The 124,305-nt window shown below is 39.4% G+C and overlaps 11 protein-coding genes and 1 non-coding gene across 15 annotated transcripts; 7 read left to right on the top strand and 5 right to left on the bottom strand.

Annotated features, from left to right (window-relative positions):
• Positions 1-10,116: 10,116 nt before the first annotated feature.
• nipsnap2 (nipsnap homolog 2) lies at positions 10,117-13,176 on the top strand. The gene is made up of 10 exons (XM_033976528.2): positions 10,117-10,247; positions 10,696-10,832; positions 10,897-10,942; positions 11,247-11,341; positions 11,470-11,540; positions 11,614-11,754; positions 12,103-12,134; positions 12,221-12,315; positions 12,399-12,482; positions 12,558-13,176. Exons 1-10 carry the CDS (start codon positions 10,156-10,158, stop codon positions 12,620-12,622), a joined length of 858 nt encoding a protein of 285 aa, XP_033832419.1. The 5' UTR covers positions 10,117-10,155; the 3' UTR covers positions 12,623-13,176.
• On the bottom strand, positions 13,152-14,573 carry psph (phosphoserine phosphatase). Its single transcript, XM_033976529.2, has 5 exons — positions 14,411-14,573; positions 14,200-14,334; positions 13,940-14,085; positions 13,721-13,869; positions 13,152-13,639 (listed from the first exon to the last, which is right to left on the bottom strand). Exons 1-5 carry the CDS (start codon positions 14,548-14,550, stop codon positions 13,529-13,531), a joined length of 681 nt encoding a protein of 226 aa, XP_033832420.1. The 5' UTR covers positions 14,551-14,573; the 3' UTR covers positions 13,152-13,528.
• Positions 14,574-15,819: 1,246 nt separating this feature from the next.
• Positions 15,820-15,951, top strand: LOC117380870 (small nucleolar RNA SNORA15). Its single transcript, XR_004542205.1, has one exon. It is a non-coding gene; the product is annotated as a small nucleolar RNA SNORA15 (small nucleolar RNA).
• Positions 15,952-16,271: 320 nt separating this feature from the next.
• Positions 16,272-20,483, bottom strand: phkg1a (phosphorylase kinase, gamma 1a (muscle)). Its single transcript, XM_033976526.2, has 10 exons — positions 20,351-20,483; positions 19,960-20,098; positions 18,855-19,033; positions 18,447-18,501; positions 18,321-18,386; positions 18,081-18,244; positions 17,723-17,813; positions 17,471-17,624; positions 17,156-17,281; positions 16,272-16,965 (listed from the first exon to the last, which is right to left on the bottom strand). Exons 2-10 carry the CDS (start codon positions 20,046-20,048, stop codon positions 16,699-16,701), a joined length of 1,191 nt encoding a protein of 396 aa, XP_033832417.1. The 5' UTR covers positions 20,049-20,098; positions 20,351-20,483; the 3' UTR covers positions 16,272-16,698.
• A 225-nt stretch (positions 20,484-20,708) lies between these two features.
• On the bottom strand, positions 20,709-24,915 carry chchd2 (coiled-coil-helix-coiled-coil-helix domain containing 2). 2 transcript variants are annotated; one of them, XM_033976531.2, is made up of 4 exons: positions 24,730-24,915; positions 21,547-21,802; positions 21,104-21,305; positions 20,709-21,011 (listed from the first exon to the last, which is right to left on the bottom strand). In XM_033976531.2, the coding sequence occupies exons 1-4, from the start codon at positions 24,777-24,779 to the stop codon at positions 20,998-21,000; spliced, it is 522 nt and encodes a 173-aa protein (XP_033832422.1). In that variant the 5' UTR covers positions 24,780-24,915; the 3' UTR covers positions 20,709-20,997. The 2 variants fall into 2 exon arrangements, with proteins under 2 accessions (XP_033832422.1, XP_055082179.1); XM_055226204.1 differs by having other exon boundaries at positions 21,547-21,799; positions 24,730-24,909.
• Positions 24,916-25,126: 211 nt separating this feature from the next.
• im:7138535 (uncharacterized protein LOC797998 homolog) lies at positions 25,127-26,989 on the bottom strand. Its single transcript, XM_033976527.2, has 8 exons — positions 26,849-26,989; positions 26,590-26,696; positions 26,413-26,523; positions 26,085-26,317; positions 25,928-26,005; positions 25,714-25,830; positions 25,389-25,535; positions 25,127-25,317 (listed from the first exon to the last, which is right to left on the bottom strand). Exons 1-8 carry the CDS (start codon positions 26,890-26,892, stop codon positions 25,159-25,161), a joined length of 996 nt encoding a protein of 331 aa, XP_033832418.1. The 5' UTR covers positions 26,893-26,989; the 3' UTR covers positions 25,127-25,158.
• si:ch211-235m3.5 (BICD family-like cargo adapter 1) lies at positions 26,619-37,639 on the top strand. Its single transcript, XM_055226203.1, has 10 exons — positions 26,619-26,712; positions 27,915-29,529; positions 30,166-30,381; positions 33,193-33,312; positions 33,737-33,883; positions 34,924-35,106; positions 36,702-36,770; positions 36,894-37,006; positions 37,082-37,202; positions 37,313-37,639. Exons 2-10 carry the CDS (start codon positions 29,281-29,283, stop codon positions 37,523-37,525), a joined length of 1,431 nt encoding a protein of 476 aa, XP_055082178.1. The 5' UTR covers positions 26,619-26,712; positions 27,915-29,280; the 3' UTR covers positions 37,526-37,639.
• An 899-nt stretch (positions 37,640-38,538) lies between these two features.
• On the top strand, positions 38,539-45,517 carry ube4a (ubiquitination factor E4A (UFD2 homolog, yeast)). Its single transcript, XM_033976728.2, has 20 exons — positions 38,539-38,626; positions 39,034-39,198; positions 39,324-39,497; positions 40,214-40,326; positions 40,465-40,617; positions 40,731-40,890; positions 40,979-41,181; positions 41,271-41,462; positions 41,536-41,869; positions 41,959-42,085; positions 42,192-42,499; positions 42,588-42,717; positions 42,805-42,995; positions 43,083-43,183; positions 43,271-43,384; positions 43,499-43,673; positions 43,747-43,927; positions 44,004-44,151; positions 44,227-44,384; positions 44,479-45,517. Exons 2-20 carry the CDS (start codon positions 39,069-39,071, stop codon positions 44,609-44,611), a joined length of 3,225 nt encoding a protein of 1,074 aa, XP_033832619.1. The 5' UTR covers positions 38,539-38,626; positions 39,034-39,068; the 3' UTR covers positions 44,612-45,517.
• A 921-nt stretch (positions 45,518-46,438) lies between these two features.
• Positions 46,439-74,599, top strand: kmt2a (lysine (K)-specific methyltransferase 2A). Its single transcript, XM_055226166.1, is given in 37 exon segments — positions 46,439-46,699; positions 53,412-53,484; positions 53,578-56,711; positions 56,875-57,052; positions 57,147-57,375; positions 57,453-58,117; positions 58,198-58,268; positions 58,748-58,987; positions 59,079-59,225; positions 59,343-59,441; positions 59,533-59,653; positions 59,897-60,010; positions 60,353-60,537; positions 60,626-60,799; positions 60,927-61,037; positions 61,162-61,235; positions 61,465-61,679; positions 61,760-61,854; positions 61,930-62,067; positions 62,144-62,302; positions 62,394-62,505; positions 62,578-62,656; positions 63,113-63,273; positions 63,362-63,496; positions 63,572-64,205; positions 64,207-64,997; positions 65,000-65,993; positions 66,066-68,040; positions 68,043-68,593; positions 69,236-69,304; positions 69,381-69,589; positions 69,692-69,766; positions 69,844-70,018; positions 70,228-70,335; positions 70,440-70,520; positions 70,613-70,742; positions 70,828-74,599. Coding segments are annotated over 37 exon segments (13,023 nt in total). The 5' UTR covers positions 46,439-46,453; the 3' UTR covers positions 71,104-74,599.
• On the top strand, positions 46,439-120,788 carry mcamb (melanoma cell adhesion molecule b). 3 transcript variants are annotated; one of them, XM_055226167.1, is made up of 18 exons: positions 46,439-46,446; positions 87,359-87,486; positions 113,542-113,666; positions 113,738-113,969; positions 114,050-114,120; positions 114,529-114,616; positions 114,690-114,872; positions 114,957-115,087; positions 115,169-115,301; positions 115,386-115,501; positions 115,734-115,875; positions 115,950-116,077; positions 116,847-116,988; positions 117,586-117,657; positions 118,610-118,648; positions 118,992-119,115; positions 119,450-119,561; positions 119,632-120,788. In XM_055226167.1, exons 2-18 carry the CDS (start codon positions 87,420-87,422, stop codon positions 119,632-119,634), a joined length of 1,908 nt encoding a protein of 635 aa, XP_055082142.1. In that variant the 5' UTR covers positions 46,439-46,446; positions 87,359-87,419; the 3' UTR covers positions 119,635-120,788. The 3 variants fall into 3 exon arrangements, with proteins under 3 accessions (XP_055082142.1, XP_055082143.1, XP_033832607.2); XM_033976716.2 differs by lacking the exon at positions 46,439-46,446 and having other exon boundaries at positions 87,266-87,486; XM_055226168.1 differs by lacking the exons at positions 46,439-46,446; positions 117,586-117,657; positions 118,610-118,648 and having other exon boundaries at positions 87,255-87,486.
• c1qtnf5 (C1q and TNF related 5) lies at positions 75,441-77,342 on the top strand. The gene is made up of 3 exons (XM_033976715.2): positions 75,441-75,541; positions 76,351-76,593; positions 76,684-77,342. Exons 2-3 carry the CDS (start codon positions 76,365-76,367, stop codon positions 77,202-77,204), a joined length of 750 nt encoding a protein of 249 aa, XP_033832606.1. The 5' UTR covers positions 75,441-75,541; positions 76,351-76,364; the 3' UTR covers positions 77,205-77,342.
• rnf26 (ring finger protein 26) lies at positions 79,273-81,989 on the bottom strand. The gene has a single exon (XM_033976714.2). It carries the CDS (start codon positions 81,528-81,530, stop codon positions 80,190-80,192), a length of 1,341 nt encoding a protein of 446 aa, XP_033832605.1. The 5' UTR covers positions 81,531-81,989; the 3' UTR covers positions 79,273-80,189.
• Positions 120,789-124,305: the final 3,517 nt, after the last annotated feature.

Below are 124,305 nucleotides of genomic sequence, written 5' to 3'. Positions count from 1 at the left end.
AGAAAAGGATGGGGTAAAGGTGAAATGACATAGCACTGAAAAGCTTTGCTTTTGATAAACTGCTCAATCTTCTTTTCTGTCCTTTAAGAAGTATTTCCGTTGGTGGGTGGTGGGGTGCTACTTTAGACATGGGATAAGTCTGGGTCAGCTGGGTCATCCTGAGGAAGGGAGGAGGCCACAGAGCTAACCCTGGACAGACATACTGAAGGGGTGACAGTAATATACAGAATGATCTATTATGTACAGTGATGTTGTTCATTACAAATACGTTTCGACTTAAGCAAGCAGAAAAACATCCACAACTCTAATTAGAGATGAGGACAAAACCTCTGTAGGGATTATAATAATGATAGAAATACATCCCAGTACATATACTGTACTGAATCGTACTGCATTCTTTATGGGTTTGGGCTAGCTACATCATGGTGGCACTGAAGTTGAGCTGCATCGTCTTAAGTTTAAGCTTGGTGATACACATGGAGCTGTTTTTATGTTGCTTAGAAAATTAGAGTTTAACAGTCCACACATGCACTGCTGATGGTACAATGAACCTTTGTTCACTGAATAAGTGTTTGCATCTTGTGTGGAACTGCTGTTATCTTTCAGCTATCAACTGAGTGAGCCTGTCCAAACTATCAATGCAATGTAAACATACAATAAGACTATTGGAACTACCTGTCTTACGTAAGTACAATATTGATTAGAAATCTACATGGCCCAGTTGAAAAGTCATCAGAAGGTCGGTGCAAGCTATCTAAGCTTCAAGACAGGAAAATCAGGATGTCTTGGCAGGGGATCACTGTCCCTGGTGCAGTACAAGCATAATTCTTTTAATGACCTGTGGTGTCACCCTCCAACAGAGACAGACACTGGCCGTCCTCCAGTGAGATACACAAGTCCAGACCACACTCCAGATGTGCTCTGCTCAGGGCTGTACAACACTGCAGGTCCCACTGAACCTCAAATCTGAGCCCTGGCACAGCCAAAACCAATGACTGTGGTGAAGGCCAGCGCTGTGACTCATGTTTGGCATAACAGTCCACAACCATTCCAAAAGCCTTTGTTGACTTACGCTATGTTTTACACTAATGTTTGCAACATATATACAGTAAATCAGTGGTAGACTTTTATCATCTGGAACAATTACAAACAGTTTAGACTGTATGTGCCAAAGAAAAAATTATATTGTTGAATATGGAAAAGATATAAGCTTATTGACTGAAATCAAAGTGCAGCAAAATATCAAATGTTGATGGAACAGCTTTCCTCTCTATGTGCTGTTCAGCGACTGATACACTTGGGGAGCTACTGATACACTGCAGCCTCTATTGTTGGTGTTTGTTGGTGTTAGATGCAGTTCCAAGAATAAAATATAAAGCACAGTGTGATTGAATAATTCTATGCAGTCTAAGCAGGCCATCCTCACACTGAACTGAAATCTGGTCTAATCTCAGGAGGTCCATGCTGCAGGTCATTTCTGCAGTGAGTTTGATATCTTTCTCAGGGCTCAATTAAATGCATTTTCAACAGTCTTGCCAACATACTTCCTCAACATTGTTACAACTTCCTTATGTGCCACTCAGAAAAGGCGATACCAGCTCTATTTAGGAAGATAGGAAGTGTACCACTTTTGATAAGCAAATAGTTTCTTGCGTGTAGTGTTTTTAAGAGTGCAAATCAAGGGCATACTTTAAACGTGGATAAATAAACTAGAGATAAGCCAAAGGCATAAAGCATGCATCCAGTAAGGTTGGGTGTGAGAATGTCCTTGGTAACCTGCTATTAGGGTCACTTGAGGGACCAGTTTGTCCAGACGTGAGCTGCTGTAGAAGGATTTCATCTCACGTGATTTATCATCATGATGTTTAGTTGGACAGCTGTTTGAGATATTAAAGTTTAAACAACAAACAATTTTTCTTTTTTATTGAAATATTTTGCAATAAATGTTCTAATAGGAGATAATGGGCACATGTAAATCCAAAATCAACAAAATAAAAAATGAGAGCTGTATCTAATTATCAGTAATACATCCTTCCAAAAAATACTCATTTTAACTCAACTTTGTCTCCTTTTAGGGCATTTTTTTATTTATTATTTTTTCATTCCATTGTTTAGGCAAGGTCTTTCTGTAATTTTGCATAATCTGTATAAGTGTGCTTTGTTCACCTCAAGCAGGTTTTTCCTTTTCCAAAGAGAAAAATGACTCATAGGGAGACTGTACAGACTTGTGATTGACTAAAGATTAACCAAGTTAATGTCCAAGCCAAATCAGTTACTTGGCCCTAATGCACATTGTTTAAAGGAAATTAATTATATGTTGCATTGGAGTAGCAATCTTTTCACATCATATTATTGACAGCTATACACACTCCCTCTTGAGAGACTGTATGTTCTGTCTAAACGGCATTACATTCCCTGGACAGTTGCTAAAACTCCCATGCCAGGTCGGATGTTTACTCAGAGTGAAATCATATGGGATAGAGCTAAGCACTGTATAGACAAAGCTTTATTTAGAGGTGCACTGTGTAACTTTTTTGGGGGGTCTGCCACCTGCTGGTATCCATTATGTTAATGTTTTGCATGGATAAAGTTTAATTCTAATTGCAGGTGTGTTTTATCCTCAAAATAGAGTTTAGATTCATGTCACTAGCCTGAACCTGGCTCAAACCAGCATGTGCATTACGTTTGTCACAAAAGCTCGCTGAGGATTTTTATTTCTTTTATTTATTTAACCAGGAAGTCCCTTGAGATTAAATCTCTTTTTCGAGAGACACTTTGCCAAAAGGCACCTTGGCAGTAAGAGTAAAAATATGAGTTACTATTTGAATATTAAAATGTCTAAAACATGTAAAATATGTCAAATGTCCAGCTCAAGAATACCATCTGCACATTTCAGTTAAAAGCAAAGATTTTAGCAAATTCAGTGAAATCAGTTCCTGTAGATGCAGAGTTCTGAAGGTGCAGCCCCAGGCCCAGGGAGCTGCATCGGAAAATGCAGTTCTGCCCAGTACAGTGTTGATTCTTGGGATGTTGAACAGAAGCCGCTGTGGAGGAGTGGGAGTTGCACCCCCTATTTGTGGGAGCCAGGAGCTGACACAGGTGCTCTTATAGATGAAGATAAGCCAGTGCAGAAAGTAAAGCTCACAGTGGTGGGTTCTGAAAGCAGAGTTGGTGATGAAGTGTAGACCACTTTGATAGACTGTGTCCCCGCAGTGGAGGGCTGAGGAAGCTGTGTTCTTTTAAATAATGTCCCCTAAAATTACTTAACTCTGGTTTTATGAGTGCCTCAGCCCATACACGTGGGGAACGATACTGATACAGGTTGCAGTCAAACTGTATAACATCTCTGTGGACACAAGCAGGTGACAAATCCCCCAAAAGAAAAGTGCACCTTTGAGCAGTATGCACAAAGCCAACACTAGCCAACTGGTGCCAGCAAACGTGATGATAATGTATTTGTAATTGTGAAAATATTAAAGGAGAAGATATTGGCTGATGAGGATAAGGGTTAGTAGTTACCAAAAAGAGATGTAATTATAACATATTAGTTTTGTACAAGAGGATTATATCAAACCACATGTGAAAAGCAGATGTACTGATCAGCAGCAAAGGCTTAACAATCTCTTTGGCATATAGCAGATGTCCCACATTCAAATGAATGTAATAAATCTGGCTTGTTAATGTGTGGATGTGGTTCTTGGCTATCACAGTGGATGCTTAATGGGCCAACACCGCTGCACAATATCTATGATATGTCTCCTGAACATGCTCAGGAAGGGTTCGGCAGCATTGTTCTGTTACTGACTTAATTAACTAAGCCCTGCCAGCTTAGTGGGAATGAAAGCACTCAAAAACAACCCACCCTCCCATTCTTCTACTTTGGCTCTCCTCGAGTGCCTCTTGTTTTTGGAGCAGCTGTGACCATCTGAAAGGAAAATCTGAAGCAAGATTTTCCCAGGATATGCCATTTTTATTCTGTGTGATAAGTATGACTTGTTTTACTTACAAAGGCTAATTGAGGTTATTTAGCCATTCATCTTTTACTGCTTACTGCTGTGCTAACTCCAGACATTGTGGGGTTTAAGAGAGGAAGACTCTGTAAAATAGTCAATATAAAGTATGAGTAGTATTGTAATTTATGAATACAATTTACTAGTCATGTTATCTTGTTATTCTTGTTGCTGTAGTTTTCATGTTTTTCCCATTTTGTTTCTAGATAACTGACTAAAGTCCCATTTGGCAGTTACGACACCTGGCTAGCAAGAGGCTGAACGTTCTCTGTATATTCTCAGACTCCACATGGATACAGCGAGCCTGACTGTGCCAGACAGCCAGACATGTGCAAGTGCAGACAAAACAGCTAAAATAAATGGACAATATAAAATAAATGTCTAACAACATGACTGTGACAATATGGGGGCCTAACCTGAAGCCAATACTGGAGGCCAGAGGGTCTGATTGCAACACCCTTTTAGTTAAGAAATAAAGCAGAGTGTGACAATAAGACACTATTAGAACACTAGAGGCACTAGAGCACACCAATAAGCCAAGCATAAGTGGTTACAACCCAGTGTACCTTTGTGCCATGCAAGTTAGGATAGATGGAGAGAGATTGATTACAAAGAAAATTGGTTATAATAAAATACAAGACACTTTGATAATGATAATGATGACAGGATGAAGGCTAAGTGTCTGAAACTGACAAACATCTATAAACATTTCATAAGAGATTTCCTTTCATCCTTCACGGGGCCTCATGTAATGTAAACGTTTTTTCACCTTTATTAATTTTTGTTTGGTGACAATTCCCAGAGGAACTGCGTGATTTTAGCATTTCCTCAACAGAGCCACATTTTCAAATAAAACTCAAGGATAGTATGTCGCCCTAATATCTACCAGAGGGTCAGTAAATCACTTAATAGCTCGTCTCGGAGTTGATGGTGAAACCCAACTGACTCACTTTTTGGCGTGGTCTTACTCAACAAATAGTGTCTGACAGGCAAAGTATGAATAAAATAAAATCTCCTCTGGCATGTTGGGAAATAAACGTTTAGAGTAAATTCACAATGCTTTCACTGTAAGTTAAACAAAGTACAACTGAACGACTGTTGAAGAAAACACCTATCGAGGAATCAAACAAGAGTCAAAACACGTTCTGTTATGATCACGTAAAAAGATGTGGCATTACCCAAGTTAAAACATGGAAGTGAAAGTCTATACTGGTCATACAAAAGAATTTAACTTCCCAAAAGCTTTAGAGAAGAACCTTGTGCTTTAAAGATGAGAACATATATCTCAAAGGCTTGTGCTATGCTAATGTGTTTTTTATTATTTGTAGGGATCATTATTCCAGCAGTTATAACACAGGCTCTCACTTTCAAAGGTAGAATAATGCCAAAGAACTTACTGAAGGCCTGGTGCACATCCTTGCCAGTCATAGATCTCCCCAAGCAGTTCCCACTCTACAGGAAAAAGGACAACATTATAACCATATAATACTACAAAACATCAATATTTGAGCTGGTGTTTCAACAAATGTTTCTAATTAGTAATAAAAAGTTGACACAAATGGGATATGAAGGCTGTAGTTGAGAAGAGACGTAAACTATAGCATACTTGGATCATCATTTTGTTTCAATGTAAACTAGAATATTGAAGTAAAAATGGCTTAATAACAAATTCCCTCCTGCCCTTCACAGTAGCATTTGAACGTCACACGTCGCCTTAAAATGTGGTAGAGTCTGCTGCTGTTGTGCTTTTGTTTGCTAATCTTGGACATCTTAATTTTAGCATTAATCAAGCTTTGTTTTTGTCTGAGGAAATGTACTAACTTGGCCCAGCTGTTCTGTTGCTAATGAAATCACACTATTGATCCAGTCTATCTCAGACTTTGAACCTTTTCGATAAATCACAAAACAAAGCATTGAACTGATGTTGATTTTGGCTGTACGGGGATTAAGTTCAATAAACAAGCATGTTAGTACATCATTAGTTGAATATGACACAACACACAAACTACTGATGATGTAAGCAAATGTTTACGCCAATAATACCTCATCATTTATGACACACTACCCAAATACACCAAAATATGAATCATGTTTATGACCAGACCGACAAATACGTTCATGTCAAATGGGCTTCCAGCTCTCGTTGAGGCACGGCTAACAACCAAGTCTTTCACATCTGGGCAGTATCAGCCTTCAAAGAGTGAATCAATCCTTCATAATTTCGAGGTCTTATTGGCAACAAACACAGTCAGTGATTGCATTTGAATCCCTAGTCGCCTTAACAATTTCTTTGGAGAAGAAACTGGGAAGGCAGAGCTGTATACCCAACGATTGCTCAATGGTGCTATGGCATAATGGATTACGATTGTAAGGATTTCATTAGAACATTGTAAAAAAAAATCTTATGATGTTGAAAAAAATAAACAGATTTGATGTTTTATAGCTTGTTGGACATTATTAGACCAACTGCAACAATAAGGAGCAGACATTTGTTTTGCAGTAGCTGAAGACAAAGTAAGACAAGAAAGGAATTTTTAATTGGACAGCAAAAGCAAAAACTGATTGGGTGTGCCTTAATTACAGATCGGTAACATAAGAATAGGTTGCATCAATAAATATGGTAACACTAGGCCTGTCACGACAACAAGTTTATAAACGATGCTGAAATGAATGTATTTATTTACAATAACTCTAAAGTGGAATTATCCCCAAAAAACGATTCCAAATGCACAATATGGTTAAAAAACACAAACCGCAATAAATAAACAGCAGAATGAAACACTTTGGTGGTTAATTTGTATCTATAATGAGTCATAGAAGTTATTTATTCAACCCTCCAGAGCTCAAATCTAATAATAGAACAGGAAAAATAACAAAAAGTTCCCGACTAGTACTAAGAAAAAGTCCCGACGATAAATACTGACCCCCCAAAAACTATTCTTCCATGTAACATATTTTGAAGAATAAGTCGATATAGTATTTATCATGACAGACCTAGGTAACACTTCCAAAACAAAATCTGGATTATTCAATGTCCCATTTGTCCCATAAAAAGCTTAAATCCCACATCAGTAACTTTCTCCAAATATTTGCTGATGATTTATGTCTCAAGTCTCAAATGGAGGTGAAATTTCACACATGCTGGGCTTTGTTTTCTATGCTTTGAGTTCAGGGAATATGTTAACATCAAAAAACTTGAGAGGTTTTAGTAACAGAATTACTCACAACCACACATTACTCACAAATAATATAAGAAAACAAGTAAAACATTGTCTGGAAGGGAAAATAACAGCGTGTAAAAAGTGGACTTGTCATTGCGGGAAAAATGCGCTTTCAAAACAGGCCTTGGGAGACGTATCCAGCATCACATTTTATCGATTAGTCTGTGGTAACAATGAGGTTGAGTATAAGCACAGACTACATCAGGTCCAAACAATGCAGCCGTCTCACTTTCCTCTGTTTCTCATGAGCCTCGTTCAACTTGATCAATGCATTTCATTATAGAATGCTGTGTAAGTTTCTGCGTACATACTAATAACCAGTTGATAAAATTGACATATATCATTCAAACCAGATTACATTCAAACAAAGGGGAAAAACCTCATGCATTTTCCCCTCATGACGTGGTTATAGGAAATGATTTTCATATGGAAGTCATTTTTGCCACAATCTGTCAGAATATCATTCCACAATATTGACAGCATCATCTCCTTCACAGGAATTCGCTCCTAATCTTATACTGGAACGCACCTCTTGTATGGAGATAGATGCGTGTATGTGCATAATAAACACTAACCACCACGAGAATATTATCAGACAAGCTAAAACCATAGAAAAATAAACCCTACAGGATTTCCCCCTCAAACAAAACCATCTGTTGTTATCTTCCACAATGAATAGAGCCTCTGAACACATCCCAACATGCTGCAATTACAGACAGACTTTTACATTTGCATCTTTGTTAAAACATGTTGCATCCAGAACTTCTCTTACAAAATCATGTCAACTGTCTCATTGTAAGCATCACATTTCTATGTTTTTCAGCAGTAGAGCGTGTATATGGTTTTCCTAAGAATTCAACTGAACATACCAGTCCCTATGCACCTTAATTTCAGTAAGCAAAAACAATGGTTTAAAAGAACACAGATCAGATGTGAAGTCTGGTTCAATAATCTGCATAGCCTACAGCAAGTGGCCTAATACTGCAAACATTTGGCCAATTCAATAAAATGAAGTCTTACAAAAAATGAATACAATGTTGAGAAATGCCTCTGTAACAGATTATGTTTATTTCAGACATAATGTAATGACCATGAAATGTAATGTAATGATAAGAACAATTACTAGTGGCACATTTTGAGAGGCTTTGTCAAACCTTTAAAGCGTAATTCAAGTGTGAGGCATTATTATTTAAATGGCTTCTTTGGTGGGAAAGTTTAAAGGAGGTCAAAGCAAACATTGCTTCAATGGGAATAAGCTGAAATGATATACTGATTGATTTATCAGGCACTGAGACAGCAGAAATCCTGAGAAAGCATTTGGTCTGAAATAGCACTAATATTTGAAAAGAACATACAAGGCTATATTCAACCATTCATCTCTCAAAAGGCCTGACCGTGCACTGGTACACAGTGGGAAAGCCTCTTGCCTGCCAATATATTTCAGAATTTGGTTTCTTGGGTAATGTGTGGATACCATCAGACATGAGGTAAACTCTAAAACTGCGTCCAGACAAACATCTCGTAGGTGAATGAAGACCTGGCTCAGAAACACTGTTCCCACCCTCCATAATCTCAGTCTTGGCCTGAAGTACGGACCACTTTATTTTTCATTCACACCTCTGACCTGGTGACGAAGTCTTACAGTGAGGAGATTGAGAGCAGCACGGCCGCCGTTAAGACAGGATAGACAGTGTCTGACGTCACCAAATACCGCAGTAAATACAGAGGATTCCTTTATTCCCAAGATCCTATTCTGTCCATTATCAAAGAATGAGAGAGGGATAAACATAGCGCACTAGCCAGAACACTTACAGTGCACAGATCTGGATGCTGCAGACATTTTTCCAACCACAGATGTGTAATGATGAGTGTGCTGCTAATAAATCTTATTAAATGTTGCATGTTTCAGGATTTTACTTTCTGAAGTGAAGTTGAGAAATAGGCTTATCTTATCTTCAAAATAAAACAATACAAAGCACTTGGGCTAAAATGTGTGCAGTTTAGGTCTATATGGTCGTTCACACATGTTTACAATCATCAAAAGAGTTCTGTTTTGTAATTACACTTTGTCAGTGGTGGCATTGTCTCACTGATAAGAGTATCAGAGCTTTTAGTGTGTCAAAGGAGGAAATGACAGGAAAGGAAATGCTTTTTTCATGAGAGCAGAGTTTCAAACACAGTCTGCATGCATGTGTGCCTTTCATTTATTCTCTTATCTTGAATGGAATGATGCATTGGGCCCAATGCAATGGAATAAATCAAATACATCAAGCAGATAACGCTGTATAAAAATAAAGATGTGCACCAGTTTTACAATTAATTGCACATCTAATCTCTTATAGCATGTAGCTTAAGTTTTTAATTTACTGCGGTTCCTGTCATACTTTGCATTCTCAGACTCGTCCACATTTTGTATTTAATCGTGTCCAAAAATGTTTCAGAGGAATAAACCCTCCCTTTTGATTCATGTAGGCTATTGGAACAAAAAAAATAAAAAATAAAAAATCGTCCTATCGTTACTTAATACTTATTGCTGCTGTGATTCATGTGTTTCAGCTTCCTGACGTATATGGATCATTTTGAGGACTTTTACTGTTGTTTTAGGCCTACATGTGTAATTGCTATGGCAACAGTGCTCATGTTTCATCATTCAAAAACCAATATACAACTACTTTTGTTGACATCGCCAATTTGGGTATTGAAATTAATTTTATAATATAAAAATGTTGTGTAAGTATTTTTATACCTACTATGCGATGTAAAGCCGCAGTTTACATTTTAAAATCTTGACTTTTTCAGGCCGTGGGGAAAACCATGGACGAAGATGTAGATATGATGAAGACACAGCAGTACGTCGCCCCCTGCTGGTCGTGGTCGCACCTGATTCTGCTCCTAATAGATCCATAGCACAGGCTCAGTGGAAGATGGCGACGGGAGTCCTTCAAAGAGTGAGCAGGGGCTTGGGTCGGGCTCAAATCAGAACCCGTTGGACCGGACAGCTTGTCATCGGGAGCAGGTTTGCTTTTCACCATTGTGCTTGTTTGACTATTTAATTCTTACAATGATACCGTCTTTGCATTAGTTTTAGACGTCAAAAACAGTGGCCATGTAGATGTAGGGCAAGCTAGCCTCTTTTAAAACCCTAGCCACTGCCCAACCCCCTTCACTGTTCTGTTTAGGAGTGATTGACAAATAAGAATACAAGAGAATACATGATGCCTGTGTAATGCATCCTTCCATCCTAGAGATATGCGTCTCAGTAGATCACACGTTTCTGGTTTGGTCATTTTAGCATCACAGTGATTTGCCAAGGTCAATTCCCACGAAATTCAACATTTACTACCATGCAAGTATTTTATTGTCATCTCAATCTTACACACCAGCATTTACTGTTAGACAAAGAGAACGTTTTTGATTATTTGAATTATATTGCGCGTTTATTTTGTCCATGACTCATTTTGCAGGGGATTTGCATCAAGCAGCCAGAACAGAGAGAACAGCTGGTTTAAGTCCCTGTTTGTGAGAAAAGTAGACCCCAGGAAAGATGCACACTCAACTCTTCTGACTAAAAATGAACAAAGTAACCTTTACAAAATCCAGTGTAAGTCAAAACCACAAGCACATTTATGACCAAAATGTTATTCTAACAATCTGTCTAATTTCAGTTCATAATGTGAAGCCAGAGTGCTTGGATGCCTACAATAAACTCTGGTGAGTAAATATTTACAGAGTTTTATTTAATTTTTTTGCCAAATACAGGTGTGGCAGCCTTTAAATAAAGGGAACAGAAATGTAAAAATAGTTCAGTCCAGTCTATTCCTGTGAAGTGATCGACAGGCTGTCTTGACTACAACCTTGCTCATGCTTTGGGTGTCATAGGACAGCTACATTTGGAGCTAAATTAGGACTTGCAATGCCAGACGCAGGATCACAACCACCGTTGTTGTACATACATATATAAATACATTGGAGTTTTTAATGCATAAATAAAATATTATCTTATTTTTGGACACAGTGAGGATGTGTTGCCATCAATCCATGTGGATAAATATTATCCATGTGAGCTGGTGGGCACCTGGAATACCTGGTATGGAGAACAGGACCAGGCTGGTAATATTATAAATATATTCAGTAGACTATATATAATGTGTGTCTTTGTATAATCATCCAAGTTAGTAAGGCAAACGGTAATATATTATTTGCACTTATATTCCATTTTATAATTGCATCTTTTTTAGTGCATTTGTGGCGGTACAGAGGTGGCTATCCAGCTCTTACAGAGGTGATGAACAAACTTAGACAAAACAAGGTAAAATCTTTCAACGTCTTAATTATTTAGTTGTAAAGCTGATTCTGATGACACTGACATTGCTTATCTGCAGGAGTTCACAGCATACAGGAAAGAACGGGGAAAGATGTTGTTGTCTCGCAGAAACCAGCTCCTCTTGGAATTCAGTTTCTGGAATGAACCAACTCCTCGGGAAGGTCCCAACATCTATGAACTGAGGTCCTATCAACTTAGGGTGAGGCCAAAAACATCAGCATATGTGAAGCCAGGTTACTGGAATGCTACTTGAGTGTCTTTGCAGTTGCAGTAGTAAAGGTTCCACCCAGGTGTTCTTCTGGTTGAAGATCAGGTATCGTTTAAAACAGGACAGAGACACTCATGGGATTTAGTTTAGTTTATTAAAAAGCCTTTATTCAATCATGGTTGATTTAATAAAAAACACCAACATGTTTCTGCATTACTGGCAGACCTGTCCCGTTTTAAAAATATGTGAATTTAAATCTAATTCTTCTTTTATTTATTTAGCATATTCTATAAATCATGCTACACTATATTTGGATTTATAATGTTGATTTTTGTGCAGCCAGGAACCATGATCGAGTGGGGTAACTACTGGTACGAACACCTAATACTAACTACATTTGTGTTAAATACACATAGACAAGGCAAGTTTTAAGCTTTAGTATCGTCTTTATTTTTAGGGCGAGGGCCATTGGAATTCGTCAACACAACAGTGAAGCAGTTGGAGGATTTTTCTCACAGATAGGAGATCTTTATATGGTTCACCACTTATGGGGTAAAGTCTTACCAGTTTTTTGTGTCTATTGTGTAATATAATAGTATTTTCACTTTATTAAAACTATGACACTTATTTCTCAGCTTACAAAGACCTCCAGTCCAGAGATGTCACAAGGAATGCTGCATGGCAGCAAGAGGGCTGGGATGAGGTTGTGTATTACACAGGTAGCACTCCTTCATTTTTACTGTATTATTTAAGTAACAATTTCTCACATATTAATATTATCCGTTTTTCTTCAGTTCCTCTTATTCAGCACATGGACTCAAGAATAATGATACCTACAAAAGCCTCTCCATTGCAGTAAAATGTCTTATGACAACTCTTTAATGGCACTGTATATTTATTCAGAGAGAATTTAACTCTGAGAACCTCTGATCATTGCTGCCAATTATGTTGTTACTGTCTGGTTAAGTTGGACTAATCCCAAAAGGGTGATTGATAAAGGAACAGGTCCTTGGTTTTTTGAACCACCACTAGATGGATTATCTTAATTATAAGACCCACCAAAGTTACTTGAAATCCTGAGCAGCTGTTTTTGTACATTTCTGACTACTGCTAAAACTAATGCTGGTGTTTTTGCACAGGCTTATTAAATGCCCATTTAATTTCATTACACATTCATTTCAAACAAAGGAACTATCGTTTTACTTTTTTCCCCCAGATGTTTTTTTCTTAGTTTGTTTCTATTTATTGTCAGAAAATATAATATGCATTTTTGCATATGCTGCCCCCAGTCTAGGTGGTTTTAGGACATAAACCACCCATGTGTTTGAGATTCTGCCATATCTACAAATCACAAAATGTGAGACATTGTAAAGCATGTGAAAACAAAAAGATGATTAAAATGTATTTTAAAAATTGCTTTGTTTACACAGATTTTTTTTATATCCTTGCCAAATGACGAGACATAGGTCACATTGTTCAATCTTAAATTGAAAACCTTACATCTTATTGCACATTCCACAATAAGCAAATATGCTTTTCATTGTGATTTTGCACCATAAAACACTTAATCAAATGCTCTAAATAGCCAGGTTTAAGTTTTTAAGTGTATAATCAAGAAAAAAAACATTTAAATCTGTAAACGTTTGGAATAATAAAATATACTATTGATATACTAACTAAAAACTGGTCAGGTTAAGATAAAAAGCACATCAGTTGTGCAAATATAAAAGTATACTGGTAAAATGAGTAAAAGAGGCCAGCCTCCTTAAATCTTATCCAGTTCCTTTAGCAGCTCTTCAAAACTTGTAATGTACCATGAACTCTTCTCTTTAACTTGTTGTCTAACTACGTTGCCACCAAATCCTACAAAGGCATTCTAGGAGAAAGAAATATTTATTTATTAGGTCTAGCAAAATGATATGGTACCTCAAAATCAGCAATTATCTCAAATACTTACAGCGGGAGGGCACGCCTCAAGGTCCGTAGCTCCGTCTCCAATCATAACAACAGTCTTGAAGCCATGCTGCTCTTTCAGCATGCTGATGACTTTTCCCTTTCCACCACTTTCAGCTGTTGGCTGACTTTCATCGAATCCAGCATATTCACCTGAAGTAACATGATTGCTTTCACTATATGGAAGTTTAAGGCATGAGAAAACACTTACCACTAGTCATACCATTAAAGTAGAACTTGAGTCGGTTTGCATAAACATGGTGCAAAGGAATATTGAGTTGAGTAGCAACATGCTCAACAATGCAACGGAAGCCTCCTGATATAAGAAAGACTTTAATGTTTCGCTGATGTAAGCGCTCCACTAGTTCCCTGCAAAAATGACAAAGTTAAACATTAGTTCAGGTCACGGTGTCTTTAGTTTTCTCATAGATGTAATCATAATGAATGGCACAGGAGCTTTTTGTCTGTAGTGATTGGATTTACCTGATACCTGGAGTCAGCTGAGGAGGGTGGTCTGTTATCAACTTATTAACTTGTTCCCTTGAACATCTAATGATGGAAAGGCGCTCTTTCAAGGCGGTTTTAAACGTCATTGATCCACCCATTGCCTTGCGAGTCCTGAAATTTTTTTTAGACATTTCCCTGTTAAATATGTCAGAATTACAATGAAACTTGGTGCTGTGTGTTAACTTACATCTCTGTGACTGCGTCCCCGACTCCACAGAATTTGGCCAGTTCATCAATGCCTTCTTCTTTGATAACAGTGCTATCCACATCAAAACAAACAGCATCTGCTCTTCTGAAGAGCTCCTTTGTCTCCGATTGTGTCAACATATTGCTGAAACAGAAAAAGTTGTATTACTGGATACTGAAGACAACAGAGCACTGTGGCAACTGCATTGAACAGCAGGTATTTATCTGCGAGCAAAACTCCATTTGTGGCTTTAGCTTGGCATCTTTGACTTGAGCTCTCGTTGAACAAGCGTACATTGTGCAGCTGAAACCAGCATGTGATGAATATACATGTAGTGAAGCAGCAAATCCATTGAGACAGAGCTTGAACAAAAACACGTGGGCTGGGGCCAATGAAGTGACAAAAATGCGTTACATAAAAGACCCACACGACAGGCCATGGTGGAAACCTTCATCCCAGGTTGCATCACCCTCGCCATTGTACTGTGGGGCATAAAGGTAACTTTGAAAATGCAACTTTACAGTGACTTCATCTCGAAGATATAGGCACACTGTACTTTAGTTATTATTAAAACACTGTTGCAGAAAAACGAAATCACTGACCGTGGATACTCAAATATGAAAGCCTTTATCGCCGTGTTTTTGGTGAGTTAAGCGTACGCTGTCATAATGTCAGCTGCACAGGTATAAAGATACACTGAAAAAGGAACACTATCTGCAACATCAAGAGCCACACGGGCAATGTAAAATGGAATATTAGCGACTTACCGAAAAGGGTTGTGTCGGAGAGGTTTATGAAGCTGCTTGTGCAGTAGCTGGAGCTGACCCTTCATCAACCACAGAAAGAAAGAAAGCTCGACCAATCACAGCAAAGCCGGCTGTGTGACGACAGCAGGAGGGACAACCAATCAAATCGTGTCTTGCGGTATAACAAATATAGCTTATTTTCATAATAACATGTATATTTATATATTTCTCTCAATAAACAATATTTACTTACTAAAACGAAACAGTGTCAATATTAAATAAGGTGTACTTTAACGGAGCAAGAATTGTTAAAATAAAAAATATCTAGATAGCTATGAGGATTAGCTATCAGATTTACATTAGACAAAAAAAGTGCTTTGGGATTCGTCCATAGACTGTATTCGTCTTCGACTGAAGCAGAAGCAGCCAAAACCTCTACTTTGACCTCCTGCAATATTGAACCGCTAGGTGGCGATATCCTGGCAGATTAAATAGGACAAACTAGAGAATAAGTTCCGGCATTGCGTGCTCTTACATCGTGACAGAAGCATGTTAGTTTGAAGAGAAGATTGTGAAGATTTGTCAAGTTTTAAAGTGTAAACAAGACAGACATGTCACATGTGTGTGAATGGTAAGAAAATATTGTTTTATCCTGGTACAGTTGCATGGACGAATTCTGCTTTACTTCAACATAGTAAAAGCAGTCAGACACCATGCTACAGTAAGGTTCATACCAACGTTTTGTTTGGAGTAATGCTCTTATGTGCAATTGTTCTTATGTTGGTGCGAGCACAATCTGTCTTATCTTAAGTAGACCTAGACCTAATTCCTACCTTCTTGTTCCAGTTTGGTCAGTTTGAGACGAGGTCAAGAGGGACTAGGCCCTAGGCAGAGATGAGGATTCTTCACATCTTCTGCCACGTGGATGTAACTAAAGTGTGATCACTTCTTTCTGTGAATCATGTAATTTATGTGTTAGAATAATGCACGATTCCATTTTTCTTTATGGATGATTGGTAAATTGTAGAGGGTAGATTTCTGTAAATACTACAAGTCTTTAATTCTTGATCAAAAAGTTTCTTAATGTGTTTGAAATAAATGGTTCGATTGCTTTTAAAGGTTTTATTTGTTTTATATAATGGGTGTTTATGATTATGGGTTAAATGATTACAAGACAAATGCACACAATAGTTGAGTAAATTCTAGTAACAATCAGTTAAATTTCTTATTTTAAAAAACATCACCTCACAAAGCTTTCTCAATTTTTGCATAAAACATTGAGCCATTTGCTTCACATTTCAGTTAAAATAACTTGTCCTTATACTTTCCCTACTTTAAGAACTTAAAATGCTGGAAGTCTGGGCACAGATAAAAAAAAGAATAGGTGGAGATCTCTTATGCGTCACATTGTAACTGATCCACAATGCAGTTAAGCAAGTATAATCTCAAGGTTTTTATATGGAGAGGTACTGAAGCATCACCTAGTGTGGATTACCTCCAGGTGATGTCCCCTGAGAAATGAGAGCATTAAATATATACATTTTACCACATGTTTTGAGCTGAATCATCACCCTCTGCAATAAGTGACAACAGGATGGCCTTAGGAGTGTTCTCAAAAAGAGCTGCTCTGTTCTGCGTTTGTCCCTTTTTGACCCAGTGGCCGTAGATCTTGAATGCACAGGCATCGATGAGCTTGCGGATGGGCTTGAATGCATAAGGATCACTCTTGATTACCTCCTTGGTAACAGGCTTAGCTCGCCGATAGTTGCAGTAGATTCGCATAGTCGCAAGCACTGTCATGCAAATGACCTGATGGAATACATGTAAAAAATAGACATTTTATACCACTGTTTAGTCCTTTAATTGTCAAATCTGTCTATCATCTAAATGGGAAAAATGTTTTATCATACTGATGTAAACTAGTTAATGCTGAGTTCTAAAATTAGATATTTTATTTACATCTCTCACAGTCCTGGTTTCTCACATCAGCAAAGCTTACCTTAAACCTCCTATATGGGCTGAACTGTCTTACTTCATCCACCACATATTGTGAAAAGAACGGATGGCTGAGTGCTTCAGTAGCAGTGTAACGTTGCTTTGGGTTCACAACCAACATTCGGGAAATCTAAAAAAAAGAAAAAGAACACTTATGTCCATCTTTAAAAACATAAATCTATTTGCTTGCATAGGGATTTACACAGAAATTATAGCTCATAAAATATGTAGGCTATTTGTACTACTTTTATTGTCGAACATGCTTTTGGAGCTTTAACAGACAAAGGAGGTATGCTTAGCTTCCACTACTACCACTGACCAAATCCTTGACAGTGTCTGAGCGGTCTTCCCATTCTGGAGATGTAAAGTCATATTTTCCAGCTAAGATCATACGCAACATCAGCATCTGTTTCCTGTGCCAGAAAGGTGGAGAGCCAGCAAGCAGGGTGTACATGATGACCCCTGAACTCCACCTGCAAACAGATAAAATAGGGTTACGTTGCACAATGTTTTAACCAATTTGTCAATACATGGATCTCATAGTTTAGTTTATATTCATGCATTTACTCACAGATCTACTGCAGAACCATATCCAGTGTGCGCTGAATCCATGGAGCATTCAATAATTTCAGGAGCAAGGTAAACCGGAGTTCCATATACCTCTAACAAAATATTAAGTACATTTAGTCATTCTGTTGCCAAAATAAACCTGCTAACCACTAGTAATTAGGTCTACTAGAAAGGTCAAGTAGAGCTCTCAGTGTCCAATTGCACATTACAACTTTTATAAGAGCACAGCTAGAAGAAGGTGGAACAAATTGTACAAACATTCAATCCATTTGCAAACGATCTAAAAATAATTTGATTAATAATTACAACTAATAATATACTGTTATCTACTGAGTCATTGATTTAGAGATATGAATGACCTTTAAGCGTCTGCCCCGGCTCAATTTGTACAGCAAATCCAAAGTCTGTGAGTTTGATGTTCATGTTGTCATCTAGAAGGATGTTTTCAGGCTTCAGGTCACGGTGGACTATGTTCTGGGAATGCAGAAACTGGACAACTTCAAGTAAAGCTCGCATTATCTTCCTACAACCAAGATGATACATTTCTTTGTGTATAAGGGGATTTTATTTTACTTTTTTATTGCTTTCATGTCACTGACCTGGTTTCTTTCTCACTAAGGGTAACTTTCTCCGTGAGGTAGTCAAACAGTTCACCTCTCTTCATTCTAGGAAAAATATAACATGAATAAGCATTTCAAAATAACTCAACACAACATAATACTTACAGGTCAAAAACAAGGAAGTAAAAGGCCTTTGATTCATAGCAGTCTTGGAGTTGAACTGAAAAGTAAAAAATCACTTTGTGACCTTCTGTTCCACACATGCAAACCAATAAAAAACAAATGGCTTAAAATCGTAACTTCTGGGCACCATGTGAATAAGCCTTTGTGAGAAAGTTTTGTTCAATATCTTTCTAATCAATACAAAACATTTTCTCTGTGCGAAGGAATTCATGTGATTAAATAATAATAAAAACCACACTCCAAACTCTCTCTAAAACATAAACATAATTTTTAGTGAGGGGGAAAAATCCCTCCTTGGACTCTCTTCTATTGGCATTAGTGTGAGGTGAGGTAGAGTAAATGCTTCCAAGTGCATTTTTTTAATTTTAAAGACATGTTCCAAGCACTTACTAATGTTCTTCTGCCCGCAGACTTTTCTAAGAATGTCAATCTCTTTGACTGTGGCCTCTCTGATCTCCTCAATCTCTTGTGGGGTCATCTTGTCTGAAGGAGTGATGTCAATGATCTTCACAGCATACTCCTGAGAAGTCCGTTTGTCCACACAGCGACGGACCACGCTGCTTACTCCCCTGAAAAAAACACGCAGTCCATCATGTGCTGCTATCAGCTCTGTGCTCACCCTGTAATATTTTGACTAATTATTCAATGTTTCTCATCTTACCTGTTTTTAAAATATTACAGTAAACAGATTAGTGCTTATGTTTAATATTCTATAGTAGGCATAATGTATATGCATAGTTTATTGTCTGTAACTTACAGACCATAGTGACACGAAGGTGGTTGCCTTATTTTTGCCCCTATAGTCTATTAAGATGAACAATACCCAGGTATAAAAATAATACTTTTTTTTCTTGCTGCATTATTATAAATATATAGAGGTAACATTATTTGAATATTTAATAAGTACTTTTTGATTAATAGAGGCAACAAGTGACAGTCAACAAGCCGATTTACTCCCAAACTTGTAATCAATAAAATTATTCAAATTCAGTCCTGAATTTGAAGAGACACTAAAATCACAGTGAAATGTGCCAGGCTTGTTTAATTTGCTGAAATGTCAACACAAGAACTCAAAATGCTGCACAGTAGTTTTTTTATAGCCCTTTTGTGTGTGGGTGTGTGTGTGTGTGTGTGTGTGTGTATACAATCTTTTGAAAAGAACAGAACATCATAATGGTGTTCTTGAGTATCCCTCTAAATCTGATCCAGATCATCACTGAGCTCCAGAACAGTGGAGCACGTTGCACCCAAACCAAATGGCATGAACACTGGGCTCTGGTAACTCCTTACACTTGCGCAACAGCACGCCCCCTTCAGACAGCGCGTGAAGAATGACAATGAGCACCCTGGCACTACTGCCATGTCTTCCTAAGAGGGGCTTCTAGGAAATTGTATAGTCTTACATCACCGCGACTCCCACTGACAGGAACAGTACACGTGTTTATGAAATAGCTGAAGGTAATGAGTGCATTTGCATTTATGGAGTCATTATTACCTTCCCAATATCTCCTTGGGTTCATATTTGTCATAAAACTCTTTTGCTCCAACCCAGTCAGGCAGGGCAATCTCGTCCTCTTTAGTCATGATGATGGATGCCGCCTCTGGACGTGTCTTGTTGTGCTCCTGACAGTGATCTAAACAAACATACTGGTTACACGTTAAACCAAATCAATAGCCTACAACACCAATAGTATTGCCTACTGTAACCACACAAAAACACCATGAGTTAGAGAGCATTTAAGGAGGGGATATAAAGTTCCCTCTCTCCAATGGTGAATGTCAAAGATTTAATTGGATTTTACAACTACTGTCCCGTTTGTAATATTACACTTCAGGACGCTGGAGGCTGTGTTCAAGTTACACATTTCAGATAAGCAAAAACTCACCGTATCGTTGAATGCTACGATTTTCACTCTCAATCTTTACTTTTGCGTGTCCATGAGGCGCTCGGGGCTTGGCACAGTACGGTCGCCGCAGTCTGAGGTTTGTGGGTCTACTTCCATTGCACAGGGGTGAGCTCTAATGTCACACGCCAGAAATAAATGGCAGCTTCCCTCGCGCCACTTGCTCACACGTCACGTAAACTTAATCTGAGAGAGGAGTCCAATGACAAAGACTTTAGGAGGAAATAATAGTCCAAGATGAGCTGTTTCTTTTGCAATCATTTCTCAAATAGACATCAGCCCATTCGTTTAGTTTAATTTAATGTCGAACGGCAAATTCAATAAAGTTGGACACGTGTACTTTGGTTAGTTGAGTTTTATTATATTTATTGCAAATCAAGTAGATGAAGAACAGTGATTTTGACAAATTATAGCAGAAATCCCATTTGCTCTGTATTAGTAAATGTATGTAGAGGAAAATTACAACAAACTAAAAAAATCAAGTACTTAATTAAATATAAACAAAAGCCAATATTATCTATATGAAATGACTAATGTTTATAAATATAATACAACAACATCTGACAAAAGAGCATTGTTTTGTATTCTGTTTTTATTATTTAGTAGGATGATAACTGCAGCCAGCGGCCTCATGATGATTGCCCTATGGAGAAAGAAAGCATTAGGACAAACCCACAAAAAATAAATAACCAGTGTACAGGGTATCCATTAATGCAAACAATCATTGGCATTTACCATTTGCAAACTTGCACTGTTTGAGCACCTCACTGAAGCCTTCACAGAGTTTGAGGTCGCTCTGAGTCTGGGCACACTCAATGAACTGTTTGAGCTCATATGAGCAGGCCTGTTGCTGCTGAGGCTCTTGTTGGTACATAGACTGTGACTGCTGATATGGTTGCTGGTACGGCTGCTGGTATGGTTGTGCCTGGTAAGGCTCCTGAAAGAACATGACAAAATGTTTAGGCCATAACTTTAATATAATTAAATTTACAGCAAGACATAAAAAGATAAGCAAAAGTGTTAATTTACCAATGAAATAACAGCAGAGTTTAAGAAAAGAAAAACAATAATAATTTGCTCAACTACAAACAGTCCACCACCTTTTTACTAGTACTACCACTAAGTGTAAAAAACATACACAAAAGCTGTCATCTTTATTTCGATAGCAAGTACTTTACCTGGTAAGTGACGTCAGGCCTTGCCGGCTCTGAATGTCCTCCGCCGAAGCCTCCTGTCATAGCATGACCAATCGTATGGCCCACTGCTGAACCTACTGCCACACCAGCAGCTGTAGTTGCCATCTGGGCAAACATACCAGGCTGTCTGGGAGCTGCTGGAGCCCCAACGGCTGAAGGAGGTGCCTGCATAGGAACAGGAGCATGGGCAGGAGGAGGTGCAGCTCGCGCCATGGGAGGAGGTGGAGGAGGGGCTCTGCTGTAGACAAAATACACTTTCAATCACAGGACATGATATAAGCATGCAATTAAGCAATTCTAAGGTTAAGGTGCACTTTTGTTGTCTCCATCGGGAAAGGTGTCTTTTGGGATGGGACCCATCATTCAATGTTGCTTGGTCAAGATGTCAACTTAGCTGGGGGATTTTTACCTTTTGTGCATGTTTTGGGTTGAGGTTGAGATGTTCAGATGGATCAAGAATTGCATTTATTCCACAAAACACAGAGGCTGCAATATTAGAATTATAACCATTTGTGCACTCTAAAGGTCACTGCTCCTCCTGTGCTACAGAATAGTTTCATTGGACATGCAAACACAGGACTAGGCTTGCAAGTAACAATTATTTTAATACTCTGCTTGTCAGCAATACATTTTCCAACAAGTCTACTAGTCAAATGATCATCGGTTCTGCACTAAACTGGACACTTTATAACACCGGTCACTTTAATAAGTCATGTTTGCACTGTTGTTCTGATGCTGCTGTTGTTTATATTTTCTACCTTTAAGTATTTTATTAGATTTTTTAAGCATATCTTTTTAACTTTGTGCATGCCCCTATTTGTATTTGTATTTATTCAGTGTGTTTTATGTTGCACTTTATCACTGAAGTAAGTTCCTAGTTTGTGAACTGTGTTCACAAACCATGGCAATAAAAGGATTCTGATTCTGATTTCTATTATACATTGAGACTATCCTCCTGCCCCAACACGAAATAAAACCCTCATCCCGGATGGTATACGGCAACCCACCAGTCAAGCATTGGATCATTCACCTTTTATATTTGCCCTCCGTTGAAGTGTCAAAAATATATTTTTTTTTTCCTAATGTACCCAATTGTAAAATACTTTTATAAGGATTCTAACGTCATTGCTTCCAGGCACAACAATTCTTCGCAAAGTTGAAAAAATACTTTTTACATACATTATCAACCAAATAAAAGTTAAATATGGTGCTTGACAGCTTTTAAAAGCAGAATATTTACGACGAAACAGTGTAAATATTTTTTTGACATTTTGATTTAAAGGGCTTATATTATGCTATATTCTGATCTATGCCCTGGAAGTGCCCATCTCTAATGAAAAAAGATAAAAGGCAGCTATTAACTTGAAAAGCACCACTTCATGACATCACAAGATGAAACAGAACATTTTGAACTTTTGAGATGTAGACAGACTATTAATGCAGGGTTACTCAACCCTCACATGAGAATGATACAAAACACAACTGAGAGTATGTTTTTGATGAGGTAACAACATTCGGACATTGTTAAAGACTCACAAGAGTCCATTTAGCAAACCTTTAATAATACTGCAGTCTTTGTTGTAAAAAGATCTTTTATTATGTATATAGTCAAGATAATCAAATATTAATATAGTCAAGATAATCAAAACATTATTATTTTTATAGTCAAGATTAAATTGATTAATTGTTGCAGCTCAACAGAGGACACTGAAAATGGAATAAAGTTTGTTTTCTATGTTATTGTCATCAAACAGTGCCAAAAATGTAGTTTGTGTTTGTGCTAGGATGCTTGGATTCACTCTGCCACTGCATCCAACAGATCAATGTGTGGATGCAAAACAACTTTCTCCAGCTAAACTCAGACAAGACTGAAGTCATCATCTTTGGCCCACAGCAACACAGATAAAGTGTCAGCAGTCGCCTCCAGTCTCTCTCTCGCTCTCACTAAAACCTTCAAATCAGGCTAGAAATCAAGGGGTAATAATGGACTCAGACTTGAACTTCAACAGCCACATAAAAATCAGTAACATCTGTAGCTTTTTACCATCTAAAAATATTGGAAAAAATCAAAGGTATACTGTAAAACCAGGCTTGGAGAGACTTATCCATGAATTTGTCTCCAGTAAGTAGGTATGTAGGCCTGCTCACTGGCCTCTCCAAACACGCATTAAGACAGTTGCAGTACATCCAGAACACTGCTGGTTGAGTCCTGACTAGAATCAAGAAGTACGAGCACATAAGTCCTGTGCTCAGGTCTCTGCACTGGTATCTTGTGGCTCAGAGAATAAACTGAGCAGCTCTGCTTGTGTATAAGTCTCTCCATGGGCGAGCACCAAATTACATCTCCGACATGTTAGTGCCATAAGAACCATATGAACCATCTCACACAGTGTTTAAAAACCTTTCTGTTTAGCTGTGCATATGACTGAAAGGCTTATATTCTGCACTCTTCTCTTTTAATGTTAATGTTATAATTATTATTTGTTTTGACGTGTTTGTATTGTTGTTTTAATGCCCTTATTCTGTAAAGCATTTTAAATTACTTTGTGTAAGAATTGTGTTATACAAATAAACTTTTCCTTGCCATGTCAAACTATAGCTGGCTGTGATGAGATCCTTCAGTGATGCAAAGAACATATCTCTCGACAGACTGGCATTGTTTGGTGTAGCATCATGTTGAAAAACCCAACCTGAAGAGGGCTTTTTCACTGGCTTCAGACCATTATTCTTTCCATGAATAGTGAACATAAAGGGTGAATGGCAAAGTAATTAATACTTTTACTAAAACAGATAACAGGTGACAGCCTTCTGGACCCATCTTCACCATAAGGAGCCCTGTGTGAAAATTTGGCTACATTACTGTGTCCTTTTGACATAGTTTTGTTCCGTTTCAATCTTTAAAATGTGCATTAAGTCGTGATAAGCCTCAACTGCTATACAGCTTCTACCAAATGAACATTACAGAGACTAATGTTAGTTTCCAAACGTGAACTTCACAAAAGCGTATGTTGTGCTCGGTGTTGTTAATTATCCAGGACTGCGTTTGATAATTTAAGATATGATGATAATGACAAACATCGTCATTAACGTTTAACGCCAATTCATGCGCCTGGTCGTGTGTCACTTTGCCCGTGTTCCTCTGATGGTCTCACCCGGGGCTCTTACCTGGCTGGAGGGGCGACCCTTGATGTCCGGCTTCTGCTTCCTCTTGGCATTTTTATTCAATAAATTTTGCGTCTGTGAGAAAAGTAGCAACGCAGTAATTTAAGAGTAGAGTGCAAGGGTTTAAGAAGCTTCTGTGTGACCTTACAGTACTCCGGAACTTTCCTCGTGTTACATCATTTGATTCCCGAGTAACTTCCGGTCTGTCTGTCGTTAAATAACAAGAACATTGCGTGGCTTTAAATGATTTAATAATTGTGTATTTTTTAGGACAAATATATTTTTAGTTGAAAACATACAAGAAACTTAATTTAATAAAAATTAAATACATAAAAAATATATGTATATTATACCTTCCATAATAATCTATGTATGCCCCACATACATCAAGAAATAAACATTCTAGTGTCCCTTTTTAATAATTATGTTAAATCAACGTTTTTTCTTTTTTTTGTCTGCAAATTTGCGCCATTTCTGGTTTCCACCTCCTCGTCCTGATCTGTGTCCTGATTTCCGATCTTCCCATGATGGCATTGGTGGCTCTATTTCTCCGGGTCTGCCTCCACGATCTGGGACCGCTCCCATCTTCACCTAATGACAATAAAAAGCAACAGTCACTGTAAGTCATAATAAAACCAAAAAAGGTAATTGGAAAAACATACTTTGTAAACTGAAGTTGTATTCCCTGGGCGAATTGGTTCATTACAAGACAGATTCACTCTGGCAGCAAGAACATGATGCAGAGAGACGTCAGAAGGGCCCTCAAGCAAAGCAATCTGAGGAATTGTGTCTAGGACTTTACTTTTTTCCTATAAGCAAACAGAAAATGGAGCCCAATTAATCTTCAGACAATCAACACTATGCTGTTTAGTTTTAGCTTACTTCCACAATAACACAAATACAATGTTTTTTAATACTTTGTTCTAGAGCTCTAGGTAAACAGATGAATAATCTCAGATAAAGTCACTTTTTGCAGTTTGATCTTACCATTTTAATGTCTCCCCATGTAAATGATTCAAGTGTTACTTGAAAGCGTTTGATCATCATTTGCTTCCGACACTTATAATCTTTAGACAAAACTTCATTTAGTTTTTTAAGTTTGACCTAAAGAAATAAAAATAGTTCAGAATTGTTCCACAAATAATATGCCATTATTCTAAATATCTGCCACATACAGTGTAGTAAGTAAAAGTAAACGTACCCACTGCTCTGGATTAGGACTGGTCTTTAGAAGAGGGCTGATGGCATCAGATGGTAGGTTTGTCATCCTTGACTCCACCTGGAAACACAACCACATTTAAGTGCCTTTTTGCACAATACATTTAATCAGTTTATACAGATGCACAATAACAACTCACCTCATTCAAAACATCTGTAACACATGAATTTGCATCCATGTTAAGGGTTTTGAGAATCAGCATCCACTCAGCTTGCTTACTGGCAGCGGAATCTTCATTTTCTTGACAGCTCTCCTCAGCATTCAAGCTAACACACCTTTGCTCTTTTGGATCTTCCTCTCCTCCTTTTTCATCAGAACTAATGTCCTTGTGCTTGTTGATGATAGCGGCTTGCAGTTCTGATATAAAGTAATCTAACAAACAAACTTATAATGAGCACTTATTCAAATTTTTAATGCAGGCTACTTAAGAGTCACGTATTTGATTTCTCTAAAAGGCAATTTCTCACCGGTAATTTTATCAAGCGTAGATGGGTCCGAAACTTCAAAGGTCAGAGGAGAAGACATTTCCAGCAGCATATTTTTGAGCTCTTTAGCCAATAGTAAGTCACTCCCTCCTCCTGAATCAGTGACTCAAAGTTTAAAATCTAATACGTTTTAAAAGTGCCACATACAATACAGCCTACCTTTAAGCTCAGGGCACTGCATTTTGAGCTGCGCACACAGCCAGGTGAGCAATGGACAGGGAAGTTCATCACATTCGCACCTCCTGACACAGGCCGGGCCTGGGTACCTGAGCAGGAAAAGTTGTGAGTTGTTATCATTGCTATTGTTAATCACGTATGTATGTCTATAACAGGCTAAATGTTTTTGTGATTCAAAGTCAGGCAAAAGCGCGTTTGCGAGTTGCTACTTGTGTAAAACAAAGACATGAGAGACACATACCCTAAAGATTTAATTGCAGAAACTGTTCCGATGGCCCTGTGCATTGTTATATAGGCCTAGTTAGACTTTAAATAGTCTTTTCATTAACAGATGTAGGTTGTTTGTGCGTCCTCTTCCTAGTCTCCTGATGGATCTATCGTCGTATATCGCCATCTACTGGCCGGAGTTAACATTTGCTGTTCCGCGTAGTTGTGTATAAGCTCTCGTTCACCACAAGATGGCAATATTACCGTTTACTTCTTTTCAATAGTAATTTTTGATTTGATCTATAGAAGGAAGGGTTCGTAGAATTTGTTGTTCAAATTGTATAAACTGTTTATCTTCTCTTTCTTATTCTGTAAAGCACTTTGAATTACCTTGTGTACGAATTGTGCTATACAAATAAACTTGCCTTGCCTTGCCTTTAACCATAGGCCTTAATGTATTCAAATCAAATATTGCTTTGTATTGCAATGGGCAAGAGCCAGTTTTCCCATTCTAATTCTGATAAGCAATATCTGAAAGACAAATTCACAAATATTGACTCTGATCATTTGTAATAATGACTTCTAGACTAGACTGAAGAATATTAAAATAAAAATCTGTGAGAAATCCCATTCATTTTAGCTGCCACCTCCCCACCTGTAGCCTATAATATATCATTGGCCTAATATAAATGGTCACACTTTACACCAAGGAACCACTCACCCATTCACACACATTCATACACCAGTGTACACGCACACACCTAGGGGCCAGGTGGATTAAGTTTCTTGCACAGGGACACAACAACAGCATTCATCTCTGAAAGCTAGAATCGCACCGCCCACCTTGGATCAGTGGATCTGACCGCTCGACCAGTGACGTTTTATGTATATTCGAACTGCCTTCAGATCAGAGGACACTCTACCAACTGAGCTACTGTTGCCCGAGTCGTGATGTCCTCTAAGTCAGTGAGATGCAGGCAGTTAAGTTTTATCTTCAAGGCCCCCATTACATGAATATGATGAAGTGAGGATTGGTCAGCTGTAGCATTTTGTATAGATCTGACAGTACTTTTCTGCTGACCTGCTTTTCTTTGCACTAGAGCAGATACACCTGTCCTGTTGGAGTTAGAGCGCCCTGCTTGACCAGAAGAACAGCCTGCCTCCTGGAATGGATCTTATCTACTCTTGAGACAGGGCTGAGAGACACCTCAAACATTCTGACAATGGCATGTATGGAGGTGCTATTCTGAAGGCCTTGGACTATATGGTACCTCTTTAGATTCATTGCCTCAGTAGGTTCAATATAGACCTAGAGATACTACAATCAAAAGTAAAACATGTCCACTATAAGAAGAGTTTCTTTTTGGGGGGTTACATTGTTACCTTCTTTTAGCAACACCAGCTGCTGAAATTCACCAAAAAACCCTTCTGTTATAACAAATGTTTCATATGACTTGTGCCATATTTTGGGTGTCTGTTTACATCTATGGTTCAATTAGAGAAGGTATGGCAGTTATCTACATCATTAGCAGCAGTGAAAGAGTGGAAAACACACAATGTACTACCATCCATGCCATCTTTGCCTTTTATCTTCTAAGGCCATATGTACAAAAACAAAAAAACTGTGCCCCACTGTGCCCCCCTCCTTTCACAATGCAGTGCCATGCGTCAGGATGCCTCATCTTTTATTCCCCTGACACTGGGGCCGCTTCATCTGCCTCAAGGGTTTTGACCTATGACCTTTGGCAAGCCATAAACAAAGTCCCAGACCCCCCTCCTCTGCAGCAGCCTGATTTGCACTTGTTGGACATTAGGACGTTTGTTGTGGCACCCTGCAACAAACTGATCAAAGGGAATTTAAAAATGATTAATGACTGACCTCTCCACAAGGAAACAAGGTAAAATGAAGAAGAGCAAGAAAATACTTGTACTTGTGATTGCGCTTTAGTTGCCTCTCATGAAGTGTCTGTTTGATGTTTTTGTTTTTTTTCCAAGTTTTTGTTATTGAAAACACATTTCATGCATGGATGAATAGAAAAAGTATGTGCTGTTTAGACCTAAGCCTTAATTGCATTTTGTCAATTTGTCATCTGTAATAAAGTATAAAAAGTGACATTTTAATTAGCCCTGGACCAGATGCATATGTATATACAGCTACTTCTAAAGGCCCATATGTGCTCCTTCAAACCTGTGGCAGGTGTCCATTGTTGCAAGTGGGATGGTTACTGTTGCTCAGGTGACTGCAGGTAACGCCCCCTGGACACAGCAGCGTGTCATCTGCGGCTGACGGATAGGGAGGAGGGAAGGGTTTGTGGGACAAGCTTCTGCTCCATTCACTCACCTCCAAACAGAACGAGCGGCGGCAGGTGTCATGAATGCGCACTGTGGGGTACACTACTGTGCCAGTGCGTAAGGGCGCTTTTCACTTTGTATCCCGTCAGACAAACTCTCTTTAATCTATTTGAAATGGATATATTGAATGAACTGAGTTTCAAATCCAAGAATATGGATTTGGAGGAGGAGGACTTCTACTACGATTATGGGGCGGAGGAAATTACAGATTACCAGGACCCCAGTGAACTTGTGGCCGCTCTCAAACAAAAGGAGGAAGAGGTTATTTTGGCAGCCCAGCTTGGAAACGCACTGCTCCTGGAAAACCAACAGTTGAAAGAACAGAGTGAACAACTTCATGAGCGATACGCTGACAAACTTGAGGTAAAACATATTTGATACTAGCTTCTATGAATGATTGACCATAGGCTACGTAAGCTGTACTTGAAGGTTATCATGTGAGTAACTGTGCGTCTTGTACTTAGATTAATTTGCAAGGCATTTTAATTGGGCGGTGGTTCGAAAAATATTTGGTTAATTTAGACTAATTATGAAATATAGAAACCATTACACAAGCCTCTTTCCTCTTTATCATTCTTTTTTCCCTCTTACTCCATAGGCTGCAAGATTAGCCTATATATGCAAGTCTAAAGTTATGAGGCTTCAATTTGATCTCCAATGTGTGCAAAATACTCCAATTCATCAGAACATATTCATCAGAATAATTATAATAGGTCTAATAGCCCACCTCTCTTCATATTTATTCATATTACTATTTCAATATTCACACTGAGCAAAACAATCTTGTATCCAGTGCAAACAAATGTCACCATTGTCTAGAATCTGAGGTCATTCTTTAGTTATTTTCAGTATGCAAGGCAGGCTTCAGTCAAACAAGTCATTAGATCAAATGTATGAAAGTAACAGAGGGAAGCAACAAGTCCAAAGAGGTAGCTGTTTTGTATTGTCATCCCAAATTCAGATGTTAAATAACAAAATTGAATGTCCAATGTATTGCAGGAGCTGGAACAGAAAAGGCATGAACTGCAGGTAAAGCTGGAGGGGTGCCGGTCCCAGTGGGAGAGCCAAGTGGGTGACCTGGAGCGAGATGCTAGGGAGCTGAGTGCCCGCGTGGAACACCTCACCTTGGCCCTTAACGAGGCCGAACGCAACAAAACCCGAGCTGAGATGGAACACGGAGAGGACATACAGCGCCTCAAGGACCAGCTCAATGCAGTGAGTGCCTATTCTACCTATGTAAATCTAACTGCATGAGACACACTGGTCTGGATTGTTTGAGGTAACTGAGATGCTGTGTAACAAATGCCAAAGCAGGAGAACTGAGAGACTAGCTGTCACCCAATCCATAACCTAAATCTTAATGCCCCATCTCAAATATCAAGCGTCACAGATTGAGTAATACTGAGAAACAAAGTGCTAGAAGACCCGAGGCTACTTATTTATGCTACGGTTATGCAAAACATGACCAAATGGACTACCCTTTACATTTTTATATATCCTGCCACAATGAACCACAAAACAGTCCACTCCTTGGTCCAAGTCCAGCATTGCTTTGGAAAATGTTTTGAGATCACTCTGTATTTTCCTCAGGACGTAATGAATCATTAAAGACATTTCAGTGACTTATAGTTACATTTTAACAAAATGCTTACGTCTGATGACATAATGGATAAAATAGCTTTATCAGCGCATGTGTAAGTGATAGATTTATTTATGACGAGTGTCCTACTCTGAGAACAGACACATTTTTACAATCTGTTATCACACCAGCTGCCTTTGACTCACCTAACCTTGGGTAGTTTTCCAACCATGACACCTCTGAATGCTGATTTAGCAAATTTTCTGGTGTGGGGTCAGCCACCTGTTTGTTTTCATGAAGATGTTATTGCTTTGCCTAAAATGTCCCACAGTATAGCATTAAACTATCTTTCATTTATTCAGTTGCAGGTAAGTTTATTTCTCAATGATAAATATGCATTCTTACTGTGAAACAATTCTTAATATAACTTTTAATATAACCATTTGAGTGTGTAAAGTTAATTTAACCTGGACAATAATAACTGCCTTCCAAGAGTTCAAGGTCCACAGAATAAGCTGTTTTAAACGTCTCTAGCTTCAGCTGGCACCCTACAGGAGCCCAGTGGAAGACACTCCCTTACACTCAGGAAAGGAACAATTTAGATAAAATACAAGGGAGGAAATAGGGGGTTTGTTATACTTTAGTTTTAGCTGAGGTTGTAACTATATGATGGATTAATCCTTACAAAACTATATTCAGCTTTTTGCCCTTTACTTCTCAACTTATGCAATAGTTTTATTAATTATCAAAAACTATGCTTGGTATGATCATAGAGTGTATGTGAGATGTAGGTAATTATTTTTATTTGCATTTAACTACTGATAGAATTAGATTTACTGTAATTAGTGATGTGTTGTGTTTGTTTATCTAGTTAATCTGTCATTTCTGCTTTTGACATTGGCTAGGTAACAGGTTTTTTGAATTACTGGCATGTGATATTGAGGAAGCATTTGGACCTTAAAATAGTATGACTAGGTCTGTCACAATAAGAAATTTTGAAATGCGAAATATTGCTGAAGTAAATATAAACGATAAACAATAATACTGAAACCACACCATGAAGCAGAATTATCCCCAAAAATTATTAAGTAGTTAATTTGTATCTATAATGAAGTTCATAGAAGTTCATTATTGAACCCTCTACTGCTCAAATCTCATCATAATACAGAAAAATAACCAACATTTTCCCATTGGTACAATAAAAAGTACCACCATAAATATTGAGCTCCGAAAAATGATTGTTCTTTGTATTATATATTGAACGATGAGTCAATATAGTATTTGTCATGACAGGCCTAAGTGTGACTTGCTGATGCTATTTTAAAAAAATATATGAAATGAGTCACTTTTAAAATTACGTTTTAATGGTTAGATAGTTAAAAGTTCAACTACAATTTTTATAGTAACATTGCATTGTTTGCCCTATACCTTTTTAATTAATATTCAAATAAGCCTCAAATGCAACTGACGAATACATTTCCTAAACTCCTCCTCTGTTATTCTTCAAATGAGCCAATGAAATGGACTCAAGCCAGATTGACCTCTGCTCCCTGACAGCATCACACCGCTTGCATTCAAAAAGAACAACACAATATACATTAAGCTTAGTGATATAAATCTTTAGCTCTTTCCTTTGATGCTGTACCCCTTTACCCCAAAATCCCATAATCCCTTGGGAGAGCCAGCGTCCTTTTTGCTTGCTCCCTCAGGGCTAAGGCTGTGGCTGGGGTTGTCAGCTGTTCCCTTATTGTGAAGTGGGGGGGCGTGTGGGGTGTAATGTATCTTTGTCCACTGTCCTTGCCCGTTTCAAGCCCCTATTGTAAAGAACAGACTGTGTTGTTGAGTCTAACCAACATTAATGGCCACCTCATGTCTAGAGGTTTTGTATTTGTCTATTCACGCTCCCTTCTATCACGTCACTCCCAAAGACAGGCTTCTCCCGTCTCCCTCCCTTCTCACCCTCTTCAAACACACACGCACTTCTGGTTCAAGTTTGCACTGCGTCCAATGCGACATGATGATGATGATGATGTTACAAAGTGAGATGCCATGTGTTCCCATCTGCCTTTGGGCTTTTGATTCTATATCTTATGATAGAACTGCGATAGAAGTGCTGAGTAAGGTTCAGTGGGGTAAAGAGATTGGCAAGTGAATAGTTTGAGTACAATGGACCAAGCACAGTAGCACAAGCATGTTTCCCCACATCCTTACTTATACTTTGTGGTCCCATCTGTCTCAATATATAGATTTCACCTTCAAATCTCTTCTTTGGGCAATACTTTTCCACCATCTGGCTTTTGTTCGGGGACTTTATGACTAATCATATGCCATATTATTATAGCTACCCCCCGGGAAGAGTGACTATTTATCATCTTATCTGTGCATGTCACATAAGAGTGTACTTTTCCGGACAATATCTAACATAACATTCTTGTATTCAATTTCAGGCAATGGAGGTAGAGAGAGTCATGTCCAGTGAACTGCAAGCTTTGAAACAAGAGCTCCAACAGAAAACCAGTCAAAACCGGCAGCAAGACGAGGAGCTAATCAGTGCTATGAAAGAACAGGTACGACTTGTGATAATACATGAAGACTCCTTGTGTCCCTTTCAAACTGATCTTCTAATTATTCTAATATTTAATGAAGTATCAGATAAATCAAAACAAGTGTGAAAGTGCTAATCTGATAAATAACGTCATAAATTATGGTATGTCAACAAACACAGAATTATTAATTGTTGTTTTTTTCTTACTTATTCTTTTTAAATGTTTTTTTTCTTCTTTTTCATTTTAAGAGAGGATACTAATTTTATTTTTTCCAATCACATAGCAACTGCAAGGCTTGCACGCAGTAAAATATATGCCGAATGTGTCAGATTGTTGCTTGTTGAATGGAACTGTTGCCCTACTTTTTGTATTTTGTATTTTTGTGTCTATTTTAGCTCTGTTGTGCCTTGTTTTATTATTTGTAAAATAACATTTGCTTTTCTAGGTATTACGACTTACACAGAAAGAACAAACTCTTGAAGAACGTTTGGAGAATGTGTGTCATGAAAATGCAGAGCTAAGAACCACTTTGGCATCTTTAAATGCACGTTTATCACTTCAAGAACAACTGAACCAGCAGCAAAGCCAGCAGGTAAAATACAAAAGCCTAAAAGTCAGAAAATAATACAAGTATGATGTAGTAAAAAGAGCAGAAAAAACAAAAAGTACTAATACAAACTGAGGCCTGGTTGGAGTCAATACATTCTCTACTGAAGCAAAACCTGAACACTATATACTAATTCATTTACTTAATTTAACTGATTCATAAGTCTTGAACTACATAAATGGACATTGTTAAACTGCTTTAGAGTATCTCTCCTTGCCTGCATTGGTAACTAGTGTCTGGTAACACAGAACAAACAGCTGAAGTATGAATAGCAGACGGACAGACAGGGTTTCGGTTGGGAGCCTGAAAAGCTACACTGAACAATCCGCTCAGCCCATCATTGTGGCTTTCAGTTGCAAATCTGGATTCCACCCGTATGTTGTAGTTTCTCGTTGAGCTACAATCTAGCATTTCTGGATTTTCTGTCCACTTTTACCATGTATCACAGACTGATTTTGTAATCCATGCATTGTCTTACACAAAGTACTTAGCGGGAATATTGTTTTTTGTAAAAAACAAAATAAAAAAACATACATGACTGTTACTTAACTTCATTTATATCTCTATATTTACAATGCATTTGCCATACATTTGTATTCATGTGTGTCTCAGAATAAAAAGTAGAACCGTTGCCATAGGAATTAACAATTCAAACAATATATTGTAACTTTTTGATAGGGAAAAGTCCTCAAACAGGAACATATAAGAGGAAGCTAAAACCTACGAAAAAGTCATTCAATATGTAAATTATCCGGTGTCTGTATACACCAAGATAATTAAATTGTGACATTTGTGGTTCCGGTCTAAAGCAGTTGTAAAAAATAGCCTATTGGCATTCTGATTCTGGCGTTTATGTGTTTTATATGAAAGGGGACAATGTTCAATGTTTCATAAATGTATTTATCTAATCTGACAAATGCTCATAAGCCATTTCTATTAAATATAGGCTGCTGTAATCTATTACTACATCCTAGCCCTGTTTTAACTTGCATAGGTTTGGTCTAAAGTCTGTCCTCTGTTTTCAGTTGGCGGAGGCTTGGGAGGAGGTGGAAGCTGTTCGAGGTCACTCACATCAGCTGCAGGCTCAGGTAGAAGAGCTTCAAGAAGAGGTGTCATTGCAAGAAGCCAAGAGCCAGGGAGACGCCTCTCTGCTGTCTGAACTGGAGAGCAGCCTCATCACAGCTAACCTGGGAGTGGACAGAGAAGAGGTATAGCTTGTCCTTCATGTACTTTATATTACTTAATGCCCATATTTTAAATGCATAAAAAGGTTACAGCTGTTAATTCTTCTCACACTTGCTTTTATAACGCAAAAGCTCTGTTTACTATTTTAATCTCTAATTTGTAACAAGCTTTGCTGCGATTTTGTTGCCATGACCCTGCAAAAACACACAGTGAAAGTCCACATTATGAACCTGATAAAAACAATAGATAACTTGTGCTGTTGGTTCGATGGGCTTTGCATTATGGCTATAAAAGTTACGACAGCCATACCTCTTATTCTGTTCTCTCTCCGTGTCACTGTTATTGTTCTGCTCCAGCAGGAAAAAGTGTTCTCATGAGTCATTCTCTACATATCCTGTTTGTTACAGCCACTGTTTTTCAAGGTCACCCCTTTACAAAATATATGTATATGTATAATAATGAAGCAAGAGTTTTCAAATCAACCTAGTGAATTGCAAACAACTCTGCATCAGTTAAAAGCAGTGGCCCAAACCTTAGCACAAACATGTGGCACTCAGGTAAGATTAACATACATTAAATAAGAGCTAATGCACTGCCTGGCCAAAAAAAAAAAAAAAGTTGCCACCTGGATGGGGGTAGTGCTATAATCTGGGGTTGCTGCAACTGGTCAGATCTAGGTTCAGCAACAGTCTGCGGTCAAAGAATGAGGTCAGCTGACTACCTGAATATACTGAATGACCAGGTTATTCCATCAATGGAGTTTTTCTTCCCTGATGGCACGGCATAATCCAAGATGACAATGCCAGGATTCATCGGGCTCAAACTGTGAAAGAGTGGTTCAGGGAGCATGAGACATCATTTTCACACATGGATTGTCCACCACAGAGTCCAGACCTTAACCCCTTTGAGAATCTTTGGGATGTGCTGGAGAAGGCTTTGCGCAGCGGTCAGACTCCTACCATCATCAATGCAAGATCTTGGTGAAAAATGAATGCAACACTGGATGGAAATAAATGTTGTGGCATTACAGAAGCTTATCGAAACAATGCCGCAGCGAATGTGTGACATAATCAAAGCTAAAGGTGCTCCAAATATTCAAGTGTGTGACCTTTTTTTTTGGTGGTGACTTTTTTTTTGGCCAGATAGTGTATGTACCTTCCACCTGTGCAGAAATACATTTAATTCTAGAATATGATGATACCATACTCTGAGATCATTTCCTTGTTGATTTAATAAATTGAATGTTTTGTAGGAAATATCCAAAAGAAAAAAAAAATCACAAATGATACCTTCAGAATGTTATGTTGTTCATGTTACACTTTAATGGTTATTGTAGGTGTCTTTTATATTGTTACTTGACAAAACAACACTTCCACTCTTAAGAAAGTGAATGGGTGCATTCAGCAAAACATTATATGCCAGGTTAATCCAATATTAATAAGTCTGTGCACTAGTAGAACATGACATCTGCTGTGCGCTAATACCAACAGCCTCTGTGTTTCTGTAACAACATATTATTACAATCCCCTTCCTCCCCTACACTGGGAAAAAGTACACCAACAACAGACTTTTTTATCCAAACCTCTACTGACACCTGATCTCTCTGTTCATGTCCCAGGGGCTAAATCAACCTTTTGTTGGACAGGCGTGTGAGAGTCAAAATGCGGCAGAGAAGCTGAGAGATCAGGTAAGAGGATATCTTTTAGGTGGGGTGTGGTGCTCTTGTAGACCCAATGATTCATAATGAAATATTCAATGACCTATTATTTTCTCCGCAACATATTCACATTTATTCTTTTGACTGTTCAAGAATATTCAGCTGCAGAATGAAAATGCTGAATTAATGCAAAAGTTGCAGTGTATACAGTCCCAGGCCAATTTGGTTCAACAGGCCATCAAAGACCGTGATGAAGCCATCGCCAGGTGAGTATAGGCTAGTTTTGTTAAAGAACAATTATGCATTATCCAAGGCAATAAATCAAGTCTTTCATTTTAAAGGAAAAACATGATGGAGGCTGAGTTGGTGAGAAGTAAAAATGATATGATGTGTCTAAACAACCAGTTACTTGAAGCAATCCAACGGAAGCTTGAACTGTCACAAGAGCTGGAGGCCTGGCAGGTAGGTTCATACAGTATAATTTTTGGTGGCTTGTCCATCACAGTGTGAATTACCATATTTTGACTATATTGAATGTTTTAGTCGGGCTAAATCATTTTTCTCATCATCAGGACGACATCCAGATCATCCTGAACCAGCAGCTCAAGTCCCAGCAGCAGTCGGAGCAAGTTCAGAATAAGACTACTTCTAACGGATTGTCGTTTTTCCGTCGACCAAACAGGATCTCTAACTCCACTTGGAGTCCAGACTCCAATGGACACAAGGCTCAATCTCCCTGGAGAGACTGGTTAAGACGGGGGAAGGGGGCCCAGTATGGCAAGTAATGGACAGGTGTCTTAGCTCTTCTCTCCGTTTGGTAAAGAGTACCTTGAACTCTGAAGAACTGACAAGTGGCCATATTCAAGCCATTATGGACAAAGACTTGTTATACAAGCACTTTTAATACCCATTTCAATTGAGGTTAAAGCCTTCTCCTAATACTGTGATGCCTAGAAAGCAATAAGTTCCATATTACATGGAACTATGCAAGTGTAAATATTGTGCCTTATTTGATAAAACTGATCATGATAATTTTATAATTGTAAGCATTTATGTTTATCTGTTGTAAAAGTAGAGTTGAAAAGTACAGTGAAAACCTTTGTTCTAGTAACTAACAGAATAATAGATAATGAAGCAAGACTTTGTAAAACATGATTAAAGAATAAACAACACCCGTTGTCTTGTTACTTCAAGATCGTATTAATTTCCTTCAAGCCATTTTTATCTAGGCTACAGAATGGTCGGTGCCCCTGGGTTTGTTTCTGCACTAAATTACACCATTATACCCACCTTATTTACTGCATTTAAAGAATTTCATAAACGCATGACTTCATCGTGAATAGATCAATGGTTCTCGAGAATAAACACAAAGTTCCACCTAGTAGAGTATTGTGTGACAAAACCTGGATTTACATGACATCACTTTATAAGACGTAGAAAAAAAATATGGAGTTAACATTCTTAGAAATAAAAGTGCTTTATAGCCAATTAAACCATGTAGCCTAGGCCATGCTGCCATAAAAGGCTTGATTTAAAACCATCTTCTCTGGCTGTTGAAATATGCAAACATGAGGCTGTTTATGGTTAAAATGGGTCTAAATAAAGCTCTTGCTGCCCTCTGCTGGCGCTACTGTATAAAACCGGATTTACACAGTTTTCGGGAAGTTGTTTTTATCTGTATTTGGTTCTTAATTTAAAAGCGTTGAGGCCATATGTGTTATGTTTTAGGGCATTGTTTTGTTGTTTGGTTTATTTTTAATGAGTGTGACATCTATGCGTGATGAAAAGCTGACTGGCGCATGTGGATGACGTTTGCAAGTTTATTTACTGAGAAATCGCTGACACTCGTTTCGTTCAAGGCACTTTAGGTACATAGTTTTCAACAGGTACGACGTTTTTATATATTTAGTATTCCATTGTATACATTGAGATTACAGAGATTATACAGATTGTCCATATCCATGTAAAATCCCAGTTGTAACAGTGCTGTGGTGCAAGTAAGGGCTCTGTTAGCTAGAGCTAACATATGACAGCTAACAAGCTTTGGCTAAGCTGGAAACCAAGTTGACTTTATACTGGGCTTTGTAAAACTTATTGTGGTGAGACTACAAGCAGCTATACAACTGTTAGTAATATTAAAATGTTTATACTTTGTTGGTAAGTGATATGTCTGCCATTACACAATCAATACTTACGAACAGCTTTGTACTTTTTGTATATAAAGTTTAACTATTTGAAATGACTGAGGATAAGATGACGTTTTCATGGTGTTATGACTCTGTCTTAACAACAGGAGCCTGAATGGATTGAGTGTAAAGCCCTAATGACATGACTGACCAGGGTAATAACAACCAGAACATCTCCTGTAACCCATTTGCTGCCCTCTTTAGTTCACTGGCTGATGCCAAACAGTTTGCATCTGGCCAGAAATCTCCTCCACAATCTTCAGAACCAACTTGTGCGTATAATAAAGTGTGCTATTAAGTAATCATAATTAATAAGAAATGCTACTGTCAAATGTCTCATTGAGTGTTTCACACGATTAAAGAAAAAAATGTACACCTTTACTGTCATCTGTTGCAGTGGAAGACTCCGGAGAAAGCCAGTCTGAATCTGAGAACTCTGTGTCAGACAGTGTTGATGAAAATGACTCAGTGGCAGAGATCAGCCGCTCTTTTAGGTCTCGTCAAGAACTTTGCGAACAGCTTAATGTCAATCACATGATTCAAAGGATATTTCTCATTACATTGGATAACAGTAAGTAAAGAAGAAATGAGAAAGAAAATAGATAGTTTTATTTATATCACACAGAATTAACATATTCAGAGTGTGGTTATCAAGACAGACTATATATAATATATATTATATATATATATATATATATATATATATATATATATATATATATATATATATATATATATATATATATACACACGTGTGTATGTATTTTTTTTTTCAGTTTACCTTCTCAAATTGGTACATAGTTTTTTTATTGATTAGCATCTTGGCATCTCTTCTTTTTTGTTCTTCTTTCGACAACTGTAGCTCAGACTTCATGACTTTGTTTTTGCATAATTAATTTTTTATTGTGATAAGGCTGTCCTTTTGTTTTCACTTAAACAAGATACACTTTTGATTTAAAGTGTAATTTATCAATGTAAAGTAGGAGTAGAAATGTTTTTGTGACATGAACGCATTTCAAACTTAAACTGTGGTGACATTGTCACTTTATAGTATCGTAGAGTGATGACTTGTATTCCAGTAAGTATGTAATGAGTCATACCCAAGTAAGACCCCACTAACTGTAAATAGATTTCTTGCTCCAAGACATTAGAGACATATGAGTCATACAATACAAGAAAGATGATGATGTCATTGCCCTTGTTTCCTACATGATTTTAACATTTTTAACAACTGCTTGTACATTATTATTGCTTGAATATTTTTGAAAATATAGTTTATTTTCATAGGTGATCCAAGTCTGAGAGGAGGAAATGGTATACCTGCACGCTGTGTCTACCTGGAGGAGATGGCTGCTGACCTTGATGGACAGGACTGGCTGGATATGGACAACATAGAACAAGTAGGGCATCTTTTCATTCTGTTATTGTAATTATCTTTGGGAAAGAAAGTTAAGCAGTCATTTTATTATTTCATTATTTTGATTTGTGTGTTTGTCTTTTAATTTTCTGAGCATGTTGTGTGTTGGTCTCTTCTTTAGGCTTTATTTAACCGTCTGCTGTTGCTGGAGCCTGGAAATCACCTCATCTATATGACCTCATGCAGCACCATCAACCTGTCTGCAGATCGTGATGCGGGGGAAAAGTGTGCCATTCCATACCTCTTTGCTTGTTATCTGAGGGCCAAGGAAGAGGTGTAAAAAATCTATTACATTACAATGACTGATTAATGTATTGTTTAGTTTATTTAAGAAACATGTGTGCTAGTCTTTTATTCCCTAATTCTGTTTAATGTCTTGCCACACAGGTAAAAAAGGTTCCAGAAAAGTTGCTGTCATTTGCTGTTCGCTGCAAGGACCTCACAGTTTCTAACATGAAGACGGTCCTGCTCACCCCAGAGATTTATGTGAGCCAGAATATCTATGAGCAGTTATTAGACCTGCTTCTGGATGGTGTCAGAGGAACCCGTAGGTTTGCCTTTCCTTGACATTTTCTTCTTTTTTCTTGTTGTAATTTTGTGTTGGTAACTTAATTTCTGTGGCTTGTATCTTTTAGACCCAGAAGATGTGGTTGAGTTTGTGGAGGAAGTTCTTGCAGGTTTGCTGTCTGATCAGGAAGTTCGAACCTTTGAAGAGGTGATTGTACCAGTATTGGATATCTTTCAAGGGCGGGTTAAAGACTTGGATTTGTGTCAGCCTCAACTGTACTTTTACTTGGATGTGCTCCTTTACTTTAGCCACCATAAAGACATTGCTAAGGTATTATTGTTTAAGTTTGTTAATATTTAACAAAACAGTATTGTCTATTTCTTCGATTTCTAACTTCTAACAATTGCACATTGTAACAGGTGTTAGTGGAACACATACAACCCAAAGATCCCGCTAATGGTTTGCAGTATCAAAAAAGCTTGTTGGGAACTGTGCTTAATATTTCTTGCTTGCTAAAAACTCCTGGTGTTGTAGAAGGACACCGTTATTTTCTCAACCCATCTCGCTCCAGTGCTCAGGAGACCAAGGTTCAAGAGGCAAATATACATCAGGTATGTGTGATTCAACAAGATCAGAGTCTCCTTTTTTTCCTCAGTCTAACTTTGTATGCCTCTTATTTTGCAGTTTATGGGACAGTTTTATGATAAACTACATCAAGTTTTTAAAAATCTGCTCCAACGACCAGGTGAGACGCGCCACTTGCTGCTCTCCTGGTTGGGGAATTGTCTTCAGGCCAATGCCGGAAGAGCAAAAATATGGGCCAATCAGATGCCAGAGCTCTTTTTTCAGATGTATGCCTCAGATGCATTTTTCTTAAACTTGGGTGCAGTAATGATGAAACTTTGCCAACCGTTCTGTAAGCCACAGTCACCAAAACTGCTGACTTTCAACCCAACTTATTGTGCTCTTAAAGAGCTGAGTGAAGAAGAACGTTGCAATCGAAATGTCCATGCAAGAGGTTTGTATATCAAAAACATAGTTATGGGCTTTGATTGTATGTAGTATTATCTTTTTCAGTGCATACATTTTTTCTCTTTTTATCATTAGGTCTTGACAAGGAAACCTGTCTGATCCCTGCACCTCCACAGCAGCTGGTGGAGCCAGCACAGTCATATAGTCTGCTGACAGAAAACCTCATTCTTACACAACTCACATTGCACCTGGGCTTTCACAGGTTTGAAATAAGCAGCACTATTATGTTTCATTGTTCATATTTGGTATGATGATCCTGAAATTAATGGAGCTCTCGTGTTCTGTATCCATCTTTTAATTGTGTGCAGACTTCATGAGCAGATGGTAAAAATGAACCAGTCCCTCCATCGACTCCAGGTGACGTGGCAAGATGCCCAACGCACAGGCAACCCTATGTCGGAACAGCTCCTAGAGCAGTTTGAGCGTCTTATGATTGTTTATTTGTCAACCAAAGCTGCCACTACACAACCTGCCATGCTCCAATGCTGCCTTAACCTTCAAGCCTCCACAGCTTCTCTGTTGGTTCAGCTTGGAATAGGAAACCCAGGTCCTGAACATGCAGCTCTCAGCTTTCCGCTTCCCACCCTCCACAACTCCACACTGTGCTATATCCCTGGTAGGCCACATATAATAACTACTGGCATTCCATTATGTCCCTTAAACTGGTAATTTATTATTTATTTAATGTTACTTTTGTGTGTTAGAATTCGTTGCAGAGAACTTGGGAGATTTTTTCATATTTCTGCGTAGATTTGCAGATGAGGTCTTAGAGACATCTGAAAATCTGGAGGAGGTTCTTAATTTCATTACTGTCTTCATGGGTAATGTAGAGAGGTACAGTACATCCTAATACTAACACTATAGATTTCTTAAGATCCACCTCTTGTACATACTTTTTCCAATGTTACTCTACTGTTATAGGATGAAGAATCCACACTTAAGAGCAAAACTTGCCGAGGTTTTAGAGGCTGTAATGCCTCATATGGAGCCTTTGGCTCCTGGTGCTGCACAGCCAATTGTGTTCTTGCGAGAAAGACTCTTCTGCTCCTATCGACACGCAGCCCAGCTGGCAGAAGCACTCATCACTGTGTTTGTAGACATTGAATTTACTGGTAATTCCGCTGAAGAAAAGAAAAATCACTCGTGAAGAATTCTGTATTCGTTTTACACTTATGTATACTATATTTCTTGTTTTTCAGGCGATCCTCACCAGTTTGAACAGAAATTCAATTATCGAAGACCTATGTACCCCATCCTCAAGTACATGTGGAGCAAAGATGGCTATAGGGAAAGCATAAAGGTAATGTCAAAGTGCAAATTAAAACACTATTTTCCGAATCACACACACACCAATTCATATATTAAATTAAGTACTTTTGTGTTTCAGCATTTGGCAGACTATGCATCTGAAAATCTGGAGGCCATGAATCCTCCTTTGTTTCTCAGGTTTCTTAACTTGCTTATGAATGATGCCATCTACTTGCTTGATGAGGCAATTCAGGTTAGATCACATTATTTTTTTTCTCGATACTAAACAGTGTTGGGTAGAGTACTTTTAGTTTTTTACTTCCCATCCCAATGATAGTAAGTGTACTGTATACCACTTTTTTTGTAGTATCTTAGCAAAATCAAGATTCTACAATTGGAACGAGATCGAGGCGAGTGGGACAGTTTGTCCCCTGATGCCCGGAGAGAGAAGGAATCAAGTCTGCAGATGTTTGGACAACTTGGACGTTTCCATAACATAATGTCAAATGAGACAATTGGCACACTGGCCTTCCTTACCTCAGGTTTTGCCTTCATTATGTTCTTGTTGATATTATACATCACACATACAAGTATTTTTTTTTCCCCCATCTTCAGAAATTAAGGGCATCTTTGTGCACCCCTTCTTGGCTGAGAGAATCATCTCTATGCTTAACTACTTCCTACAGCACCTGGTGGGTCCTAAAATGGGTGCTCTTAAAGTAAAAGACTTCAGTGAGTTTGATTTTAAGCCACAGCAACTGGTTTCCGACATTTGTACCATCTACTTAAATCTGGGGTAAATAGAAATAGACTGTATCAAGGAAAATTGTCTTTGCTTGAACCCATATATTAATTTTTATTTTTTTGTACAGTGATGAAGAGAACTTCTGTGCCTCAGTACCCAAAGATGGACGGTCTTACTCCCCTACTCTTTTCTCTCAGACAGTTAGAGTACTTAAGAAAATTAACAAGCCAGGAAATATGATTGTGGCTTTTGGACTCTTGGCAGATAAAATAAAGGTACATTATGGAACAAATTGTGTACTGCAGTTTTCAGAATTTGGTGTAATATTTATTAACTCAAATCTGTTTTAGTCACATGCTGACCGTCAACAACAAGAAGAGGAGACCTATGCAGATGCCCCAGATGAGTTTTTGGATCCAATCATGTCCACTCTGATGTTAGATCCTGTTATTCTCCCTTCATCTAATGTCACTGTAGATCGTTCTACAATAGCAAGACATCTTCTTAGGTTTGTTAGTTGTATTTTACATAAATGTGTCATTAGCCTCTATGGTATGTGTATATGTATATTTATATAAACATAATGTTTTTATTACTTACAGTGATCAGACGGATCCCTTTAATAGAAGTCCTCTCACCATGGACCAGATTAGGCCAAATGATGAACTCAAACAACAGATCTCACAATGGCTTGATAATCATAAAAAGAGTTCTCAGTTTGGGCAGAGTGGCTGAGAGTGGCCAGTTTGTCTGATTTGTGAATTTAAAAAGTTATTATTTGGTGATTTTATTTGTTTGTATTTCTGCCTCACATGGTTACAAGTCCATTATGTCATCTTTGTGGACTTCTACTGAAAGTTGTATAATGGACTATTATTTTTATTCTTTGTTTAAATGCTATAGTAGTTCACTCGCTGGGGGTAAACCAGGCAATGCTTCTGTGCTTCACCAATAAGTTTATCAAAAACATAAAAACCAAAAAGGATATCATATTATTTAGTTTTGCCAACTCAGTTAAGGAAGCCTTTGAGCTATCAGGTACTGTAATGATTTGGCATGTTGTAGATGATGAAGATACCTGATGAGTTTAGGAGAACTAACCAAATTGTTAAGATGGGTGTTCATAATTGTAGCAAACTCAATTTATAGAACTTAATATTCTATAACCGATTATGCTGTAGAAGCCATTAATGGCATAATTTGCAATGAATAAGAAATGGATTACAAAAGCTTTTTCTGTGTGGCTGTCATTTAACAATTTTTTTTAGTTTTAGTGACTTTTGCGACCACAAAAATACCTTTTTTTTTTTTTTTTTTTTTTTTTTAAACCATTCATCCCATTTGTCAATTTTTGTATGCCCTAAAATCTCTTCAAAAGAAAATAAATGTTTTGTGCGGATACATGTTCTCGAGTGAGCAGTTCAGAGACACGTTTCCCTTGAGTAATATATGCAGCAATAGCACAATATTTGTTGTTGTTACAAGTCTTTTTTTTCTTTATGGGGGGATGTTAAGCGCTCGTTTGTACAGTATAGCCTGCTGAGGTATGGACTCAAATGACATTGTGCCTAAAGCCAAAACGCAAAAAGTTCATGGTAGGCTATTCATGGAAATGTTTTTTAATGATGGCTCATCTGCATCTGTAAATGTATGAATTAAAATAAGGCAAATGTGTTGTAATATTTCTATTTGCACAGGATAGAGCATGGTTTGAGAAATTATAGCATGGTGTTCGTTATCTTCTGTTTATTTTTTTGCATTTGTAACACTGGAAGGTAGGAAATTCAAAATGTTTTTACATTTTAGCATTTATTCCTGTGGCCAGACACAATCATCACATTGATATTAACCATGATCCGGGACAACAAATCTGCTAGAATGCTTGACACTTCACATCAAATTTATTTCACAATAGAATTCTGGCCTGCCCTCCAGCTAATGTCACGTGAACGCAACCTAGCATTACAAATATTTAAGGTGCACTACGTAACTTTTCTGGTTACGTACCAGTCACCATTTAATTGTTAATTGCTTCTGACCTGTTTTCTAGTATGTCATTAAACGTATGTATGTTGCATCCACTCTCCACATACCTCCCAAATATTGCCAAAAATGCTTAATGCCATACTGAGGAATATTAAAGGCAACGTTATAACATCTCTCTAAAGGTTAATCACCTTTAAGAATAAACAAAAAAATATGTCAAATACGTCTAGAAAGGATGATTTTGAACACCACGATTAGAAACTTACACGACTTTAGTCACATATTTAAATTATTGCAAAGCAGGCACTTTTTGGTCTATGAATGGACTGAGCCAACTAGGAAACATCATCTTAATTACTCGAATCAAGTTGGGGATGGATTCCCGGGCAAAGACTCCAGAACCTGTGAGCGACGTACGAGACGCGGAGAAATAGTCGGTCGGGGTTTCTATATTCCGCCCCGCAACATGCATTACGCAGTACGGCCAGTAAGAGCGCAGCGCTGCGGTCGGGGTTGTTTATGTGGAGTGCTGGGTTAGGGTTCCGCCCACCGAGGTATCTCTGATCGCAGGGCAGACAGGCAGAGTGTAAAATGGCGCACAGCTGTCGGTGGCGGTTCCCCGCTCGGCCCGGGGGGAGCAGCAACTCCGGTACCGGGAGGAAAGCGGGCCGGATCAGAGTTACTGCCTCTCTGCAGAGTGTTTCGGGAGCCCAACAAAACGCAGCGGGGCTCGGACCTGGCTTTGACGCTGCACTACAAGTCTCCTCGGTTATCAGAAGCAATCTGCAGAAATTTCGGGATGTTTTGGGAGAATCGAGTGACTCTAGCAGTGGAGAGGTGAGCAAAGATGTGACTTTACGAGTCCTGTTGTATTCTGATGTTTGGGTTCTCAAACCAGGGTTAACTTTATGGAGCAGCATACTTGATTACAATTAATCTCCCTCAAAAGATTTTTTTTCTGAAAAGAATAAACTTCCTTACGAAGATGAGTTCTGTGTGTGGCTGTGGCATCGACTGTGTGAATTTTAATACAATTAGTCACAGTGTAAGACATGTAGTCTACCGTAGTCCTTATACAAAGTTTGCGTGCACCACTGTGGCGTTATGACAGGCTAATAGTGCACTCAACGTCTGGATGAATGGTCCAGGCTAACACTACATTGTTGGCCAAGTCAAAACAATAAGTGGGTGTTAAAATGCAGTATAGGCTACTACAATACACGCAGACCATTTATTTCACTTAAGCAGTATCAGTAGTGTGGCCAAATTGTTAGAGCAATTCCGTTAAGTCACTTGACATAACATAACGTAACCTACGTTTGAGCAAGTTAGCAGTGGGTAAAGTTAGGCATTAACATTAAACATGTTTAACAGTGTAAAATATGGCCAAAGACAATGCATGTGTTATTACACAGGAGGTTGTAAGGTGCGTTTAATAACAAGACTAACTACTTACCTTGAAGAGGCTGTGTAGTTGTGGTTACAAACGAGCTAGCGTGAACTTAGCGCTTGTCTCTGCGAATTGGTACATCATCAGTTATTTTTGTTTATTCATAGTCATTTAAGATAAGTGCACATTGTGTTATCACGGTAACAAACTAACAATTGAATCACGCACCGCTTACAACTGTAAGATACATTTTATTAGTGAACGTGCGCCAACATAGATGACCCGTTAGCATTCTGGCTAGCTGTCCACACATCTCAGCTAGAACTAACGGCAATATTTTTCTCTTGAAATCAGGGCTCAGGGGGCTGGTATGGTTTGGTCTGGTTTGCATGCTTATCTTTGAGTCACAAATTGTTGCAACGCAGTTCAGCATCACATCTTACACTACCAGTAAGCGCTCATGCACATGAGTACATTATCTCCATTGCTGTTTCAGGTTAGCTAACAGTTACAATGCTACGCTCTACTACGCCACGCTAGCCATTGGGGCTACTGCTGATGCATAGGAAAATGGGAGGTGGACATGTTTTCCCCTTCTCCATCCAGACCGAATGTAGTACCTAACGAGGGGCTCTCTAATTGACACACTGAAATCCAAATGCTTTTAGCTAGTGCGTTTGATTAATGGTGAAGATAACTACGAAAAGTGTTTTGATTTAGGGTCTGAGTGAATTGCGCAGTTTGAACGGAGCTAACTACATGCTGAAGTGACAGTGCGCATGCAGGGTTGGCTACAATAACAACGAGCCCCTTCTCGAGAACCGTGTGATGTGGGGGTGTGTTCGCCTTAGCAAACGACCATCTTCCCTCATGATGAACGCACCATGCGCTCATTGCAGTGGGAGTTCACCGTTTGCAGGCATGTTTACCTCGTCGTCTGAACTATGCATGGTTAAACATCTACATTGTGTTGATACACTATTTAATATGCCGAAAAAGTATTTGAAATATAGAACATGTTTTGCCTGGGTTAATCTTTCAATATACAGTTTATATAGTTATACGTTTTTCCAAGCCTATTAGAACTTTTTATTCTCGTGTTAGTGCTTTGGGCAAAGCTTTAATATTTTTTAGTCCTAAAGTAGCAGCAGTTATATCTGGGCTGTTTATGATGGTGAATGGCCCACTGAATCCCAGTAGACTTTCAAGACTATAGAGTTAGCGGACACAGTAGGGCGATTTCATTGAGAAGCAGTGCTGTGTCTGCTTGGCCAGAATGGGGCAGAATTGTTCAGGCTCAGTGCAGCCTGCTGAGCGCTCAGGATAAACTTGAACACAGCGTCAGCCCTACACTTGCCACCCCTCCCTCGTTTTCGGCAAAGAAACCCCATCAGACACACACAAACCGTCTGAGAGGCAGACCAACTTTTCTTGTGACAGCTGCCACTTTGGAATGGATTACAGAACCTATTGGTGTGACTCAAAGGGGGGCTTGTGGTTGTTGCTGTCCAAATGAAGCCATTTGTTTGCTATTGTGCATGAGTTGATAATTTTGATTTAGATATTTTGTTGTGGTAAATCAGCAATAATAATGATAATAATAATAATAGATAGCTTTACCATTTCGCTCTTCTTCATTCTTAAAGTACTCCTTTATGTGTGAGGCTTTACTTCCGTAATTTTAATCTTAAAAGTTGCTCTTTTTTTCCAATTTGCCCACTCAGCTATCACCAGCTGCTACTGATGTCCACCAAATGCCATCTTGCCTCACAGTTAAACAACATTTATACTGAAATGGCTTTAATCCAGCAGGTGTTTGGACTATTTAAATTTTCCCCCCCTGTATTGGTCCATCACACGCCCTCCCACCCGCTCAACCATTCCTGAGACAGCCTGTGGATAGAAGCAGGAAGCTTTGTGTCTGCTTTTATACTAGCCTCTCACAAAGTGGGGGCGGCTGAAAGAGTGCAGGCAGGGATATCAAAGGGTGCAGAACGACTCCCCTCCTCCCGATGGGACAACGCGGAGAGTAGAATTAGTCACAGACCCTCCCGTCCATGGCTTTATTCTGCCACAGGAAGCAAGCAGAAGGGTTTCACCTTTAGTGAGAGTCCATTCAATTAGAAAATCTTCCTCAGTATAGTAGTATACCCCTGTACATTGTGGTTGAGATCATGTAATTGTATTTATTTTATTTTCAGAACCAATTTTACAGTTGAATTAAGTGAATAGCAGATTTGGCCCTCATAGGCAGACGGTGAGCTTTTATGCCCATCAGTATGTTTCCCCACAGACACTACACGCACCGCACAGTCCAGACATGGTGTCAAAAGTTACAAATTGTGTTTGGACACTTGAAAAAACAACTGTCCTCCTTTTGTTAGTAGCTGCCTGGGGTTACAAAAGCCACTTTTTTACTGGGGTGGTTCAATGAGGGTGGGGCCATGGCTCAAACTGGCCTTTGCATGCTTTCTGAGGACCAAGGTTGATATTGCCCTTATGAAAAAAAAAGTTTCAAATCCAACACATGTAAAAGGGCGAGGGTGGCACCAATTTGACCAATGCCTGTCATCACTTGTACCTAAAGTTTTGTAAGTGGGCTAAGTAATCATATACAATATGCTGAGCCCTATAGTAAGGGAAACTCTTACTTTTCAAATCATAAGCATTCATTTTTGTAACTGTTTATTTCCTAAGTGACTTACAATAGAGAGATGTATCTCCTCCTGTAGGGCTGCAACTAACCATTATTTTAGCGGTAGACTAGTCGGCGATTATTTTTTCAAATAGTGATAGATGATTATTTCTGTTGTACATTGGGACTTTTGAAATACATTAAACCAAATAAAAGTTGAAATGGTGACTGAAGGGTTCTAGATTGAGATATGTTTCCAAAGAAAGTGCATCATTGATGAAAAATAAGCCATTATAAAAGGTTTTTCCCATGTGTTTTAGAGTGTGCATAGGCCTAACTATTAGTATTATGATTGTAGAAATACAAGTATGATTGTTTTTATTAAGTCTATTTATTGTTGCACATGAGACTATTATAGTCCAGGAATAGGACTATAATACATAACTAGGGGAAAAATGAAATGGTAAGATATTCATTTGTTTAGTTTGTAGAATTCAAGGGTGGATAGTTAGAATATTTATTTATTTATTTTTACTGTATTTGATAATTTTATTCTTGAATCAAATACTACTAAATATGAATTCTTTACTTTTATTATCCCACCATTTGAAACTTCTTGTAACCTTCTAACGGACTGTATGTTTCTAACCTGCATATAGTCTTGTTTCTCATCCGCTCAGAGCTCTCTGGGACTGTCCCTCATGCAGTGTAAAATGCTTTCATAATGAATAGCACTGGTACTGAAACTTCAGAGGCAACATTAATGATCACAGAGCAGTTTTTTGGAAACACTACTCTCTAATTACCATCAATATGAATTTACATTCACCTATAGAATGTTTAAGTATAGGGCTGACTGCTGGAATGGTACTTTTTGGTATCTTTTCATGTATTAGTCATTATCTAGATTAAAATGACTAAAAATGTCCATAAATTCAATTTAGTCCACTTTCTCTGAGGGGAAAAACATCTACATTCATTTGTAGTGACATTAGTAACTTTCTATTCCTGGGTTACAGCTTCCTGTTTATAGGTGATAGGAGTTTTGCCCATTCAAAACAGAAGTTATCAAAGGTTTCTGTTACTGCTCTTTTCACATTGGTCGGTAGAAAGGAGTCAGTAACCCAGGGTACAATACCAAATGGCATATCCATATCCATGTATTCCTGGATATGACATTCAGACCATAAAAGTATAAACACATATTTTTAGAAGAGCGGCAAAACATGATTCAACATTTAAGAAGTGGATTAAAACCCACACAGCCTTCTGTACAATTACAAAACATAATAGAAAGGAAATTTCAATATATCAGAACTTGATATCTTTAAACTCTCCATTTGTGAGAATATTGTAAAAATTTAGAACGGAAGGATGAGGTTAGCACAGTGCAGTTTTAGAAACAGCAAGTAGTGCATGACAACAAAAAAGTAGTCAAATAAAGATGGGACAAGGGAGGGAGATGCTTTTTCCCAAAGATCAGGAATCCTATAATATATAACTATCAGAGTCTTTTTCTCTGGAGAGAATCCAACTGGAAGATCTGTATTTGTTTTCTTTTTTTTTTTGTTTAACAGAGAACTCAAGGCAAATTGATACTGTCGAAGCAAATCACGCCAATATCTTCTGGCATTGCTCACAAACGTTTTGGGAACTCTCTACATTGATTTCTAACAAAAATATTGCAATATTTTATTGGTGCCCAAACTTTTTTTTTTTTTTTTATTGAAGGCGACATCTCAAAACATATTCTAAGTGGAGGCCCACAGACCAGTGATCAATGCAGTGCAGTAATTATACACAGCTTTGACAGAGCCGCTGTATATTAATAAGGCTTGAAACACATTCATTTTAGGTCTGTATCACAATGCAATGTGATGTTTGAGGATATAGTGGTAGAAATAGTAAAATTTTTAAAAAGTACTGCTTATGATCAAATGGGTCAGTTCAGCAGGAGGCCTGAGGGCCAATAAAAACTGGTCTGGTGTGAGGGCCACATTTGGCCCCTGGGCCATAGTTTGGGCACCCCTGTTCTACACCTATTTTACACTAATGTTATAATGTTAATGTTATGCTTGAGGGCCATAATGAGAAGATGGCTTAAGCCTGAGTTGCCCAGCCATACCTAGTGGATTGACATTATGCAGAAAATATTTATAATGGGAAGGTGAACTTCACTCTGAGCCTGAAAGAACAACTTCACATATTCAAACGTTAAACAGCTACAAGAAGAATGGTTATTGTTTAATTTTTCTGCTTTTTATCCTGTTATCTAAAATTCTTTACTTCTTTACTTATTCTTACTTGCTTAATGTGATGTTGTAATATTTGGTGATAAGCAATAAAAAGTGGAAAAATGGTCAATAAGTAGGAAATTGTTGAGCCAGATTGGTCGCAAAATGTACATTTAGCGACATAGTATAAAACAGAAAATCTGAGATGGTCTAGTAAATTTAGGATGATGAAAGTTTTTGGAGAGTATTCAGCAACATCTTTGCATAAAGCTAGGGCCAAAGTCTTCATGTCATCATGATGTTGCTTCCACCATTCTTGCACTCTTGCACCCATGCCCCAGATTTTACTTCTGAATGTTTACATCTTACTGTTTATTAGGGATGCGGTTATCTTTAGTAATTCTTTAGTACAAATTTTCTATTAAATATTTGAACTAACTCATTTGTTGTAACCCCTCCCTATCAGCTCTGCTACAACTCCAAGACTAGTGCAATACTAAAAGTGTCATGTGTCACAAGCAGCATCCCGTTATATATTTTTAACTCAAAAGTTGGTAAATAATTAAACCAACAAAGAAATTACAGAAGTTGAATTTCTTGTTGTTATGTGCTTAAATACTAGTGAGAACTTGGAATGCAGCTGCTGTACAAAGTGGGCCAATGGGAACTTAAATGCTTCCCCACACGTTGCTATATATAAACATGACAAAATGGCATACTCATCTCTCCTCTTAAACATATACTTAAGGTAATTAAAAAACAACATAGGTGTACACAGGGATGTGTTTAATTATTATTATCTTTACATATACACTTACTTCTCTAAATGTCCAGTGTTAGAACTCCATTGTAACGTTAAAATTGCTTGTATGATTTGGCAAATACAGTTTGGGGAAAGTATAATTGTCATTGAACTAGATAATCACAAATTTTTTAGGGCAGAGATTGAGATTTTAATTTTATCATGAGTCATGCAGTATTTTTTACATGCCATTTAGGGGCAACTAAAGCCAACTGCTTCTTGTGCGAGTTCACAGTTCACTATGATAGGTTATATCCACCTTTCACTCACTCAGAGCATGAAGGAGGCTGACCAACAGGACGCATAGGTGGGGAAGACGCAACATTAAATGCAAAAAGTTACTCAGTGTTGTTTGTTTATACATTTACAATCATTCAGAAGTAAAAAAAAAAATTCAAGGTGTGTTGTGTATTGCATTTGGACAAGATAATAGTAATTTTATGTTGTTTTTGAGTTTTTAATTGGGATTTAACTTTTTTCCCCACTAGGATGAGGCATTTGACGGATTTGGATCCATTACAGAACAGAAAAGAATACACAGTTCTTCAACAGCTTCATCAGGTAGTCAATTCAGTTTTATTTTTTATAAAATTGAATAATAACCATAACAACCATATATTATAATAATTGCATGTTTTCGACTATACTGAACAGACACTCCCACACAAGAGAGGAAACCCCGAGGTCGCCCCCCACGAGTCCTGTCTGCCCAGAAATCTCCTTCGCCCTCCCCTTCTTCACTATCTTCACCCACACAAGCTCAACCTGAGGCTCTTGAAAAGCCAGCTGAAAGGATAAAAAGACTGCCAGGGAGGCCACCTGGAGCAGGGGAAAAGAGAAGAGGTCGCCCTCCTTCAAATAATAAGAAATCTTGGGGTACAAGTGCACCAGACGACAGACATACAAGGACTGAGTTAGACACAGAAGAGGAAGATGGAAAGAAGGAGAAGTCTCATCACACGGATGCCAAGCTTTCTAAGGCTGGCAGCTTAAAGAGACTGAGGGCCACAAAACTCTCACCTCTTAAGTCACGGCTCAAGACTTTGTCAAGTGTACCCAGACGTAGGCGTGGCCGACCACCTTCAGCTGAGCGACTCAAAGCTGAAGCAGCTGCTGCCACTAAGCGTGGTAACTCTGCTCCAGTGAGGGATGAGGATGGTGCTGATGACCAAGACTCTTCCAATGCTCCAGTTTCACCATCACCTTCCACACCCAGCAAAACCGCTGGTCTCAGAAAAAGCCCTCGACATAGAAAGCCAGTCAGGATAGTTCCCTCTTCAAAACGCACAGATGCAACAATTGCTAAACAGCTCCTTCAACGAGCTAAAAAAGGAGCCCAGAAACGTTTAGAAAAAGAAGCTAGTAGTGGAAATGGGGCAAGCGCCATTGAGGCTGGAATCAGAAAGACACAGTTGAAGAACATCAGGCAGTTTATTATGCCTGTAGTCAGTACAGTTTCCCTTCGCATTATCAAAACTCCCAAACGCTTTATTGAAGATGAGGGTAGTTTTGGAACACCTCAAATGAAGATGCCACGTTTAGAAACATCCAGTACTGTGTCAACAGGCTCACAACCGCCAACAGTTGTGTCCTCCTCTGCTTCACCCGTACCAGTTTCCTCCACAACGGTTGCCAGCAGCACTGGGGTCACTGCTCCAACAGATCCCCTTCCTCCACCTCCGACCCCGGCTCCAATTGCCACAATCCCAACAGAATCTAAAAATGTCGACAATGACGCAAATGATGCTACCAATGGGAGATTTAGCAGTGCGGCATCCTGTGGTTCAAGTGCAGTGTCCCAACATTCTTCTCAGATCTCATCTGCAGAGTCCTCGCGATCCAGCAGCCCCAGTCTGGAGGACTCTACCTGTGAGTCTCAAGGCTCAGAGGGCACTCAGGCTTTATCAGAGCCTGAGGATAACTCCCTTTCTTTACAAGAAGAAAGAGAGACCAATGAGATGCACAGCTCCAGGCCTGTCTCTCCTCCCTCTGAGCCTGAACCAGAGCATATGCTGGTTGAGAGGAATCGACGTGGACATAGAGGTCAGGAGGTGGGACGAGGAAGTCAGAACAGGAGGGTCAGAGAAATCCTTACAACAGTGCCCAAAAAGCCAATCATTAGTCCTCCAACAGGTGTACTGCTCTCCTCCACAGCCCATGTGAATGTCCAACAAGCTTCATCTACAGCCTCTTCCTCCTCTTCACCTCCACCCCCACCACTTCTCAGCCCTCCACAGCCACCTTCTTCAGTCTCCAACACGACAGCTATCAGTGAACATCATGCACAGTCACCCTGGATCTCTCACTCCATCCCTCCATTCTGCTCTGGGCCATCTGTACTCTCTGGATTGACTGACAAGCGTAGTCGATCAATTTTACGAGAGCCAACTTTCCGTTGGACGTCGCTATCACACCCTGAGCAACAGTACTTTTCGTCAGCAAAGTATGCCAAGGAGGGTCTTATACGCAAGCCCATCTTTGACAACTTCCGTCCTCCACCTTTAACCCCAGAAGATGTAGGGCTAATACCACAAAGTGGTTCAGGTGGAGTTACACCAGTCACATTCCCAGTACCAAGCAGTGGGGGAGGAACAAAAGCTCTTTTTGGTCCCCTCCAACCTCATTTGCACACCCAACAATCTTCCTCTTCCCGTTTTGATGCACCACTTCAGAAGCGTAGTCCTTTGCTGCGTGCCCCTCGCTTTACTCCTAGTGAGGCCCATTCTCGCATTTTTGAGTCTGTGACTTTGCAGTCATCTTCTGGAAGCAGTCCTGGCTCACTATCTCCTCAGCAATCATCCACAAGTTCAAGCCGAAATTTCAAGCGCAAAAAACGACCGGTATCTGGAGCACATCGTGGCCATCTGCGGTCTCCTTCCCATTCAATGACCAGACGGAGCAGCCAAATTGGAGGACAAACATCAAGGGGTAAAAACTCAGAGAAGTCTCTGTTACCAGGCTCTGTTTCTAGTAATAATCCCAGTTCTATACCAGGGGTCTCTGCCAGTCCACTCACCGCAAGTGCCTTAACTCCCTTCAGCACCTTCTCCACAATGACCCTGGGTCTTGGTGCACAGGCAACACCTGACAGCAGAAGAGGAGCTGGTGGAACCACACCGCTCTCCACTGCAGCATCAGCTGCTTCCCCACTCTTTCCCCTTTTCCCAACCACTTCACAGGACCAAGGCAGAGGAGTGGGAAAGGGTGGTAAAGAGAGAAGTTTGTCAGCACCACAAGACTCTAGTCATAAAGAAAAAGATTTAGACAAAACCAGAGACAAAGAAAAAGAGAATAAGAAGGAGAACAGAAAGGATTTGGAAAAAAGAGGCAAAGTTTCATCAAGGGATGGTTCACCGAGTACACCCTCCAGTCACTTCAGTGTTGATGGAAAAGACTCTGAAGCTCTTTCTTCAAAAAAGACTCTGGGACGCAAAAAGTCAGCAACTATGGATACAGGTTCTGATTCTGTTTCTTCAGAAAGCCGCATGGTCCAATCCAATATGCAGTCAGCTGTTGGGAAAGGTCGTTTTTCTAAAAAAGGTCGACCTTCTGAAAGAGGGGTAGAGGCTGAAATTGAGGAGAAAGACAAACAAAATGGCTCTAGTCCACAAACAGCAAGTCTTTCTGGACAGCCAAACAGACAGCTACCAGTCTCCTCAGTTCTGGCTCAAGCAGAGAAGCAACCTGTTACTGACAAGCGTGTAGTCGGACTGCTGAAGAAGGCTAAAGCTCAGCTTTTCAAGATAGAAAAGAGTAAGATGAAACCTGCTGAGCCAACTAAGCTAATGGTAAGTTTTTTTCTTTGTTTCTTGTATTATCTGTATAACCTAGCTAAGAATTATATTTAAAATAAATTCAAACAATTCAAGGTACTGTTGGTAACTGCCAAGTAGTTAATTATTTGGCTTTGGCAATTATCTAGTTTACTTTGCTTTGTTTATTGTTGAACAGGGGCAAGAAAGTGATTCATCAGAAACCTCAGTCCGTGGTCCACGCATCAAACATGTATGTCGTCGTGCAGCTGTGGCCCTAGGCCGCAATCGGGCAGTGTTTCCTGATGACATGCCCACACTCAGTGCCTTGCCCTGGGAGGAGAGAGAAAAGATTTTATCATCCATGGGAAATGATGGTAAAATGCTACGTACATGCAACATATTACCTTATGTAAAGGTCACCTGAAACTTTTTCGGAAACTCATTTAAATCTTTTGTGTCCCAACATAGACAAGTCATCTGTAGCGGGCTCTGAAGAGGCAGAGCCACAATCTCCTCCAATAAAGCCACGGGAAACACGACACAAGCCTGTTCAAGAAGCTCCTCCTAAAAAAGGGCGGCGCTCCCGGCGCTGTGGCCAATGCTCAGGCTGTCAGGTACCTGAAGACTGTGGTGTATGCACTAACTGTCTTGACAAGCCAAAATTTGGAGGAAGAAATATCAAAAAGCAGTGCTGCAAGTGAGTTACCCTTTTTTTTTACATGTACTTTTTGTTATATTACAAAAAATAACAAACTAATATCTTATTTTTGGCAGGATGAGGAAGTGTCAGAATTTACAATGGATGCCCTCAAAGATGTTTCTTCAGAAGCAAGGGAAAGGCAAAAAGGATAAGAGAAAGAACAAAGTGTCTGAGAAGAGGGATTCTGTAAATCCAGTTAAAGGGCCTAATGTAGACTCTATTATGAAACCTACTCCTTCACCAGCAAAGGAGGAGCCTTTGGTTAAAAAGAGTGCAACATCTCCTTTAAAGCTTTCTGAGGACAAGCTTAGAGAGCAGCCATCAGAACAATCATCTCCCCTGACAGTATCCCCTCCACCTGTAGACCCTTCTGAACCCCCTGTACAACCCCAGGATCTGTCCCCAGTCCCAGAAGCGAGCAATGTATCCAGTTTGCCCAGTAAGAAAGGACACAAAGCTCAACTGTCAGTGGAAACGTCTTCGTCCTCCTCCTCTTCCACTTCATCCTCCTCCTCTTCTTCCTCCTCCTCGTCCTCATCATCATCATCATCTTCATCCTCGTCATCAGCACAGAACTCTCCAGCTAAGACATCAGCTCTCCAACAAACACAACAGCAGCACTGTCCAGCTATTAATCAGGCAATGTCCAAAAAGGAATCTCCCAAACTCGTATCAAGTGAGCCCAGGAGAAGGCTGCAGCAATCCTCAAGTCAGCAAAGCTCAGTTACACCAGATCCAGGTACTGTATGTATACACTGTGTTGCACCTCTTTATTCTTGGATTGAAAATAATAGGAAAAATGTCGCTCTTATTTAACAGACTCAAAACTATCAAAAAGGTCAACTTCACGGTCTGTCCCTCCATCTCCAAAAGAGAGGCCAAAAGACAAGGTAATGTACTAGTCCTTATGCAACACATTCAGATAGTAACCCCTTTAATATTTTTTAAATGTATTATGATGTAGCATAATATTGGAACAAATAACTTATTTCTGAAGTCCTACAGTGATTACCCTATAATAATACATTTACAACAGACTACTCCCTCCATTCTCAACCATAGCTAGTGTGACCATCATGAGGATTCCCATCATGTACTCTTCAGCTGTACCTCTCCAAATCATGATTAATGGAAAACACAGGTGGACTAAAATAAAATTTCAGAAACATCAAAAGAAACCTACTTCATGAGTTGCTGTTAAGGGTGTGAATTTGTCCATATTCTTCCAATACTAATCTGTCTTCCTATGAATACAAATTAAAGTAATCTTTGTACAATATAATACATTAAAGGTGCACTTTTTGAATGCACTGAAATTTGGATTTTTTGTTAAAATTGTAATAAATCATATTTTTTGTTTTATACAAAGGCACTGACCTCTAAGCCACCCAGCAGCAGTAATTTAAACTGGCTGAGCACTCCCTCGACTAGGGGCCCAGCAAAGTCCAGAGCACCCCCCTGCGACGGAGTGCATCGCATCAGAGTGGATTTTAAGAGGGACCATGATGTAGACAAGGTGTGGGAGGCGGGTGGCCTCAGCCTGCTCACCTCTGTGCCGGTCACACCCAGAGCACTCTGCTTCTTATGTGCCAGCAGTGGGAATGTTGAGGTAGATAATTTGATTTTTGGTATTTTAGGAATGACAATCTATGAACATATGGTCTACTTCTTATAATCTATATTATGTTTTTGTGTTCTAGTTTGTTTACTGCCAGGTGTGCTGTGAGCCATTCCATCTTTTTTGTCTGGGGGAGTCAGAGCGCCCTCTGCAAGAACAGTTTGAAAATTGGTGTTGCCGAAGGTGTAGATTTTGTCAGGCTTGTGGGCGCCAACACCAGAAAACAAAAGTAAGCATTATTTGACACAGCATAATAATGTAAATGTGAATCAATATCTTTAGTTGTGTACTTGCAAAGTCTTGTTTTCTGTTCATTTTAAGCATGTTTTTTTATTTGGCTTTGCAGCAGCCACTACTTGAGTGTGACAAGTGCCGTAACAGCTATCACCCGGAGTGCCTGGGTACTAACCACCCTACCAGACTCACCAAAAAGAAAAAAGTCTGGGTAGGTTTTTTGTCGCAATTATTCCTTAGTAACTTTGTCTTATGAATAGATTTATTTTTACTATTTAATTAATTTAATCTTTTTTTTTTAGGTTTGCAGCAAATGTGTGCGCTGTAAAAGTTGTGGGGCCACTAAGCCTGGAAAATCATGGAATGCCCAATGGTCACATGACTTTTCAATGTGTCATGACTGTGCTAAACTCTGTGTGAAAGGTTAGCTCAATGTTCAGTGCCTATGTCCAATATGGTGTGTTGCATTAGTTTGCATCCATATATCACTGTCATTTGGTAAGTCTGCTTTATCTCCTGTCTCTGCGGGTTTTTTTTAAGTACGGTATAGAAACGCAACCATTTATGTACCATTTTGTAGTATTCACTAAAATGTGTGAATCACTATGATACAATGTCTTTTATACGTCCCTTTTTGGATCTAGACATCTATTCCAACTTTTTCAGGGAAACATTGCCCGCTGTGTGATAAGCGCTATGATGATGATGACGGTGAAAGCAAGATGATGCAGTGTTGCCATTGTAAATGCTGGGTTCATGCCAAGTGTGAGAAAGTGACAGGTTTGTTGACTTTATCACATTACCAAACAGATTAATTGATGCACTAAAACTACACTCATCAGGCCTTTAATTATATGTTTAATATTGGTGGTCATGTTTGTGTAATGATGTTCTGACTGATATGCAACCCCATACACAAACAACTGTGATGATGTCAGCTTTCAGTAGTTGAAGGTGTACTGTTACCTGTACATCTTTTTAATGGACTCCTTTCAACTGACTGACCAAAGTGTCATATCTGTCGGCTCAGTTCTTTTATTCTTAGAAATATAAGTAATCTTTATTTTTTCATATCAAATTGTATTTCAGTCTAATATCCTTTCATTTGTCATTGTCAACCAGATGAAATGTATGAGCTGTTGTCCAAGCTCCCAGAGAGTGTTGGCTTCACATGTACTAAATGTACAGAGCACTACCCAACACAATGGCGAACAGAATTGGAAAGAGAGCTTCAGGGTTGCATTCGCCATGTCCTTAATTCTTTGCTGAACTCTCATACGTCCATGCATCTTTTGCGCTACAGACAGGTTTGTGCCAAATTAGTGCTTCTTTTAGTATATTTTAAGGAGACAGTTCTGTATTAGCATTAACAAACCTACTTGTCCCTGTCAGCAGGCAGTGAAGCCTCCAGAGCTAAACCCAGAAACAGAGGAAAGCCAGCCATCCCGCCGTTCTCCAGAGGGGCCCGATCCCCCAGTTCTGATGGAGGCTCCTCCTGGGCCCAGTGACTCACCACAAGATCTAGAGTCTGTTGAGAAAAAAATGGATTTGGGACGCTACAAGTCAGTGGTGAGTATGTTTTACTCATTATTCACTAGATGCTGTGTTTTAGGTGACATTCATAAGGTGATAAAGAGACGAAAATGATTCGTGCAATTCAAGAATATAACTTAATCTCCTTTTGTGTGTCCCACAGCTGGAGTTTGGAGATGATATCGCTAGAATCATTCAAACAGCTATCAACAGTGATGGTGGCCTGCCTGAGAGCCGCAAAACTAACAGTATGGTCAAAGCGTTTTTCATTCGGGTAAGAGTCAGTTATGAATCTTAGTACCATTAGCTTTGTTAAATACAAATGTACATTATATATGATGTTGGTAACCATTCATACAGAGCAGAACTGACTGAATTATATGACTTATATGTTACAGCAAATGGATCGTGTCTTCCCGTGGTTCAGAATCAAAGATTCAAGGTTATGGGAAAGACAAAAAGTCACAGCCAAGTGAGTTCCCAATCATGTTAAATAAAAAGAAGAAAACACCTGACAAGCATTCTATAATTAGACAAATTAGATGAATAATATTATATTATCATGTTATAACAAGTTTTCTTGTTAGGTTAGGTCGCATAATTGTTCTTGGTTTTTTTGTTTGTTTTTTTTTACTTAAACAGCAAACCACTTATTTTCCATTATAATAGGAAATCTTGATGTGTGTTTTATTGTCTTCCAGTAGCTGTCTCCTTCCAAATGCAGTGCTGCCTCCATCATTGGATCATAACTATGCCCAGTGGCAGGAGAGGCAGGAACTTTCTCGAGCAGTGCAACCCCTCTTTACAAAGAAAATAATTCCAGCTCCTTGCCCTCAGCCCCCAAGTGAACAAGATTGTCCTGCATTGCCTCCTCTGGTCCACTCATCTCTTCTTCCACCTCCTCCACTATCATCTGGTAATAAAGTATAAAATACAAAACAGGAAACACTTAGTTACCTCAAATAAGGTTTAATCTGTTTGTGTCTTTTTTTCAAGATCATGAAGACAGCCCAGACTCCCCTTCTCCACCTGGTATTGGTGACAACAGGCAATGTGCTTTATGCCTCAAATATGGTGATGAGAATCATAATGTAGGTGAAAATAATAGTGTAAGATTACTACACAAGGATTGCCTTTTAAACACGTGTAATTTGTCTTCAATCTAGGAAGGGGGTAGGTTGCTTTACATTGGTCAGAATGAATGGACCCATATTAACTGTGCCCTTTGGTCTGCTGACGTGTTTGAGGATGATGATGGCTCCCTAAAAAATGTTCATTTGGCTGTTCACCGAGGAAAGCAGATGGTAAATAACACATTACTTCTCTATTTTATAATTACTAGTTGATGTGTTAATGAGCCTTATATGCTTTTTTATTTAGTGCTGTGAGAAGTGTCAAAGGCCTGGGGCCACAGTTAGCTGCTGCCTTACCTCTTGCTCCAATAACTACCACTTTATGTGTGCCCGCCAATGTCATTGCATCTTCCTGGAGGACAAGAAAGTGTATTGTTCAAAGCACAGAGACTTGATTAAAGGAGAAGTATGAATGGATTTTTGAGCAAAGTTAAAACTACAAATGATTTATAGTGATTAAATGATTCAATGTTTTGTTTGTTGATTTATTTTTGTAGGTTGTGTCAGAGTTTGAGGTAACGCGCAGAGTATTGGTGGACATAGAGGGCATGAGCCTGAAGAAGAAGTGGCTGTCAGGACTAGAACCTGATGATGTCCATATGATAATAGGTAAAACCACAACAGAAGCAAGAAAATAATCATTTAAGTCAATGTTTAAATGTGTTTCACCATTCACTACAGGCTCCATGACAATTGATTGTTTGGGAAAACTGACGGAGTTGTCAGACTGCAAACGCAAGCTCTTTCCAGTGGGATACCAGTAAGATTTTATTTTGTCTTTTGAACTGTAACCTGATAGAAGCCAGATTGATGTTGTGTAGAACTCTTGATTGTTCTACACAACATTAATCTGGGAGGGCTCCTGCTCATAGCGTTCTGGCAGAACGTTCAAATTCTTAACGCTGATTTAGCGAAGCGTCACAACAGATGAGTGACCAGAGAAATCAAACTGTTGTGGAATTCAGTTGCGAGAAAAGCAGGCTCATCCACAAACTAAACTGATTCCCTCTGCAGCATGTTATCAAAAACAAAATGACCAGTATTTCTCCTTAAATCGGCCTTTTTCCATCCGTCATCATGTTTGGCTTTTGTCCAAACCACAATATTGACCTATAGACTGGCCATTCAGTGGCTTGAGCGCAGCAGTAGATGCAGGAGTTGTACAAGATATAACTTTATTTGATTCATATGATTAATTTTAATTGTTTTCAATTAGATGCTCAAGGGTGTACTGGAGTACTATAGATGCAAGGAAGCGCTGTGTGTACACCTGTAGGATCCTAGTTTGCCATCCTCCAGTGTCAGAATGTGATACCAAGAGCACAATGACTCCTGAAGAAAATCGCACAATAGCACACAGCCCATCTCCAATAGCAGGTAAATACAGTGTTTCACACACTTGATTAATTTCACATATTTGATTAAACTTGAGGAGTTAAAAAAGTATTTTCTTTTCATTAAAAAGATTTTCCAGATCCATTTGAGTCCCCAAGACGCTCTGACACACTTTCACCTTCAAGCGCCCCTAAACTCAGGGTTTACACTAGAAATCGGCACCCCAGTTACCCTCCAGCTGGCCCTAGACCTATGCTTTCTCCAGGTATTTAATGAAACTGTTGACAAAATAAATGCCAACATTTCGTTTGTTTTGATATTCATTTTGTGCATTGTATAGGAGGCACCACTCGAACTCCAAGCCATGAAGTTGCAGCAGGACATTCACAGCCAAATCCCACAGTTAAAAATGTTGACTCACGGCGCCACAGCTCTCCCTCTCTTTCCCCTCCTCAGTCGCTTATCAGACAAAGAGGGGTTGTCTCTTCTCCCCAGATTATATCAAGACCCCTAACGTCCCCACCTCCCCTAATCCCATCTCCTGCCAGAGACCCTGAAAGGTCGAAGCATCTCGGCAAAGAATCTGCTCACAGAGAAGATGAAAAAAGTAGAATGTTCTCAACAGACAAAAACAGATGGCAGCAGAACAGAGATCAGTCGCATAAAGATTCAAACAAAGTGAGAGTGTTAAGCCGAGACCAAGTTTCTAAGGATACACATAGGAATAAATCTAAAGAAATTCGGCTAAAGGACCGGGGTCAATTATCAGCCAAAGAGCTTGATCAACAGAAATCATTGACCAAAGAGTCAAATGTTAAGGACATGGATAGGGGGCGAATAGTAAACAGAGACCACTGTAGAGATCCAGAAAAAGAGAGACAAATGGCTAAAAGCTCTGAAAAGACAACCCAGCCCAACATGTGCTCAACCAACAGAGAAACGGAAAAGAGTAAAACATCCTCCCAGATCCCAGTTTGTTGAAAAAAATAAATTGCTCAATAGAGATACAGGTTTAAGAGACTCTAATAAGCATCGGCAGCATAGTAGGGAATCAGGGAAAGACTCAGGCCAAGGTAAAGACAGATCAAGTCGTGAGTCTGACAAGAGTAGACTTCACCCCAGAGACTCAAACCACAGAAGCACAGAAAGGTATAAAGACTCAGGGAAAGACGGTCACCATGGATCTCAGTTTAAATCTGGAGGTGAGATTAGGAGCTCCAGACTGACCCCTACAGGTCAGGGCCAGTCCTCTCCTCCTGCAGGCACTGCTGTTGTCACTGACAGACATGAAAAACACAGGAGTAATGAACTTTCTTCAAACTCATCATCTCGTCACAAACCTCTCTCCTCGTCAGACCTCATCCAACTAAAAGATAAGTCCAACTCAGGGAAGGTGAGCACCAGTGGCTCTGGAAATGTATTGCCCGCTGCATTACAGAAGACCTCACATCTCGGAAAATCTGGCTCTCCTCAGCCATTTCAAAAAGGCAGTTCACAAAAGTCACATGATTATGTACAAAGCCCAATCACAGCAGCAACATTGAAGCCCCTGTGGTCATCAAGGTCACCAGCAGATGAGGACAATTTAAAACAAGGGTCAAACTCCCCCACTGCAAAAGACAAACATGCAAAGGTTAAAAAGTCAAGCAGCAGTCAAATAGACAAAAGCCTGACAACATGCAGCAATGACAATTATTCCACTTTAAACAACAATAATATTAAAACTACAGGTAGCTCAAAAGCAGATACTCACAACTCCAGCAGCAATAGCAAAACACAATGATCCGAAATCACACCAAAGGTCATAACAAAACTCAAGGAGAAAACATTGAAAACTTGAAAGAATCTTCAAAAAGCAGACAGATGCCCTCTGATTCTGATAAAAAAATAATCCCAGATCATTCAAAACCAATGCAGCAAACAAGCTTAGCCATAGAGAAGTCCCAAACAAAACAGAACACAACTAACCAACTATCTGTAAGAGAGAAATCTTCCAAGCCCCTCACATCTGCTTCTATGCCAACCAATCCAAATAGTACTAACACTATTGATGGAATTTCTTCTACTTGTCATAGCACGGTCACTACCTCCTCTGTCTTACCTGCTGGTCAGAGAGGCTGCAGGTCAGCCAGCTCAATTCACTTCTCATCACCTTCCACTAACAGTGATGGCTCTGAGTCAGACACCCACCCTCACGCAGCAGAAGATGCTCTGCACAGAGGGTATTCCCAAGACCTTCTCACGCAAGGCACAGAGGATGACACTGAAGGCCATGATGATGACCCCAGGAGTTTAGATGACAAACACCATGAGGATGACAGTGATGGCTCAGGGTCCGCAAAGAGGCGTTATCCCCGCCGTAGTGCCCGTGCCCGCTCGAACATGTTTTTTGGTCTCACGCCTTTTTATGGAGTTCGCTCTTATGGTCACGAAGACCTCCACTTTTATGGTAGTGAAGAGGCGGGTGGACCAATGCTCAAGAAAAGGTCCGGAGGTCGGAAGAAGTCGGCAGAAGGGCAGGTGGATGGAGCAGATGATATGAGTTCATCCTCTTCATCTGGTGATAGCGGCGATGATGACAGTAACAATAATCCCTATTACTATAATTTCACCCGAACAATTATTAACCCTGGGGAAGGACTCCCATCAATAGAAGGGATAGACCAGTGTCTGGGACAAGGCTCACAACTCCAGCGCTTTCTCAAAGATGAGGAGCAACAGAAGAGGCAAGCAAGCACAGATGAGGACCTGTTAAGTGGCTTGTAAGTATACATAATATATACATTTTGCTACTGAAATAATTTTTACTAATGACAATTTATTGTGTTTTTCAGGTCCTTGGGACAGCAGCATATTGGTCAGCTGGATGGTGTTGATGATGGTTCAGAGAGTGACACAAGCATTTGCACCACCAGCACAACAAGCACTACAGCCACCTCCACTCCTCATAAAAACACCCCCAAGAGAAGGACCAGAGAGAGGCACTCTGAGAAAATGGACTCGCACCATTCTAACAAGGATTCTGACAATAGCGCATGTGCAGGGGGAGCAAACACACGAGAGGGCAGGAAGCATCAGAAGGAAAACTGCCTTCCTCTTGGAGGAAAGTCTCAGGCGCAGAGCCAGGGACAGGATCCTCTTGATGCCCAGCTGTCTCTCAGCACGGACCTGCTTAAGTCTGACTCGGACAACAACAACAGTGATGACTGTGGTAACATTTTACCCTCTGACATCATGGAGTTTGTTCTAAACACACAGGCTGAGTCTTCCTCATCAGAACTACTACTTGATGAGGGCTATGTTGGTGTAGACGTCAACAGACGCAAAGAGATTCTCTTTGAGGACTTCTCACAGCCCATGTCCAGTTCTGAGAGCGGAGGTGGAGTGGAGAGCAGTGTAAATAACTCCATGTCTGTGGAGGAGCCATACCTGCCTCTTGAGCTGCCCTCTGACCTCTCTGTCCTCACCACTCGCAGTCCAACTGTAAGCACCAATCAGAACCACACAGCTGGCAGTCTTATCACAGACACCTCAGACCGCAGCATGCTGAGCTTAACCCCTGACTCAGGCTCAATCAGTGGAGGTAAAACTAGCAACAAGAAAAGAGCAGAAAATCAACATGACGCTACTGCTTTGGGAAATCGAGATAATCAAGTGACTGAAGGTCACATGACCCCAGAGCAGTTTATTCCGAGTCCTGCCATTGGCCAGGCAGTAGAATCTACTGTGAACCCTGATGTTCCCCGGGCTGCTGGAACTCCAAGTTTACCAAGTTCTCCATCTATCCCACTGCAGAATCAGAAATATCTCCCAACAGCGGGCAGCCCTTGCCCAGTTACTGTGGCAGGACCGCCCCAAGTTACCAGCCCCGCAGTCATCAAGACAGGCCCTGACAAGCTTATTGTAGTTAATCAACAGTTTCAGCCATTATATGTTCTTCAAACTGTGCCAAATGGCGTTACTCAAAAGATAAGTGCTACAGGAGTTATGGATACCAGCTCGTCAGCAGTGCTGAGTTCCATGACATTGACAACAGGTCTGAATACTAGTCTAACTCCAACTCAGCAAATATTTCCTACTACAGGAAAGGTTCTTAGCACAGTCGCTCATCCTTCTCAGATTCACACTTTCACAGGACCCGGACAGACAGGGTTCCCAACAGGAATCCCCAGTACCACCTCAGGATTGCTTATTGGGTTGTCCTCGCAGCCCCAAGATCAATCCCAGATTCTAGTTTCAGAGGCTGGTCGACCACATGAATTTGGCCCAAACCTTACTATAGTTTCCAGTCCTTCTACACTAACCTCTTCATCTATTCTCCCTTCTGCTCATGGGAAGAAAAGACCAATTTCCCGCCTCCAGCCAAGAAAAAGCAAAAAGCCTCCTCGATCGAGGAGTCAGCCTTCTCTGGCCCGCTCTGAGGCAGCTCCTCCAAACATGACTCTCATCAACTTCTCATCCTCACAGATTACCAGCATCCCAGGCCAACCTGCTGGTCTTGTTGAACTGAATACTCTTTCAACATCTCAACGCAAAGTTCCTAACATAATTAAACGCCCTAAATCTGGTGGGGTGATGTATCTGGATCCCACTAGTCTTCTACAGCAGAGACTTCCTCCTACTTCACCTGGGATTTTAGGGCATGATACTTCTGCCCACCTTCTACCATGTACAATGTCCAGTCTCAACCCGAGTCAGTCTGTGTTAAATGTTGTGTCAGTGCCCCCTAGTGGAGTACTTGGACCAGGGTCAGTCTCTTTGTCTACTCCTGTCCTGAGCTCCACTGACATTACAGGGCCAATAAGTAACCCTCCTGTTTTAAGGCGGGCCCACATGGTTTGGGCTTGTCAGAACAGCCTGTCGTCCTTCAGCCTGCAGGAGCCCCCTTAATGTCCCAGCTTGGTTCCCCGGTTCAAACATCTATAGCTAGCAGCATCTGTGTCTTGCCCTCTCAACAGAACATCAGCATACCTGTGAGCCAAGGAGAAACGGAGGGTAGTAATGTCCAATTACTTTCACAATCTATCAACAAAACTCAGACACTGGAATCCAGTCAGAATACGGTTAGTTTAGGTCATGGGACAGCCACCCATTTCAACCCCACCAAAGGACAGGTGTTGGGCGTTTTTACTCGCACACAAACACTGTCACCTTCGCAGAGCAGCAGAACTACCCCCATTTCCAGATCCTATGAACAGAAGCAAAGTAACCCCAGCACCATGGTAACAGTGACAGGAGGGGAAAAAGCTAAGGCAAAAAACAAGAGGAGTATGCAAAATCCTGAAGTTTTCGGAGGAAAGAAACATAAGACCTATCAGGAGCATCACAACAACCCTCCAGTGAAAGTTTCCTCAAATTCAAGGTAAAAATATGGCATTTAAAAACCTAATTTGTAGGATTTATAGATCTGCCGTCCATCTACATTGACAAGCTACAGCTTACCGACTAACTGTTACATTATAACTATATTGATATATTCAACTTTTTTCTGGTATTTCAACAAAATAAGTTGTAAGTTATAAATTGTTTTCAATTCCCTAAAAAAAAAAATCTGTGTAGCTTTAAAATAAGGTGCCTTGAACTATTTACAGGGAATTAATATTGTTTTTGTTAGACGTTAATGTTTGAAGGTATTTGTAAAAATACTACTAACTGCTAATACACCACTATCAAAATATGTGTCTGTTATTTAATTACAAAGTGATTTAGTGGTTACGTTGATTCATAAAAGTCCTTATAACAGAGATTTAATGAGTATGAATGCATTTACTCACATGTGATGTGAGCAATAACATATGAAAACTGTTTTGTTTATAATGATGTCCCTCAGCTAAAGTGGGTTAATGGCTTATTAAGTATATAACTAATGCTTATTAATGTCTTATAGATCGCTTACTAAGGTCACTTATTCTGACCAAAAATGTGCTATTCTCTCTAACACTGTAGATTTGATGTAAATTAATTTGTAACATTATATGCTTTTGTCTTTTTTCTTTTTGAGCAGTTCTAAAGGACCATGTTCCCCAGAACCAATGGACACTGGCAAACCTACAGACAAGACAAGTCATCAGGGGTAAGTTTTACCGCTCATTTAGTTTTGCACTGAATAGTAATAATACTTATACTATTTGAAACATTATTGTGTACAGTAAAAAGAAGACATCCGAAAGTCCTGGAAAAATACTGGGCAAAGACAAAGCCTCACATGCCAAAAGGACAGGGTCTATTATTGTGCCATCACTACCTGGTCAGGAGGACAACACCAAGGATACTGTTCTTGACAGCAAGCCGAAGAAGGGCATCATCTTTGAAATCTCCAGTGAAGATGGCTTCCACATTCGCTGTGAGAGTATTGAAGGTAAGAGAGGCCACTCCAGTAAAATATTCACTTTGTGATCATAAAAATTATTTCAAGAACAGCGCCCTTCTATAAAATGGTGACAGAGCTGTCTCTTTGCAGAGGCTTGGAAGTCCCTGACAGATAAGGTGCAAGAGGCTAGATCCAATGCACGTCTTAAAGAACTCTCCTTTGATGGTGAAATGTCTTATTTAAATTTATATATTAATTTAGCATAACAATCATATTTTTCTCACAAACTGTCTACCCCCCAGGTGTGAATGCTCTACGGATGCTAGGTGTTGTTCATGAGGCAGTGGTTTTCTTGTTAGAGCAGTTGTCTGGCTCCAGACATTGTCGTAGCTACCGTTTCCGTTTCCACAAGGCTGAAGAGTCTGATGATCCTCCAGTCAACCCACATGGCTCAGCCAGAGCTGAAATCCACAACAGGTCTGAATCTCTCATACATAGAAAATACAGCGCACTGTGTGGACTAAAGGACATAGTCAGTTGTTTATGACATTTTTCATCCTTGAGTGTATCCGTGATAATATACCATTATGCTATTTATATGGGGAAAATATATTCATCCTATACCTACGCGTGCAAGTTACCAGACATATTTACTACATTTGAACTTCTGATGTTTTTGCTTCCAGGAGGTCTATATTCGATGTCTTTAACTTCTTGGCCTCAAAACACCGCCAGCCTCCTGAGTACCAGCCACAGGAAGAAGATGAAGAAGAGGGGCAGCTCAGAGTTGCCAGGTTAACACCAAACTGATTACCACTAAATATAACCTGTAAAGTCTGACATGCTTTTATCTTTGGTTAGTTTACTCATCTTGCTGTTTCATGTACTGTTGATGTAGGCGTGCATCCATGGAGTTACCACTGGCTGTGAGGTTCAAACAGCTTAAGGCCACTTGTAAGGAAACTGTGGGAGTCTACAGGTGAGCTTGTTGGTTTGGTTTGTTTGGTATAGACATGAATATGGAGAGTATAGAAGAATACACATTCATTCAGGTTCATTGTTTTCCCCCAGGTCTCCAATTCATGGCCGTGGTCTGTTTTGCAAGAAAACTATTGATGCTGGGGAGATGGTCATAGAATATTCCGGGAATGTCATTCGTTCTGTTCTCACAGACAAAAGAGAGAAATATTATGATGGAAAGGTGAGAATCTGAATATTTGTACAACTAAAGTCTTTTATAACAGATGTTCATATAATGTGTGTATATATGTAAATATGCATTTTAGGGGATTGGCTGTTACATGTTTCGCATCGATGATTATGAGGTTGTAGATGCCACAGTCCATGGCAATGCTGCACGGTTCATTAACCACTCGTGTGAGCCCAACTGCTATTCTCGCGTCATTACTGTGGATGGCCAGAAGCACATAGTCATCTTTGCCCTTCGCCGTATCTTCTGTGGGGAGGAGCTCACCTACGACTACAAGTTTCCTATTGAGGATGCCAGCAACAAGCTGCCCTGCAACTGTGGCGCAAAGAAGTGCCGCAAATTTCTCAACTAAAGAGGGCCTCTGGGAGACTCCTGCTGAGATCCTGGGATTGGCTGGTTGGTTACAACTTCAAGGGCCATTTTGGAGGAGGGGCCATTTGTAGAGATTTTCAACATGTTGTGCCTCATTTGTTATTGTATGGTCTGGAAAAGGGATTTAACCAATTACAGAAAGGAAATGGTTTTAAGCCTTCAATTGTACTGCAATATCAAAATTTAAATTTGGTGTTCTTTCAGATACTCTGCATTGGCCCATCCTCCTTACTTTCCTATGTATTGCTTTTATGTCAAGATTCTGTGGTCCACCAATGCCAGGACATTATTATATAAGAAAAAGATATCAAAGAACTTTGTTCCATTTTACACCAAAGTGCAATTTGTTTAAGGGACTCGGAACAGTAATTTGACACTTTTTTTTTTAAACTGTTACTGATGCACATTTCCCTGTCTGAATGTGCCCTGATGCCTTCACAGTTGTAGATATCAACCAGAGGCTTCCCCAGCAAGTGTTTATTAAGCGCTTATTAGTGTACATTGAACACTGTAAATAGAGATCTGTGCGTAACACAGTTTGTACTCGCTGCTTAGAGAGGAGCTGGAGATGCAGTAAGGAAAGGCCATATGATGGATGGTTGAGGGAGTTGTTCAAAACAGAATGCCTGATTTAAATTGCTTTTAGGCTAACTATGTGGTAGGTAGCCATGTTTATGTAGATTTAGTTTGGGCGAAGAGTTGGGCCTCCAAAGCAAGGCAGCTAGAGATTCTGGTGGACTGACAGCCAATGGACTGGAGTACTCTACTGATTTGTTTAGGGCAGACATATTTATGATGCTAGTTGTGATCCAGAATGGGATTTGTATAATGTACAGGAGAGATTGAATCAATGCAGGTTGCATGTTTGTTTTTTTTTTGTTTTTTTTATAAAACTTTGTGGTACAAATATAAGCTCAGTAAATTGTGTTCCAAAAACAGCCGCAAGGAGAACCAAACATTGTGACCTTAATTTGAATTTGAACCATTTTCTTTATGCACCTCTTGGGATAAATATTACTACAAATATTGTTTTGTTTGTTTTGTATAGTGTTGAGTCTTTTAAAATTTTGCCCGTTGTCTGTCTTTTTTATTATGGGCAGGGAAATATGCTTGCTTTTTAAAATGTACATAATGTATATTTTTCTATAAAAGACTTAAAAGCACTCACTAGTGAATAGCACTTAATGGTATTTATATTTTTTAAGAAATCATATTTATTTTATTGCCATTTTTCTAGGAAATAGAGGTTTACAGACACTAATGCTTGGTCTGTGTTTTGTATTTTTGCTGCCTTTTCAGTTGTGATGTTTTCTGTTTTTGTGGTTTACAGTTTGATTTGTGGCTGAATGTTTTCTTTGATTCCAAAGACTGACGCTGGTCTGTGACTTGGTCCTGAGTTCAGTCCACCAGGAACTCTTTATTCCAGTGCATGGGTCAGGGCAGAGCTATTTCATCAGTGTCAGTTGTGTGAATCTATATGCACTTGAGAGAGCTCAGATTGTTCATCCATAGCAGATATCTCCTCTCTCCAGCCTTATTCTTCTCATGCCACATTACACGGAAAATCCAACACCAGGCAAAAACATCCGACTTGCCAATAATCCAGAACCACCAGACTTGAATTGGTAATAGCTGTTGGAAATAATATAACAAATATATTTGCATTTTGATCTGACCTGGTTGTGAGTACTAAGCAGGTGCCTTTAATGACAGAAAGCTACAACATATAAAATGTCATAACCATCCAGCCTCTCCACATCTTTATAAAACCACTCTTTACTGGTGACCACTATTGATCATCTTTTCAAGACTTCTTGAATTAGCCTCTTTTGTTATAATTATTGTCTTCTGATGTATTGAAACAAGCAGAACTGATCAGACTGTTCTTTGCTGTTCATGCCCATATCACCTAAAGGTCATTAGCACTCCAACAGTCAGCTGGCACAAACAGGAGAATGTGTGACACATCAAGAACAGTTTTGTAATCAGTTGTGCCTGTATGGTCGCTGTGAGCAGCAGAGGGCATGTTTGAGGCTCCAGAAAAAGTGCACTTGACTCTTTTCTGCCATGTAGTGAGAGCAGGGACCACTCCAGCAGCCCTTCTCCTATTCGCACACCACCAGGGCTGTACTGCCACTGGTTGGCTGGGTTCTGCTTAAGCCTGACATGAATGTATTTTACCTGGGCATAATTTGACCTATGATACATTTGTTTTCACTACACTGACAGAGAATAGAGTGGTGAACTACAGTTTTGATGTTCATACAGGGATTTATAATTCAGTGACTTCTTTCAGCAATGATGCTATAGCTTCATAACGTCAAGGGCTCCATCTAGGACTTGCATTTAATGTGATGGATCCATTCACAGAAACTGTCACATACATATACACAAGAAGGGTTTTAGTTATGTTATCTGTGCCAGATCAGTGACCCATCATTCTCTGTAATTATAGTATAAATACATACAACAATATTATATGGAAACATGCATAGTCATTTCTTGTACTTTAGTATCTATATAATATATGGAATGGAAAGACAAAACTTAGTTACAGTAGCAAAACAACAGACTATAATGGTTAATAGCAATGTCTCAGTGTAATATTTAACAGGTTTGTGTTTCAGATACAACAAATCATTCTTTTGTATATTGATATCCAGTGCCTGTAAATGTCTTCGCATCAGCGCTGGACATTACAGTGTCTCTTTGGTTTCTTTATTTGTGTTGAGAAATGTTAGTGTTATTAATGTGGTTGTGAACTTCTGGAGGCCAGCCATTTTGGTTTCTCTCACTTGGTTATTGTCAGTGAATGTTCTTTCTGTTTCCATTGTATGTTTTAATGGGACTGTTTAGCGGGCTTATTGATGTGGTATCAATTTGATTTTTGTGGAGCCTTTCCGATAGCTGTAAAACATCCACCCAGATTCATTTTATTATTTGGAGCCTCTTGTGTCTCTCTTAAGCTTCAGTTGTACTTATTAATGTACTGTTTTATTAGAAAGTCATAATGCTGAGTTAATAATGAAAGATTTTATTTATTTATTTTCGGGCAGCATCTTCCCCCCGAGATATTGACCTTTTCATGTACCTGTAATTTCTTTGTTGTGCATAGACGTTTTCAGTCCAGGACTGGAAGTCAGTGGAAGGCAGTGGAATCGCTCAGAAAAGGCTCTTTTCTTATGCCTTGAATATACCTTTGTCTTATCAATATTTCTCTCTGTAATAATAATAATGAGTATAGAATGGTCATAATTTCTCCTGTTTTTGACAGTATTTCTCTCAATATACACATTTACAAAATGAAGGAAAACCAACCATGGTGAAAATAAACCACAAACTACTTGGTTGAATGTATAATTAGGAAACAAAGTTGTACATAAATGTAAAAAGAAAAGTTTCTAATCATGTTTATTTTCTATGCACTTTTTTATTTAAGTGATAGTTTAAATAATAAACATGTCTTCTTTACTCTTTCTTGTTGTTTGCTTGGTTATTTTGAAGACAAGTTGGACAGGAAATGATGGCAGATCCAAAATGTGCTGATTCAGACAGAAGCTAATCTTGCTCTGCTTCTCTGGGAGGACTTTAGGAGACCCCCGTCTTCGCTTCAGCCTGATGAATCAGGGTTTAGAATCTGCTGTTTCAAAGAGCTGTGTTCCTCTCACATGGCTCATAAAAGGTGTTTTACAGCTCAAACAGATGTGACGCTACACACACTACCATTGGGCTACTTTCACTGTTTACTGCCACTACTGCACAAAAACTCAACATAATAACACTCATCCTCAAAGCATCAACTACAATATTATGCAAAACAAAACACTAGTTCTACCATTAAGAACCTTATTACAGGTGCTACTTCCAATGCACTTTATAAAACACATTGTATAATCAAGTTGGTTGCAGTAGAAGCTTCATATAAGCCTAGTTTTGCTCTATATTCAGTTCCACCAGTCTTGGATATTAAAACGTGGGAAGAGCGTGATCCTGGTGGTCCCTGATGGTCAGTGTGAAGAGAGTGACGATTCATTCTGGCACAGAGTCAAACTGTGAAATGCAGCCAAGACTTTAGTAACACTGTCTGGGACACATCATATAATTCCTGAGAACTGCATACTAAACTACTGGGAACAAAACCCCGTGTATAGTATGGTCTACTCTGATAAACATTTATACTTCTTCCTCTTCTTCTCCTCTTCTCATAAACCACAATCTTGTCATATTTTGTGCAAATGTTTCCCCAAATTCTCCTCCCTCTCTCCTCCCCTCTGTCCTCCGCCCACTTCAGGCTTTAATTGGGTTTTCATTACCATGTCCTAAGTTTTCTTCAGTCTCGCTCAATGTTTGGAAAAGGGACGTGTTCACTGGAATTATTTTGTTCACTTTTTTCCAAATTTCCTCTGCACCCTGAGCAAGTAAGTAATTTAAAAACAAATGTTTTCATAGATTTTTATAAACATTAGAAACCTTCATCCTCATGCTTCTTTGCCCTTTTGAATGTTTTAATGGCTAAAGCTTAAAAGTTGGATTAGTTTTAGAAGACTTGGTTAGACTATTGGTTAGGCATTTTGCAGAGACTCAACTCAAAGTCAATAGTAAATCCCATAACTCTTCCTTGACCTGCAGCTGTCGTTGTTACAGTAATTACTGACTGTTGTATCCAAAATACAGAATCTGTACAGTAGAGCTGAAGAATGAAAATGAGCATTTTCCAGGATTATTCCACCAAACAAAGAAAAGTATTGGTAGAGTGTAAATTTGAATAGAAAGCTGTTTAAATAAATATAAAAGTGTGAATGGGGGTGTAATTGTACAGGATAATCTACATCTACTTCTCTATAGTAGCCGTGCTTGTTTAGTGTAAACACGTGAAGTGAGCTGGTTTTAGTTTTAATAGAGTTTTTTTTTAAGTGGTATGTCATTAGTGTATTTTACTTAAGGTTACTGTGAGTTTAGTGAATTTTATTTGTGTCTACTCTGATAAGACAAAATAAAATGTGTGTTAGTTACTACCAACACTGGTGTGATACTGCATACAGCTGATAAACAATTAACTGACAATTAATTCCACAATTTTTCCATCAACATAAGCAAATATACTCATAAACAATGCTACTGGGATCTTCACCATGGTAACACATGCAAAGAAACTTTACCATACATGCCCATCAGTTATGTTATGTTCAGTAATGTCACATGTGAACATTACGTTTGCTCGCTCTAGGTTGTGACAGTGAAATGACAACTCTTGGACAGCCTTCAGTCTACTTACTGCTGATGTTGCAAGTGTGTCTTTCTGGCCAGTTGGATGACAATAAGATTCCAGCCAGTCTGTGTGTAGGACAGCCTGGTATCCCGGGATCCCCAGGGGTCCACGGAAGTCCAGGTCAGCCAGGACGAGATGGGCGGGACGGAAGGGATGCTGCACCTGGAGAGAAGGGAGAAAAAGGCGACAGGGGTGGCACAGGTAAACTAGTTTATGGCCTCTATAAAAAGGTATATTGTGTAAAAGAAAAAAGTGTCATGAATACTGACTACTGACTGATCACATTCCTAGGTGAGACAGGACAGCGTGGCCTGACAGGGGATAGGGGCGACCCAGGGGAGAAGGGAGAGAGGGGCCAGCCTGGAGAATGTGCTGTTGCCCCCAAATCTGCGTTCAGTGCCAAACTGTCAGAAGGCCTCACTCTGCCGCTCAGCGTGGGAGACACTGTGCGTTTTGATAAGATTACCCTCAATGAGCAGAACGATTATAATGCAGAGACAGGACGCTTCACCTGTAAAGTTCCTGGAGTCTACTACTTTGCGGTCCATGCCACAGTGTACCGCTCCAGCCTGCAGTTTGACTTGATGAAGAATGGACATGCCGTGGCCTCTTACTTTCAGTTTTATGGGAACTGGCCCAAACCTGTATCTCTGTCTGGTGGGTCCCTGCTGCACCTTGTGCCAGGAGACCAGGTCTGGGTTCAGATGGCCCTGGGAGAGTACAATGGCTTCTACACCAGCTCCAAGACTGACAGCACCTTCAGCGGATTCCTGATCTACTCAGACTGGAAACACTCGGCAGTCTTTGCATGATGTGTCCTTTGAAAGGGAAACAAAAACAAAAGATACAATGTTATAGTGACTTAGAGTATGAGTTACAGTCTTCTTTGATACCTTTCTTGAAATTATATTGTGGTATGCCTCAGGTTCATTATTTCCTTTTACTTTAAACCAACAAAGATTTTTTTTGTCTGAAATTTAAATAAAATGAACAAAAGTAAGCTAGGTTCATTTAGTAGATACAGCATGTTATGAACTGATTATGACATTTAAAATGCCTTTTAACTTGACTTACTTTAACTTTTCAACTGTGTCTGAATGCATTTCCTAATATAGCCACAACACAAAACATTGCAAATTATAATTCAATAACATTTAGCAAAAAGAAGAAAAAATGTACCTTGGTTCCACAAGAACTCTCCATGATGTCACCACATATCTTCTTTATTACAGCTCAGGGTGATTTCCTTGTTAGTGCATTCACCATTTTACTAAAAAAAACACCCCTCCCTCTAGGACAGATAGAATATTTTGCAGATTTAATCAACTTTCGCCAACATGCAATTCCCATTAGTTCACAGCCAGTAAGCTTTTCCCCATATGGGTGCTGCTGGGTGATGACCAGGCAGACAGTGACATCACCGGCCGGGATATGGTTGGTATTAGACCATTAGAAAGAACGCTGTAGTCGACGTTTCAGAGTCTATCTGTGTAACAAATGTAATTGTAGACAAGTCTTGTATAAGGTTGTCTTCTAGGATAACAGTAAAATGTCCTGTGCACTCTATGCAACATCAATGTACAAATAAGCACAGGCTATGTAACAGGCTATGCATAAATCCCTTCTGCTACTCTACACCTCCTCCAGAAGATGTCAGTGGTGCGTTAGTATTAGTACGCAAAACTGTCAAAACTTTGCCATTTTGGAGTGATCGTTGATAACAGCTGCTGCAACCACTGGACTATAATGTCTGCAAATGAAGTAGGTTTGGGGCTTCTTTGGAATTTAAGAAATCCACGGACAATAAAAAATGCAGACCAGTCTTCTTTGCGGTGGGGAGCATGAATGAAGTGAAATGCCTTACCCCAGCCTATCCTGAATTGAAACCCTCTTTGCACAGACATAAACAGATCAATAAGGTGTAGCCCCTCCTCTATCTGCACATAACAAATGTATGACAGCTGAGCACATGCAATGCAAACCAGCGTACAGGGAACTATGGATCCACAGTGAGTCGGACAAATTCATTTACTTATCCATAGCCATAGCCAAAGTAAAATTAGTGATGGGCTGTTTGCATGCACATGGACCTGAGCTGCTTCCTTCAAGATGGAGTCCTGACCAACCACATTAACATGTTTACATTATGGAACAGACTTGAACTATAATATTAACCTTAAATCTTTGCTGAATATAGTATATAGCAATTCTACACCCCACTAGTGGCGTGGTCCACTATCACACGTTACAAACTTGCTGTCAAGTGTATTTTCCCTAAACTAAACTGACCAGTAAAAAGTGGTCACTTGTATTCCCATGAAACTTAAATAGAAACATGACCTCATAGCATGTATGCATAAGAAATTTTTCTCTTTCACCAGATCCCCAAAGGGAGGTTAGGGGTCAGCTGCAGCCCACTACTGTTTATAAGTACATTTCAGTTGACTAACTATGTTTACCCTGTAGCTTGCTCACTAGGACAAGATTAAAGCAAACACTGAGGGCTGATAGAAAGTCACAGATGCTCAAAGAAAAAAACTTAAAACAAATGGAGTTACACAAGTTTAGACCAACCATAGACAATTTTCCCACACAGCTCCTGACCTGGAGCACTGGGTTAAAAGGAAGAGGAGCCCTAGAGTATAAGGCTCTCCTGACATTAAACCTCTTCTCCTCTATTAAGTTAGAAAAATGTCCTGGGCTCACAGGTCAAAAGTTGACCAATTTGTGTGTTTTGCCATGAATACAAATCATATATTTACATACATTAAAAATAACCTTGAATAATGTTTCTTTCCATCTTAAGATTGTCAATGCTACAAAGAAATGTAATTAAACGTATATAAGTATGTAAGAATAGACTGTAAATATAATATAAAACTGCTTATGAGAATTACAGCTGGAATGGTTTATTAAGAGGTCAAACAATCTTTACATTCATATTTTCAGTACAATATTAATGTCAAACAGCTCTCAGATTCTTTCAGCATTTTAGGAATTCCTGAATAATTCTAGTTACAACAGTCTGGCCTCTTTAAAGGGAACATTTGGAAGACCCATTGCCATTATTTGTCCTTTGGCACTAATTTACAAAATAACAGACAGAAATAGAAAATGAATATAAAAAATAAGATGAAAAAAAGGTGGATCAACATATTTGCATGAATTTAATTAATGGCACACTTCTTTAAATCCAACATCACCTAATTCACATGAGCAATAATGGAATAATATTGGTAGTTGTCCAATGTAAACTTCCAACTTAAAATGTATAACAAACTCGGCCTGGTTTGGTTATAGTCCCCTTAAAACTGCAAATGGCCTTCTCACAAGAGTAATGGTGAAAAAGCAGCTTTTATAGATTCTGTGACCGTAATATACCTCTCATTGAAAAGCGAATTATGCCAAATGCACAAAAATAACTGCATTTAGTTGGAGGTGACAGACAACAAAATCAATGTTTCTTTTTAAAATTATAACTGGTTTAATCCTGACAGAATGAAGCAAATGGTACAAGTATTTAAAAACCTCAATAACAGACTAAAAATACTGCTGTACAAAAATTATTGTGCACTGCATATATAGCGTTGTTTTGTTCCCCCTTCACAGCTTGGATTTGCAAAAAACAGAAGCCCAATTTACTTAAAATGGTTGTTAATTACAGCATCAACAGTTTCTTAAGGCCTCTATTACCACAACCATTTAAACATTCAAACAATCATTGGCCTTTTGTTCAATTTCCAAGTGGCATAAAATAAGTATACTTTTCTTTTTTTTAAAGGAAAGTAGCCCCACAATTACAAATACACATCCATAGTATTGAGGATCATATGACGGCACAGTGGGCAGTTCTGTTGATAGATGGGTTGTCCAAGTAATATGTTAGTACAGTCTCTACATAGACACAGGTGCCGACAGGGCAACAGAACCACAGTTTTGGTAGAGTCCTGGCAGATCACACACTTCTTCCTCTCCTCCTGTTCCTTAAGGAATTTTAACAGATCTTCCTCAGGTGTACAGTCTTTGTCTTTGCTGTGTTTGTTTGGAGCTTTGTGTGTGCTAGAGGAGGGCACTGCTGAGTCTGACTGCCCCTGGTTTGTGTTCTCATTAGCTCGTCCATCAGGTGGGTCTCGTCTTTCCTCTTCCTGTCCAGCAATACCATCACCTCCTGCTCTGTGCGCCCTATCAGGGCGCCGAGCTCTCAGATCCAGCAGCTGACTACTGTGTCGGGACACCTGCTGCCACAGTCGCCTCTCCAAAACATACACATGGTGCACTATTCTTTGTAGTCGCTGCACTGTGTCGTTTACATACCACTGGGCGGTGTGCAAACTTGTACCAATAGATTCTACAAATCGGCACAGTCTATGAAATAAAGGAAAAGAGTTTATATATTCCACAAACCATGAAGCTGCCTGACGCCTCAGCTCTGGGTTCAAATAGGCAGTCGTAGTCACAGCTATAATAACAGTTAGCAGGAAGCCATAAATGTTCAGCATAAAGATTTTGATGAACACATAGACCAATGAGATGAAAAAATCTAAAAGTACTTTAAAGGGCTCCCATAAAAATGCTGTGGTCCCAGCTAGACAGCTGTAGAGAAAGGTGAGAGTGGTAAGTGTGAGCTCCATTACTTTGTGCAGTGGACTGGACACAGTCTGTAGCACACTGACAGCCCCCAGGTATAGGTTTTGAATGGCAATGAGTACAAAGTTGACCACTGTGTTGGTGAAGTAAACCACCAGACTGATGACAATACCACATCCTTCTTGCAGAGACAGCAGACCCCGACAAAGGTGATCCTTCCCACGGATCAGGATGTGCATGGACAGGTAACCCACCATCTTTAGACTCTCCAGGAGCCCCTCCACTGCCAGTGGCAAGCTCCCGAATACAGTCACTGTTCCGTGGGCTATATCTGAAGTGGCTTCTGCAATGGACAGCAGGCATAGCGAGGTGTAATTACAAGTCTCCAGCAGTAAGTATAGAAGAAGAGTGGGGATACTGCTAATGAAGGAAATAACAGCCAGGACAGTTCGCACCAAGCTGTGGACGATCACAAAATTCAGGTCCAGAAGCAAAAACACGGCGTCCAGACATTTTGCGGCAGTGGAAAAAAACAGATTCACCAAACCCATTGTAACATATCACAGTGTTAAGTTCTGCTTATCTGTGCTTAGAGCCATCGGATCTCCACACCTAGACAAAGTCCATGGTGACTGGTTTGCTTCATGGAAAATACTACATTTCTGTCTCTCCAGAGAACGGCAGCCCGATGTCTTCAGTTCTTAGTCGAGACGCAATAGATGCGACGAGAATTATGAATACATCACCTAAAACAACGAGCTAACGCTGAAACTGTCAGTGTAGCTCCATGCTATCTGCACACGTTAGCGAGGCGGATGTTTGTGTTCAAATAAACTCACAAACTTCCGGTCCGTCCTTGAGTTCGACTGTGGTCGTATGCGAACCGATCTGCGTAATCGTCATAATAACAAGCTTTTTGGCGGGTGAGCCAAAACTATAATATGGAAGAAATAGATAATACATAAACAAACCTCGATACATCCACTGAAGACGCCATGTTTGTTTTCGGTCATGTCAGCTGATCCAACCTCACATCCGCTGCATGCTGGGACAGTGCGTGGTTTGGGATAGTTTTATTTGTAAATTAAATCCAACAGTAATACTAATACTACAACGAATACTACTACTACTACTACTACTACTACTACTACTACTACTACTACTACTACTACTACTACTACTACTACTACTACTACTACTACTAATAATAATAATAATAATAATAATAATCATCATCATCATCATCATCATCATCACAATAATAATAATAATAACAACAACAGACGACAACATTCACATCTAGGGTATTGGCATCATCAGTTTATTTTTGTCTCATCTTCCATTAGCCTACACAGTAGTCTTAAAACAATAAAACACAATTTTGGAATCCAGAATTGCACAGCTGTATTTCCTTCCTTGCCTTATGATTCATTTTGTCCCATTTGTGGAGCTACATTTTGTTACAAAGGAAAATGTACAGATATGATCTTGGGATATCCTGTTCTGAAGTGTTGGATGCTTGTCAAAATGTGCAGCATTCAATGATACATTTGGGGATCGGCAGGAGCAGTACAAGAAACTATAAAAGGTCTTACACATGGCATTGTTTTCTGCAAACCGCTTGAAGAGCCTCTCCTTTTATGGAGAGCCACCTTCCTTCTGGTGTCTTTGTGGGACAGTTTCCTCTGTTTGTTTTCCAGATGACCAAATCCTTCCTTTCTGTGCACACACTGTAGGTAGCAACATGAAAATAAATGTTGCTTATGAGGGTACTTATTTTGATTGGTTGTTTGGGAGAGGACCTATTTCTTGTTGCACAGAATCTTTGCCACAGCCACTATAACCAAACTCTTCATTCATCACAAAGTATTTGCATGTGTTTTGCAGTAAGTGACCACTGGGTGAAGTGATGCTGGTCAGGACACGGAGCAGTAGTTTGAATTTCACTCACTAATTGTGACCTGCTGCCTCTGCAATGCACTGGGAGACTAAGGTCACATTGGTCAAAATATATTATTTTTGGTGTGGCCGATACATTGAAATAGTCAGTACCAGTGTGGAATTTCCCCTCAGTGAGATTCCTGCTTTCTTCTCAGGACCTTCATGACGTCTGTGCATCTGCAGGATGTCCATTAGTTTGCAGCTTCCTGCTTTATGACTCATTGATGATATCTGCCCTTTGTCAAATCTCAAAAGGATGCAGTCCTGAGTCATTACTCCTGGTTACGATCATTTTTTTCAGTAGCACAGTAATACTGTTGTTCTGCTGGCATATTTGCCTTCTTCCTAGAATATATGTAGCTTTTCCATGTTGCAATGAGGCCATTTTGCATGAGGAAATAATGAGTCAAAAAATACAACTAATCTTTTGTTTTTATGATCTTTTGCCATGATGTCCCCATGACTTATTTATTGTTTATTGTGATTATTGTCCTATTACATATAATCACCATGGAGAGGGAATGTTTAGATCTTAGCTCATGTTGTTATCAAAGTAGCTCTTTGTCGCATTAGGAGCGGTTGTGACAGAGATTAGCACAAATTCAAATTTCTCTCCCACCCATCATTGAGCCCCCTCACCATACCAGAGCGCACTCAAAGCCCCCTGCTACACAATGGTGGTCTCTCATGTCCAACAGACTTACCCCCTAAACAACTGGCTCCTTGGCCTGGCCACAGTGACACGGAAAGAATGACTCCTTTTCGCATCTTTGCTTCCACTGGCTTTCTCTTACGCCATTACCCTGGTCAGATAGTACAGGTCATAAGAAACCAGTTGGCACACTTACTTCTACCATCAGAAAATCCCAAATGAACCAGTAAAGTCTAGCCATAAACCAGAAGTGGAATGTTTATGTTCAATCTTTTACATCTCATTCTATTTAAAGCCATGAGAAGCTGGAATCACATTTTTTGCATTCCCCCCCCCCCCCCCCCCTTACTCAGTCCTCTTTCTCAGACTTATCGCCACAGTGTTCCCAAATGTTCTGTGCAGGAAGTGTCACATTAAAAAGGTGAAGAGTGGACATTCTCCACATTGTATCCACAGACAAAGTCAAGCTGTCAGATACATGTTCTATATGCATGTTATGTTGAATATTTTCTCAAGCCACGCCTGTGCTGAACTTGACTATAACTCACTGACCTTAAGTTAACAATGTTGTTGTTTGGGAACAGTAACTTCTTCCTATCACCTCAAACCATATGGATTGGACTTCATCCTATAGGAAGTGAATGCACTCAACATAGCGTTTTAACACCCCAACAGTGAGTCATAGTGTAAGATAGCTGTATAGATGGCTCTTTGAAAAATCACACACAAAGCATACAGTCACCGGAACGGCATCTTAGCAACATTGACGCTCTTGAGTAAAGCTTATTGTCTAGGGTCAAACAATTGTAATTGTAATTGTGCCTGGTTGTATAGTGATATAGGCAATCCAGAGAGGAAGTTATGTTGAGCTTTAGACAATATGGGACAATTACTGTAGCAGCCAAAGCAGAGCAGCATCACTGAGTCGGCAAAAGTGTTATCAGCTTTCACCTCTTATTTCCATCGAAACACACAAACATTCATATCTCCAGCAGCAGATCTGGTGTGAAGGCAAAAGGAGGGAAAGAATAACACAGAATCAGAGTGAACATAGCTGAACATCATCAGGAGCTGTCCACTCAAGTGCAGACGCCAGTCAGAACAGCGAAACATTTTTTACTATCAGGATTCAGGAAGACCAATGTTCCCTGTGCTTGCTAAAATTTGGTTGAAGTTACAAGTAGGGAAATGCTAATATCGGATATTGAGTCTATCCACAAAATGTATACTATATCAGGCAACAGCTCCAGTTTAAGGATTTGGATCACCAACCACTGTTGGTCCAGTATGCTTGGACTTTATTCAAACAATAGAATAGAATAGAATAGAATAGAATAGAATAGAATAGAATACATTTATTGTCACTACACACATGTACAACACCATACACATGCACAGCGAGATTAAAAACAACTCACCCTCCAATACAGACATGGGACACTTACAACACAGTATAACTAAAATAAATAAGTAAGTGCTAGTGTCAGACATTAAAACACCCCAGACTACAACTCTCAGTCAAACAAAATTTACAATTACCCGGTAGTAAATACTGCAGAGTCACATACTGCACTTGATCATGTATTGCACTGTATTAGCTATTGCAGTGTGATAAATATTGCACTGTGTTAAATATTGCACTGTATAAAATTTTGCACTGTATTAAATATTGCACTCGGTCAAACATATTGCACTGTATTAAATATTGCACTCAGTCAAACATATTGTACTGTATTAAATATTGAATATTGCACTCAGTAAAAATATTGCACTATATTACAGTGCCATAATACTGATACAGGTTATTTAAGAATAAATAAGATGTTATGATCAGTTTCTTACAAATTATTGGTGTTTTAAGGACACAAATATGCACTTTTCAGTCTTGGTTCTCACTTCAATCACAAATAATATGGGAACTACCATCAACAGCTGTCTCATGTAACATACTGTGACGTTAATCCTCTACTCTTTATTAGCTGTAATACTTTTCCATAGATGCCATACAACAAAAGTTTGAATTGTGTAGAAATATTTTAGTGTTTTAGTCCAGGGTAATATATTGTTGTAATTACTTCACTTGTGGTTGTAGTGTCATGCATGGCAAGGTAATATTGTAATTTACAGCAGCTATATTGCCACACTATTGCCTCAACCACATCAATTCAAGAAATGTTGTCCAATAAGGTTCAGGGACTAATTTAAGATCATATATTTTCCCATGCGGGCATTTGACCCCCCCCCCCCCAAACACCCACACCCCCCCCCACACACACACACACACCCACACACACACACACAGACACACACCGACCCACACACAAACACAAACACACACACACTCTCAAAAACACACACACACACACAGACACACCCCGACACACACACACACACACACACAAAAGTTCCCAGCTCCACCTAACTGAATAACTTCTACCCAGCTGTCATTACCCGGGAATATCAGTCATTTCTCTATTGCCTTGTCCTTCCTTTGTGGCCCTGTGTCAGTGGTTTGGCAGAGCTCTGCAGCAGACAGGGGTTTCCACCAATAAAGGTTACATATTAAAGCTCGAGCATGTCTCATCCTTTGATCTGTCTCCAAGAGCTAGACTCAGCAAATGTTCACACGGGATAAAATCGTATCAAGACTAAAGGTGGAATGCATAATTTTAAGTAGTTTGGCCTAATTCAGTAGTTAGACTCACCCTTGACAACTTGATGGCAGTAGATTATAAATTTAACACTGCACAACTGGAAACAAAGTGGGAAAACACTGTGGCTTTTAAGATAGCCCTACCAATCAGCATCAGCATCAGCATCAGTGAGTCTATGCCCAGACCCTCCTGTACACTAATAGCATATGCCATTTTCCTGGCATATGGCCAGGCAATGGCCTTATAATTACCAAGGATCTCCAAACTGTTTACACCAAGTCTGCTATCTCCTGTTGTGTGCTGTGTTCTAGTTTGGTAAAGGCTGTACTTCCATTTCAAATATGTGCTGACAAATGGGTTTAAATCCTCCCACTGCCTTAGTCTACTTTAATGTCTTGATATATCTTCTGGCAGTAAGTGTGTTTTTACTTGGACTGTTTAGACTTTCTACTCCCATGATATCTTGTCCATGTTAAATTTGGCATCAGACATAATGTAGGAGTCAGATCTAGGATTTTATGACGGTCTGATGAAGATTAAACGAAGCAAGGTCTAACAGCACATGCAACTTAGCTGTAAATAGTCACTAGGTTTTGAAGTAAAAAGACAAAAATGTATTTGGGCAACTCCACTCAACCGTGACTGTTTTACGCACGCGGTTTTTATTTATTTAATTATGTATTTTTATGTTTTATGGGACGTAGGATATACTAACAAATTACATCACAAAGCCGCGGTAACAAGGCAAAAATAAGAGTAGTTTAGTAGTACGTTTAGACCTCCATCTTACCGTTCATTTCACACAAGTTCCTCCTTTAGCGCACTTAAAAAAATCAATTAAATCACATGCTCTTCACGAACAAACAGCGGTCTGCTCATCTCTTTATAATAACTCAATATTTCCTTTGTTTAAGTAACTTGAGAGAAAATATAAAGCCTAAACATTACCCGTTTTGTGACTTGAAGAGATGTTTTTACAGTGCACGACCTCCCGGCTCTGCCCTGATTTGCATCATTTGATGGTGCGCGCTGCTCTGCCTCACCGCCCCCTCTCGCTTCCTCTCGTTGAGTTCTCCAGGAGGGCCACTCTCACAGTCCCTCCTCGCACACCCAGGACAGACAGGCAGGCAAGCAGGCAGGCAGGCAGGCGCACGGACACAGGGACCCCAGCGACGACTACCATCACTACCGCTATGGCTGCACGGGACACCAGCTCTCTGCTCGTCGTTGGACTTCTACTCTTCTTTCACACCTGGGGAGGTCAGTGAAAAAGTGGACCGATTATGCCATTCATTGACCATGCAAGAATTCAGGTTTTAGTTTAAGAAAAACTTGCAACATGCCGTGCCAAACTTGTGGCGCTAAACTGCTGCATGAGACCTTTGGAATGAGGAGAATTACGCACGACACTATTTGTTGATATTATCCCAGATGCTTCCAGAAATGTAGGCTATTTTTGCAGTCTATAAAGGGCACTCCAAGGTAGACTCCAGAGTGGTGAGTGTTGCCAGATTATAGTTGATAGTAGCCCAATTATTCTCATTATGTCTCTCACTTTCCTGTGCAACTTTATGTGTTATTTGGAGTGTTCACTGTGTATATTTTTAGCATGGAGCTCTCTGTCTGCGTTCTGTCAGCTCCTGTCAGTGTGCAGTGATCATGTCTGGCACCGTGCTAGTGGTGGTAAATAGCTCAACTGCTGTATAAGTTTGTCCACAGAGCAACAGTTACAGCCCACTGCACTGTTATTCCCAATTGAATCATGCTGTGAAATAAGACTACAATTTCAGTATTTGTGTATGGCTGGTATGCGTCAAATTCAAGTGTAGATTTCCCTAACAGTGCTTCCTCTCTACTTCCCTTTGCGCATTGCCTCCTGATTCTCCACACTTTCTTATCAGTTTGATGGCCATGTGAACTTTCTTCTACCTCATCCCTCCATTGTGCTGGTCCCCTGATGTCTACGCCCTTTCTGCCGGTGACACTTTGAGGCCTCAAACTTCTACTTCCTGAATCTCACGTTTTCTCCCATTTGTTACCCTCATGTCACCCTTTGCATAACTAGGATACATACCAGTAATGATCATGTGCCACTGATGTACTAAAAATAGAGTTCCATCCAGCTACAGGACTCTCAGAACAGTATTTAGCCTTAGGTATAAGTTCAGTTAGTTGTCTGAAAGGGCACCTGGAATAAAATTTATATATCACTGCAAAGAATAGAAGTTTGGGTTGTTTTTTTTTTACCTTAAATGTGCACTTATGCTGGTTGGGATTAAAAGTAGAAGGAAGGACAGAGAACGTAAAGACCTCTCAGTATGGAAAAAACTGCATGCAAGAGGGCAAATGATTTTTTGCTGATATCTGAAGAAACACAGGAGTTGAGATGTCCATAAGGATGCATTTCCTGTTGACATCATCCAATCACTGCAGGCCAAAGAGCTGTGACTGGGGACCTGACTCCTTAAAGGTCATCTCTGTGTGCGACTGAGGCTTTGTCAGTCTGCCCCAGGGCAGCTGTGGCTACAATAGTAGCTTACCATCACCAAGTGTGGAAATGAATGAATAATGACTATAGTGTAGCGCTTTGAGAGGCTTTGAAAAAGCGCATTACAAGTGTAAGCTTTTGTTTTTGTGCCACAGTTCCATGTGCTCTAACAACTGCTAGTCCTCAGAACAAGTGAGCTGGTGGCAAACAATAATGCTCTTGTTGAAAGTCAGACCACAGCATACAAAACTGAGGACTAGCAATCTGGGAAAAGATCAGCAGCATGGCAGAGCTGGTTTGAAATAAAGTTCCTTACTTCAGACATATCTTCTGATTTCTTTTCAATGGTTTTACACAAATGTGTGCACACAGCTATTGAATCAATGTTCAGGAGCAGGTAAGATGCAGTTGCTTAGAGGTTTTTGACCTCTCCCTTGCACCAAATGCTTTGTCAAGTGACTCTCAAACACTGGTCCAGACAACCTGGATGAAACTAGAACTAAATCATGACTTTGTGGCCTAAACGCGATATAAGTGTATTGACTGTTAAAAACTACATTATATGATACATTCACACTTGGATTGCTCTTGGTTTGAGCATATGTGGTTTAGCTTTGATGTAAACCTGGCTTGATCCTTGTTTATTCCTGGTTTAGTCCTAGTCTAGTCCTGGTCTAGTCCAGGTTTAGAAGTGTACCTTATGCATACAGTTTCAGAACAAATGTAATGTCTTCTTGAATGGTAACCATCTGATATTTGGTTTGCATTTGTGTGACTAAAGTTGTAACTGGCACATGCTGTGTTATCAGTGTTCAGAAAAAGCAGTTGAGATGTTCCCATGCAATACCCTCCACAAGAAACATTCTTAGCCTACAGGATACAATCAAAATTGCAATTTGAATGGTTGTAATAATTAATTTTCTTCTAACATCTGAACATGTAAAAAAAAACCTGCTAGCTTAGATCTCTAAACATGTTCTGAAATGCATGCAAGTCCTGTATCAGTTTAGCGATCTATTATATAAAACGTATACCTTTAACAGAAGGCTACTATGAAAAACACATATTTAAAATGATTCTGTGCAAATTATACTCTGATCTGGGTCAGCAGTATAACTATTTTTTAATGATTTGTTTGTATTTGGGAAACATAATGCAGACTCACACTCTGAATACAGACAACATACACAGCCAGAGAAACATTGGTGAAGTGTAGAATACCGTTATTGTTGTAATTTCCTGTGCTCTCCTTTTGTTGTAATGGCAACATCGGCTGGCTATTCATGAGACACAAAGGAAATGCAGTGGGCTTCTGCTTACATAGTACAGCAATGCAAAATGAATGCTATCACTAATATTATGATAGTACTATAGTCAGTATAGTATTGTCACACACCAGCCATTATATATTTCATTCTAATAGCAAAAGTGCTTATGATTTGCTGTAACAGTAACCTGTTATTATAGCTTATGGCCATGGTATTGTGCATGCTCCTTGGAGAGAGCTTTTCCTTATCTTGTTCAAGTCTGGCAGTGACAGATTTGTTTCAGATTTTGCATCATGTAACTAGATATAAACATAATGGCTTCCGTCTTTTGTTCTTATTTGATTGTATTGGGTTGGTTTGCTAGGCCTTTGTGACTGTATGATTTTATCAAAGGTGTTAATGGAGATGTGATTTCAGTAATAGCACGAGTGGCCAGCTCATTGATAAGAAACACAGCAGTTTAGGTACACTGAGAAAAAGTCAGTGTGTGTTTCTGTTGTTTTCACTAAAACAATGCTTGGCTGTGATGGGTATTCCCCGCTGGGCTTTGTAATGGCCTGTGCACTTGGAGCTGGGGCAGCACAGGAGGCTTTCTTTTACTGTTTGATCTTCCTATTGATGTGAGTAACATCCATTATCACCATTACCTGGGTCAATACACTACAGTGGTGATAGAGGAGGCCGCTGGGTTATTGTCATCAGGGCCTTTGTGTCTTCATTTTTTGCAGCCGGGAATCACTATTTGTACAACATGCTCTTTTTCAGCTTATTTATCCGCTCGTGTTGCAAATTTCACCTCAGCGTAATAGTACAGTTGTAGCTCTGTTACTATATTATTAAGTACAACATGCATAATTACAATGTAGATGTTTTTAACAAAATACTATATTCTTTTAATACATAGTTACAATGTGAAATCTTCTTTATAAGATATATTTTTGACAGATGTTACTGTGGAATCCTAATTTGGGACAAAAGAAAACATATTACTTGCCGCAGACCTAGACTTTTGTTCTGTTTTGTGTTCGCCGCTCATACAGAGCTTTTGTTTATTTAAACACATACAATTACACATTCAACATTTTGACATGCTTCTGATTTAACTGCCTTCTGATTGTTTAGCCTGTAAGTTATATCTGCTCAAAGTACAGATTTTACCTAGAGAGAGTGGAGAGCTCTGTGGATCTCACTCAGCTTTGATGAAGTCGGACAGCTGCATACACCTGGTGCCAAATGCCCACGCAGCCATGAAACAAAGCAAATGCCCAGTTAGTCCCTGACAGAGACACAACTGCACACATGTCCAGAGAGGTCAGAGGTCAGCAGCTTAATGACCTATGGTCATCGTGTGGTATCCGTGACAATGTGAGGTGCAACTTCTCACTACTATTGAAGTTCTGTTGAACTTCAATAGTTCTACAATCTTATCTATGATTGTATCACGAGAGTGTTTGATCAGGATTCAATATTTACAATTCCATTTATTATCTTAATATTTTTCATCAATTGGGTTAACTTATTTACACTAGTCACAATAATAACATTTATCCTTCTATCAAGTCATAATTTCTTCTATGACAGGGTTGCAGCAGATGTGGCCCACCTAAAACACAAACACTCCCACAACTCCCTTCCCAAAGAATTTTGCCCAATTTTGTTATTTACACGTCTGTTTAAGCTATTGTAATGTCATGTGTGGTGCCAGCAAACAGCTAAGTTATCGGCTGTATCCACACACACTTTGTGGCAACTTTGCAGTGTTCTGCTTAATAAAAAATATAAATATTGTTATCAATGTTGTTATTCATTTCTGTTAAACGAGTAGAGAAAAATGGAACAAAAGTACAAGCTTCAGAACAGAAACCGCTAAGATATGTTTTTGCATCTGTCATGGAGACATATATATGCATCTCTAAAAGTGGCTCTCAGGCTCAGTTTTAGTTTTAGTGAGTTAAGTTCATTGGGGTGGTTTTCTTAAGGCCACTTGGGTAAAACAATGGGGAACAGGATGAATGCCTTTGTCTCTGCTGTGAACATACCATTTGGGGACTGAGTGAGTTTTTTTTTAAACCTACTGAAGCCCGTCTAGCTGTAGGAAGGCAGGATGTAGGCCTCACCCCTGCCGCTACACTCAAGACTGTTTATGTTATTTCCCCCCGGTGACTCATAACTTCTCCAAACCAAAGAGAATATCCCATTTTGTATACGCTTCTGTATCTGTCCTTATATTGCAATATAATTTTACTTAAGGAAATGGTAGTTACTCTTAGGTCATGGTTAAAATAACAAACCAGATGTACATGCTGTGCCTGCTCTTGCCCTACACAAATTGTCATGAGCCTCAAGCATGAACAGGACTTAGCAGTTCAATCAGGAGGACTGTTCTCCCATTATGTAACTCATGATGTGCATTATCTATGTTTACTTTTCAAATGATCACTGAGGTTTGCCTGTTTTAAAGTTACCAAACCAAAGGTGAATTGGTTTTGTTTTCTTTGAATGAACACATGGGATTAAGGCTGTGTTTTTTGTGGCTACTAATGAGCTTTTTTTCCATACCCAAAACCCCAAACCTTAATTCAAAATCATGCTATTCCCGCCATAATTCTACACATCACTAACCAGCTGTCCTACTTTGTCAATTGCCACAATGACATTATATACAGAGCTGTTTGGCTGAAATAGTGATCATTCTTCGGCACTGAAAGGGTGTGTAGTTTTACCAAAATGTTGAAATCGACACCATTCCCACTGCTGCATGGGACACATGATATACGGGACATGTGTGTATTATAAAGAGGTTAATGGTGTTGAAATCAGACTTTGCTTAGTGAATCTTTACATTCATGGCTAGACTAGTACTCTACGGCTGCGTCATTGTAGTCAGATAAGATGATGTGTCTGTTACTTTATCTTAAAAAATAAATGTGGGGATGTGATTTGATCTAAATAGGATTATCTTGTTATTTTCCCAGATGCACACCTCAGCCTGTGCCTCTGCTCTCCTATAAAGACTAATAGACAACATAATCAAATCAGTAATGCCATTAAGCTCTACACAGACAAGTCAGGCCAGTGATGTTCCGTATGAAGCTGCCTACTGTTTGCGTTCATTCCTCAAGTATTTGTGTGATACATTTTTGTTGCTACTGTAACTGAAGCACTGGATTTATGACAACAAGTTCAGAAGTCACCTGAAAAGAAGCTACTCCTTTAAGAAAAATGCATTTCTGTTCAATATGAAGTGAAAGAAGTATGTTTTGCAGACGGGCGTGGGTCGAACAGCTGTGCAGCAGCTGGCAGACATCACATCTCTGATCCCCACATGCACTCATTACTCTATGTTACAGTTAACTTTACATTTCATTGTGTGTTTGCAGTCTGCTGAATTTGAGTTAAATAATACCTCAAGTAGGGATGTGCAAAAACATCAGAATAATATATATTGTTTCTTTTGATGATACAGTTTTGATACTGTAGGCTGCTGTATCGATATATGTATTTTTTTTTTTTACAAAATTATTTTGTGACAGTGCTACAATGTTGTTTGTTTAGAAGAAGGAAAGTATTTCATGTAATACTTTTGTCATATTATTTTTTTTCTCTTTATTTTTACAGGGGAACTCAATGAAAGCACTTGGTCTCTCTTTTTCATGGGTGCCCTGTTTAAAATACAATACAAGCAGAAAAACAAACAACAAACAAGTTTAGAAGTCCATATAAAACATTAAAAAAGAGGTGCAGGTGTATGTATAAAAGTTACCAGTTAAAAGTTTGTTAACTGTTATCTGTTAACTGATATTCACTGTTTTGATGATTAAAATGTGACATTTTCATGTTCACTTTTCACAGGTAGTGGTAACAAAGACTAGTATCACAACCTTGATGTAGTAGTTATGTAATGAGCCTTTAAAGCAGTGACTAATGCAACAGTTTGATGAGTTCTTCTAATTAGTGACATGCACTTAACAAAATTCACTTCATTATGTTCATTAATCTTCAATAAATGGAAGATGAATCCACGTTTTTGTGAAAATGAGATTGATCATTAACTATGAGTCCTTTATTTTTGACTGAACTGTTTCGAATCAATTTGAAATACTTAATATCAAATAGTTTTGAATTGAAAGTGCACTGTATCAAGATATGTATCGTATCGTGACCTATATATGACGTTTGTATCGCAACTTCTCAATGATACCCAGCCCTAGTCTCAAACGTACTCCTAAAGTTGCATTATGTAACTTTTCTGGTGGAGAATATTCTACCTTTTTGTCTTAAGAAAGATTTCATTACTTTGCCTAGAATGTGTAAAACTTCAGTCGTCCAGGTACGATCCATAGTAAATGAAAATTATATTCTGTCAACTGGACAAAAAAATTTAGATTGAAGACATTTTGCCGCTCATCCAAGCTGCCTCTTCAGTTCTGGTCAGATTGAAAGCCCTCTCTGCTTGTGCATATTCAAAATGGGCCTTCAATAGATCAAAGAGAGTTAAAAAACAGGACAACAGAGACTGAGAACCTAGGAGAAAATGTGTAACTATTTCTTACACAGCTGGTGTGTCTGAAAAGCTTCAGACGATTTTCAGACAGCATTTCAAACCTACAAATACAGAAACTGGTTGGACAGTATCGCGAGCCACAAAGCAATGTGGTCTACATTCAGTGCGGTGACCGCATTGAGTGTTATATTGGAGAAACAAAATAGTAACTCCATAAGAGAATGTATCTGTGTAATCCCTCAGCCATCCAGGTCTGACCCATAGTAAAAGCCCAAAGTAAAATCCGTCATCTGGACAAAAAGTTGTATGAATGAAGACATTTCACTTCTCATCCAAAAGAGATTGTACCAGCAACATCGTAAGAGCTCCTCAGGACCCCAGTCTGCCGTAAATCTCAATCTTAAAGCCACTAACTCCACTACACTAACTCCTTTGAAGATAGTGAGGGTCTTAGCCAAAGAAAAGAAATGGTTTGATAAGGAGACAAAGAGGTAATTTTTGTTAGGAAAGGCAATCCATCTTTGAACAAGAATGTGGGCCTTAGACATAATTTCTCTCCTATTTATAACTCTATCCTCAGAACAAAATCAAAAGGAAAACAATAGTGAAGGTCAGTATGCTAACAGGTGTGAGAGTACCCATTAGGGGCCTGAATGATTATGCAAAATATGACTCAGGCACAGTTCACACTTAATGAAATCTGACCAGGGGGCTCATTTATAAAGGATTACGTAGGAATTTTCCTTGGCAAGTGTATACTCCTAGTGGCCATGAAAGGCAGCACCACACAAACTTCTAATTTATAAAACCCTACATGCGCACACCACCACACAATTTGTGCTTTATAAATCCCAAAGGATCCCAGAAGAGGATTCACGCAAAGTGAATCACAAACAAGATCTGCCTAAGCATGCGTTTTAGTACTCACACATTATAATATTTATGCAGTGCATCTTTGCAGATACGTCTCAAGACTTTGCGGAGAGCACACACCAGGGTCCTAACTGGCATAAAGACAACAAAGTTAGTAGGAGTTTTATAAATCCCACGTCTGGCGCAGAGGGTGCTAACGCAATGTGATGTGTAGTGCGTACACAAACCTTATAAATGAGGCCTCCAGAAATGAAGAAGCTGCTTGGATGCAGTGAAATGTCTTCACTCTAAAGCTTTTGTCCAGTTGACATAATTAAATGTTCTTTTGCTTTGCCTGAAATGTTCTGTATGGCACTTGACTTTTACTTTGAGAGAAAATGGCAGTGGATCTCTGATTCTGTAGTAGAAATACCATATAGGAATTTTGAGACAGTTGAGAATCCTGTGGCCTGTTCCTTTATTCACTTTGACTCCAAAACAGACCCACAGTGATTTGAAAGACTGTTGTACTGGCTGCCTTCATGTCGCAACCAGCCAATATATGTAAATAAGTGATTATGTGGGAATTGAGGGCAATGTGAGTGACACAATAACAGTAAATACTTGAACCACTAAATCATGTATTTCCTTGTCTCTGCAGTTGAATCTCTTACAGTGCAGTGGTGAGACACTGAAGACCTTGGAGTGGGATTGATTCTATATGGCATGATCTACAGCTGAGTGTGGACATGAGAACTCTGTGCAGGATCAGGTCTGAGGCATGTGCTTTAGATTTCTGACATGAAAGTGCAGTTTGAGGCTGTTCTGCAGTCTCCACTTTCACTGCTGATTCACTACACATTTCTAAAGGTGTTGGGTTGTTTTATAACAATAGATTTGATGTTGCCTGGAGATGGGAGGCATGGTATGATATCATGGGCAAAAAGGACAAATCTTGACAATTATCACAAGTATACAAAATGTACAAATAACTATTATCTACCTTTTTATGAGATGTTTATTGTTCCATCGTTAAGCTGATATCCCTAGATCTGATGCTGCCTTGAGCTGGACGTAAAGATAATTGATCGGTAACAGTGGCTGCGCAGGAATGCAACAATGAGCTCATCCATTGACTGTCTGTATGACTGACTACTCAAGTGAGAAGTCTTTTTCTGAGTCTGTGAATTATGTGCTCCTTCACCTCCTGTCAAAGGTCGGAGGTCAGGGAGAACCACAGTGCCGTCTCTGTCTGTTCTCTGCATGGTAAAGATGTGGGAAAACACAGTCTGCGCTTTGTGGAGGGCCTCTTCAGTCTGCTCCTTGGTGCCAGAGAGATGACCCGGTGAGCACCCCAAGGACTGGGGTAATTACAGGACAGGGTGAAAGTCGCTAATAGCCCATCCATCGCCTTTTGGTGACAGTACAAATTGGACTTAACTGCTTTAGGCTTGACGTGACTGAGAACATTTAGCTATGTCCTGATAAAATATTAATAGTCTTAGAATTTGCTGTCACAATGTGTTGACTGTATTATCGATTGGCTGCATTTTCATGTTGGCCCATAGCTTTAAAGAGCAAGGAGAGGAAATTTGTGTGTATCGTCTGCATGAGATTACTCATGTTCACATGTATTCAAGTGTAAGGTTACTTGAATGCTTAAAAGCATTCATTAGTAACAGTATGTAACCTAATGATGACGTCAAACCTTATCTGTGTAATCCCTCCATTGTCCAGGTCTGATCCGTAGCAAATGTAGTCTGTCAAATGGACAAAACATTGTAGGAGTGAAGACGTTTCACTGCTCATCCAAGCCGCTTCTTCAGTTCTGGTAAGAATACTGGTGGACACTGACTTATATTTATCTGAAGGGAGGAGCTAACCACACTGAAACTCAAAACACCTTTTGTTTACAGTTTCTGTTTGTAGGCTAGGTCTATTGTGCTACCTTGAGTGTGCACTGTGCCTGAGTTCTATATGGTCATTCAAGCCCATAATGAGTGATTTTTGCTTTGAGTCTGAGGATGGAGTTTTAGATACGGGATAGATGAAGTCTGATGCCTCCATTCCTGTTCAAGGAAAAATTGTCTTTCCTAACACAAATGGCTTTTTAACTTCCCTCTCAAACCATTTATTTTCTCAGGCTAAGATCTGTACCTCACTATCTTCAAAGGAGTGCTTAGTGTCTTTGAGATGGAGATGTACAGCGGACTGGGGTCCAGAGGAGCTCTCGTGACGGTGTTAGTGTATTCTCTTATGAAGTGGCTGTTTGGTTTCTCCTGTGTAACGCTCACTGCACTCTTCACTACACTGAATGGAGTAGACCACATTGCTTTGTTTGTGGCTTGGGGTTTTGTCCTTTGGGTGAACTGGTTTCTGTCTTAAAATGTTTGTAGGTTTGAAATAGATTGGAATTTCATACTGTCATACAGCTTTTCATGCACACATGTAAGGAATGGTTACAACTTTCCTTCTGGTTTCAGATTCCCTGCTGTCCTGTTTTTAGCTGTGTTGTTCCTTCTTCACTTTTCCCTCTGTGTTTTTGGGAACCACTTGCGCCCTGTGTTGTAGCGTACGAATAACAAATAACTGGTGTGAATCAAGCAGCAGGTATTGGTCAGTGTGTGTGGGTTTCCTGAACTTCTACTTGGAGTCCCCGATTCTATCCTGTAGTTACTGCACAATCTAAGAAGGCCAGTTTGTCTCCTTAGCCTCTTTGCGTATGAATGTGATATTTGGATCCACAGCATTGATATGTGCAGTAAACAAATCCAGATCTTAAATTTTGATTTTGGTCCAGTTGTCAACCATCTATCGATAACAATGTGTGGATGGAGTGCCTGGAAATTAGGCTAGTGCATGATAATAGGATAGTCTGTTGAGCCCATGGCACAGCCATGGATTTGCCAGCAGTTGGCAGATTTGGTCAGGTGACAGTTTAGCTCTCTCTTTTAGCTTAGTATCCACGCTTAACTTGCTAACTAATTCTTCTGTGTTCTCAATATGGTGCTCCGTGTTACCAACCAGAGGGGCCAGTATGGTCTTCAGATTTTTGGCCATATTGCATGTGATGGAGTCTGGTCTACATACAATGGGTCTGAGGAGTACTTCCTTTTTGTGGATTTTCAGGAGGCTATAGATGCAAGGGATGGAGTCACCAGGACCCCAGTTTGCCATATATCTCCAACTTAAAGCCACTAACCACTCCTTTGACAATAGTGAGGATCTTAGCCAAAGAAAAGAAATGGTTTGAGAGGGGACTTAAAGAAGCAATTTATGTTAGGAAAGGGGACATCATCTATTCCGTATCTATAACTACATCCTCAGACCCAAAGCAAAACAAAGAGGACAAAGAAAACAACAGGGCTAGCCAGGATGCTAATAGATGTGAAATCACTCATTAGGGGCTTGAATAACTATGCTAAGAGTCAGGTACAGTGCACACGTAGGGTAGCACGATAGTCCTAGCCTACAAACAGAAACTGTAAACAATAGGTGTTTTGAGTTTCAGTGTAGTTAGCTCCTCCCTTCAGATAGATATAAGGCAGTGTCCACCAGTAGTCTGAGCAGAACTGAAGAAGCTGCTTAGATGAGCAGTGAAACGTCTTAACTCCTACAATGCTTTGTCCAGTTGACAGATTTTATTTTTCTTTTGCTAGACCAAACTTTCTAAAGCATTACACTAAATGAAAATTATATGTAACATAACAATATGTAACAATGATGCCAGCAACCAAACATACCCACAATAAATACTTCTTACAATCGGTGTGAATAGGAAGACAGAATTATTGTTTATTTTTGCTTTAATAATTAATTTAAATGATAACACTACTAATATTTCATTAAGCTTCCCTTGTAGATATTGTTGGTCAAGGTTGTGTCATTACCACAGTCATATAATGTGGAGTCAGTAGGTCCTGGTGTGACTGACAGAAGAACACAGCGGGTACTGTACAGTGTCTTTGGCTGTACTTCATGCTGTTTAATAATAGATGTTGTTTTCCTCAAATAAAGCTGTGTGCTGATCTAATGGACCACACCAGCCTTTTAACCTAATGCAGCCTGTGGATGCTGGACACCGTGCCCCTGACTTCACTTAGCCAACTGCTACGTTGTGGCCTAGAACTGTTTAGCCTACATATCATCTCTCTCTGTAGTTAATACTAATTGGTTACTCATTTTGTATTAAATCTCATCAAGGGTATGCATATAGCCTGACCTCTTAAGCCAATAATATTTTAATTTTAAAGTTTATGCTGTGCAGAACAGTTTCTGTGTCGCATGGTTTGCAAAGGTTTATTCTTATCCTGCAAAGATTCATGGTCTAAAACAACAAAACACCTTTGGCAAAAACACTTTCTTTGTGGAGATATTAATAGAAACATATTAGATTCAAAATTGTAGTGACAGTTAAAATAACACTGGTTACATTAATTCAACTTACTGCCCGATTTCCCCCAACCCTTATATATCTGTGGCCTGTTCCCATTTCCAGTCACATTCCCCAAAAATGGACTGCCATAATTTCATTAAGTTCTATCGATCATATTTTTATTGCGTTTCTCCCAAACAGAAATAGCTTATGCCGCCAAAGGCACTCATTGTTTCTTGTATCTTTTGCTCCCTCGATACACAACATGTGAGATATTTTAAACCAACTTTTTGTGCTGTTAAGCTTTTGGCAAAGAAGCCATGTGATGCAAGTTGAGAACAGAGCTTCAGATTTTTGAGAAAAAAAATAGTTTATACTTTTTATTTAAAGAAGTTGCAAACTGTTACAAAATACAGTTATCACATGCAATGCTTATAACTGTACTGTGTTTGGTCTATATTTAGTTGTGATATGCCAGCCATCTCATAGTTACCCAGCCGCGTCATGGGATCTCTCTCGGGTACAAATCAGAGCTGTATAAAAATATGGTCCCTGCTGGCCTTTCCCATACTTCCAATTGGCCTGTGTTATTTTATTGGTGGTTCCTTGGTTGGGCTGATGTAAAGGGGCTGAGTGGCTGTGCTGGGACGTGGGAAAGGGGACAGAGCGGGGGCGAGCAGAGGAAGCTTGAGGAAGTGGCCTGCAGTGTTTCACACAGTCGCACTATAGGTTCACATTTGCACAGGCTGAAGTCAAATTTGATTTTTGGAAAAAAGTATATTCATGTATTGTGTCACATGGTTGAAAATGGGAAAAAGCCAAATGTCATAATATCTGAATGTATGTGCGTTTACATGTGACTTTACAAAACAGCTGAGTGTGGAAAGTTTGAGCAAGACTAGCTGCAAAGTTTGTTATCAGGGACTCTATGGGCTCAATAAAGACCAAAGAGCAGCTTATCAGACAGGGATTAGATGTAGGCCTGTGGATCTGTTAGGACTCAGCAGCAGTCACCCTGCATGATATGCCTTTTTAAATACTACATTCTACATACATCGTTTGTGGGATCATTATACCTAAACTGGCCAAATTTTGGTTTGTTCCCATGCTTAGTGGCTATTTTCACATAGGGCATCCAACATAACCTTAATGGACACACCTGCACTTCATAGAAGGCAGGTGGCTGCACTGCTTTTGGCTCTTATTTCTGGATTTGAGAAAGAAAATTATTTATTATTAGATGTAGATGGTTTGTCACAAATATTTTACAATAGTCAATGGGGGGGAAACCAAAATGTACCCTTTTAAAAGAATGAAGTCAGGCACCTCAGCTATAATGGGTGAGACAGTTGTAACAATGATTACATTATTTTTCTCTATAGAAAAAACCCCCAAAAAACTTGATATTGTAACTGGTGGTCAGTTAAGTGTTTTTAACAGCTCAGAGGTATAAAGCATAAAACATATGTTTAAGGTGACAGATGGAATCTAAATATACATTTGACATACCTTCCATTAATAACAACAATAGCAAATACATAGTAATTCACAGCACTAGACATCTGTTTGCATGTTACTATATCCACATCTCAAACTTTAACCTTTATATGAGGAGTTCTATTCACAGCAGCATTAGGGATGGAGATGGGGTCATGTGAGGATGTGTTCATGTTCATTCATATTCTCTATCACATGAGTGTTAATACTACAGCTACAGGTTTTTGAAATATCATTTTCATGCCACAATTCTACGTACATATGTAAATTGTCTACCTCTTATCTACCTCATTAAGTATATTGCTTAGATTCCTGTGTTGCTAAAGAGCTCAGAACATGGGATCTATTGGGGTCTATTGGTTAGTGAAGACTTTAATATCATCATAATTTTCAGCATTTATTTTATGAGAGTGCAATTACCCCCAATTTCTTTTAATAGACCTCTTTGTTGTAATATATCAGTTATGAAATGGCGGCTGTGCTTCTTTTTTATTGATTAAATGCCTATCCGGACTTTTACTCTCTGAAAATCAAACCTTGGCAGACACTTATTCTTCCTATCGACTTGCAAAGTATCCACATTTTACAATAAAACTTTTTTTGCTTAATCTCTCAGATAAAGCCATGTGACTTTAAGTGCCGCCAGCCTCCACCATTAGGCCCTGACACTTTGCCAAAGTTTTGATTGTCCCCCTGTCCTCCCTGTAGTGAGTCAGCAGCCCCAGAAAAGCCTGGAGAGGAGTGTGGTATGCTCAGAACCAAGCCAGCTCCATCCGAGTCTGATCTATCCAACAGGTGGTCCGTTGAAAGAGAATATACTCCTCGTATCATGGCCCTCCCTCCCCCGTCTTGTCCCTGTTGTGTGGTCTGTTCTTCATTTTGCTGTATTTACATTCTTATTGACTACTGCTGCCTCGTCTGCCTTTTGTAAAGCGTTCATTCTTGTGGTATGTTGAGTGGATGATGCAGATGATCGTTGCGTGTCCATGCGTTTGCTTATAGGAAAGTGTGCGACAGTGCTATGTGACAAGTTGACCCTGTTTTTTCCTCTGGCATCGTGGGAATGTGCAGTTGACTATGGTGGCTGCAGCTGCCACTGTCTGTCTCATTGTCTCCATAGAGCAATTAAACATCACCACAGTCCCCCTACTGAAAATGGATCCTCTGTGCGTTTTATTTATTTAGAAATCTTAGCGTGCACATAAAACCTGACCATTATTCGACTCACATAAAATGTAGTGTCATTTATGAGGCTGTACTTTTTGTGTTACTCTTTTCGTACCAGAGATTGTATAAAGAAGTGGACTAAGGGAATTGATGACAGCCATACCAGCCAGATGAAGCTCATTGAGGCTAGCAGCCATAATGGCGAATTTGGAGTTCCATATTTAGACTTCTGACCACAAGTATCATAGCAACCAAAGAGCCAATCCAGAGCAAAGCTGATAAAGGTAACGCATCACTGGTTTAGCACGGCACTTAGCAACACTTTCAATCAAACCTGTTGCTAACGATAGCAGGAGTGACCTCGGGTAAAGAAGGTATTGGTATTGGATGGTATTAATATTCATAGCTAGATTTATACAATAGTGAAATAACAAACAGAATCATGGAAAGTGGGTTAATACGAATATTTTAAAATCAAAATAAAGAGGCTCACTCCAGCAGTTACAGAGAGAGGAGTGTTTTTCAACGTAACCTGAATTGGAGCCAGAGTTGATGAAGCCGGAAGCGAGCCCATGATCACTTCATATTTTGAACGCGGTGGCTGGCAGGTTAGCTATGTCCATTTATATATACAGTCTATGGTTCTTACTATAAAGTGAAATGCTTGCACTACTCACACATACTATTTCTGAATGATGCTGCAGGACCACTTCTCTCAACACAGTGGGAAGCAAGCCACCAGGTCAAGGAAAGAGATACAGAAATGTTTGAACTATAATGAGATTAAATTGTGAAATAAATCAAGGGAGCAGATGTAATTATCCCTCTTTCAGTCTCAAAAGCTTTCAGCCAGAAGCCGTCTCTGTGTCTCGGGATACACAGTATTGATTGTTTCAGTGATACCAATAATCTTAAGTTTTCATGTTTGAATTCATCATAGTAGCATATCAGGGTATTTTACAGGCTCTTCTGAACATCTCATTCTTTGCTGAGAAAACTTGAGGCGGTAAAGTGTTTACAGACGACCACTGTTCAGATCATTCAGTACACTGCACCACTTGACATTTGACCCGTCCTCTGGGCATTATGGCGTCAAATCTGAGACTGAAAAATTCCTTGAGTTCAATTGTATATTTTATACATTGTTTAGCTTTGTTTTTTGCCATGAAATATATTGTATTCATCAGGTCTGCCATGATAATCACTATATCAACTTATTGTTCAATATATGAAAGCGGGAACAATATCTTGTGTCCATTTTCTTTGCAGAAGTGGGAAATTTATGGCTATTTTTTGGCTATGTAAGATTTAAGCCATAGAAGGTTGAATTAATAAATTGTCAAGTCATATTTATTATTTATTCATAAAAACAAGCACAGCTACCCAAGGTGCTGGACAGATAAGTGTTAGGTGTTAAGTGTCTCATTCTATTATTTATTTATTGCAGCTCATGGTTTGTTTGTTTTTTTTGTTTTTTTTGTTTTTTTAAACAATATTGTACATTTAGAATAGTTTTTGTGGTTTAAATTGTGTTGTGTTTATTGTGTCAGTGACCTAAATTAATTGCAGTATTATTGTATATCGTCTATATTTACTTCAACAATATATCGCACTTCAAAATGTGTTATTGTGACGGGCCTAGCATTTATTGTATTTATTAATATGTCTTATGCCACATATTAGTATAGAGTCACCACATCTGAGCCAAGGTTCTAAAGCTGCATTAGCTCCATTTAGTTTGGCATAAAATGACAAAACATGGCTTTAAAATAAGGTGATGATCACACTGGTCCTAAATCATGATGGCATGAGATGGGATGTGGTTATAAGTTATTGTAAACATTAACAGAATATAATTCAGTACTACATTTCACAACTCTCATACTGAAGCGTCAATTTTTTTCCTTCAGTTCATTCCATTTAGTTTTCATTGTTAATTTGCCAAAACCTTTTATAGATAAGTTCAAATGAAATTGTAGTTGTTAGAATGACCCTTGTTATCCTCAGTTCGATAACCTCCAGTCTCTTTACAGACCACTGAAGTGTGCCATTGAGGGATTAGGGTGGTAAAGGTCAAAGGTCACTACACTTCTCGCTGTGCTGAGTATTTCCTACTCCATATCTCTGTCTATCTGCTCCTTCCCTTCATATTCTCTAACTCCCTAATGATGATAGCAAAAGACGTAGTTTAAATCTGTCAACTGGACAAATCGTTGTAGGAGTGAAGATGTTTCGCTGCTCATCCAAGTCGCTTCTTCAGTTGTGGTCAGATTGCTGGTTTACACTGCCTTATATATATTTGAAGGGAGGGGCTAACTACACTGAAACTGTAAATAGCTATTGTCTCCAGTTTTAGCCTCATACTACCCCATTCAACCTTTAACGACCCTGCTATTATTTTCTTTGTTTGAACTGAAGAAGTGGCTTGGATGAGCAGCGAAACGTCTTCACTCCTACAACAATTTATCCAGTTGACAGGTTTAAACTTTGTCTTTTGCTATGGGTCAGACCTGGACGACTGAGGGATTACACAGACATCCTTACTGATGACTCTGCTAAGCACCTATTAAAACTCTTTCCCATGATCCTACTCGTTTTCCTCATCAAGTATTACCACTATGTCTGGTGCCAGTCGGGTCAGTGATTGTAATTGTGTGTATCATGTAAGCAAACAAGCATGATGAACCAGTGTTATTGTTAGATGTGACCAGCTTGGGAACATGTCAGCTTACTTGACCTTTAGCTCACAGACTCCATTCTGCTGCAAAGTTTGTTAGATTGTTAAGATTGATAACTTAAAGAGGACATAATTATTTACTTTTATGAGCTTTTAATCGCATTTCCCTGTCAATTCCTGCCAAGTTGCATTTTGTAATGATCATTTTTTTCCTTTTTATTACATTTTCAGAAAAAGGTTTAGCATTTCAGAAGACGTTTTGTTTTTACAACTTTTTTTTTACTGTTAAAAAAAAATCTACCTATGAACTAACAAAGACCTAATTTCAGTCAATGTGTTTCTACTTTGACTGCAAGATTAGATTATGGTAAGTTGGTTACCACAGCCTTACAAGGGGATTCTTGCCCCTTGATTTATTTATTATACTATACATACTTATAATAACACATTCAATCGAAGGTGGTCTTGGGACAACAAAGCTGGAGTTTATCAAACAAGTGTTGAAGTAAGCTGGAAAGTCTGGTTTGGTATGTAAATATTAATAGAGTACTTTAAGATTCAAACTGCTATAGAAGAAACACATTAAGTAAGGAAGTGTTTTATTACACACAGGATAATGCAGGTCCCAAATGCATTTGTAAAGTCCCATGCATAAATAGACTATAGGTAAGTGAATGATGGCTGGGGAGGATGTCTGTGTCACATGCTACTTATGTTTCTGGACATTTGCAAAGCATGCGATAATCTGTTTAGGGCAGGAGTCAAGTCTCAAGTTCAGGTCAGGCTCCCTGGTATGAGTTGGACAGTGCGATGGATCTGGTTGCATGTCTGATATCTTCCCAGCCGCTCATCGTCAAGGCGGCAGATTCCAGGTTTTTCAAAAGTCTGGGTTAGATTTGAATCGAGCGATCATCTGTCACTATCTGCTTTGATCTGACTCCAGTGAGAGAAATGAAGGTGTCTTCCCAGGGTTAGCTACTGTCTGTGTGTCTTTAGGTGTTTCAACAATCGGCGCCACACTGGTTAATATATAGTAATGTATAGTAGGTAGGTTTTTTTTCACTGTTTGCTTTACTGACACGTATGAATATGGTAGGTTATGGGTAAACCTTAGCTCAGGGTAAAAAAATATTAGTTTTATTCCCCAGGAAGTGTATTGTAAAAGCAGAACTGTCTTCATCTAATTTAATTTTATCTCTTGCAAACTTAAGAGTCATGTGAGTCACCATATGACAGTTTGACATAAGAGCCCATTGGTTGTTTAAAGTTACTTCATCCTTCTTCACTTTTCTGAAAAAAACAAAACAAAACTGTCAGTGGCAAAGCAATTCCAGGTTATATATAGTATTTGTTTTTACCTCAGAAATAAAAATGTGCACCTACCTCGGTCACATTTGTACAGATATTTGCAGCTTAGTAATTTCATTTCATGTAATACTGATCATATAAGTGTGATCTATGAGTCACTGAATGAGCATAAGATGGCTATGCTGGAGCCACTGAACTGTAAATCGAAGGAAGATTTGGGTAAACAGATCTCAGATGAGACCTGGGAAAACACTGACATAATTTTGTCTTTATCAATCTGCCTTAAACAGATTGATCAGGATCATTGGTGATTCAATTTAAAGTGGTGCATTACCTGCACTGGTCTAAAACCATACTAAGTAGGATTAAGGATGGATTTTACTCTACTTGTGATCGATGTAAGCATGAACCTGTCTCTTTATTACACATGTTTTGGACTTGTTTAAAACTGGAAATGTATATTTGATGTCCTCTGTAAGATATGTGCTAAAGTACTGGCTCCAACCTTTCTGTTTTTTGCAATCTTTGGAGTGACTACTAGTTTACATTTGACCGAGGCACAGGCTAGTCTGGTGGCTTTCTGCACAATGTTAGCTCGTAGGAGGATGTTGCTGCACTAGAAGGAACCACAGCCGCCTGTATATGGGCTCTGGATTAAGGATGTCATGTATTACACTCAGCTGGAAAAGATCAGATATACAACCAAAGACTCACTTAAAAAATATTACAAAATGTGGAATCCTTTTCTTGTTTACTTTCAAACCTCGAAGCAACTGAAATGACATAAAATGCTGTAAATAAGTGCTTTCCATGTTTCTATAAATACAATTTTATGTCATTTTTATTGTGTTTATTTTTATATTTTTATTTTTATATTCTACAATTTTTTTTAGCATTATTTATGATTTATTTCTTTATTTCCTTTATTTTTATTTTTTTAAATTAATAATGTATTTCTTTGTATACCTGTCTGTCTCATGTCTACATGCTGAGGGTGGGGTTCTGGTAGAGAAAAAGGAAAACAAAAAAACTGAAGACGTCTGGCTGACATTGTTAAGAAATATGTTTTGAATAAATAAACCAAAAAAGATATAAAAATGTATATGCTAATTGTGATTACATAGCTGCATGTTGCAATCCTTCCCTGTACTCCTTAATAGGTCTGTTCCAGCTGCACAAACAGACCCCCAGTGACCTCATAAAGTCGTCACCTGAATTCGTGCCACTAATGTCATTGCAGCTGACTTCACTGAATTACCCATACAAACCCAACAATGGATTTATAGAGACAAACTGACATGGCTGCAGTCTTATTAAAACATGTAGGAGCTGTAAATCGTGACAGCATCCATCAGCGTATTTACTCAGGTGTTCACCTTTTTTGAAGAAGAAGAAATAATGAATCTCCACCAGCAGAAAGTCATTTTGAACTCTAAGTCTTCAGTTTTGTTATCTTTGAGGTTTGTCTGTCTGTACCAAGTGAAGTCAGGTCATAACAACATAGCACAGCAAATAATGGCATTTGAAGGCCCGATAACAAGTGTTGATTTTTACTTCTACTGGCCATACTTGTAAATCAGATTATTAAATATTTTTTGTTTGGTTCTTAAAGGTCCCATATTACACAAAACTGACTCTTGTGAACTTTAAGCTATGTTATAATGTTGTTATCTCCTCAAAAACATACCTGGAGTTGTGTTTTGTTTCATTCACGTATGTATGAGTAACACTTTATTATTAGTTTGTCTTCATCCCCAAAGCTCAAAATACTCTGTTCCACCTTGTGATATCATGTAGTGGTAGCTTTCTAGTTAACTCCTTTATTTTAGTAGAGATGGACAGTTCAAACACTGAATCCAAATGATTCTAGTGAAAGTGTATGGAGTTTTAAAACAGTGGAGCACTTCCTGTATTACCACATGACATCACAAGGTGGAACAGAGTGTTTTCTGTTTGCAAGAAGAACTCAACATAATTATGCAGGGTTTGTGTGTTAAACGTGTGAATGAAAACACAAACCCAACTCCAGGTATGTTTGTGATGAGGAAACAACATTAGAACAGAGATTGGAGAATAGTATAATATAGGACCTTTAAAGTATTTCTTTTTTTGTCTAAAAATGTAAAAATGTAAATAATATTCCATACCATTACATCAAAAGAAAAAATAAACATAGGGGATGGTATCAGGTGAAATTCTTGGTTAGGACGACATACTGGCACTGATTGGGATTAAAATCTTTTTGTTCATACAGTGATCAATGGACCATTTTTGTTCTGATAAATATTAGACCATGTCAGACTATTGTAGTCTAACACCTGTTCAGACACAGACAGTCCTGTAAACACAGTTCAGTTGCCGCTATAGTCCCGCCTTCTAACAGGATAAGCTCTTGAAAATGAAAACATAAGTGCTATGATCTGCTCTAAATTCAAGACTTGAACATCCTCTATAGTCCTTCACAGATAGAGCCACCTGTGGTCTGGGCCTGCTGCCAAAACATATGGAGCGCGCCCTCCCATTTATGTTCATGTCCACAAAGTCCAAACGGATTCCAGCCTTTGAACGGCGGCATGCCACCCCCCATCTGTCGGCCCGGGCTGTCAGAGGGATGCCTGCCGTGTGGGGTCAACGTGTGCTTCAGCTGTAAAATAAATAAACGCACATGATTTAAGATGTAAACCAATGAGGGCTTCTTGTCTGCTAATCATTTCTCTTTGTTTATAAATGGAAATGTCAAACACTCAAAAGATGGAAGAGGAGCCAAAAGTTGTACTTATGCAAGGGTACTGTTACTTATAATATATAATATTACTCGAGTAAAAGTACAAAGTAGTGGTCCAAAGGATTACTCAAATAAGAAGAAAAATTTGGGAAAACAGCTACTCAAGTAAGAGTAACTGCAAGAGTACCTGTTGAAGTATAGCAGACCCAAGACATGGAAAAAAAAAAAAAAAAAAAAAAAAAAAAATTAAGTAAGAGCACTGTTATGTTAAATATATTACTCAAGTAGGAGAAAAAGTATGTGGTCCAAAGTACAATTTTATTTGTTTGACATTTATTTAATCAGACTTGGTTAAATAAACTTGAGATCAACAGATCTATTTTTGCAGCGACCTGCCAAACTGCTCAAAAGCTGCTCAAGTTATCGTACCTCCCACCTCTGCAGATAATACAGCGTACATAGGCCTGTTTAGTAGTACTTACAGGCTGCTTTGTGATATCTATAGTCCCAGTAGTGGATTGTTATGTCTGCTGTGAAATCCAAGCCGTTTGTCATAATACACAATGCGTTTGATATGACTTCCTCTCACGATAACAGTATCTGGGTTGCTTGCCTTTGTTATCTTAAGAGGGCCTCATTTAGCCGTGCTGTCTGAATGCTATCCGCTCTTGTCGTAGGATGAGCTGGGGTTTAGAGGGATGAGGCAAAAGAGCGATGTTTATTTCTGCGTTTGGGATGAGCTAGTGCTGCTGTCACAGACTCTTTGAATCTCTATTATCTAATTGAAAAGTGTGTTTGCATATGACCCACATTCAGATTACATTCATATATCAGAGGCAAATATTCTTTTTAACTCTCTGAAAGAAAATATTAGCAGGGATGTTTCTTGGTAGTAATGTTACTAATGGGTTATAGGCATGAATGCTGTGATATTGCTGCGTATGTTACAGTAATAATTCATGCTCAGGCAGCTTCATATACATTAAAAAGAGGTTTGGGTTCAAAGGTTATTTTTTCTGATGGTTATTTCTTTCCCAGCGTTACAGTATAAAGTATATGAACAAAGAGCCAATGCAGTACTGAACAGCACTATGTTAGTTAAAGGTGTTCTATGTAACTTTTTAATGGGACATCCATTGACTTGCCTGGAATCTTCCACAGTGCATGTTTCTAGTCTTTATTGCATTATGGGTATTTTTATTGCTGGGTCCAAAGACAAAATAACAAAAAAAAGAACAGATCCGCACTGCAGTTGCACAATTTTTAAAATGTTAAATAGCACCGAAATGTGATGTTTCGGGGTCAAGTCCTTCTTCAGATTGTACAAAAACACAATGAAACTTATTTTTACTGTGAGCGATGTTGTCGCAATACAGATCTGACCTGTTATTTGGCATTCTTGTGTCACCTCCTTGTCTCTGTGAAGATAGATTAAGTTTAATGCCATACTGTGAAGCACTCTAGGCAAAGCTATAAAATCTCCATGGAGGTAGCAGGTGGCGGATTCTCCACCAGAAATGTTACATAGTGCACATTTAAATTAATTTAATGTTTCCAAAATACAAATACTGGACATTTGTTTAATAATTTGTTGGTGTACCTCAGTTAGTCTTGTCTTTCCATGCCATGTTTGTCGTAACAGAATAATCATTGTCACAGTTATTTTTACTTTTGTGTTTTTACGTTTACATTTTTTCTTGGTCATTCTATACAGTTGCCATTTCTTGCACTAACTTTGGACTGTCTTGCATCATAGCCAAGGGGATGCTCTGTCAGGCCTGATTTAGTGCTATTATCTAAAATGCATAGACTGTGCTGTCTCATAATCAGATATGATCGATGTAGGCCTTGAAATAGGAGGCTCTCATATTGATACACTCCACGCACCAAACAGTCTTCAGATTACTAATGCTATCTGACTGTGATCCTCCAGTGGGTCTGCGTGTCCACTTCAATATAACTCCAACAAACCCAAGCTTATAACTACTTTTTAATTTAGTTGTCCTGTAGGTGAGCTGTCAGGTGCGGGAGGGGCGGGCGAGTCAGCATTGTCCTTCATCATTGCTAATGGTCAGGAAATGTGAATGTTAGAGAGACTAATTGGATTTCTTTAACAGGAAAGCATCTGTCCTGTTCCATTATGCGGGGGGTAAACAGCAGCAGCAGCCAGGCAAAGTGGAGGAGATGGGCCCAGAGTGAAAACAGGAGATTTTGTTGAGATGAGCAAATCCAGTGTCAGGTTCAGTGTCAAAATTTGTTGGAAGAGTTGAAAGGACTTTTGAAGTATAGACCATGGTGGATGAAGTACTTAATTTTATTACTTAAGTAAAAGTACAGATATAGAGGTAAAAAGTTACTCAATTAAAAGTAAACGCATTACATAAAAAACTCGACTTAAGAAAAAGTATCTGTTTAAAAATGTACTTCAGGAGTAAAAAGTCAAAGTATTTCACACAAGTGTTGTTAAATTATTGTTAAATGTACATATATGCATGTTTTGGTCAACAGTAGCAATACAAATCAATTTCTTAATTTTTCTTATGAATTTTGTGTATTTAATTTTGTTTGCTCAAAGCCGAAGATTGAACTCTAGTCAGGATGCTACCACAAACATGCTCAAAATAACTTTTCAAATGATATGGAAAGTACCTTTTACTTTTCTGTCCAGTTAAAAATGTGGTGGAGTAGAAGTATCCACTGCAAAATGTATATAACTAAAGTAGAGTAAGTACAGTACTTTACTACTTGTTAGTTTAGTTAAACTAAACTATGATGAAGTATTTCTATATAATGACCAAAAGATTAGTTATTTAATTTAATGAAAAAATCTGTTGTAGAGCACTGATGCATGTTCATTCCGTAGTCATTGAGGAAAAGGTCAGTGCAGGACATACATCTAATTAGCATTTTGATCTGTATTAAGTCTTGACTCTAATTTCCATATTTCCCAGAGTAAACGAGTCATCCTGTGTGTTTCCCTCTGTGGTAAAAGGTCTTAATCAAGCTTGGCATTCCCACAAAGCCAGGAAACTACTTACATTGTCCTTCTACACCACACGGATGTAAGGAGTAACCGGGATAGTACTAGAGTACTTTGAGGATGCGTCATAAGTTAAACCACTGTAGCGGGAGAGAGAGTGCTCCTCAGACATGCATGGAGAGGAACAGTGGACCTTCTATACTGCTGTAAATTGAGCCTTTCTTCCTGTGTGAGGGTGCCATAGAGGAATGCACTGCACTAATGTGGACATGGGTGGGCTACTCATTCCTGTCATAGCAGATCGTCTTTCCTGTGACACTCACTTTACGCTACATGGTTTGTCTTTAGCTATAGCTCTGTCATAAAGTCCAGCTTCTTTCAGTTGAAGCTCCTTGCTAAAGTAAAGCCCTACCTTCCACAGGTGGATTTTGAAAAAGCAATCCATGCATTTGTAACATGGCATGACATTATTGTAATTTCTTTGTATGTGGGGGTGGACCAGGGCTCCCTGTAGCACTTACAGAATGTCCAGAACACTGCAGCTCATGTACTGACAAAAACTAAGAGACAGACCACATTAGGCCTGTGCTGTGTAACCTGCACTGGCTCCTGTTTCATATCAGGTGCAACTCAAAATGTTATTAATTGTGTGTAAATGTCTGCATTCTATTGGTCATCTTTATTTAAGGAAATTGCTGCAGCCCTGTACTCTACTCCACCCAGACCCTAAGGTCAGCTGACCAGCTCCTGCTGGCTGTGCCCAAAGCCAGGCTCAAGACCAGAGATGTCAGAGCCTGTGGCAGCGCCCAGACTATGGAACAGCCTCCCTCTCATTTAATAATAGTTAGACAGGATCTCTTGGTGTTATATTGTTCTTTTTCTATGTATTGTACTGTAAATCTCTGGCTCAAACTGCGGAAAAAAGTGGAAATAATACATGTATTTCAGATTTGTATTTTTATTTAAAGCCGAAGTTAAAACTGTCAACTGGACACAATGTTGTAGGAGTGAAGACGTTTCACTGCTTATCCAAGACACTTCTTCAGTTTTGATTTAACTTCGGCTTTTACTATGGATCAGACCTGGACGACTGAAGGATCACACAGACATTTTTATTTTAAGGAAATACTACTGTTGACCGACTGGTGGCTCACATTTACATCAACTTAATATGAGGTGAAGCAGACAATTCTCAGTAATGCAAAGCAATTACTGTTGATATTAAGATGATATTAAACGTACAGGACACCAAATAAATCTGATAAACTGTACACATCTAGGCCTGCACTTACATCTATACATATATTCCATACATAGAATATACAGTAAACGCTGCATGATCTGTGAGTATTCTCCTTTTTAGAATAGTAGAAGTTGCCATCCAATCAGTATATAAAGGTGTAGGGCTGTAATACTATTGGCAGTTAAAATGTTGTTTTACATTTGATTAAATGCATTTGTGTGTCTGTTACAGCATGGGCCATCGCAGAGGTGAACATGGAGGACAGAGTGGATGTGAGGCTGGATGACACTGCACAGATCAACTGCATGTTCTCTACAGAAGATGGACTTGGGGGAACCATTATTCAGTGGTTTTATGTAAGTACCATCACTACTTATTAACAGCAACATGTATTTGTGAATGTAACCGCTGTTGTCTCGTTGCCAAGGTGACGCGGACGGGAGAGAAGCAGCGGATCTACTACCTAGAGAGTGGCTTGAGCTACCCAGAGAAAGGAACGCCCTTCTCAGACAGGATCAGTGTGAATGGGACTGGGGCTACTGAAGGGGTGGTGCTAACTATCAACAAAGTTCAGTTAAAAGACGAATTAGAATTCATTTGTTATGTCAAAAGTCTCACTGACGGCACCGCAGAGGGGAGGACTAAGCTCAGAGTCTTCCGTAGGTTTTTCCTCATTTTTAGACAATTTTTAGGGTTGAATTTCACGTTACTGATGATCAAATACTGATTCTTCATGCAGAAACCCCAGCCACGCCCACCATTGTAGGAGTACAAAAAGGGATCTCCATCCAGGAAGAGTCTATGTCGAAAGTAAGTATCTACTTAATCTGTGTGTGGATCAGAGAGTTATCATTTTGCACCTACCTCAAAGTACATACTATTATTGTGTCCTTGGGCAAAACACTTCACATTGCCTCCTCCAGACTCAGGTTGCTGCACCTGGAAAAACATCTAATTGATATAAAACCCACCTAATGATAGTCAAAGATGGTTTCATAAGTTAAAAATAAACAAATGGATGGAATATTTTACATTTACATCATGTATGTATGTCTGTGCGTGTGTGTGTGTGTGTGGGGGGGGGTGTTTGTGCATGCGTGTGCGTGTATGTATGTATGTGTGTATGCATGTATGTAGGGGTGTCTGTATTTATGTGTGAGAACAATGTACTGAAGAATGTATACGGAAAGCAAAGATAAAACTATTATTGTATTTTAGATCGGGACCTGTGAAGTCACCAATGGCTATCCGAAGCCAAATATCACATGGTACAAAGACAACACACCAATGCGCAGCATTCCCGGGGGTAATGTACTTGAGTAAAGACATTCCTTGCAAAGCTTACCTTTTAATGCTTAAAAGTGTACTGTTTTCCACAGAAGTTAATGTTTTGCCTAGCATCACAATCGAGTCCACTGGGTTGTACTCAGTGAAAAGTGAATTGGCCATGAAGGTTGTGAAAGAGGATGCAGATGCCCACTTCTATTGTGAGGTTACGTACTTTGCTCCTGGGGAGGAGACTATGATGGTCGAGACCAGCCCTATCAACATTACGGTGTACTGTGAGTTTAACAATAACTCTGCTGTAATGTCTTGACTCAAACTGTATGTGTGGAAAAACATAACTTTTTCCTGTTATGTTTTAGATCCACACACAGATATAATTATGTGGGTAGAGTCACCAAAAGGTAAAATCAAGGAGGGCGACAATGTGGTGATCCAGTGTTCTGGTAATGGCAATAATCCATACACCACCTTCTCTATAAAGGGCGGGGAGGTAATATAAGCACAATATAACGCTTCATTCTCAAAATGTCTATATTGACAAAATGATTAATGCATGTGTGTATGTCTGTAGAATTTATCAGCAGATACCAGTGAATTAGTGGTTGAAAACATCACCCGCCTGGACTCAGGGAAGTACGAATGTTTTGCTCTGGACATGGAAAGCTTTGAAGAAATCAGTACAAACATTACAGTATTTGTCAACTGTAAGTAACAAGAATGGATGAATAATCTGTAGGGAGTGATTGCATAGCAGTAATGTTGACATATATACTTTTTGTTATGTGCAGATCTAGAGGATGTTGTGATTAAGCCTGGGAAAATCATGGAGGTGCCTCAAGGAGATGAAAGGGAGGCAACATGCAATGCCCTGTCCTCTTTGCCCACGCAAACAGCCTGGTTTAAGGTTCGACTTCAACAGCTCTTACTGCTTAGTCTTATTTGTATTTATTATATCGTTAGTACAAGATATACTGACAGCACATACTGTCACTAAAACCCATCAAGAGAGAACGGCTTGAATAATGTAGACAGTGAAATACACATAGAATCATCAATTACAGCTTATTCTTTAGGTGATTAACAATGTCTCAGCTCCACTGCTACAAACGATTATTTTTCTTTTGTTGGATTTGTAGAATGGGGAGGAGGTTGTGAAAGGTCACACTTTGGCCTTAAAGGATGCTACATTCGACACTGCTGGGACTTATGTGTGCGTAGTGACTGCAGAAGAGGTGGAGGGACTGGAGAGGAGCGGGACAATGCGAGTTTACATTGAGGGTGTGGTACCGTGCACTTCATGATGTAGAGTTTACTGTAGGGAGACATTTCTGAGTGGTCATTTCTGTGTTTAGGCCAACCTGTGATCCTGACTCCAGACATTACTGAAATGGAGGAGAGTCCGGAAAAGACAGTGGATCTCAACTGCTATGTCCAAGGATACCCTTACCCCACTGTCACCTGGTCCACTTCAGAGGGAAAGGTATCTCACTTTTAGGGGGAGACAGTTATAATTTAATTTAGTGAAAGTAAATAGTAAAAAGTAAATCTGATTTCCGTAGCTCTAACTTGTCACGTAAACAAAAGTGAATATTACTGATTTTTTTTTTTTCTTTACTTGACATACCAAAGCTCTTGAAATGATCATCATTGTCTCCACACCTGCTTGTTAGTGGCCCATCGGATACCAGGTGCACACTTTGACGGCAACAGTGGCTCTGTTGAAAATTACGTTGTGGCCTTACGCAAGACACATCACTTAGTATTTGTGTGTGAGAGATAGGTGGTGGTCAGAGGGGCCAAGAGTGCAGATTGGCAGCCTTGCTTTCATCAGTCTACCCCCGGGCACCTGTAGCTACAATTGCAGCTTACCACTACCAAGTGTGGAATGAGTAATGCAGTTTAAAGTGCTTTGGTTGCGTTGAAAGGTTCTTTTGAACTTCAATTGAACTTACTTTTTTCAGAGTTTAGTGAACTCATCTGTCCTGTGTAAATTAATCAAATAACAAAATACATTGTGATAGTTATTGTAATTTGTAAATGTGCATTTTTTCTATCATCATCAACATAATTTAATTCAATTTTTTCTGACCATTTATTATACAGAACAGATGCAAGCAAAAAATAAGGCTGAAAAGCGGGGAGAGACTCACGACAGCTGCATGAGGAGCCTTTCAGAACAAAGCCTTCCATTACTTATTCTGTATAGATCTTGGCCTTACATTGTCCAAACCCTTGTGTTTACTCTACAGATCCTGCCTGCAACTTCAGAAACAGAGACCGACGATGGGGTCATCAGTACGGCCAGTGTCAAGGTAACGGGTGACATCATTGTCTTCTGCAACGCCACCAACTCTTTAGGAGAGGACTCTGTGACCTTCAACATCAAAGCTAGTGAGTTCCTTCCTCCTCCTCTGCCCAAGTCCAATGTGTGTTTTGTGTGTATTGTGTCATTTGTGTATAATGTTTGCCTGGTCCTTATATGTCTGTTTTGGTACAGCTCTGTGAAGCCCCAGTCTCTGTGTTGTGGGAAAATATGTAGATGTTATTGTGATTTTTGTCAATGGGCCCACTTTGCCCAGCAGGTTTCTCATAGTCCAAGGTCATACCACAACCCATAGATTAACTTGACAAAATCACATCTTTGAATAATAAATATAGTTTTATGAGATGTTTGTATTAAATTCAAACAGACTCGAGTAACAGATCCATGCAGTATAATAATATTCTTCTACTGTGTAGCAGACATTGTTCATCCAGACTGATGTTTTGAATTGCATATTTCAAAAGTACTGTAAAATCCTTTGCTTTTCCTTCCAGAGATTGCATTGGACTGAACCTGCTCTTGAAATGTGCTCATAATGTTACTGTTGTGTTTTGTAATTATTGTGGGTTTCTCGCTGTACAGTTGTGTGGCTGTTCTCTGTGCTCCCTTGTCCTTCAGTGTTTAACAGTGAGGCTGGTCCCGTCTGTGTCTTTACCTTTTTTCAGTCACACACACCACACCAGAAACCAATAGCCCCACCATAATCCCCTCCACCACCGTTACTACTGATTCTTCAGGTAAGATTATCATTGGCCCTTATATCTTTTACTGCAAATCACAAGAAAATCAAACACACTGTAATTCACTTTACTGTGCTTAAAAGTACTCTATGTAACTTTTCTGCTTGTCTCCATGGATATAGTATTGCTTTGCCTGGAATATACCGTATCATGGAATAAATTGTATAGATATATCCTGCATTTATTCAATATTGCTCAAAAATTCCTTGAAAAACATGCATTCTTACTATGAGTGGCTCACCTCTCCATAGATCCGATCTGTTTCTTTGGAGATAGATAAGTTACTCCAACAGAATAGTTATATTATGCACCTTAGGACAGCTAAAAGTATTTAGAGTAGTGTACTTAAAAGTATTTAATATATTTTGCTCACATATTTCAGGTAGATGTGGATTATAAATGTGACATTATCAAAACAGGTTAATATAATTAACTACTTGACCAGCTCTACTAAGAAGGGACAAGAGAAACACAACTTAAACTGTGTAACTTATGCCATACAGTAGCTGGTCTTCGAATGAGACTACACAGGTCACCTCCCTATCTGCGTTTTAACAATGATCATTTGTTTTCACTTCACCTGTCACTGGCCATAATGTTATGCCTATCCCTGCATGATTTTGAACATTAATTATTTATTTAAAAGTGCCTCTAAATGTCACAGCCCATAGTTACATGTATACACACAGCATCAGCGTGGAGGCAGCTGATCATCTGTAATGCACTCGGAGTCAGTCTGCTGACTTCTATTATACAGCAACCATGTCTTGAACCCTGTCTGTCTCATGTCTTTTTGTACTTCAGAAACATCAGGGAGGATTGCAATAAGTTCTAAACACTTAAATTGTGCCATTATCATACTAGGTTGTTTTTAGGTCTAAGTTGATTTGCCCATTAATACTTACTTAATAGTACCCACTGTTCACTGTTGTCATGTGGTTTTTCTCAGTCAAACTCCAAACAGTTTCTCCAAACCAACTCAAGAAAGGTTTGTAACACTGCAGAAATGGCCCTGCTCCTCTGTTTTCACAGACCCCTTTCTCTCTCTTCACAGTCCCTCCTGTCTCGCCCCTAGTATCACACATTCACACGTCCACACCTTTCTGTGCATGTTGGTGTAGAAGCACTCTGTCTGCTTCCTCACTTATAGGATGCCCCCGGTCACATGAATGCTGCTAGCACTGCACTGTACAAAGCTCTATTTCTTCACTCTACTGTTGAATGCTGCACAGCCTGCTTGATTCTCCCACTGTCTTATCCCTCATCAACGTCTTGTAATGGATTTATATTTGAATAACGCTTGGGCTCTATGTGTGCTGTTTCTCCACCAGAGGGCAGTGGTGTTATCATTGCAGTCATCATCATATGTATCCTGCTGCTGGCCATTTTGGGCAGTGTACTCTACTTCCTTTACAAAAAGGGCAAGATATGTGGCCGATCAGGCAAACAAGACCTGTAAGTACATTTTTTACATTTATTAAGTTGTTTTAACCAACTCATGCTGATGCTTTCCATCAGATGTGAAAATTACCATTGACTAATCCTTTTAGTATTACTTTCATGTGATGTTTGTGGTGATCTGTACAGATACTTATGGCCTTCTTCTTAGCTTTTGTATGGAGAAGATCTTTTTGAAAAGTGCATATGTACTGTAACCTATTCTCTTCTACCTTGTGTATATTGTAGTTTCACAAATTTAACTTGTCTTTGGTCAAGTAGGGAAACAGTGGAGAGAAGACCTCATTGAAGACACTCATTGAGATTAAACAATGCATTTTTTCTCTTTTAGAAGTAAAGGAAAGGCTGGTAAAGACAACATTGTTGTGGAGATGAAGAGTGACAACACAGAGGAAGCAGTGCTTCTTGGTGTGAATGGAGAGAAGCAACTTCCCAGTGATCAGGTATGGCAAACTCATGTTAGAGCATTATTCCGATGTCATGTATACTAAATATTATTCTTTGTTTGTACAGTGAAGAGTGCCCTGTATTGTGAGGGGGAGGAGGGGCAGTAGGTGACAACTGCTACCTCGTCTCCTTCTCTCAGGCTCAGATGAGATGACTCTGCCTTCTGCTTCTACCGGACCTCCTTTTACTCAGTGATGTGATCAAAAAAAGCCCTAGCTGTTCACTGGAGCTCCTTGGACTTGCTGCCCTTTACAGCTTGGCACATTTTTGTTCAAATAGCACAAGTGTTTATGATACCCTGGACTGCCTGCGAACTGATTGTCTATAGATTATAGATTATAGCACGGATATTTTTTTCTACCCCTATGGCATCACCTCAGGCAAAGCAATCGCCAAAGAGCAGCTAAAAAGCTCTTATTGTGTATATATGAAATCTTATGTATATATTTCTTTATTTAAACATATAAATAAAAAGACAAAAAGATAAGAACAGTTTAGGATGATTTGGTGCGATTTGTAGAGCCTAAACAGTTTTTGGTTTTGATCCTTTTTGACTAACTGTTTGTTGTGCCCAAGTCTGAACACTGAAATGTTACAGCTTTACTGAAAGCTCAACAGGAAAACCAGCTCTAGCCTTTTCAGCCAACACCAAAGACTTAAGACTTTTAGACTCTAGGTTACCTAATAAGTTTGATTTTTCACTGTAGTTTGGATCATTTGATTTGCATTATATTGTAAAGGTGAAGCTTAAGACACATTTAAACTGTTTTATTTAGTGTTGGAGCACTGATATCTGTTGTGTTAATGTGAATACTTAGTTCCACTGATTTTAAAATACTGTTCTGGATTATTGATTCACAAAATGACGCCACCATCCTCACAGCTTTCATTCTGCTACATGGTTTTGAATTGAACTTGAAATTGTTTGAAGGACATTCCCCTCAGACTTGATGCCTTATAGTAACAACTCTTCCTCATTTCTTTTTACTGTTACACTGAGATTCAGTGGAGAACTACTGAGGAGGGGAATGACTGTGACGCCATGCAATTCAAGTTGGACAATCAATGACACATCACATGTATTTAAACTAGCGCTGTACATCATTTTAAAATCGACGATTACTGCTTTGATCATGTAAATTGTTTTAACTTATGACTTTAAAACCAAAGAACCAACAAAAGCATTTGTAATTTACAAAATAAAAACTATTTGAATGTAATAAGCCTCTACTTATTTGGATGACATTACGGTAAAAGTAAAAAAAAAAAAAGTGACTCACAAAGGATGAAAATTAGCACTGGCTATAATCCTACTTATTTACAGGTGTGGGATTCATTCCCCATGCCTCTGTTCTTAACCCTAGAACACTTTCGCTATAAAAAGTTACACCATCACTTTTACCGGGTAATTTTTACCCGATATAATATACCCAACAAAAAGTACTTGTCATAAAAAATAGATCAAAATATGACAACACTTGATAAATTAGAGTGGTTTTCTTTTATTTTCAACTGTGGTATGTGTAACAAAATGGAAAGTAAAAACATAGGAAGATCCTACAAACATGCTCGAAAATTACTGAAAAATGTGGAATTTGAGAACTCTATGGAAGCCCGTTTCCGCCATGAAAAAAAAAAAAAAAGCCCCACAGAAAGTCGAAATTACGAGTTTTAAACTCGTAATTACGACTTTTAAACTCGTAATTATGAGTTTAAAACTCGTAATTATGAGTTTAAAACTCGTAATTATGAGTTTAAAACTCGTAATTATGAGTTTAAAACTCGTAATTTCGAGTTTAAAACTCGTAATTATGAGTTTAAAACTCGTAATTTCGAGTTTAAAACTCGTAATTTCGAGTTTAAAACTCGTAATTTCGAGTTTAAAACTCGTAATTTCGAGTTTAAAACTCGTAATTTCGAGTTTAAAACTCGTAATTTCGAGTTTAAAACTCGTAATTACGACTTTTAAACTCGAAATTACGAGTTTTTAATCTCCTCATTATTCCCCCAAGCGTCACCATCCATCATGCACATGCACATGGGATGTTCCAACTAACTTCTCTGAACCAGATCCACATACAACGTAACTGGATTGTAAAGGCAAGTAGAAAGTTTTTAAGACAATTTATAGTAGTTATGTTTCATGAAGTACTTTATAAAATATAGGGTAATTTTCCCAAAATGGAATGTACTATGTAGTACGAAGTGTAGATTAATTTGAGAGCTCTATAGGTTTACTAGCTTTGAATTGAAGTTAGATAAATGAAACACGCTTTACTGTTTACTGTTGACTGTTTTGTTCACATCCACATCGGTGTTTGTATATATGTGCGTTAGTGACTCGTAACGCTGTAGCTCGTCCACATGGGGTCATTGTTCTATATTTATATGGGTAGGAACCTTACAGATGATATGTTTCCGGGGAAAGGCGCACACGATTTGTTTGCTATAGATATCAGTTACGTTTTACAGTGTTTTCATCGATTTTCCCAGGTAAGTCATGTGAACTCAGTAGTTTATCTTTTTGCGGTTAATAACGTTTTTGTTTGGTTGTCTTGCTGGTATTTATGCAATTCTGTATTGAAAGTGAACCGCTATTATTCCACGTTACCATAGCTATGTTATACTACAGCAAACCTACGATACCCCAGCAACGCATTACTGGGCTAAATCAAAATGGTCTTTTTCGCAATAGACGGGATTCTCAAACTGATGGTTTACAAATTTTGTTGAAACTTTTCCCTAAGTGAACCTACCTTACAGTACACAATTAGATCTTAAAGTTGTCACATTACCTTTACCTTTATTCTTATAACATTTATTAGATTTTATTTTAAATTTAGAATTACCTTCAAGTTATTGTATTAATTATGACCTTTACATGAATTCACAATTACCTTGAATTGTTATATTTATTGTTGTAATTTAACAATCATTACATATATGTCGTAACGGTGCGGATAGGACCAAAGGATGCAGACCAGAGCAGTTTTAACAGTGTTTATTTACAGCGGTGAAAATGCAGTCTTTAAACAGGTCACAAGAGCAGGTACAGGAACCGGGGAGCGGGAGACGGGTCAGGCGGGTGCGGTGCAGGTAGAGGCGGGCAGGACAGGACCAGGACGGGGATAGAAGCAGGTGCGGTACCAGGGCGGGCGGAGCAGACGAAGACCAGAGCGGGGAGCGGGTGACAAACCAGAGACCAGGACCGGACAGGAGACGAGACGAGCAGGAGACGAGACGAGCAGGAGACGAGACGAGCAGGAGACGAGACGAGCTGGAGACGAGACGAGCAGGAGACGAGACGAGCAGGAGACAAGACGAGCTGGAAGCGATACCGGGACTGGAACGTGGCGGCAGGAGCTGGGCGAGTAGAGGCAGGAATCTGGAGGGTGCATAAATCCAAATGAGCATTTGCAGGAAAGTACCATATAACAAAGCTTAGCAAGAAACATTCACGTTTACACGCGGACGGTCTGGCACCGAGTGTAGACTGCCAAGCCTTCTTGTACTCAGCAGCAGGTGGTGGTGATTAGGCTGATGCACCCCAGGTGTGCACGGGAGGAGTCAGGCACTCCACCCAGCTCCAGACACACAGGTAGGGGAGGGGGAGAGAGCACGGGAGGACAGGGAAACTGACATCATGACAGTACCCCCCCCCTAAGGTCCACCTCCTGGTGGACCCCCAGGCTTGTCAGGATGAGCGCGGTGGAAGTCTCTCACCATGTCGGGGTCCAGAATGCGTGCCCTGGGCACCCAGGATCGCTCCTCCGGACCGTAACCCTCCCAATCGACGAGGTACTGGAGGCCCCTACCACGGCGACGAACGTCAATCAGGCGGCGGACGGTGAACGCCGGGTGGCCGTCAATGACTCGGGCGGGCGGTGGGGGATCGGCCGGAGGGCACAGGTCGCTGGTCCGGACTGGTTTAACCTGGGAGACGTGAAAGGTCGGATGAATCCGGAGAGACGGGGGTAACTGGAGGCGCACCGCCGATGGATTTATGATCCTCATGATCTTAAACGGTCCCAGGAATCGGGGGGACAGCTTACGGGAGTCCGTCTTCAGCGGGACCGTCTTGGCGGAGAGCCAAACCATCTGGCCAGGTTGGTATACGGGCGCCGGGACACGGTGGCGATCGGCCGTCGCCTTAGTGCGCGCTCCAGCCCGAAGAAGGGCCGCCCTGGCCTTCTTCCAGATCCGGCGACAGCGCTGGAGATGGCGCTGAACAGACGGGACGGCGAGGTCCCTCTCCTCCGTGGGAAAGAGAGGGGGTTGATATCCCAGCGATGCCTCGAAGGGGGACATACCAGTGGCGGAACTCACGAGGGAGTTGTGAGCATACTCTATCCAGGGCAGGTGAGTACTCCAGGTCGCGGGGTTGGCGGAGGCTGTGCACCGTAGGGCCGACTCCAGGTCTTGGTTGGCCCGCTCCGTCTGCCCATTAGATTGTGGATGGAACCCGGACGTGAGGCTAACCGTGGCCCCCAAACCGTCGCAGAAAGACCGCCATACCTGAGAGGTGAATTGGGTCCCTCTGTCGGACACGATGTCCACCGGGATGCCGTGGAGTCGGAAGACATGACTGGTCAGCTGGTCGGCAGTTTCTTTGGCTGTGGGGAGCTTAGGCAGGGCAACGAAATGGGCGGCCTTGGAGAAGCGGTCCACAATGGTGAGAACCACCGTGTTCCCCTGGGAAGGGGGAAGGCCCGTCACGAAGTCCAAGGCGATGTGGGACCA

Source organism: Periophthalmus magnuspinnatus, chromosome 13, assembly GCF_009829125.3.
Source record: "Periophthalmus magnuspinnatus isolate fPerMag1 chromosome 13, fPerMag1.2.pri, whole genome shotgun sequence".
NCBI classification, from domain to species: domain Eukaryota; kingdom Metazoa; phylum Chordata; class Actinopteri; order Gobiiformes; family Gobiidae; genus Periophthalmus; species Periophthalmus magnuspinnatus.
This window is presented reverse-complemented; position numbering and strand designations above follow the sequence as displayed.

Coding starts and splice junctions, on each gene's coding strand:
- nipsnap2 (XM_033976528.2), top strand. CDS start 10,156: ATGGCGACGGGAGTCCTTCAAAGAGTGAGCAGGGGCTTGGGTCGGGCT. Junction 10,248..10,695: donor CAGCTTGTCATCGGGAGCAG/GTTTGCTTTTCA, acceptor CTCATTTTGCAG/GGGATTTGCATCAAGCAGCC. Junction 10,943..11,246: donor GATGCCTACAATAAACTCTG/GTGAGTAAATAT, acceptor TTTTGGACACAG/TGAGGATGTGTTGCCATCAA.
- psph (XM_033976529.2), bottom strand. CDS start 14,550: ATGTTGACACAATCGGAGACAAAGGAGCTCTTCAGAAGAGCAGATGCT. Junction 14,086..14,199: donor CAGCTGACTCCAGGTATCAG/GTAAATCCAATC, acceptor TCATTTTTGCAG/GGAACTAGTGGAGCGCTTAC. Junction 13,870..13,939: donor ACTCAAGTTCTACTTTAATG/GTATGACTAGTG, acceptor ATGTTACTTCAG/GTGAATATGCTGGATTCGAT.
- phkg1a (XM_033976526.2), bottom strand. CDS start 20,048: ATGACTAAAGAGGACGAGATTGCCCTGCCTGACTGGGTTGGAGCAAAA. Junction 18,502..18,854: donor CTGCGGGCAGAAGAACATTA/GTAAGTGCTTGG, acceptor TTTACTTTTCAG/TTCAACTCCAAGACTGCTAT. Junction 17,282..17,470: donor CAGACACTGTCAAGGATTTG/GTCAGTGGTAGT, acceptor TCTTTTTTTTAG/ATTTCCCGAATGTTGGTTGT.
- chchd2 (XM_033976531.2), bottom strand. CDS start 24,779: ATGCCAAGAGGAAGCAGAAGCCGGACATCAAGGGTCGCCCCTCCAGCC. Junction 21,803..24,729: donor AGGGTCGCCCCTCCAGCCAG/GTAAGAGCCCCG, acceptor TTTTGTCTACAG/CAGAGCCCCTCCTCCACCTC. Junction 21,306..21,546: donor GGCCTGACGTCACTTACCAG/GTAAAGTACTTG, acceptor ATGTTCTTTCAG/GAGCCTTACCAGGCACAACC.
- im:7138535 (XM_033976527.2), bottom strand. CDS start 26,892: ATGCACAGGGCCATCGGAACAGTTTCTGCAATTAAATCTTTAGG. Junction 26,318..26,412: donor TACGCTTGATAAAATTACCG/GTGAGAAATTGC, acceptor TTTGTTTGTTAG/ATTACTTTATATCAGAACTG. Junction 25,831..25,927: donor GTCCTAATCCAGAGCAGTGG/GTACGTTTACTT, acceptor TTATTTCTTTAG/GTCAAACTTAAAAAACTAAA.
- si:ch211-235m3.5 (XM_055226203.1), top strand. CDS start 29,281: ATGGATATATTGAATGAACTGAGTTTCAAATCCAAGAATATGGATTTG. Junction 29,530..30,165: donor GATACGCTGACAAACTTGAG/GTAAAACATATT, acceptor AATGTATTGCAG/GAGCTGGAACAGAAAAGGCA. Junction 36,771..36,893: donor CAGAGAAGCTGAGAGATCAG/GTAAGAGGATAT, acceptor TGACTGTTCAAG/AATATTCAGCTGCAGAATGA.
- ube4a (XM_033976728.2), top strand. CDS start 39,069: ATGACTGACCAGGGTAATAACAACCAGAACATCTCCTGTAACCCATTT. Junction 40,891..40,978: donor GGATGGTGTCAGAGGAACCC/GTAGGTTTGCCT, acceptor TGTATCTTTTAG/ACCCAGAAGATGTGGTTGAG. Junction 42,500..42,587: donor CACACTGTGCTATATCCCTG/GTAGGCCACATA, acceptor TTTGTGTGTTAG/AATTCGTTGCAGAGAACTTG.
- c1qtnf5 (XM_033976715.2), top strand. CDS start 76,365: ATGACAACTCTTGGACAGCCTTCAGTCTACTTACTGCTGATGTTGCAA. Junction 76,594..76,683: donor AGGCGACAGGGGTGGCACAG/GTAAACTAGTTT, acceptor TCACATTCCTAG/GTGAGACAGGACAGCGTGGC.
- rnf26 (XM_033976714.2), bottom strand. CDS start 81,530: ATGGGTTTGGTGAATCTGTTTTTTTCCACTGCCGCAAAATGTCTGGAC.
- mcamb (XM_055226167.1), top strand. CDS start 87,420: ATGGCTGCACGGGACACCAGCTCTCTGCTCGTCGTTGGACTTCTACTC. Junction 115,502..115,733: donor CGCAAACAGCCTGGTTTAAG/GTTCGACTTCAA, acceptor TTGGATTTGTAG/AATGGGGAGGAGGTTGTGAA. Junction 116,078..116,846: donor GGTCCACTTCAGAGGGAAAG/GTATCTCACTTT, acceptor TTTACTCTACAG/ATCCTGCCTGCAACTTCAGA.